This window comes from Pituophis catenifer, unplaced genomic scaffold (assembly GCF_029215685.1).
Source record: "Pituophis catenifer annectens isolate HBS135680 unplaced genomic scaffold, rPitCat1.0.hap2 SCAF_13, whole genome shotgun sequence".
Lineage (NCBI taxonomy): Eukaryota > Metazoa > Chordata > Lepidosauria > Squamata > Colubridae > Pituophis > Pituophis catenifer.
The window spans coordinates 4,265,161-4,367,806 of NW_027256893.1; the positions used below are offsets into that span (position 1 = coordinate 4,265,161).

A 102,646-nucleotide genomic window follows, 5' to 3' on the forward strand; every position below is an offset into this window, starting at 1 on the left:
CTTTTTTTATACAAAGTCAACTTATTGCCCCCACAATCCGGATCCTCATTTTACCTACCTCGGAAGGATGGAAGGCTGACTCAACCTTGAGCCTGGTGAGATTTGAACTTGCTGTAATTGCAGGCAGCTGGTGTTACTTAACAGTGCTTTAGTCTGCTGCGCTACCAAGGCTCTGTTGCTTAACTTCCTTGACTAAAACCCAGTTATTCTTTGCTCGACAAGATTCTCACTGAGTTTTCTTTAGTGAGTTTTCATCAAATCATAGAGTTGGAAGGGACCTGGGAGATCTTCTAGTCCAATCCGCAGCTCAAGGCAGGTGTCCTTCTACCATCCTGGACAAATGGTTGTCCAATCTTTTCTTGAAAACCTCCAGAGATGGAGCATTCACAACTGTGGAGGCAAACTGTTCCAGTGGTGGAACTTAAATTTTTTTACTACTGGTTCTGTGGGTGTGGCTTGGTGGGTGTGGCTTGGTGGGCATGGCAGGAGAAGGATACTGCAAAATCCCCATTCCCTCTCCACTCATGGGGGAAGGATATTGCAAAATCTCCATTCCCACCCTACTCTGGAACCAGCCAGAGGTGGTATTTGCTGGTTCTCCAAACTACTCAAAATTTCCGTATACCGATTCTCCAGAACTAGTCAGAACCTTCTGAATAGCACCTCTGAGCTGTTCCATTGACTAATAGTTCTCACTGTCAGGAAATTCCTCCTTATTTCCAGGTTGGCTCTCTCTCTGATGAGCTTCCACATATTGCTTCTTATCCTGCCATCAGTTGCTTTGGAGAATAAGTCAACCCCCTGTTCCCTGGGACAGTCCTTCAAATTTTGGAAGATGGCTCTCATGTCACCCCTGAGCCTTCTTTTCATTAGGTGAAACATACTGAGTTCCCGTAGCCATCATTTCTACAATTTAGCCTCCAGGCCCTTAATCATCTTTGTTGCTCTTCTCCACATTCTTTCTAGGGCCTCAGCATCTTTGAGAGATGTTGAGATTGACAGATTAATGGAGTTGGAAGAGATTTTATAGGTCATCTAGTCCAACATTTCTGACAGAGGGCAGTCCAGTCTCTTCTTGAAAGCCTCCAGTGATGAAGCTCCCACAACTTCCGAAGGCAACTTCTGTTCCATGGGTTGATTGCTCTCACTGTCAGAAAGTTCCTCCTTATTTCCAGGTTGAATCTCCCCTTGATGAGTTTCAATCCATTATTCCTTGTCTGGCCTTCGGGTGCTTTGGAAAATAGCTCGACCCCTTCCTCTCTATGGCATGAGATGAGAAGAATAGAGTTCCAAGAAATTCAGCAACTGACCTACTTCCCATTTAAAACCAATATATTTCATGAAAATTGTAAGTTTCTGATTTTTTTTCTAGCGGCCTCCCTAGGATCCAGGAAGTGGGTCTTTTTACTGATAACCTAAAATACGCAGCTGGTTGTTCAGATAACAAATCAAGCACATTTTTGCACCTGTTCAGCGTTCCTGGCTGAAGAATAGAAGAACCTGCTGAGTCTGTCCAACAGAGCCCCTTACCTGAGGCTGCTCACCTGTGAAGTCCACAGCCCTCTCACCATATTTACTTCGTATGAAAGGCTAGCATTTATTTTTATTTACAAGTCAGTAAAGAGACTAAGTGGTTTGGAAGTAGCCAAGGTTGTAAACTATCCGTAAGTACCTGCAATGCCACAGGAATTTTCTCCATTGGCTTGTAAACTAGAGCTTCACGAAGAGTAAGTAGAAGGTTGACCAACTGTGGAATCTTCCACAAATCACGAATTGATCAGCTATAACAGCGCAAGGTGCCATTTCAGCCTCTTAACCTTGAGAGAATGTTTACCTTTTCTTTTTATGGCTAAGTACTGCTTTTCATTGAAGTTGCCTCCATTTTCCAACTGTTGCCTCACCTCTTCTGGCCTACTTAAAGCGTGCCTCTAAGGAGGACTTCATCTGGGACTCTAAGCCTTCGTGAAGACTTTGCTCTTTATCTCCCATGTTTTTTTTCCCACTGAACCAATTATTTTATCAAAGAAGGGGAAGCTAAACTGGCCTAACATAATTAGTTTCTAATAAAAGCATGCTGGCAGCCTGTAATCACCTAATTTCCCTCTGGGCGCTCGACAATTAATTGTTTTCTTATTGTATCTTCGTAGATTCCGAAGTCAGGCTAACATGCCGGGACTGTTCTCGCTTTATCTTCTTCCCTTTTATGAAAAGAGATTGCTCGGGTAGATTTCTGTCTCCCCCCTGCCCTGCAGTTTCTAGGAATCAGACTGGTTATCAACACATCTGTACGATGGTTTTTGAGGGTCACTGATAAAGCTTAACATCTCCCGGGAATGTCCTGATCAATTGAAGCTTCCCTTGAGTAGAGGGAATTGAAGCTTCCCTTGAGTAGAGGGAACAACATGCGGGACTAAGATAAAAATGTGCCTTTTAATAACAGTAACAAAGTTGGAAGGGACCTTGCAGGTCATCTAGTCCAACCCCCTGCTCATGCAGGAGACCTATACTAGGGATTCGAACCGCCAAACTGCTGATCTTTCTGATCGACAAGCTCAGCGTCTTTGCCACTGAGCAGATCGTAGCAAGAAAGCAGATCTTTCTTGAATCCTACGAATGACTTCCTCACAGTGAGAGCAATCCAAGGGTGAACGAAATGTATTCAAGGGAAGGGTTAGGTGGCCACCTGTCAGAGATGCTTTCCTGATCCTAGCTCAGTGGTGAAATGTAAAATTTGTTACTACCGGTTCTGTGGACGTGGCTTGGTGGTGGTGGGTTAATGTGCCTGGGTGGGCGTGGCCAACATTTTTTTTTAACTTTTAAAAGCATTTTTTCTACAACCTTAAGAGGTTGCAGAAAAAAATGCTCTTAAAAGCCTCTGACGATCAGGCAGCTCAGCTGGGATTATCAGAGGCTTTTAAAGGCATTTTTTTTCCTACCTCTTTGGCCAAGAGGTTGCAGAAAAAAATGCTATGAAAAGCCTCTGACAATCCCAGCTGAGCTGCGCGATCATCAGCTTTTTTTTTTTTTTACTTTTAAAAGCATTTTTTCGGCCGAAGAGGTTGTAGAAAAAATGCTTTTAAAAGTAAAAAAAAAAGCCTCTGATGATCGTGCTGCTCAGTTGGGCATGGTGGGGGGAGGGAGGGCGCAGGGATTTTTGCTACCGGTTCTCCGAACCACCCGCCGCCATCGCTACCGGATCGGGTGATCCGGTCCGAACTTGGAGCATTTCATCCCTGTTCTAGCTCCAGGCAAAGGTTGGACTCCACATCTCGTTCTAGGAATCTCTGATTCTAGGAAAACTCAATTTAATGCCTATTTAAAACTAATATTAGAACAGAACAGAATAATAGAGTTGGAATGAACTTTCGAGGTCATCTAATCCAGGTTCCTTCTCTCCTTGATTAGTTTCCATCCTTTGCTTCCTGTCTTGCCTTCTGGTGTTTTGAAGAATAGGTTGTCCCTCTCTTCTTTGTGGCCGCCCCTCAAATATTGGAAGACTGCTATGTCATCCCAGTCCTTCTTTTCAGTAGATAGTCACACCCATTCTTGCAGTCATTCCTGCAACCATTCTTCATGTTTTAGTCTCCAGGCCCTTAATCATCTTTGTTGCTTCTTTATATTCTTTCTCTACATCTTTTTATAATGTGGTGACCAAAACTGGATGCAGTATTCCAGGTGTTGTTGTGGCCCGTCAGCGGCCTGTGCAGATTGTAGCTGATTCCGACAACGAGGAGGCTGGTGTGGTGCTGCGCCAGCAGCCTGTGCAGCTGGCACTCGAGTTGGACAATGAGGAGGCTGGAGAAGATGTGGTGCCAGAGGCAGGGATTCAGCCAGGGCCTTCAGAACCTCCAGAAGCTCCCATAAGTGAAGAGGAAGAAGAGGAGGAGCCTGTTCTCGATGCACGAGCGCGCAGACCTTTTAAAAGACAGGAGTGGCTCCTCAGGAGGAGGTCTCCTCGAGAATAAGGCTTGGGGCTAATTGGCCACTCCCTTAGCCTATTTAAGGAGGAACACCAACTGAAGCAATTTGTAGGGAACAACTTTAGTTCACTCTACTTCGCGTCTTGATTCCAGAAATGTTTGATTCGGCTCTTGTTTCTCTCGTCAGTTTTTCTGCAAATTGCTTCTGGGCATTCTGCCAACCACAGTAAGATTACGGTTATCTGAAATACTGTGCCTCAGAATTGAGTTATTATTCTTTGGATTCTTGTCGGCTGTTAATGAAGTTAAATTAACAGCCCTTATTCAGAAAAAAATGATTTAAACTGTACTTGTGTTCAAACAACTACTAAGCTCATTAGTAGTCCTTAATTAGTAAACTAAGGTTTGTACAGGCTTTGTGTGTGCTGCGTTCTTTGGGGTCCGTAGTTGGGGCAGAACAGGTGTGGTCTTACTAAAGTTTTATAAAGCGGTACTAATAGTTCATGTGATCTTGATTCTATCCCACTGTTTGTTCAAATATTAATGTCGTATCGTATGATATTTCATTTTTTCTTGGTTGTATGAAATATTGCTATTTGGGAGCCATTTGGAAGCCATCAGAAGATCACCAGAGGTGGCTTCCAAAGACAGACTAGATTGTTTATTATGTCCAAGACACTGAATTTGTTTCGAAGAAGTCTTCAGAAACACAATCTCCCCCTTCTTCAGGGAAAAGTCATGGTTTATGGACTAAAGCAGTGATGGCTAACCTTTTTGCTGCCGCGTGCCAAAAACGGGGGGAGTGCAGGGGAGAGAGCGCGCGTGTGCCCAAACCCATAATTCAATGCGCCCCGTGCATGCACCTGTGACCCCCCGCTTTTGGCATGCGATGGCATGGTGGGCCCGGTAGGCCCGTTTTTCAACCACTTTCTTGGAGCCTGGGGAGGGCGAAAACAGCCTTCCCCACCCCTCAGGAGGCTGGAAACGGCCCATTTGCTGACTTCTGGTGGGCCCGGAAAGCCAGAAAATCAGCTGGCCGACGTGTACATGCGCATCGGAGCTCAGCTAGGGCAATGCTCACATGCCCACCGATATGGCTCCAGGTGCCACCTGTGGCACGCGTGCCATAGGTTTGCCATCACGGGACTAAAGCCATGTCTCATTCTTTTCCATCCTGGTTCACATATTGGCATGTTGATGATGCAATCACGTTTGTGAGAGAGTGGCTTTTGGTATGACTCACCCACGGTTAACTGAACCATGGATGACTCAAGCATTTGAGCACATTTTCTGAGCTTCTACTCCACACTGAGCCGCAACCTAATCACATTGGTTATGTTTTCATAACATGCAAGAATTAAAGAATTGCAAGAATTGGGACCCATCAATACATGACATTGGCTTCCACTTTTGAAGGCAGTGCAAAATCCCACATGCCCCCTTGCACACATCCTAGGCTGGATGGGAGAACGCTAAACATCTCTGTCACAATTTCCTCCAATAGTTTCCCGCAGACTCAGGAAGCAAGCGTAGAAATCATAAAAACGTTGGACGTTGAGCAAGGGTAGCCAGTCGAACGAACAGGCTGAAAAATAGCTTCTATCCATGTGCTGTCAGACTTCTGAATGCAACACACCATAACAACTTAGTATGATAGACTTGCAACATGTCTACACTGGTGTAATATAATGTAATGTTATGCACATATATGTATAAAAAGGATTGTGTGTCTGTTAGTATGATCTATTGCAGGGGGCCCCAACCTTGGCAACTTTAAGACTTGTGTCCACAAGTCTTAAAGTTGCCAAGGTTGGAGGCCCCTGATCTAGTGTTTTTTTAATCTTTCTTCTTCTTTCACTTATGAGTCATTGAGATGTATTTTGTGTTTGGGGGGGGGGCTGCACTAAAGTGTTGTGGCCTGTCAGTGGCCTGTGCAGCTAGTAGCTGATTCAGACAGCGAGGAGGCTGGTGTGGTGCTGCGCCAGCAACCTGTGCAGCTGGCACTCGAGTCGGACAATGAGGAGGCTGGAGAAGTTGTGGTGCCAGAGGTGGGGATTCAGCCAGGGCCTTCAGAACCTCCAGAAGCTCCTTTAAGTGAAGAGGACGAAGAAGAGGAGTCTCTTCTCAATGCACGGGCGCGCAGAGCTACCAAAAGGCAGGAGTAGCTCCTCAGGAGGAGGTCTCCTCGAGAGTAAGGCTTGGGGCTAATTGGCCACTCCCTTAGCCTATTTAAGGAGGAAGCAATTTGTAGGGAACAACTTTAGTTCACTCTACTTCGCGTCTGGATTCTCTGCAAATTGCTTCTCGGCTTTCTGCCAACCTTAGTAAGATTGTGATTACTTTATCTTTGGTTTCTTGTAGGCTGTTAAAAAAGTTTATTAACAGCCTTTGTTTTGATAAAGACTGAGTTATTTTAGTAAATTAAGTTTTGTACAGACTTTGTGTGTGCTGTGTTCTTTGGGGTCCGTAGCTGGGGCAGAACAGATCAGCTGTCTGCAAGGAGTATCAATCCTTCCATTCCCCACCATCCAATCAGAGCTGAAGAAGCTTCTTGGAAGAGAAGCAAAATGTCTTCAAAGAAAAAACAAGGAAGTCCAGTTGCCTCCTGAAAAAGCACCTTTGGGACAGTGGAACCCAAAATGTCTGTTGCCGAGTGAGGCATTTGCTAAGTGAGTTTTGTCCCATTGGATGACTTTTCTTGCCACGGTTGTTAAGTGAATCACTGCGATTATGAAGTGTGTAAAATGGTTGTTAAGTGAATCTGGCTTCCCTCATGGACTTGGCTTGTTGCAAGGTCGCAAAAGGGGATCGCGTGACCCCGGGACACTGCGATCGTCATAAATGTGAGTCCGTTGCCAAGTGCCCGAATTTTGATCACGTGACCCTGGGGATGCTGCAATGGTTGTAGGTGTGAAAAACAGCCATAAGTCACTTTTTCCAGTGCCGTTGTAACTGTGGTGATTCGCTTAACGACTATGGCAAGAAAAGTTATACCATGGGGCAAAACTCTCTTAACAAATGTTTCACTTAGCAACAGAAATTTTGGGCTCAATTGTGGTCGTAAATTGAGGACTACCTGTGTTAAGGCAAGCCGTCCTTTCATATCCTATAGCAAAATCACATTAAGAAACCAGAAAGGAATCCTGCCCAAACCACCTTAAATTCTCCGCTCTTCCAAGGCCATAAAATATGAAATGCATTATTTCCAAAGTGCCCCTTTTTCCTCAGTGTTTTCTATTACTTCATATTAATTGGCTGCTGTCATGGGATTGACACTCCTAAAGCTGGATTGCATGACTAAAACTAGGGGAATCACTAGAGATCCTTTTATCAGGTCACGGATGATTTAAATCAGTGGGGACCTGAAAGTAAACATTTCAAGAGGCCTGCGTGCCCAAGGACATCCCGAGACTAAAAAAATAAAGCATAAAAATTATAGTAGTCGATGAACTCTTTTCTTCCTAAAGGGAACTGCCACAGAGCTGGGAAAATAGGGCAAGCCTTTTCATTTTTCCTAGACAGAAATGTGAATAAATGTTGACTTCATTTACACTTGCAAAGAAATGCATCCTCCTGTTGTGGCTTGTCGGTCACTGGCCTCTCCGACAGCCGAATCAGAGGAGGAGGAGGAGGAGATGTGGGAGTCGGGGTCAGCATCAAGGCAACCTGAGAGCTCCGAGGGGGAAGAGGGAATGGAGCTGTCAGAGAGAGGGACAGAGGCGGAGCCTGGGCCGTCCGTCAGCCCTCAGATGGACAGTCAACAGCCCCCAGGTCTGGTGAGGAAGAGGAGGAACAGCTAGGCCCAGTGCCTGACACGTGCAGTGGTGGGTTCCTCCCGGCTCGGTCCGGTTCGGCCGAGCCGGTAGCGGTGATGATATTACGTCACCGAACCGGTTCTCCCCCCCACCCCTCCACGTTATTCTTACCTTTTATTTGGTCCCACCCCCAATCTATTGCTGCCTCCTGAGTCCCAGCTGATGACTAGAGGGAAAAAAACTGTTTAAACTCTTGCCGCGGGGCTTCAAAGGGCCGTCCTACAGCTGATCAGTGTTAAAAGCAAACAAATGAGTCGGGTCGTAAGTGCGAGGACTGGTCGTAAGTGTGAGGACGTTCCAGAAATGACTCTGACCAGCTAGCCATGCCCACCTAGTCACACGACCTCCAAGCCACACCCACAAAATAAGCCACGCCCACAGAACCGGTAGTAAAAAAATTTAGAACCCATTCCTGGACACGTGGATGCGCAGAAGGCAGAGGAGAGGAGAGCAGTGGAAATCTATGGGCTGGTCCTTGGGACGGAAGAGCCACCCGCTGCTAGCGAAGCGGTTTTAAAAATGTTAAATGTTTACTGAAGTCACTTATTTTATTAAAAGGTGTACAGTGGTTTTTTCCCCCCTCTTTTAAACTGATACGAGAAGATCTCCCGCCACCAACAGCCCTGGCCAGGGATTCTCTTCTTGATCCTGCCTGCTGCACAGACGTTCGATTACTCGATGGACAGGATCAAGATTGAGGCTGCGATTAGACAGGTTAGGATACAGTACAACAGGACAATTGGGGGACAAACATGATAAGATAAATTAGATACTAAAAACACACAGCCAGGTTTCCAGTAACATGTTTAAGAGAATTTCCTCAGAGCATTAAGTGAAGAAAAAAACTCTGTTCAAACTCTTTAGGGCAATGTTTCTCAACCTTGGAAGCTTGAAGATGGGTGGACTTCAACTCCCAGAATCCCCCAGCCAACGCCGGCGGGACTAAATTACTGTCTTTCCTAGAAACAGATCTCTCTGGATCCAATGCTAGTAATTTGACCTTATATTGTTTAGGGGAAAAACTCCTCACACATTACTTTTCAGGTTTCTAAATTTTTTTTTAAGAGCTGTAACTATTAGAGGAGAACGCTGTAATTCCTCTCAGCCAAGGCTTCTGATAGTCAACTGTTTATGATGTTACTTTCCCCACGTTCTTTTGCAATTATATTTGTATTTTGGTCTGTGACCGCAAGTAAAAGTTATTATATAAGGGCGTAAAAATGGGGCGCAGCTCGCCTAACAGCTGTCTTGCTTAGCCCTGGAAATTTGGGGCTCCTGCACAGTCATAAATCGAGGACTACCTTGCAGCAGCTTTCGACACTGTCCGTCCTAGAAACGTGAGATCGGGATGGGGAGAATGAGCTTTTGCAAAGCGCCTTTTGGGGAGGGAAACGGGAGTCCTCTCGGGTCCCGGAAGGCTGCCTGGCCTCCTTGGCCAAGAGGGGAAGAAAGACAGAACAGCCAGAACGGATTTAACACTTTATTCAAGGGAAGAAAGGAGATGGCTGGCATTCCTCCCTCCCTCCCAGGCAGGCTGCTGCTCTTAGGGAGATTTCTGAGCACTCAGAGGGGCTGCTTTAAAAAAACAAGAACACCTGGGAAAAAAAGGAATTAGGAAAAGAAAAAAAACCGAGAAGGAAACTTAAGGATTCCTGAATGGGAAAGTCTTTTAGGAAAGCAGGCTGGGGGGGTGGGGGTGGGGTACTTTACTCCCCAGAACCCGAGACTGGTCCAATGCAAGATTGCGGTGTGTGTGTGTGTGTTGTGTGGGGATCTTTTCAGTGGCACAAGGAGGCCGCTGGTGCCAGCAACGTGGAGGATCCCAGGGCCAGTGTCATGCAGAACCAGCGCCCGGGCGACGGGCACAAGCAGGAGGGGATGGCAGCGACTCCACAATCTGAGTCTGCTGTGTTCTTCCAAACTACCAAAAAACGTGGACAAGCCGGGAATCTCGGCCCTTTTCCCCGGCCCGAGAAAACGGGCAACAGGACTTGCCCAGTTAAAACTATCTGCTGCCCGGAGCTGCCCCTTGCCTGGCAAAGTCCTCTGTTCACCTATTGACCTATTGCGGTGGGAGAGAAGACCCGGAGAGGCCATGCTGGGGATGGCTGGATTCGGAGAGTCGGACTCGGCCCGCGGTTCAGGGTTTCATGTTGCTCAGGCGGATATCTCGCTCGTGCTCGAACTGACGGTAATCCACTCTTTCCAGGAAGGCTCGTCTCTCCAGGTACCTGCGGGGAGGAAGCACGGAGTCAGCTCCCCACAGAGAAGAGGGCAGATGTCAGATGGGCTGGGAGGCAAAAGAGACGGAAGCCTCCTGGTTTATTTCCCTTCCTTTTTTTTTTTTTTTAAAAAAAAATTAGATTTATATGCCGCCCTTCTCCGGAGACTCAGGGCGGCTTACAAGGCGTTAAGCAATAGCCTTCATACTTTTTTGTATATTTATACAAAGTCAGCTTATTGACCCCACAAACTGGGTCCTCATTTCACCTACCTTAGAAAGGATGGAAGGCTGAGTCAACCTTGAGCCTTGGAGAGATTCGAACCAGCAGAAATTGCAGGCAGCTGGTCTTAATAACAGGCTTTTAGTCTGTTGAGCTATCCAGGCTCCTTCCTTCCTCCTGGCTTCCCTTGCACCAGGAATTCCTTGCCACATCTCCGAATTAAGCTTGTCAACTACATCTTTCACCATTTCAGTTGCCCATGACCAGAACAACCTCACCTACCCCAAGGGAGCACGTGATGGCAATACCAGCTGTTCTGACCTAGGCTTCCCCAGCAGCAGGAAGCCGAGTCCTCGTTCCGATAAACCCCTTTTTATTTAATTTACAGTGAATTCCTCTCCAGCAAAGTCTTTCCTCTCCCACAGTCTTGCAAGATAGTTCACAATTACCGACCTTTATCAGGCTTGGAGAGTGGCCAGGCCGATATCTTTCAGACGCCGCAATACTTGGCAAGAATGCAGGAATGAACTAATTGTCTCCTGCAAACTCCACTCCCCTTTCACTCCTCTTTTATTCCCTCTGGGAAGGGCCATTCATCGTTCACTTGTGGGCTTACTCCCGAGTTGACCCTTGTTCTTTAGCTGTTCCCTTCATCTGGCAACTCTGCGCATGCTGAGAACAGGCTCCAGCTGTCTGTCTGCCTCACTGATGTCCGACTCCGAAGGCAGCTGACAACTGTCAGATGGCTCTGGCCCCGTCTCTGCCTCTGATGCAGAGTCCTCGTCAGAGCCTTCCCCAGACTCAAGGACTGGCCCATGTTCCTCCCCAACCTCCTCACTGTCCGAATCTGTTGCCAGAGCTGCTGGCGGGCCACAACCACCACAGGCATCTTTATATATGGCTAGAAAAGACTGAGGATGCTTCTGGAAAGCTTCTACTTTCCAGAATATAACCTGGGTTGCCCAGGTGGTTATCAGATACAAATCACTTTTTCTACAATGGCGGTGAGGGCAAATGCCATGGAAGTCAATGCAGGCACAGAGCTGTGGTGGCGCAGTGCTTGGAATGCAGTATTGCGGGCAAACTCTGCCCACCGCCAGGAGTTCGAATCTGACCAAAGGTTCATAGTTGACTCAGTCTTCCATCCTCCTTGTCAGGTTTCGTGGCCGTCTCGAATAAAATGCATTTCAAACAAAATCTTTGAAGAAAAAACTCCTATTTATTGAGCACAACATCCTAACATGACTCCAAACTAAGCCAACACTGACTTCCTGACCCCAAACCTTCCCTTTCCGTTCCCCAATTCTCAGCGTCCCATTGGCCCTCTTCCAAATCACTCTCCCCATATCTAGTACTTCAGCTCCCAGGAATGTCCGCCCTCCCATCTCATCTCCTACGGGACATTATCTTCAGGGAAAATAAGTAGGTGAGAAGTCAAGCGTCCTCTTGCCAGCTGCCCCCTCTTCTCCTTCTTATGTCAGCACTAGAGTAAATGCAGGTTGAAGTGCTGACACTCCTGTGGTCGGTAAAATAAGGAGCCAGATTGTTGGGGATAATATACTGACGTTGTAAACCACCCAGAGAGTGCTGTAAAACATTATGGAGCGGTATATAAATCTAAGCGGTGTTGTTTTATGGTCTTGGGGGAAGAGCTTTGTAAGGCTCCCTGCACCCCGAAACTGAAGGCGTTCCAGAGATTTGTCCCTTATTAGGCTAGAAGCGTAAGAGATGACCAGGCTGGGCCCGAGGGAGGGATCAAGCATGTGATCAGTCTGCAGTCCCTTCAGGCCCACAAAAGATCTAAGCCCAGCTTACCTTGAATTCTGTTGATTCTTATCTACCACCAATTTGTTCTGACCGTTAGTAGTTCAGATCCTTGTAGAGAGCTGGCATGGAATAAACTTGTACTCATTTGAACAACCCTGGTTCCTAATTTATTGCACCTGACAAGAACATTACTGTACATGCCACCACGATAAGGCCTGGGATTCATATTCCTCTTTTGCCATTCTGGAACATCAAAATCAGGCCACAGAAAGGCCATTTTACCCAAAACAGCCAAACTATTGTTTGCGCACGGTCACTCATGCCCTGGTCACCTCCCGGCTGGACTAATGTAATGCTCTCTACATGGGGCTCCCCTTGAAGAGCACTTGGAGGCTCCAACTGGTCCAGAATGCAGCCGCGTGGGTGGTTATGGGCGCGACTCATTGTGCCCACGTGACACCTCTCCTGCGCGAGCTGCACTGGCTCCCAGTGGTCTTCTGGGTGCAATTCAAGGTGTTGGTCACCACCTTTAAAGCGCTCCATGGCTTTGGACCTAGTTATCTTCGAGACCGACTTCTGCCACCAATAGCCTCCGGCCAGTTCGCTCCCACAGAGAGGGGCTCCTCAGGGTGCCATCGGCCAAGGCATGTAGGCTGGCGACACCCAGGGGGGGGGCCCTTCTCTGTGGGAGCCCCAGCCCTGTGCAATGAACTGCCCCCAGAATTGCGCAAGATCTCCGACCTCCATGTATTTCGCTGTGCCCTCAAGACTCTGCTGTTCCGCCAGGCCGGGCTATCAAAGTAAATGATTTTAAATTGGGTGTTTTAAATTTTTGGGTTTTAATTCAGGCTGAAATTATTTAATAATTTTAATTATTTTTAATTGATATCCATATATTTTTGTGTTTTAATAGGTTGTACACCACCCTGAGTCCTTCGGGAGAAGGGTGGTATAGAAATAAAATAATAACAATAACAATAACAATATTATTATTATTATTATTATTATTATTATTATTATTATTATTATTATTATTATTATTATTATTATTATTATTCAACTCTGACGCTGGCCTGGAGGCTTCAGTGTTGCCACAATGGTGCTGAGGGATGGGGGGGGGGGGTGAAGCAGGGGTGAAATGCTCCCGGATCAGACCGGATTGCCCGATCCGGTAGCGATTTTTCCCTGTGGTTTGGCGATCCGGTAGCGATCGCCACCTGGGTGTCATTACTTCCTGGTTTTAACCAGGAAGTAATGTTTTTTTACCTTCTGTGCATGCGCAGAACATTTTGCGCATGCACAGGTCTGCGCGCACATGTGATGCGCATGCATGAGCAAAGTGAGAGTGCGCACGCAGAGCATGTGTTTCCAAACCAGTAAGGAAGGTAAGTACATTTCACCCCTGGAATAGAGATAGTTGGGGTTTTGTAGCCAAAACAAAATAGCTTCCCCTGAGAACCAAGGACATTCCCACAAGTGGCTGGAGGGAGGAGGAGGAGGAGGAGGAGTGATGTTACCAAGCAACCAGACAGCACTTTGATTGGACCGTGGGACTGATTGTTTGGGAAAGGGGGAAAACTTTTACTTTTAATTAGGTGAAAACCGCGGGAACCTTTAGAGTCGGTTTTCACCAGTCTGTGCCAATATGATACATTCAATAAACATGTTCTGTGAGGAACCTAATTGCCTCGGAGTTCTGTTTGCTATGGGTGTATTACTTGGAACCCTGACATTAAACCGACTCCAAGGAAAGTAGGTTCCTCATATACAGGTTGCGTCAGCCCAAGCAAAGGGTTAAACAAAGCCATGATTTGTTCCAAATTCTACTTCTGCTTGCTAAAGCCAAACCCAAGTGGAATGCCTGCATCTTGGTCCCAGGAACCTGAGGAACTGGTGGGAACAGTGAGTGGAGCATCAAGATTCATGAGATTTTTTTAATCTCACGGACATTAAAAAAAAAAGGGGGAAAAAATAATGCTGCTTCTGGGAGCATGAGCAGCAAGTGTCACTCATCAAGCAGTTGCCAAGGGAACAGAACATTTTTCTTACCCTTCTTTCCCTCTGTTGTGGATGGCCAGCTCGTCACCAATGCCTTCTTCTTCTTTGAAGTGCTCCCAGTCCAGCTTGGACTTCTCCAGCGTGCTCATTTTCTGCTTTTTAGAGCCGATCTTCCCCAGAAGGCTGTTAATACTGCTAGGCCGCTTCACTCTGCCAAGGTAAAGGAGAAGATAAAGACAACTTTGAGGTGTCTCCAACTGTTGGACAAGATGCCGCCCTGGCACTTCCGCAGAATGTCATCCCAGTTAGTTCATCACAACCCCCGTTTCCAGAGAGGAGGTTGGGAATTCCTAGTCTAGTGAAGAGAAGGAACAGGGGAGACATGAAAGCAGTCTTCCAATATTTGAGGGGTTGCCACAGCGAGGACGGGTCAAGTTATTCTCTGTGAATCTGTTAAATTAAGGGGTCTGGAGGGGAAAAAATTTATTTATTTATTTATTTATTTATTAATTAATTAATTAATTAATTAATTAATTAATTAATTATATTTCTACACCGCCTTTCTCCCGTAGTACTCAAGGCGGTGTACAGTCAAGAAAAATATAGATACACAAAACATCATAAAATTGCTAATTAAAATTATTATAACATAGTTAGGCCCAATTAAATAGAACCTAAAATTAGATAACATTTTAAAAACATTCACATGTTCGTATGTTTAGCCCCGCCTGTTGGAACATCAGGGTCTTGAGGGCACGGCGGAAAGCACGGAGATCAGGGATATTCCGTATCTCTGGGGGCAGTTCATTCCAAAGGGTTGGAGCCCCCACAGAGAAGGCCCTCCCCCTGGGAGTCGCCAGTCGACATAATTTGACTGACGGTACCCTGAGTAGTCCCTCCCTGTGAGAACGAACTGGTTGGTGGGAGGCTATTGGTGGCAAAAGACCGTCTCGTAGGTACCCAGGTCCTAAGCCATGGAGCGCTTTAATGGTAACTAGCACTAAGATAACTAACACCTTGAATTGCACCCGGAAGACCACCGGGAGCCAGTGCAGCTCGTGTAGGAGAGGTGTTACATGGGCGCAACGAGATGCGCCCATAATCACCCACGCGGCTACATTCTGGACCAGTTGGAACCTCCGGGTGCTTTTCAAAAAAAAAAAAAAAAAAAAAGATGAACGGTTGAGAGAACTAAGTACGTCTAGCCTATTAAAGAGAAGGACCAGGGGAGACAGGATAGCAGTCTTCCAGTATTTAAGGGGCTGCCACAGAGAGGAGGAAGGGGGTCAACCTGTTTTCCAAAGCACCCGAAGGCCAGACAAGGAATAATGGAAGGAAACTGAACAAGGAGAAATTCAACCTGGAAATAAGGAGAAATTTCCTGACAGTGAGAACCATCAACCAGTGGAACAGAAGTTGCCTTCGGAAGTTGTGGGAGCTTCATCACTGGAGGCTTTCAAGAGATTGGACTGCCATCTGTCAGAAATGGTGTAGGGTCTCCTGAATGGACTGGGGGTTGGACTAGATGACTTACAAGCTCCTTTCCAACTTTGTTAATCTGAATCGATCTAAGATAATCACAGGACTGGAGACTAAAACATGAAGAACAGTTGCAGGAACTGGGCCTGGCTAGTCTAGTGAAGAGAAGGACCAGGGGAGACAGGATAGCAGTCTTCCAATATTGGAGGGGCTGCCGCGAGAGGAGGGGGACAACCTGTTTTCCAAAGCACTTGAAGGCCAGACAAGGAATAATGGATGGAAACTGAACAAGGAGAGATTCAACCTGGAAAGAAGGAGAAATTTTCTGACAGTGAGAACCATCAACCGATGGAACAGAACTTGCCTTCAGAAGTTGTGGGAGCTTCATCACTGGAGGCTTTCAAGAAGAGACTGAACTGCCATCTGTCAGAAATGGTGTAGGGTCTCCTGCTTGGGTGGGGGTTGGACTAGATGACCTACAAGGTCCCTTCCAACTCTGTTAATCTGTATCTGTAAGACGTCTTTTAAGAGCCAATGCTGCATTGCGGCTCTAATTAGCTCAGCTCTACAACTGACAAGTGATTCTGCTTGAGCTGAAAATGCCGAGAGCATCCTGTGTCAGAGGCGAGCCAGACGCAACCTCTGCGTGGTTTTTAAACCACGTTTATCCACATCTCTGGATGATTAACCAAGACAGAGATGAGATCCAGTTCCTGAACGATTCTAAAGTGTGAACTGTGGTTCACATCATCAATTTTATGGCTACTGTATATAGAGAGAATACTCTAAATTTTATTTCATAATTCTCACTGCAAAGCAGAGGGTTACCGCAAGAAATTGGATTGTTCTAAATCAGAGGTCTTCAAACTTGGCAGCTTGAAGACTTGCGGACTTCAACTCCCAGAATTCTCCAGCCAGCATAGCTGGCTGGAGAATTCTGGGAGTTGAAGTCCGCAAGTCTTCAAGCTGCCAAGTTTGAAGACCTCTGTTCTAAATGTTATCTAATTGTTAATTCCCACAGTCACATGGTCAAAATTCGGGTGCTTGCCAATTGTCTCACATTGATGACAACTTCCCAGTCTCCTGGGTCATGTGGTCGCCATTTGTAATCTTCCCAGCTGGCTTCTGACAGGCAAAATCAATGGGGGAAGCTGGATTCGCTTTAACGACTGCAGCGATTCGCTTAATGGTGGTGAAAAAGGTCATAAAATGGGGTACGGCTCACTTAACAACTGCCTTGCTTAGCAATGGAAATTCTGGACTCAGTTGTGGTCATACATCAAGGACACCAAAGCACCTGAGGGCAGGGACAAGAAGCAACGGATGGAACCTAATCAAGGAGGGAAGCAACCTAGAACGGAGGAGAAATTTCCTGACAGTTGAGAACAATTAACCAGTGGAACAACTTGCCACCAGAAGTTGTGGGTGCTTCATCAGTGGAGGTTTTTAAGAAGAGATTGGATAGCCATTTGTCTGGAATGGTAGAGGGTTTCCTGTTTGAGCAGAGGGTTGGACTAGAAGACCTCAAAGGTCCCTTCCAATTTATTTATTTATTTATTTATTTATTGCTTCGATTTATATGCCGCCCTTCTCCGGAGACTCAGGGCGGCTTACAATGCATTAAGCAATAGCCTTCATATTATTGTATATACCTGCTTAGTAGGGCTTTCGGTCCCCCCTAAGCGGCGTTCTATTTTATACAAAGTCAGCTTATTGCCCCCACAATCCGGGTCCTCATTTTATCTACCTCGGAAGGATGGAAGGCTGAGTCAACCTTGAGCCTCGTGAGAATTGAACTTGCAGTAATTGCAGGCAGCTGGTGTTAACAGTGCTTTAGTCTGCTGCGCCACCAAGGCAATTCTGTCATTCTGTTATTTTAACTTTCTATACTTAACTCTTCAATGTCAAAAGTCTACCTGCCCATCCACAGTATCCTCTGTGAAACAGCAGCAAGATTTTAAGCGACCCAAATTGCAGTATCCAATGGCATCCAACAAGTGGATTCCTTAATATAAAAAGACTTAATATAAAAAGCGAAGCACTTGAAATGCAGGACAAACAAACCTGAAATAGCATTTCTGTGGGCCCCTGCACTAAAACTGGCTCCCCCCTGCTTGCCAAATGCCACCGTCGCCAATTCTTCAGCGCAACTGGCGCAAGGAAAGGTAACCACGAAGGAGCTTGGCTCTTCCCTAGTGAGAAACCCCCATCCTCTAAGTGACAACGGTGTAGCCCTGAGGGCAGACAGAAAGCACCGCACAATCGTACAGGGCCCACAGCGGATCAATCACAAAATCCGTGAAGCGCAAAGTCGTGTCGTCTATTAGCAGAGGCTTTACATCTGTACAGTAGGTTTTGTTTTGCATTCCTGGGAGAACTTCCTTTCTATCGACCTAAGGCCATTCTGAAAATCTGGAAAGGAAATGACTGGCATTCTTAAGCAGATGAAATAAGACGGGAAGCCACGACAAGCACATGCATCCCCAAAGTTCAAGATATTTTAATGAACCACTCAAGGGGGAAAAAAAAAAAAAAAACAGACTTTTCCAAGCCTAGTTTTTTCAGTTTTCAGTTTTCAGAACCAGAGGCAAAGTTTAAAGGAATGAGCTCTGTGTTCAGATGAGAAGACTGGCTAAATGTTGATAAAAAAACATTTATTTCCTCGTTTCCTTCAAGTGCCTTTTTGCCTTTCCCTAAAAACTAGCAATAGCAATAGCACTTAAACTTATATACCGCTTTACAGTGCTTTACAGCCCTCTAAGCGATTTACAATATCAGCCTATTGCCCCCAACAATCTGGGTCCTCATTTAGCCGACCTTGAAAGGATGGAAGGCTGAGCCAATAGCAATAGCAATAACACTTAGACTTATATATATATATTCACAGTGCTTTATAGTCCTAAGCGGTTTACAGAGTCAGCCTTTACCCACCTCAGAAGGATGGAAGGCTGAGTCAGCCTTCAGCTAGTCAAGAATCAAACTCCTGGCTGTGGGCAGAGTTTGCCTACAATGCTGCATTCTAACCACTGTGCAGTTAAGGGAGGGCAATAGCAATCACACTTAGACTTATATACCGCTTCACAGTGCTTTGCAGTCCTCTCTAAGCGGTTTACAGAGTCAGCATTTCCCCCCAACAATCTGGGTCCTCATTTTACCCACCTCGGAAGGATGGAAGGCTGAGTCAACCTTGAGTCTGGTGAGAATTGAACCTCTGGCAGCAGGCAGAGTCAGCCTGCAATACTGCATTCTAACCACTGCAAACAATGGATGGATGGAAGGAAGGAAGGAAGGAAAGGCAACAGCAATAGCACTTAGATTTATATATCGCTTCACAGTGTTTTATAGCCCTCTCTAAGTGGTTTACAGAATCAGCCTCTTGTCCCCAACAATCTGGATCTTCATTTTACCCCCCTCAGAAGGTCGGTAAATATAACACTTTTCCACTCCAAAATACAGGGAGGCCTTGATGGACAACCTTAATGGAGCCTGCCCATTACAGTTGCATCATAACAGTTGTAAAACATGTCGATCACACGACCAACTTGTTTATGGAAGTCTATAGTGAACCCATGGTTTCCTATGAGTGCAGCTTTCCTGAAAACCGCAAATGCTGGTTTGGGGCAAAACGTTGTAAAATGTGATCGTGGGACAACTGCAAACAGCTGTAAATTCAGCCTGTTGCCAAATTCGGTCACGTGACTGCAGAGGGGGGGTGTGTGTTTGATTGTCAGAACTTCAAATCTGGGCCTGAAGTCCTCCCTTTCAGGGCAGTCGTAACTTCAAACGGTCTCTAAGTGACCAGTCGTAAATCGAGAACTTGTCATTATTATTATTTTTTGCCTAAAAAACCAGCTTCCTCCAACCTGTTGGACCATTGGGCTTTACACCTCATGATGATGTGGTTTTATTGTCTTTGCCTTTGGAGGACGCAGGCCAAGGAAGGCTGACCTCATCTGGAAAGGAGGCGGATCAGATGCATCACACGGGATTCCCAAGAGATTCTTCTTGTCAGCCTTTCACTTGCCAGCCCTCCATCTCCACCCCCAGGATTTCTACTGCCTTCCCCCTTCCCCCTCTGCCTCTGACGGAGAGATGCGTGTTTATTCTGAACTCACCAGGTGGAGTTCAGCGGGGGCCTTCCTAGGGGGGAAATGCCCCCGGTTCAGACCGGATCGCCCGATCTGGTAGCGATGGCGGCGGGTGGTTCAGAGAACTAGTAGCATAAATCCCTGTGCCCCCCCCCCCCACTCCATGCCCAGCTGAGCCGCACAATCATCAGAGGCTTTTTTTTTTTTTAGTTTTAAAAGCATTTTTTCTACAACCTCTTCCGACGAAAAAATGCTTTTAAAAGTAAAAAAAAAAAAAAGCCTCTGATGTTCGCGCAGCTCAGCTGGGATCGTCAGAGGCTTTTCAAAGCATTTTTTTCTGCAACCTCTTGGCCAAAGATGTGGTAAAAAAAATGCTTTGAAAAGTCTCTGACGATCCCAGCTGAGTTGCCTGATCGGCAGAGGCTTTTCAAAGCATTAGAAAAAATGCTTTGAAAAGTTATATAAAAAAAAGAAAAGTTGGCCACGCCCACCCAGTCACATTATCCCTCCCCACCAAGCCACACCCACAGAACCGGTAGTAACAAATTTTACATTTCACCTCTGGGCCCTTCCCAAAAACTCTGCTTACGACCACAGCCCTAAATTGCAGTTAAGTGGCTCAGGTAGTCGTTAAGCGAAATTGGCTTCTAAATGTAGGACGGTCTGTATTGCTTCTGCCAGCGCATTGCTGAACCGAGGGCCGGGCCTACCTTTCAGAGCTGCTCCAAGTCAGGGTTGCCCAAACCAGCTGTAGGATTCCTGCTTTGGAGCTGCCCCTTGGAGTCTAGCGTTGTGTCTTTGAGGAAAATGCCTGTAAGTACGGAAGCTGGATTTGGTTCCCAGGCGCATTTCCCGGAGCGGGTTCAAGCTCCCCTTTTGGCTGGTGCTTTGCAGCTGGTTCCCAGTTTCCACAAAGTGCCGAGCAGTTTAATGAAGGACAGATGCTCGACGCAGTTCCCCTCTTCCTCCTCCGTGGCTGCTGCTGCTTGAATGAGTCAGCTACTCCTTGTCCAGGTTGGAAAGGCGTCAAGGAGTTGCAGGGCCAAGCCGAACCCACTAAATCAGGGGTGTCAAAATTAATTTCATTGAGGGCCACATCAGGGCTGTGGTTGACCTTGGGGGGGCTGGGCGGGCGTGGCCGACTGGGTGAGCGTGGCCAGCTTGACGCCACTTCCCAAACTGCTGGCAGGTTTCCTCTTCACATTAGGTAAACCGGGCCGAAGCTGCGTGGGCCAGCCCCTTACATGCCCTCGTCACATCCCGTCTGGACTACTGTAACACTCTCTACATGGGGCTCCCCTTGAAGAGCGCTCGGAGGCTCCAACTGGTCCAGAATGCAGCCGCGCGGGTGGTTATGGGCGCGACTCATTGTGCCCACGTGACACCTCTCCTGCGCGAGCTGCACTGGCTCCCAGTGGTCTTCCAGGTGCGATTCAAGGTGTTGGTCACCACCTTTAAAGCGCTCCATGGCTTAGGACCGGGGTACCTTCGAGACCACCTTCTGCCAACGACAGCCTCCCACCGGCCAATATGCTCCCAGAGAGGGGCTCCTCAGGGTGCCATTGGCCAAACAATGTCGACTGGCGATGCCCAGGGGGAGAGCCTTCTCTGTGGGGGCACCAGCCCTCTGGAACGAGCTGCCCCTAGATGTGCGTATGATCCCTGACCTGCGCACCTTTTGCCGCGCCCTGAAGACCCTCTTGTTTCAACAAGCAGGGCTGGCCTAATATGAATATGAATTTTAATGGGTGTATGTTAGTTTTAATTTGTGGGCCAAATTTTTGTATATTTGATTTTAATGGTTTTTAAATTTTGTAAATTTTATGTGTTTTAATATGGCTGTACACCACCCTGAGTCCTTCGGGAGAAGGGCGGTATAGAAGTCTAATTAAAGTAAAGTAAAGTAAAGTAAAGTAAAGTAAAGTAAAGTAAAGTAAAGTAAAGTAAAGTAAAAAACTAAAGTAAAGTAAAGTAAAGTCAAAGTCAAAGTCAAAGTCAAAGTCAAAGTCAAAGTCAAAGTCAAAGTCAAGTCAAGTCAATTTTCTAGGACAGCCCCATGGGCCAGATCCAACCACATTGCGGGCCGGATCTGGCCCACAGGTCTTGTGTTTGACACCCCCGCACTGAATCAAGGATGTCCAAGATTTGGGGATTAAGATTTGTGAGCTTCAACTCCCAGAATTCCTTCTGGGAGTTGAAGTCCACAAGACTTAAAGCCGCCAAGGTTGGATACCCCTTCTGCTTTAAATCAGTGGTGGGTTTCAAACATTTTTACTACCGGTTCTGTGGGTGTGGCTTGGTGGGCGTGGCTTGGTGGGCGTGCAGGGATACTGTAAAATCTCCATTCCCTCCCCAATCCAGGGGAAATTTACTGCAAAATCCCCATTTCCTCCCGATCAGCTGGGACTTGGGAGGCAGAGAATAAATTGGGGGCGGGGCCAGCCAGAAGTTTTACTACTGGTTCTCTGAACTACTCAAAATTTCCGCTACTGGTTCTCCAGAACTGGTCAGAACCTGCTGAATACCACCTCTGCTTTAAATCCATGAAAGGCCAGGTGGACAGGATTAACTTGCCTCCAGAAATCGTGGGCCCTCTATCACTGGAGGTTTTTAAGACGAGACTGGACAGTCCACCTGTCTGAGATGGTCTAGGTTCTCCTGTTTGAGCAGGGGGCTAGACTAGAAGACCTCCAAGGTCCCTTCCAGCTCTAATCTATTCTAAATTCTAAACCCGAATCCAGCAAAAACAGCGAGTGAACCCAAAGCAGTGCACAGAAGGAGCTATGGTTTGCTAAACCCACAGGAAATGAATTCCACAGATGGACACCAGCTGGGACTGCCAAAAAAAAAAAAAAAAAATCAGCTCCAAAATAGATTCCTCAAAAATGAAGCGAGCTCAGAACGAAGCAGCGAGACTGTCTCAGAAATCCTGCAGCTGGACTCTGGGTTTAGATTTCAAGGCTCTTCCCTGGGGTCTTTCCTTAGCAAAGGGACCCTCTCACGAGCCGAGACTAACAAGGCGTTGCATCTCTCATCTAGAGCAGTGGTCCCCAACCTTTTTATCGCCGCGGACCAATCAGCCTTTGATAATTTTACCGTGGCCCGCTGAGCGCGCGCAGGGGTGGGGGCTTTGGGCCACACGTGCGTACCTGCGCGGGGCTCTCTTCCCTGGAGCCTTTGCGCACGGCCCAGGAGCTTTTGCGCACGGCCCAGGAGCCTTTGCGCTGCAGCGTTCATGTCCCCCGGCCGCTGCGCGGCCCGGTGCCAGGTACTCCACGGCCCGGCACCGGTCCGCGGACCGGGGGTTGGGGACCACTGATCTAGAGCAACCTATTCATTTCATCGATTTCGTTCCTTTGCAGAACGGGCCCGATCGTGCAGCTGATAAGACGCAGAGGTCCACTCTAGCTTGACAAAAGAGACTTCCAATGGTGATTAAATCTGGACGGCTTGTGAGTTGTGACATCACCGGGACAATAGCTGCCTTAAAGGCTCAGAAGACCAGGCCAGGTCTTGCGCCCCCTGGTGGCTGGCGCTTCTTCTGCCATATCCGTCATTGGATGTTGGCCGTCCTATTTTTATCAACAGCCACACGAAAAAGTGCTGTTGAGTTTTGTCCAAACCGGTCCCTTAGATTTTGAAGCCACTATGTTCTTCTTCTGCTTGGACCTCCTTTGCCTTCAATCTTTCCCTGGAGAGGATTAAGTGAAGGATGCCGTATTTTTCCGGGTGTCGTATCCCATGTCCGAAATATTCTAACTTTCGCTTTTTTAATGGTTTTGATGATTTCCCTTGGCCTTCCCAGTCGTCTTATCACTTCCTCATTTCTGATTTTGTCAACCCAGCTTATATGTAACAGCCACCTGTAAATCCACATTTCAAATGCTTCCAGTCTCTTTGAGTGGCTTTCTGTCCAGAGACCAACTCTCTTGGTCTCTCTTGGTTCCGCAACCCAACAAGACAGACATAGACTTAAGAGGATAATTAGAACTGCAGGAAAAGCAATGGCTACCAACCTGCCTTCCCTTGAGGACCTGTATACTGCACAAGTCAAAAAGAGGGCTGGGAAAATATCTACAGACCCTTTGCATCCTGGACATAAACTGTTTCAACTCCTACCCTCAAAACGATGCTATAGAGCACTGCACACCAGAACAACTAGACCCAAGGACAGTTTTTTCCCGAACGCCATCACTCTGCTAAACAAATAATTCCCTCAACACTGTCAAACTATTTACTAAGTCTGCACTACTATTAATCTTCTCATCATTCCCATCACCCATCTCCTCCCACTTACGACTGCATGACTGTAACCTTGTTGCTGGTATCCTTACGATTTATATTGATATTGTTTCCTGATTGCTTATTTGTAACCTATGACTATCATTAAGTATTGTACCTTATGACGAATGTATCTTGTCTTTTTATGTACACTGAGAGCAGATGCACCAAGACAAATTCCTTGTGTGTCCAATCACACTTGGCCAATCAAGAATTCTATTCTATTCTATTCTATTCTATTCTATTCTATTCTATTCTATTCTATTCTATTCTATTCTATTCTACTCTACTCTACTCTACTCTACTCTACTCTACTCTACTCTACTCTACTCTACTCTACTCTGTAGGACAGGAATTTATTCATTATGCAGACCCCACGCTCCATATGCTGTGAGGATTTCCACAAACACCTGGGCTGGGTTCATTTAGTGACTGTTCATTTAGTGACTGTTCAAAGTTACACTGAAAAAAAGGGACTCATGACCACATTTCACACTTATGACAATTGCAGCATCCCCATGGTCACGTGATGAAATTTGAATGCTTGGCAACCGGTTCCTATTTATGACCGCTGCAGTGTCCTGGGGCCATGTGATTCCCTTTTGTGACCTTCTCACAAGCAGAGCGAATGGGGAAACCAGATTGGGTCTTGTCTTGCTGCATTTATTTCTTGTCAGCTCCTGAACTATTGCCAAGAGAAGCCTTTGGCAGTTTGCCTAATTATACCAAGGTTGGTGATTAGACTGAAGAATTTGTTTTGAATTAGTTTGGACTACGCTGAGAATGAGTTAATTCTCAGCTGTCCTAATAAAGTCTGTTTGTTTCGAACTGATTGTGTCTGATAATACCTACTTGGGCCTAGGTCACAACAGAAGCCTCTGTCCTGCCTCTGAAACTTTAATGATTAGGGGACTGGAAGTTAAAACATTAGGCATGTCTAGTTTGATGAAAAGAAGGAGTAGGAGTGACAGGATAGCAGCATTCCAATATTTGAGGGGTTGCCACAAAGATACTCCAAAGCACCAAAGGCAGGACAAGAAGCAATGGTTGGAGACTAATCAAGGAGAGAAGCAACCTGGAATGAAGGAAGAATTTCCTGACAGTGGAAGGGAAGAAGGTGGGGAGAAGGAAAGAGTTAACCAGATGCTTTCAGTGCGAAAAACCTGATCTGGCTTTGCTTCTTCATTTGGCTTTAGTAGTAAAGTGTACTTTCACTACTGATGGAGTCAAGAGTCTTTCTTGTCTAACTAAGTTGGGATGGTTGACAATAGCAGTGTGAATCTTCCGTCCCCTGCCAAATAAAACTCAGGGGACTGCTCCACTGCATCCATCCATTTCCTTTCTAGGTTAGGTGAGGAAGAAGGAATCTCCCTGATAGTGACATCCAGGAGGCTCTTAAATGAGTCAGCCGATTCCCGCTGGTTTTAAAGATGCCATCGCAATTCCCTCAATCCCCGCGTTTGTGCGACCTGCACTGGATGAACAGAGTTTCTCAGGATCTTACCCCGAAACAGTTGGATGAGATGTCTGGGTTGCCACATTCGGCTCCAGCTGTTTCCGAAAGAGCTGGGCTTCCTTTGAAGCAATGTCGACTTCCTTGGTGACCCTGCCAGAGGGATGAAAGACAGAAAAGGAAACAGGATATTAAAGCAGAAGCCATTCCTTCCAATTCGGTCCCCACTTTGAATTCTGACTGCAGGATCTCTGGAAGTGTGGGTCTGGGCTTGTCTGCACAATTGCATGCACAATTCCAAAAAAGCTTCAGCTAAGAAGATGCGGAATCAGAGGTGGGTTGCTCCCGGTTCGCACTGGTTCGCAAGAACCAGTAGTAAAAATTTGTAGTAGTTCGGAGAACTGGTAATAACATTTGCTGGCCATGCCCCCGAACCAGTCCCCAGCCCGGTTGCCGCTCACTTACCCCGCCCACCTCATCAGAGGCTTTTTTTTTTTTTTTTTACTTTTAAAAGCATTTTTTCTACAACCTCTTCGGCCAAAAACATGCTTTTAAAAGTAAAAAAAAAAAAAAAAAAAAAAAAAAAAAAAAAGCCGCTGATGATCGTGCGGCTCAGCTGGGATTGTCAGAGGCTTCTAAAAGCATTTTTTCTACAACCTCTTCAGCCGAAGAGGTTGTAGAAAAAAAATGCCTTTAAAAGCCTCTGGCGATCCCAGTTGAGTTGCCTGATTGTCAGAGGCTTCTAAAAGCATTTTTTTTCTGCAAACTCTTAAGGTTGCAGAAAAAATGCTTTTAAAAATAAAAAAAAAGAAAAAGTTGGCCACGCCCACCGAGTCACATTACCCCTCACCAAGCCACGCCCACAAAATAAGCCACGCCCACAGAACCGGTAGTAAAAAAATTTAGAACCCACCCCTGTGTGGAGAATGTTTCCCACCCTCCTTCAACCAGCCAAGGAAGGCAGCAAGTGGGGAAACCTATTCAATCAACTCTTGAAAGGCATATCAAGATATACTGCAGATGTTACTTAATTTGGGTCATGAAGTGTCTGCAAGAAAACAACCGAGCCAGAGGTGGTTTAGCATATTTTTACTACTGGTTTGTCCTGCGCGCGCACCCTCACTTCAGGGTTGCCATTACCGGTTTGAACTGGCTGAATATCACCTCTGAACCAAGCTCAGAGAGCATCAAGGATCCCACAGAACTTCTCCTCTTCCTCCTCCACTCTTCCACACCCTCCTCCCTTCTAGCACTGACGATGTTACCTAGCTGGGTAATAAAACATTTGCAAGAAAAGGATACCTTGGTTCAACCCCAAATATTCTCCTTTATTTTGCATACACAATCATCGCGTACATACTTCTGAATTTCATGAATTCAAATCCCAAATGCTTATAGAGAGAAGCGTGTTGGGAAAGTTGTAGTATCTAGTGCTAAAATTTTCCCTAACTCTGCATTTCGCTAGTGTAACGGGTTTCTCAGTCCATCAGTCTGAAATTCATAAATTCCACGCAGCAGAATTCTCGTATTTCTACAATCCTCATATTGAGAAACAATACCTTCCCTAAATGTAGGTAATACGTTTATTTGTAGTGATTTGGACTTTTCACTCGGCTAATTCCATATTACGAGACAGTTTGGCTTAGCGGTTAAAGCATCAGGCTAGATAGAAACGGGAGGTTGTGAGTTCAAGTTCTAGCTTAGGCACAAAGCCAGCTGGGTGACCTTGGGCCAGTCACTCTCTCTCAACCCTGGGAAGAAGGCAATGGCAAACCATTTCCAAAATCTTGCCAAGAAAACTGCAGGGACTTGTCCAGGCAGTTGCCAGGAGTCAATAATGACTCAAAAGTGAAAAAAAGAATAAGAAAAAAAAAAAAAAGAAAAAGCTCATCCACACTGCCTACTTTTAACTTCAAACTGTTTTCCAATCCCAGCTTAATGTTTGACATCCTCTGAAAATATTGCATTCACTGAGTTGAAAATTCTCTTCAAGAAGAAAAGAGGCTACTTTGGGATAAACAGACAAACACACGCTACCAATGAAAAGAATGTAGACATAGAAAATCAGACAGAATCTTTCCCAGGAAAGTCGAAAGCATTTGAACTTCAGGTACTTTAAAAGTAACAGAGACATGATTCAGATGTATTTTATATGGCACTGTGCAGGGAATACCTAATCTCTCTGTTTTCCACGTCTAGAGAACCCAAGGACACCCAGTTAAACTGGACGATGGGAAATTCTGAAGATTCATAAAAAGGAAAATCACCTAGGACAGTGAGGGCACACTTTTTCTCTTCGTGTGCCAAAAGCGCGTGCGTGCCAGCACCCATAATGCAATGTGCACCCCTCCGTGCATGCCCACGTGACACCCCACGCTCCCCCACCCCCCAAGAGTCCAGGCGAGGCGAAAACAGCCTCCCCTGGGCTCTGGAGGCCCTCCGGAGGCTGGAAACAGGCCTGTTTCTGGACTTCCAGAACTTCCGGCAGGCCTGTTTTCGCCCTCCCCAGGCTCCGTAGGCTTCTCTCAAGCCTCCGGGAGGGCGAAAATGGCTTCCCGCAGGCTCTGGAGGGCCTCCAGAGGCCGGAAATGGGCCCGTTTCCAGACTTCTGGAAGACCTGTTTTTCGCCCTCCCCAGGCTCTGTGTGGGCCCTGCACTTACCTGGCATCCAAAACGGGCCGTGTGGAGACTCCTGGGAGCCTCCTGGGCCCAAGAAAGGGCCGGAGGGAGTGGGGGAGGCCGCATCCCCTGCCTTCCCCCTGCCCATGTGCGTGTGACCCCCGCCCCCACGCATGTGATCCCCCGTGCATGCGCGCACATCTCCCACATGCGCCCTGCCACCCGCGCATCCTGAAAATCAACTGGCCGGCGGGAGGCACAAGCGCGCATGTACAGTAGAGCTGAGCTGGGCGATGGCTCGCGTGCCCACAGAGAAGGCTCTGTGTGCCAGCTGTGGCATGCGTGCCATAGGTCACAGACCTTGGACATATGTGCACTCTGGAATTTGCTATTCAGAAAACAGAACAGCTGCCAACTGGGATAACTCAGAAGTGGTATCTCTCTCTCCCTCTCCGTATGTGTGTGTGTGTGTGTGTGTGTGTGTGTGTGTGTGTGTGTGTGTGTGTGTGTGTCTAGGAAATAAACCAGGAGTGAAATATAAAATTTGTTACTACTGGTTCTGTGGGTGTAGCTTGGTGGTGGTGGGGGTAATGTGACTGAGTGGGCGTGGCCAACTTTTTTGAAAAAAATGCTTTTAAAAGCCTCTGACGATCAGGCAACTTAGCTGGAATCATCAGAGGCTTTTAAAGGCGTTTTTTTTTCCCTACAACCTCTTCGGCGGAAGAGGTTGTAGAAAAAATGCTTTTAACAGTAAAAAAAAAAAAAAAAGCCTCTGATGGGTTTGGGGGGGGCGCAGGGATTTTTGCCACCGGTTCTCTGAACCACCCGCCGCCATTGCTACTGGATCAGGCGATCCGGTCCAAACCGGGAGTATTTCACCCCTGAAATAAACCGAATGCCTAGCTATGAATGCCTGCTAAGGTCACCTTTAGAGCAGAAACAGCCTGTCTCTGAATCCAGACTCTGGAGAACACAGTTGGGAAAGTTTTCCGAAGGACACACCCTAATTATTGGTGAGTTTCCAGATGGCTGCGGGGAAACAGAACATATAAAAGAGCCTTGGTGGCGCAGCAGACTAAAGTGCTGTTAAGTAACACCTGCTGCCTGCAATTACTGCAAGTTCGAATCTCACCAGGCTCAAGGTTGAGTCAGCCTTCCATCCCTCCGAGGTAGGTAAAATGAGGACCCGGATTGTTGGGGGGGCAATAGGCTGACTCTAAAAATCGCTTAGAGCCTTGGTGGCACAGCGGACTAAAGTACTGTTAAGTAGCACTTAGCTGCCAGCTGCCTGCAATTACTGCAAGTTCGAATCTCACCAGGCTCAAGGTTGAGTCAGCCTTCCATCCCTCCGAGGTAGGTAAAATGAGGACCCGGATTGTGGGGGCAATAAGCTGACTTTGTATAAAATAGAACACCACTTGTGGGGGGGGGAACTGAAAGCCCTACTAAGCAGGTATATACAAAAGTATGAAGGCTATTGCTTAATGCATTGTAAGCCGCCCTGAGTCTCCGGAGAAGGGCAGCATATAAATCGAACCAATAAATAAATAAATAAATAAATAAATAAATAAATAAATAAATAAATAAATAAATAAATAAATAAATAAATATTTGTTTGATCCAACGTGCTCCCTATGCTATGCAGCCAAAATACGATGGGACTTGTTTTCTTTTAATCTGCCCGAGAGCACATGCTCTCTGAGCAGATTAAAATGCGCGACAACCACCGACAATTATCACCCCCTCCACCCCTACCCCCCCAAAAAATTACAAAGCTGTTCTAGGCACTGAAGTTTTTTCCCAATTTATAGAATGAGGAACAGCTGCCAAAAGTGGCAGGCAGAAAGTTTTGACTGAACAAATCTGTACCCCTGGCTTGAATTCCAAAGAAGGCAGAGAATGGATATATTTTTTCTCCAGGAAACTAAAAAGCAGCCGCAACCTTTGGGGCTTATCAAACGGTTGTGCTTGAAGAAGCAAATTAGCATTTCCACTCTGCGAAGGAATGGATAACCGCCAAGGAACAGATTTGCAGACACACCGAGCACACGGTAAAAAGGTCAAGTCGGGGAAAAACAAACAAACAATGGTTAATCTCAAAAACATAATCTTTTTCCAATTACAAGCCAGATACTGGCTTCTGAATGCTGGAATTCTACCTCGCACTATCACGGGGAACTTGTTTGAAAAGTAATTCCTTGAGTTAAATAATCACGTTTTGAGATAAAGACTAAATAAACCACCTACGTAAATTGATTTTTCTCATGTTGTTTTGATCCCGTCTGTTTTTTCCTTTCTGCATGACCTTGTAAGGTATTTGCCTCACCCCTCCGTTTTCAACATCCTTGACAGATTCCTGCTTTCATTTTTCCCTAATGTATGCCTATTAGTATACATTCAAAGTGACAATAAAGTTATTCCATTCCTTTCCTTCCATTCCTTTCCTTCCTTCCCCCTTCTCCTTTCCCTCTCTCTGTTAATTCTTTCCTTACTTTTACTCCCTCCCTCCTTCTCTCCATTTCTCCCTCCCCTTCCTTCCTTTTCTTTCCTTTCCTTCCTTCCAGCCTCCCTTCCCTCCTTCCTTCCACCTTCTCCTTTCCCTCTCTCTGTTCATTCTTTCCTTTCTTTTTACTCCTTTCCTCCTTCTCTTCATATTTCTCCCTCCCCTTCCTTTCTTCCTTCCTTCTTCCTTTCCTCCTTTCCTTTCCTTTCCTTTCCTTTCCTTTCCTTTCCTTTCCTTTCCTTTCCTTTCCTTTCCTTTCCTTTCCTTTCCGATCCTATTCCATTCTATTCCTAATTTCATTCCATTTCAATATTCTGTTCTATCCTACCCTATCCTATCTGTCAAGGGAGGAACCATAGCATCCTTTTAGGACAGAGGTGGCCAAGAATGGCCCCTTTATGATTTGTGGACTGCAACTCCCAGAATTCCTGAGCCAACCATGGTTCCCCACCCCTGCTCTAGGAAGATGACTTTATACCAGTCTGAATCTTTTATTTAGGGAACTCTGCTTAATGCAAAACTCAGTTCCACCTTCTTGTTATGCAAAGCCTTCACTTCCCAATGCAACTGGCCCAGTTTCCTTCCCAAATCTCTAAGGAAGAGCAACAAGCTACCCTCTCTTCAGTCCCAGATCTTCAAGCTTCTCCATGTGCCTCACCGAGGTTGCTCTGAATATTTCTCAGAGCTTTGGGCAATTTTCTGGACTTTCAGCTTCCCAAACTGAGTGCAGCCATTTCTTTCCCAGGCTTTGGAACTAAAAACCGTGGACATTTATTTATTTATTTATTGGTTCGATTTATATGCCGCCCTTCTCCGGAGACTCAGGGTGGCTTACAATGCGTTAAGCAATAGCCTTCATACTTTTTTGTATATACCTGCTTAGTAGGGCTTTTGCCCCCCCCCCAGCGGTGTTCTTTTTTTATACAAAGTCAGCTTATTGCCCCCCCAATCGGGGTCCTCATTTTACCTACCTTGGAAGGATGGAAGGCTGAGTCAACCTTGAGCCTGGTGAGATTTGAACTCGCAGTAATTGCAGGCAGCTGGCAGCTAAGTGCTAATTAACAGCGCTTTAGTCCGCTGCATCACCAAGGTTCAGGGCAAGGACAATGCAGCCCTTGCCCTGAACACCAGCCCGTCAGATTCTGAATTACTTTTCAGAATTTCTGAAGGACTACTGGGGTTGCCCCCCAATTTCTCACTGGGGTTTCGAAGAGCTTCTTGGCGAGTCTTGAAACAGCAGCCCAAAACGGGCTCACCTACCAGCTTTGAGTATCTATGGCAGAGGTCTTCAAACTTGGCAGCTTTAAGTCTTGTGGACTTCAACTCCCAGTATAGCATAGCATAGCTGGCTGGAGAATTCTGGGAGTTGAAGTCCATAAGTCTTAAAGCTGCCAAGTTTGAAGACCTCTGATTTATGGAGATCCTCAGTCATCCAGGTCATTGTTGTCCCAAAGGTGCTTTTTCCAAAGGCAACTGGACTTAGTTTTTCCTTGAAGACATTTCCCTTCTCATCCAAGCAACTCTACAATGTTTCCAAAGAAAATGCTGAGAAAGTCCAGTTGCCTTTTGCAAAGAAGCACTTTTGGGACTTAAAGCAGAATTTAAGGTGATCTGTTCAATCAAAAGGTTTCCAGCTTTGAGGAAACCCAAATAGGCACTTATCTGCCTATTGTATCATCTTCTTTTCACGATCCCATAATCCCTTGCAGGGTGGAGTCTGAATGGATCTAACAGAGTGTTTAATGGCCAGATGCTCTTCCTGTCGCCAATGCGGAGTTTTGTTCAGCAGATATATTCTCAGTGTGCCCAGAGAGAGAAATACCTGCCTCTACCTAGGATCAAACTCACAGCTCGCTGATTGTGAGGCGAGAGCTTCGCCTGTAGGCCACCGCACCACTCCTATTTGCCTATTGTATGTGTACCTTAATACAACTCTGCCATTTTAGAATCCTGTGCAATGTTTTAAGGTTTTGTGGCAAAAAGCAATTTATAACATGGCCCTTGTCCCCTGCTGTTTGAGTGGAGCAGTTGAACGCAAAGGAAACAGGCGGAACTCACCTCACCTCTTCGCCAGCAAAGTCAAACACTTTAGTGACAGTGATTTTGTTGCTCTCGGTTTCCTTTGGTTCCCCTTGAGACTTGCACACATTCTTCTCATCGGCTGACTAACCAAAACAGGAAATAAAAAAATAATAATAAAAAAGACACATTTGGAGGTACCGCAGGCGCTTTCAATGCATGCAACATATTAAACGGTTTATACCAGTGGTGGCGAACCTTTTACTTACCGAGTGCCGAACAGGAACGTGCTTCGCGCACTGGGCGCGCTCGTGTGTGCCATCCGTGCTAACGCGCAGCTCCTTCCCATGTGCTGTGCGCGCAACCGCACCATCTGCACATGCACACACAGCTTTTGTGCATGTGCCCCGTGCGCAATCTCACCTTCTGCACATGCGTGTGGTTTTTGCCCATCCACGAACACTCTGCGCAGGCGCATGCTGCACACCAGTCATCGCACCCACAAACGCACGCATGTGCAGGACCAGCTGGGTCCCCTGAATTGCACGCATGCGCACCAGAGGCCCGAAGGGGCGCGTGCGTGCATGCACAGCTTCAGGTGAGTTTGGCGACGGCTCACGTGCCTGGAAAAATGGCTCTGCGTGCCACTTCCGCCACGCGTGCCACAGGTTCGCCATCACAGGTTTATACCTTCCACTCATCTATAATGTGGTTTGCTTAGGTTTTGTCTTATCTGGGCTTTGTGATCCGTTGTCGGTTTAGCACAATACAGGTAGTCCTTGACTTACAGCCATTCGTTTTAGTGATCGTTTGAAGTTACAGCAGCACTGAAAAAAGTGACCTGTGACCGTTTTTCACACTTACAACCGTTGCAACATCCCCGGGGTCATGTGATGAAAATTCGGCAACTGGCATAGATTTATGACAACTGTAATGCCTTGGGGTCATGTGACCATCTTTTGCAACTTTCTGACGAGCAAAGTCCACGGGGAAGCCAGATTCACTTAACAACTGTGTGACTAACTTAACAACCGCAGTGATTCACTTAACAACTGTGGCAAGAAAGGTCGCAAAACGGGGCAAAACTCACTTAACAACCGTCTTGCTTAGCAACGGAAGTGTTGGGCTCAATTGTGGTCGAGAACCACCTGTAGGTAAATCCATTTTGGATTATCAAAAGAAAACAGAAGTTTAGTGGGGTGCAGGAATGTCATTCTCTTGTCCGTAGTTGCAATGGGCTGTGCGAATAACCTTGGGGGACAGGAAAAGGAGGGCTGAGATGGAGAAAGGATTTCTGAAAGGGACCTTTCCTAGTTCTCTGGAAAGTAAAGGCAAGGGGACGTGGGTGGGAATGTGCTTTCAGATTCTGTTACGGATTCCAGATTCTGGAGATTTATAACAAAAATTGGTACCGTGTTTTCCCGAAAATAAGACCCTGTCTTATATTTTCTTTGAACCCCGAAATAAGTGCTTGGCCTTATTTTTGGGGAGGTCTTATTATTTTGGGGCGCGTGGAGCAAGACGGGGCTCCTCTTGCTATCTTAACCTGATTTCCAGCTCTGTGTTTAAATATTTTTGGGGAGGGCTTATTTTCAGGGGGAGGCTTATTTTAGCGCATGCGCTCAAAAGCCCAATTGGGCTTATTGTCAGGGGAGGTCTTATTTTCGGGGAAACAGGGTAATTAATGTGCATAGTCTGGGCTTCCTGTCTGGGTTACCTCAAAGGGCTGACAATATGGGGCCCTCATTTAATGACGACTGGTTCAGCGACCGTTCGAACTTACAACAGTGCTGAATGAGAGGCAGTGATGAGCAGTGTCCTGGGGCCACGCGATAACCATTTGCAATCTTCTTCGACAACTTCCTACAAGCAGTCAATGGAGAAGCCAGCAGGAAGTCAGAAATGGCTGCCACACGATTGCCTCTGCTTAACAACTGGTGGTGATCTGCTTAATGAGGGCAACTGGGAGTGCCACAAGGTCTGTCACTAAGTCAGGTGCTTTACAACTGTGTCCCTTAATGATGGAAACTCCGCTCCCCATTGCCACAATTAACCGAATATTGCCTGAAGTCCTCTTTCTTGTAAATTCAACTCAGCTTTTCAATCACGTTTCATTTTATGAAATCCAGCAAATCTCATTCCTAGTTTTTAGAGTTTCGGGTCCTTCCTGCCCAGGTACAGAAGCACAGAGAAAAATTTATTTTCAGAGAAAACGTGACTGCATCGAATTACTAGGGTTTTGTAAAGCGGCACTAATACTCCACGTGATCTTGATTCTGTGCCTCTAAATGAGGGTTGGAAATTCTCCTTGCAGCTTCCAAGATTCCAGAATACCTTCTGGATTCTCTTTCATACTAGTTTCATTGATCTTGCCCAGCTCTGTGGGGTTTAATAGTTTCTTTAAGGCCATACGGGAAGCCGTTAATCCGAATTCTAACCAAACGTTATCATAGATTAGAGCCAGGGGTGGGCTGCTGGAGGTTCGCAGGGGTTTGGGAGAACCTCTAGCTAAGATTCCATGCAGTTCGGAGAACCCCCAAATCCCACTCCTGGCTGGCCCCGCCCCGCCCACCCCGCCCCACCTCTCCCAGGAGTCCCCATGCGGCCCGTTTTGGATGCAGGTAAGTGTAGGGCAGGCACGGAGGCTCAGGGAGGGTGAAAAACGGGCCTACCGGGAGTTCGGGAAGGCTGGAAATGGACCCATTTCCTGCCTCCAGAGGGCCTCTGGAGCCTGGGGAGGCTGTTTTCACCCTCCAAGAGGCTCGAGGAACACCTCCGGAGCCTGGGGAGGGCTAAAATACCTCCCCCCCCCACCATGGTGCACGAGGCCAACTAGGCCATGCCCACCATGGCCATGCCCACCCATGCCCACTTAGCAAGAGAACCTCTTGCTAAAAGTTTTGAAGTCCACCCGATTAGAGTAAAAGGCTAGCGTGGCTATGAAACCAAGGAGAGATTTAGCTGTCTCCCCTTCTTCTGCATCCACAATAGATGTGATCCTGATGGAAGCCACAATAGGCAGGGTGGATAAAAATCAATGATTTTTTTTAAAAAATCAAAAAAATCAGATTTTTTTTATTTAAATCGGATTTTTTTGATTTAAATTGGATATTTTTGATTTTTATCGAATTTATTTTAATAAAAAACTTTTGGGGTAAAAATCTATCGTAAGGTAGTTTTCTATTTAAGATACATAAATAATTTAGTTTATTCAGCATGAAATGGAGCTTGGTTATGTAGCGTGAGGCTGTATATTCTGCAACACTGGGACTATTGGTGAGTCAACAGTGGGTCAAAGGAGTAGCAGAGATGACAGTTGCTCTTTAAAAATTATGATTTAAATCGAGTTGATTTAAATCAAATCCACCCTGACGATAGGATTTTTTTAAGAAAACCATCAATTCAAATAAAGTGAATAAAGCAAGTTTTGTAAGGCATCCACTACTAAGGCCATGTACTCAGCAATCCAGAATTCACCTCAAAGTGCTGAATCAATTGACTAAACAAGTCATGGTTAATACCAAATTTAGCATGTTGTGAGAACACACAAGTGCGGATCTTTTTAAGCCCATTAACCTAATTAGGATAATACTCTCAATGCGGTAGTGCTTAAAATATCATTCAGGAGTGGACTAATGGCTTGTCAGAACTCTAGTTCTCATATTTATTCCTGTAATCTTTCTAGGGGAAATTAACTACATTATATCTTCATTCACAAATCAAATTGCATCTCTTTATTACGGTCTTTAATCAGCCTTTTATTATTAAAAAAAAGAGAACGATTTAATACAACAATTAATATTTTTCGTATTAAAGAGCCACTGTGGTGCAGTGGTTAGAATGCAGTACTGCAGGCTACTTCTGCTGACTGCCGGTTGACTGCAATTTGGCAGTTTGAGTCTTACCAACTCAAGATTGACTCAGCCTTCCATCCTTCCGAGGTAGGTAAAATGAGGACCCAGATTGTTGGGGGCAAGAGGCTGACTCTGTACACCGCTTAGAAAGTGCTGCAAAGCACTGTGAAGCGGTATATAAGAGTAAGTGTGATTGCTATTGCCCTCCCTTACTGCAAGGTGGTTAGAATGCAGCATTGCAGGCAAACTCTGCCCACAGCCAGGAGTTTGATTCTTGACTAGCTGAAGGCTGACTCAGCCTTCCATCCTTCTGAGGTGGGTAAAGGCTGACTCTGTAAACCGCTTAGGACTATAAAGCACTGTGAATATATATATATAAGTCTAAGTGTTATTGCTATTGCTATTGGCTCAGCCTTCCATCCTTTCAAGGTCGGCTAAATGAGGACCCAGATTGTTGGGGGCAATAGGCTGATATTGTAAATCGCTTAGAGGGCTGTAAAGCACTGTAAAGTGGTATATAAGTTTAAGTGCTATTGCTATTGCTAGTTTTTAGGGAAAGGCAAAAAAAAATATGAGACAATAAAACAGCATGTTAAAAAGTTTGTGCAATTGTGTGACTTGGTAAAAAAAATGGCCACCTGATGTGTAAGTGTAGGCTTAGTGTTCCTTAAAAATAATAAAACACGAAATTTATCTGCATGGCCATCGTATTTGGAAATGACTGGTGCAATCAAAATCCAATCCAAGCCAAGCCTAATTGGGATAATACAGGTAAGTCCTCAAGTTATGACCACAAGATCTATGTTGCTAAATGAAACATCTGTTACATGTGTTTTGCCCCATTTTAAAAAGCTTTCTTGCCGGAGTTGTTAAGCGAATTACTTCATTTGTTAAGTTAGTAACTTAACGGTTGTTAGGTGAATCTGGATTCCCCCTTGACTTTGCTTGCCAGAAGTTTGCAAAACCTGTGATCCCAGGACACTTCGACCGTTATAAGTATGAATCAGCTGCCAACAATCTCAATTTTGATCATGTGACCATAGGGGTGCTTGCAACGGTCTTAAGTGTGAAAAACTGTCATAAGACATTTTTTTCAGTGCCTTTGAACGGTCACTAAATGAACTGTTGTAAATCGAGGACTACCTGTACTGTCCATGTAGAGATGGTTAAAATATCATTCAGGAGTTGACTTAATGACTTGCCAGAATCCTAGCAAGAATCTTTCCATGAGAGATGGAAAGATACCATTTCAGCTGAATCACATTATTTTCATTCATATAATTTCATACGGCCTTAAATCCTTTTATTGTTAACCCTTTTATCATCCACAAAGGTCTCTATTTTGGGTTAACATCCTTTTAAACAAAACTAACCTTCTGGTTGTGATGGTGAAGAGGTAACATCAACATACATGGACAGAAATACAGCTTATTGTAGTTCGGCTGATTTCGGAGACCTTAGATTAGAGATTTATTGAAATCCAGTCATATTGTTTGGAGAAAGGCGATACATACCATATTTTTCGGAGTATAAGACGCACCTACCTTTTCTGGTGAGGAAAAGAAGAAAAAGAAATCTGTCTCTGCCTCTGAGCAATTTTGCCTCTTGCAGCAAACAGCCTGCTTTACTTTCATTTTCGTTTTCAGCATAGCTTGATTAGCACAAGGGGAAAAAAAAAATCTGCTCCAGCAATTTACCTCTTTGCAGCAAGCAGCAGAGCCCTGCACAAAACAGTTGAGTGCAAAACAGCTGAGAGTCAGGAGGCTGATCCAATCAACTTGTGCTAATTAGGCTTTGCTGAAGCTGAAAGGAGCTGTTTTTTCTTGCTTGCAAGGAGGTAAATTGCTGGGAGGCAGAGGCCAAAGGGTGGGGGCCAGTGTGTGGGCGGGGCTACATTTGGTGTATAAGACGCACCTAAATTTTCACCCCCTTTTAAGGGGGAAAAAGGTGCGCCTTATACTCCGAAAAATACGGTAATTGAACAAACTTTAATGGAAATTTCCCTTTTTTGTTTCAAGCAGCGGTGTCTGAACGGCAATTTTCTCCTTACCGTGTGTTTCTGGTTGCAGGGAGCTTGTTCTGCGGAAACCACTTTGGGTTTCTGGCCAACATCACTGAGAAAGCTGGCCCACAACGCCTCCTCCTTTTTCCTTTCCTCGTTTTCGTTTATATGCGTGTTGTGACTTTCTCCCGGTTCACCGTCCTCCTCATCGCTTTTATTGTCTTTTGAAGATTCTCCTTCAGCCACGTCTAAGAAAAGCCTGTGCTGTTTCTTTCTTTTCCTAGGGAAAAAGTCTCTTGTTATCGGCAAATGAATTACCATTCAAGAACCTAAAATGGCGGCAAAGATTATTTGGGAGTGACTGCAGGGTTTGGCTAAAAAAAGTGAAGATGGCTGCCAGAACAGCGCGACTGAGGTGCCACCCCTTGTGGTTGCCATGTTGATTTTTTTTTTTAAAACCACATCCTGCGGACACACCTGAGCAATCTTGTGTTAAGTAGAAAGGGCAACAGGTAAGGCACTGTTGGCATTTTATACAGGCAAGAAAAGGAAACAAATTTTGAAATATGGGCTAAGGCCAAGGGTGGGATTCTACCGGTTTGCACCAGTTCACTAGAACCGGTTGTTAAATAGTTAAGCAGTTCGGAGAACTGGTTGTTAGAAGAAATCTTCTGTTTTTTTTCCACTTTACAGGGTTAATCCTGTAAGGAATTACAACATTCAGGTTGTTAAGAATGCTGCAACAGGTATAAATATGAGGACGGTCGTTAAGTGCGAGGATTGGTCAGAAACCACTTTTTCCAGCCCTCTGAGTAGTCCCTATGCGCGTAGCCACACCCACCCAGTCACATGACCAGCTAGCCATGCCCACCCGGTCACATGACAGCCAAGCCACACCCCCAAATAAGCCACGCCCACAGAACTGGTTGTTAAAAAAATTGATTCCCACCACTGGCTAAGGCACTTAGTTTATACCTGGGTTTCTATAGGCAGACCTCGACTTATGACCCCAATTGAGCCCAAAATTTGGGTTACTAAGCGAGACATTTGTTAAGTGAATCTTGCTTTAATTTACAACCTTTCCTGCCACAGTTGTTAAGTGAATCACTGCAGTTGTCAAGTTGATAACCCAGTTGTTAAGTGAATCTGGCTTCCCCAATGACTTTGCTTGTCAGGATCTCAAAAGGGGATCACATGATCCCAGGACACCACAACTGTCATAAATATGAGACGGTTTTGCCAAGCATCTGAATTTTGTTCACATACCTTATGGGGACGCTGGTATGGTTGTAAGTGTGAGAAACAGTCATAAGCCACTTCTTTCAGTGCCACTGTAATCTTGAATGGTTACTAAGCGAAGTGTTGTAAGTCGAGGACTACCTGTACATTGGCAACTTTAAAATATGCATGTGGACTTCGACTCCCAGAATTCCTCAGCCAGCCATGCTGAATATGGTACTATTCATGCTGGCTGGGGAATTCTGGGAGTTGAAATCTGCATGCCTTAAAAGTAGCCAAGATTAGGAAACCCTGGTTTATACTAATCCCTAATACCAGGCCTATCTCAAAGCTAATCTCAAGCTTGACTAGAATCCATGTGGGAGTTTCGCGAGTCTTCACAAAGCTCTTCACCTCTTTCGATTAAACTGCTCTCCTTATTCATCACTTTCTACAAATAAAACACCTCACTGAAAAAAATGCACTTTTAGACATACCATATTTTTTGGCGTATAAGACGCACCTTTTCCCCCCCTAAAAGGGGGTGAAAATTTAGGTGCGTCTTATATACTGAATGCAGCTCCGCCCACCCACTGGCCCCCACCCTTTGGCCTCTGCCTCCCAGCAATTTACTTCCTTGCAAGCAAACAGCAAGAAAAAAACAGCTCCTTTCAGCTTCAACACAGCCTAATTAGCACAAGTTGATTGGATCGGCCTCCCAACTCTCAGCTGATTTGCTCTCAGCTGTTTTACACAGGGCTCTGCTGCTTGCTGCAAAGAGGTAAATTGCTGGAGCAGATTTTTTTTTCCCTTGAGCTAATCAAGCTATGCTGAAAACGAAACTGAAAGTAAAGCAGGCTGTTTGCTGCAAGGAGGCAAAATTGCTCAGGGACAGAAGCAGCGGGAGATTTCTTTTTCTTCTTTTCCTCACCAAAAAAAGGTAGGTGCTTCTTATACTCTGGTGCGTCTTATACTCTGAAAAATATGGTAATCTCGAAAAGGGCAGCAAAACCACAGATTTGTCTTTTCTTTCTTTTCCTCTTATGCAAATTCCCTCTTATGCTTACCGAGGTGCGATTCCTTTAGCGTCCTTTTTGCATTTCTTCCAGTCTGGCTGCTGCAGCTTCTGCTCTTCCTCGTCGTCTTCTTTTATCAGCTCGCTGACATCGTCTTCACTGTATTCTTCCCCTGTATCAATGCAACCCAAAGGGTACAGGTTGTCACTAGGATCCGGTGGGGGGGTGGGGGAACGATGGACTAGTCCAGTGTTTCTCAACCTTGATCACCTGAAGATGCGTGGACAGCTGGCTGGGGGATTCTGGGAGTTGAAGTCCATGCATCTTCAGGTGGCCAAGGTTGAGAAACACTGGACTAGACTGTATGTTACCCAAGCAGCCAGGCTTGAGCAAAAAGGGAGCATTGCCATCGGAGGGAAACGTGAAAAAGAATCCACCGAGGAAAGTTTTATCCTTCATCTATCTTTGGGCAGACCGGAGATACGCGGGGGGCAGCTGGGGTGCTGCAAAATTTGGAAAAAAAAAACCTGTTTCTTGGTTTCTTTCTCCATTTTGGTGATTTAAAAATATGAAAACAGCACCACTAAGAAGGTATGTCGCCAGCCTGGCTCTTGAGAAGTAGCTGCTTGGGACTCCATGCCACTCTCAAAAGAACCATGGCTCTCATTGGCCTAGTGGGGTGCCTAGAAACCAGGGGATGGTGAGTTCTAGTTGCACTTAGGCATGAGAGCTGCCTGGGTGACTTTGGGCCAATCACCAGGAGACGGTGAGTTGTAGTCCCGCCTTAGCATGAAAGCCGGCTGGGTGACTTTGGGCCAATCACCAGGAGACGGTGAGTTGTAGTCCCGCCTTAGCATGAAAGCCAGTCCAACCCATTTCACAAGGTTGTTGTTGGGGGGGGAAATAAGTGGAGCAAGGAATATTAGGTATACTTGCTGCCTTCTATTATTTATAAAAAAGAATATAGGATAAAAATAAAAAAAGTTCTTTCAAATAGAACAGCTCCTTCCATTGTTCTAATTACAAAACAGTGTTTCTTAAAACCTTGGGTGCTTGAAGATGTGTGGACTTGAAATCCCAGAATTCAAGTCAGCATGAAAAACACCGTGCTAGACAGATGGCACCAAAAAAATAAAAAATAAATCCCCATCGGACTCAGTTTAAGATAGCAGAAACCTTAATTCTTCAATTGCCCAAGAAATGCAACAAACCTCCTAAAATTACAATTCAGGATAAGCGTGAAATGGGAGACCTGTACGAACACCAGAGAACTACAAATGAAATAAGTGAAACGATTGAATGGAGAGACTTTCTATTCAGGAGTCCCAATTCACGACAGCACTAATCAAAGGCTGCCAAAGGAAATTCCAATGGAGGTTCCGTCTCCTGCTTTAGGGTTCACATTGGGAGCAAAGCTAGGCTTGATCCTGTGAAAGTAGTCTGTTTATCTTGGATGGGAGACCACCAGGAAATTCAAATTCAGACCTTTATTGTCAGTGCACAACCTACATACAATGAGATTGGTTGGGCTCCCTCAGTGCACCCCTACCCAACAAAATACAACTCACAGTAAAGACAGAAAATTCCCTAACCCAATAAATCGTATTAACAAAACAGCCAGTCCTATTGCACCAGTGTGAACATGTTAACACGTTGCACCGGCCCTGCATGTCCATCGTACTACGTAGTTATGATGTTATTTCTCATTCAGGAGTCTGACAGCCCACGATTTATAAAAACTGTCCTTCAGCCTGTTTGTGCGGCTGGCTATGCTTCTATATCTCCTTCCTGATGATAGGAGGGTAAAGAAGTGGTGACCAGGAAAACTCCCAATGAAAAGATCTGGAGTCAGAAGGAAGGACTGGGAAATCTCCAGGGGTCAAATCCAGCAGGTTCTGGAGAACTGGTAGCAGAAATTTTGAGCAGTTCGGAGGACCGGCAAATGCCACTATCCTTCCCCTGGAGTGGGTTGGGAATGGGGATTTTGCAGTATCCTTCCCCCAGGAGTGGGGAGGGAATGGGGACTTTGCAGTATCCTTCCTCCTGGCGTGGGGAGGGAATGGGGATTTTGCAGTATCCTTCCTCCAGGAGTGGGGTGGGAATGGGTATTTTGCAGTATCCTATCTCTGGAGTGGGGAGGGAATGGGTATTTTGCAGTATCCTTCCCCTGGAATGGGGTGGGAATGGGGATTTTGCAGCATCCTTCCCCTGGAATGGGGTGGGAATGGGGATTTTGCAGTATCCTTCCCCTGCTACGCCCACCAAGCCTCACCCCGCCCAAGCCACACCCACAGAACTGGTAATAAATTTTTTTTACTCCATCCATCCCAAAGCAAGTCTGGCTGCAGGGAACTTTTACCTTTCCAGGGCACTCAGAAGGGAAGGGAGCCCGCAGTTCCTTGCAAAGACTACAACCAGGCGTTCTCAATCTTGGCCGGGGGGGGGGGACTTCAATTCCCAGAATTCCCTGCCCAGCAAAGCTCGCACTTTATATACTTCGCTGCGCAGGGAATTCTGGGAGTCGAAGTCCCCCCGGCCTTAAAAGTTTCCGAGAAACGCGGGTCTATTATTCCATGCAGCCGATGAAAAGCGGCGCCAGCCTGCAGGCAGTCGGGCGAGCAACCAATCGTCTGCAGCCCAACGCCTTCCCTTTTCAGGGTGCCGCAACCCAGCGCCATCTCGTCCTTCTCCTCCCTCCCCCCCCCTCCAGCAACCCGCGTTGGACTCGCCCATCCAAAGCGGTGCCGGGCCGATGTCACGTGACGCTCTCAGCGCGTAGCCCGGATGTTGGGAGTCGCCGGACAGGCCTTGACCCGGAGGCCTCGCCGTCCTGCCTCGCGTGCCCAAACCGCCCGCCCGCGGGTAGCGACGCGCGCTCTCTCCGAGGCCTCGGGGTCCCCCACCTGAGGGCAGGTAATCCTCGTCCTCCTCCGACGAAAAATCCTCCGAATCCGACATGGCTCTTCCGGCGCGACTCCAACCTTATGGATCACACGCCCCGAGGCGACAACCCGGAAGTACACGCCCCCACCACCAGATTCTTTCTTCCCCCGGAAGTAATTCCCGGCGCTACAGCAGCAAGCCCGTGGAAGACTGTCCTGCGTCCTGTGGTGATGATTTGAACGTTATTTTTTTTAATATTGGACCGATCCAGGCGTTAAACATTCGACGATATTTCCTCCTGGACTCGCAAGAAAGGTCGGTCAAGAAAAAAACGCTGACTTGAGGTCCAGGAAGCCTGGGAAGACTCGGATGGCAAAGGCTACGAAGACCTTAACGAACGTATTGACCTTCCAGCCGCCGGTGAATGAACAGCGCCTTCTCCAACAGGAAGAATGGGATTCTGGGAAGTGTAATTTTCCAAGGGAGGAGGTGGGAGGGGAAAAAAAGGAAGAGCTACTTTTTTTAAAAAAAATCATAGAGTGCCGTGATCCTAGAGCGGCCGCGGCGGGCGGAAAGCGGCCCTTACCGGAAGTGCGCCTGGCGCCGCTCTGGGCGCGCTCCTCTCTGGCTTCGGCAACGGGATGCCGCGGCTGAGGCGGCGGGATGGCGGAAGGCGGCGGGGCGTCTCCGCCCGACTCCGGCGGCCTCTTGCAGCAGATCCTGAGCCTCCGCTTGATCCCGCGGGTGGGCAACGCCACCAGCCCCGCCTGCGCCGCCGCCCTCTGCCACTTCACAGGTAGGGCTGGGGCTACTACGCCGCCCATCATCCCCTCCCGGAGGGGCTCAGGGTTGCCCGGAGCCTCTGGAGACACACCTGGGAGGGGGGCGGGGTGTCTTTCCTGGCGGAGGGTGGGAGGGAACTGACCATCCCCGTCCGCGGGGAATTATGGGTGTTGGAGTCTGGAGGGCCCCAGAGCAAGGCTCTCCAACCTTAGCCACTTTAAGCCGGAGGACTTCAACTCCCAGAATTCCCCCGTCTGCTTTGCTTTCTGGGAGTTAGAAGTCCCCCTTGCCTTAAGGTTGCCGGCTTTGCTGGGCAGGGAATTCTGGGTATTGTATTCCCCCTGCCTTAAAGTTGGCAGCTGGGCAGGGAGTTCTGGGAGTTGAAGTCCTCCGGGCTTAAAGTGTCAACGGTTGGGAGACCCCTGCCCCAGAGGACCCATCAGGGAAACCTTAACATCAAACCTTATCTGGGGTTTTTGGTGTTTGGGTGGGTGGGGCAATTTTCAGAAACAGCCTTTACAACTGCTTCCATTTCTCCTTCCTCCCCATTTCTGCCCTTTTGGCCACCCTGCACTGCCCCTCCCCCCCAGCTGGCCTTTGCCCTCCTCTTGGGCTCACCTGGAGGCAGCTGCTGCCACCTGCCCAACCTTCCTGGAGCCCTGCCAAGCCTTTTGTGGAAACAAGGACTTAAGCATTTCTGATAGCCCGACCTTAGGTGCCATGAGCATACTTCAGGTTTTCAGTTCAAATTCAAACCTTTGTTGTCAGAGTGCAACATGTGTACTATGAGATTGGCTGAGCCTCCCTTTGTGCACACCCACACACCCACCCAACACAATACAACTCACAGTGAAAGACAGAAAATCCCTATCCCAGTGAATCCTGCTAACAAACACCCAATCCTATTGCACCTTGTGAATTTACTGCACGTCGAGCCTGCCCCGCAAGTCAACCATACTATGTTGTTATAGTTATTTTTCATTCAGGAGTCTGACAGCCCCCGGATAAAAACTGTCCTTCAGCCTGTTTGTGCAGCTGCCTATGCTTCTATATCTCCTTCCCGATGGTAGGAGAATAAAGAAGGGCTGACCAGGGTGTGAGTTGCTCCTGAGGATTTTCTTCACTCTTCTAAGGCAGTGAGCCCTAGCAATCTTATCTAGTGGTATCAGCGGGCAGCCCACAAGGTTTTGTGCTGTGCTCACAAATACTCATACACTACACAAATACTCATCATACTTCAGGTTTTCCTATCTCAGATACTATTGCTTGGCTCCTACTTGGAAGGAAGAGTTATATATAATATCACGTCATTCATCAAACATCTGTGGGAAATGTAGATCATAGTCTGACCTGAGCACTGCTAGCGACTCTCCCTAGCAAAATTACAGCTGTAGCTACAGTTAGTTAAGCTTCCTTTGAGTTGGACAAAAGAGCAGACATGCCTGATAGTGGACGAAGAGGACTGAGAAAGTAGCTGCAATATATTAGTATATTGCAGCCCTCTTGCCCATCGCCCCAACTCTGTCAGTTAGAAAAGAAAGATTGTACCCATGGTTAGCCAAAGGTACATTTTACTATTTACAAGAAGTATTTCTAGCAAGACTGCCAGATTCTGGAACAGCCATCCGTCTGGTAAACTCGCAAGATTCGTTTTTCTCGCCATGTACATGTATACATCCGAATTAGACTGTGTCATACAATGTATGAAACCATACATTTAAGCATCTTTCTCATATCGAGATTGAATCTGCATTTGTGGCCCCCATGCAGTGTCCATCCCTTGACTACTAAATTCCTGCTTGGGTTTTAATCCCCCTTTTTCATTCAAAATATCTTTATATCTTACAATTTTTTTCATATTAATAACGTTAGGATGTGTCAATGCTTCCATTGTGGAAAGCCAGACTGGTATTTTCAAGTCGTGTTGTTCTTTAATTTTAAACCATTCTGATAACAGTGCATTTCTAACATAATGTCTTTGAAAGTAACTTTTGTATCTTATTCTTCCCATACCATAAAAAGGCATGCCAATCTACTTGAAGGTCGTGTCCTTCTAAAGTTAATAGTCTTTTATGCCTCAAATTGATCCATTCTTTCGTCCATGTGAGTACCGAGGCCTGGTAGTACAATTCCCAGTCTGACAGCCCAAAGCCCCCTCTTTTTTTGGAGTCTTGAACATTTTCAAACCTGTTAATTGTATTCCTAGGTACTTCACTTTTTTAACTATCTGTATATCAATTCTTTCCATCAACACTCTTTTTTGTGTATCTCTGAGATTTTTAACTAAAATCTTTGTCTTGTCTTTATTTTCAGTCCTGCAACTTCCCCATATTCTTCTATCTTTCTGATTAACTTTGGTCCAGTTTCTAATGGGTCTTCTAATATAAAGACCAAGTCATCTGCAAACGCCTGTAGCTTATATTTCTCTTTTTTTATTTCCATTCCTTTTATTTCTTCATCCTGTCGAATATTTCTGGTTAACACTTCCAGAGCCAGTATAAATAACAGAGGGGACAGTGGACATTCCTGTCTGGTGCCTTTTTTTAATATCCAAGTTCTCTGTCATGTCCCCATTTACCATCACCTTCGAAATTTCATTTTTAATGTATTCTTTTATATATATATATAAAGTTTATTGTCATTGTACGTACAACAAAACAAAACATTGTACAACAAAATTCACATAACACCCAGAGACCAAGCCCAACACATGCTGATTAGTGTACATTCAAAATGACAATAAAGTTATTTTAAGTCTACTAAAGCCAAGTGGTTACAGAAGAAGCAAAATTGGATCTGGAGTTTTCACACCCAAAGAATATGGTTAACTTTTCTCTTGTTCCCATCCAACATCCCCCCCCCCTCGTGTCCAATTAGGTGGTAACAAATTGGGTAACAGACCCTGTCTTCACAGGCTGGATGGTTCTGCATTCCTTCGTGTGACATTGGAAGGGTCAGTGATCCACAAGGCGTGATGCATAGTTTTGTTTCCTCATGCTAACCCTCCCCTTATCCCACCCCACCAATCTCCTATCCCCCCACCCCTCCATGGCAGGCTGACAGCAAGCAATGCATAACGTAGTTGAATGACAGTCCTGACACCCTCCTACTCCTTAACCCCAGCGGCCTTCAGGATGGGCTGTAGCAGCCTCTGACCTGTTTGCAGAGGACTGCTGCTTCCTGCCAGCTTCCCCATTGACCGTGTGGAAAGCCGGCAGGAAGTCAGCTACTTCCTCACTCCACAAGTTTTGCTTAATGATGGTCCCCGGGCCTGCCAGGTTTGCCATCGCTAAGCGGAACTGTCATGAGATGTTAAACTTTACAAACCACGTTACTTAGTGATGGAAATTTCAGTCCCAATGACCATCGTTAAACTGAGGAATACCTGTACACCAAAGTGGCTCACTAAAAGTGAGGTACCAGGAAAGATGTACAGGTAGTTCTCAGCATATGATCTTAATGGAGCCTGCCCGTTAAATCTTGACGGTTATAAAATAAACCTGTTACTGACCCAATTTAAGCCAATGCAACAATGGTTCAGCAAGCCCATTGCTTCTGCTTTTGTCAAAATGCATAAAATGCAATAACGTGACCTGCAGGATGTTGCAAAGGGCTGTCGGTGCTGGTTGGGGAATTCTGGGAGTTGAAGTTGGAACACATCTTGAAAGTTGCCAAGGTTGAGACACCGGTCTAACCTGACTGGAATGTGGAATCCCTTCCAGAGCGAATCTCCTCCGCCTGGAAGCTCCACCTTCTGGAATTCCAGGTTCTTCTGGAAGCTGTCCGTTTGAAACCGTTTGGAGGGCCCACCTAAGAAAAAGCTAATTATGTTGCCCTTTTGGAGAAATGGCTTGATCTTTGCTATGGGGAGAGCAACTACTGGAGCAGGGGGTCTCCAACCGTGGCAACTTTAAGACTTGCGGACTTCAACTCCCAGAGTTCCTCAGCCAGCTTTGCTGGAAGTTGAAGTCTTAAAGTTGCCACAGTTGGAGACCCCTGCACTGGAAGGTTATTGGTGGGAGCCATTCCAAGGTTGTCCTTCTCAGCTCTTCTTCCCTCCTCTCCCAACTGCAGAGATGTGGTATGGAGTCTTCCTGTGGGCACTGGTATCGTCTCTCTTCTTCCACATTCCTGCAGGACTGCTGGCTCTTTTCACTCTCCGGAGGCACCGATATGGCAGGTTCATGCCAGTGAGCATCTTCCTGATGAGCCTCATTGGGCCGTTAGCTGCCGGGACCTTAACAAGTAGGTTGATTCTGGCAGGATTTGTTGGGGTAGAGGTATGGATCCTAGCAGGGGAAAAGTCTGGTGTACACGTCACCCATTATGATCCTACGTCGAGAACTACCTGTATTTGGGGAGAAATCCCACCCCCCAAAGGTATGCGGCAGCCCAGTGAAGATGTTTTCTCCCCCCCCTTTTTTTTTCCCCCTGTACAGGTGCTGCAATTGCCGGCGTCTACCGAGCTGCTGGGAAGAAGATGATCCCCTTTGAGGCTCTGACTTGGGGAGTGGGACAGACCTTCTGCGTGGTGATGATTTCCTTCTTACGGATTTTGGCTACCCTTTAGCCCCCTTCCCCCCTTGGGTCCCAGAAGACCACCGGAGGAGTGTCGCTTGGGAATCAAGGAACAGGAGCTTCAAAAGAGTGAGAAATCGCCACAAAACCGTTTTGCGCAATACCTCTTTGAAAGAAAGAGAGCTTTGCAACAGCTTCGCTTAACTTGAGGTTGACTTGTTGAGAAGAAGAAACCTTGCCCTGGATTTGAGGCAAGGGGTCTCCCTGAAAGACCTCCCTCATCTAAGGTCAGACAGCCAAAGTCAAGAGAGTGGTGTGTCCTTCTACACATCATCCTCATCATCACCACTGACTTGGCTGCTTTCAATGTCCGCACTGTGATACTGCCGGAGGGATTGTCCTTGGGCTAAGAATAAGAAGAATTACCCACAAGGAAATGTGGAAATATTCTCACTCACCGCTGTTGGTGAATGAGCCTTCAGGCGCTGGGTCTCGAACGAAAAACCGATTCTGTGTTTATAAGTTGTGACATTTTTGTAACCTGAAGTGCCAACCTGAGCGTTTCTGGGTTTTTTTTTTTGTTTTTTTTTAAAGTATGGTTATCTGGTTTAGGTTGTGGGAGTGAGGCCGATTTGACTCCAGAGAGCAAAAAATAATGGGGTGACTGTTCTGTGTTACCTGAATAGGGTAACTCAGGTAACCATGCTGAGGGGGGTTTCTGCTGGGAGGGGGGGAGCGGAATGCTTCACCCTGATGGTTTGAAGCCTTTCCTAGGGAAAAATGGGAAGGGGAGGCAGCCCAAGCAGCCGCATCAACCTGCCCCTCTCCGACGGGAAGTGTTCGACCTCCCTGTTAGTGCTGAGTCCAAGAAGGAAAATTCTTTACTGCTACCTCAAGAGCACAGGACATATTTAAAATGTAATTTTGCTGGCAGGTGGTTTTATTGCAGGGGACAGAGGAGTGAAGGCAAGGACCGGAAATGCATGTCGAAACCTGGGAGGCTCCCTTTTAATTCGCTTCTGGTGGACTCCCAGAGAAACCGTGGGAAACGTACAAGAGCCTCACCCTTTATTGCTGGGTGGGTTCAAAGGAAGGAAGGAAGAAGTGGCTGAACTTTTGGATATGCTTGTCAGGAATCCTCCATTCCCCGCAGGCAAGAGGCTCGGATTGCTTTGGGGACCTCACAAGTGCCTGGGCGCAATGTTGCCCTCCCTCCTGGGATCCCATCAGTGCCCTTTCTCAGTGGCAGCCACCCACTGCTGCCCAGGAGCTCACCAGTCTGCCTCACGGAGACAGATCCCAGTGTATTTACCCCAAGGGCATGAGAGGATTCATTTGCTGGGAGTGAGGAAGGGAGGACATGTCCTTTAGACTTCCTCATTTATCAGGAATTTGACACCATCCCTCTCTCTCTCTCTCCCCAAAAGGTCCTGTCTCTGCACCCCACTCCTCCCCACACCTCAATGCTTGTGAAGCCTCCTGGATGATTATCGGGGTGTCTTCTGAAACCCATTTTCCTCTGAGCTCAGTTAATCCTTTTTTTAAAAAAAGAAGTGCTGTGGGTCACAGGCAGGCCACCTGCAAGCATCCCCCCCCCCAATTTTTATCACTGTGAAGGATTCCCTCAATCGACCTAGTCAGAAATGAGTTGTGTGCGAGCTTTTCCGCTCCACTTTACGGAAAGACACATGCCAAAAATGTGGTTTGTATCTTGACATAGGAGGCTTAACACAGGCCAGGGAAGTTTGCCTCAGCTCACAGGTGATCGGGCTCGGCCTGCTTTGCCATATTCCCACTCACTGTGCCCCCTCCCCTAATTTAAGTGCATCTTACGGCTCTCGACAGCTGGCCCATCAATACGTTTTAAACGGTAAAGGTTTAAAATGTGATTGTTCTCATTTTTAATGTATGGATCGTGATGAAGTGGCCAGAATGTCAGAAAAACGTTGTGATAGTTCCAACGCCTGTCGCTTTCGATGCGTTCCGGAGCTGGTTGAATGTGATCACCCCAGCTGGATGATCTTCCTTCCACTGGCAAATTGGTCTCTCAGCTCTCTTGTTTTATACTTTCCCTTTAGTTTTGCCAAGCCTTTCTAACTTCCTTCATGAGCCAGATGCTTGAGGAGGTTAAAAAACTCTTTTTTTTGTCCCCTCAGCCTCCTGAATTCACTTGATGGTTTGCACTCGGTGGGTTGGAATCCTAGCTTTAGTGAGCACGAAAGACGGAAGGATGAACCAAGTCAGGAAGAATTGAATTTGCAGTCTCATTATTACCCAGCAGCAGGGAGCTTGGTGAAACTTGAAAAAAAATAAAGAGTGAAAACCCGCTCTTACTCATCCAAATGTAAGAACAGGACTAGCTGTTCCATTCACTGCCTTTACCAAATATCTACATTTGCAAACACGTTGACTTGCAATGGGAGGAGGAGGAGAGTCTCTCTCTCTCACACACACACACACATATACACACTCTTCGTGCAATGGTGGAGAGGTTTGTTAGGAGCCTCCCACAAACTAGGTTTAAAGGCAGGGCTGATGGGACTCCTTCCTTGCGGCAAATGTTTCCTTTGCAAACCTGCCAGAGTTGCACCTGTCCTCTTGCCGGCAAATGCCCACGGCATTTGCATGCCACTGACCCCTGCAGCAAGTGCAAAACCAATCTTTGTACAGAGGGAAGAATAAATCTCCCAATACCGATTTTTATTTTTCTATTGACGTTTCTGATTCTAGCATTGGTATTTTAGCTAATAAAATCCCAGCTAAGTCTTATGAACAAAGAGTGCTTTGTGTCTCATGATTTGAGGCTGGGGGATTTGGGGCCGGGATTGATTTTAGAAGAAGGTTTGTTTCCTGCTGGCTGGGGATTTCTGGGAGTTGAAATCTACAAGTCTTAAAATTGCCCAAAATTGGACACCTCTGATTGACATTGTTGGCCAACACTTGTACCATCTCAAACACAATTTATTTCAAAAAGGGGGAGTTACAAAAGGATTAGAAGATTAAAAAGATAAACGTACCACGAGTATCTAATAAATGCTTGGGGGGAAAAAATAAGTATGTTTTTAAAACCAAGCTCACCTCGGATAACTCCAGTTTCCTTGGCAATATTTCCAAAATTGTCTGCTACCTTTGGGTTTTTGTTTTTGTTTTAAAGTTAACTTGGGATCAGATGAGAGTTGCCAATGGTTTGGTTAAAGTTCAGGATTTCCCCCATACTCCATGGGCAACTCTTCACTTCACGGCACTTGCCAGCTTATCCAAGGTGACAATGATTGGCACTTTGGCGGTTGGGAAGGAATTTTCTCCAAGAATAGATGGAATTTTTTTGTCCTGGCAAGGGTTACTTGCTCTGTGCTGGCCAATACAGCAATGGTAATATGAAAGAAGAAAAAAGAATTAATTTTAAATAATTACTGTAGTGCCTGCTTTTTTCTTTCTCGGGTTAATATATGCTTGGGGCTATTTATATTGTAAATATAGAATAGAATAGAATTCTTTATTGACCAAGTGTGATTGGACACACAAGGAATTTGTCTTGGTGCATACGCTCTCGGTGTACATAAAAGAAAAGATACATTCGTCAAGAATCATAAGGTACAACACTTAATGATAGTCATAGGGAAACAGTCAATATAAATCTTGATACCAGCAACAATATAAAGCAGATAACAGGTAGTCCTTGATTTACGACCACAATTGAGCCCAACATTTGTTATTAAGTGTGACATTTGTTAAGTGGCTTTTGCCCCCATTTTATGACATTTCTTGCCAGAGTTGTTAAGTGAATCACTGCAGGTGTTAAATTAGTAACACCGTTAAGTGAATCTGGCTTCCCCATTGACTTTGCTTATCAGGTCGCAAAAGGTGATCACATGACCCCTGACACAGCAACGGTCATAAATATGAACCAGTTGCCAAGCACCTGAATTTTGGTCATGTGACCATGGGGGTGCTGAAATGGTTGTGTCATAAATTGAAAACTGGTCATAAGTCATAAGTCACTTTTTTCAGGGCTGTTGTGACTTCAAACGATTACTAAATGAACTGCTGTTAGTCGACTGAACCACTAACTAGGATTCTAAGACAAGCTGAATGACTAGGGATCCAAATTATGATCCTACTTTTGTAACATCAGTAGACATAGAATAACTGAGTTGGAAGGGACCTTGAAGGTCATCTAGTGGTCCAATCCCCTGCTCGAGCGGGAGAGTCTACACCATTTTAGACAAATGGCTGTCCAGTCTCTTCTTAAAAGCCTCCAGTGATGGAGCACCCACAATGTTGTGGCCTGCCAGCGGCCTGTGCGGATCGTGGCTGATCCTGACGAGGCTGGTGTGGGGTCATGCCAGCAGCCTGCGCAGCCGGTGCTCGTGTCAGACAGCGAGGAGGCTGAAGAGGATGTGGTGCCAGAGGCAGAGACTCAGCCAGGGCCTTCAGAATCTCCAGAGGCTCCTTCAAGTGGAGAGAGCGAAGTGGAGGAGCCTCTCTTCAATGCTCGAGCATGCAGGGCTGCCAGAAGGCAGGAGTGGCTACTCAGGAGGAGGAGGTCTCCTCGAGAGTAAGGTTTGAAGATAATTGGCCACTCCCTTAACCTATTTAAGTCGCACGCAGTTAGTAATTTCTTGCTGGAAACAACGTGTAATTATTACAGAGCATTTTGGAGAGTGAGTGTCTTATTGTATCTTGTTTTCTGGGCTGGTTGCCAACCTTTGCTGGACTTTGTTTATTCTTGGTACGTTATAACTTTGATAAGGACCCTTGGTGTGTGTCACAATCCTTGGGAATCCGGAGCTGGGGCAGAACACATACCTTCTGAAGGCAACTTGTGTTCCACTGGTTGATTGTTCTCACTGTTAGGAATTTTCTCCTTAATTCCAGGTTGCTTCTCTCCTTGATGAGTTTCCATCCATTGCTCCTCGCCTGGCCTTCTGATGCTTGGAAGAATAAGTTGACCCCCTCCCCTTTGTGGTAGCCCCTCAAACACTGGAAAATTACATCAGTAAAATATGCCTGTATGGCATTATTTCCTTTCCTGGCATATGAACCCCTATAGTTTTTTAAATTGCAACAATGATCACAGAATATAATCTGGAATATTAGGTGGGCTATTTGGGGATGGGATTTGCCCTTCATTCTCCTGAACCGCTTCTCTATTCTGTTGCTATTTTGTTATTTCCAACGGTTTTTTAAACTTACGCTGCTTCAGCCTGGGTTGTTTCTAGAGAATCTCCATCTTGGTGTTGCATGTCTTCCAGAACGTAAGAAGAAAAAGAATTGCACTATGCCTTGAAGATAAACATCGTACTCTGCTGTTGATTATTATTAGAGAAACATTTTCTAAATTGAGACTAATATTTTTGTATTTGGTTCTTATTTATAAATTCTAAAACTCAGGGGTCATGAAACAATATAGGTGAAATGCTGAGTGAATTCCAAAAGGGAAGCATAAAAAGAGCCCCCCAAAACAGGAGCTGTGATTTATTTATTTATTTACTATATCCTGCATACAGTACCAAATACACTCTCCATGATTTCTATCTCTTTTCCCTAAATTATAAAGTACAAAATGATGACAAACATCCGGAAAGTTCTGATCTGTTATATGTATAGTTATGAAATCAATATGATGCAGTTTTCTTTTATCTATGTATATAAAAGCCAAATACCACTCACTCATCACGAAATCTCCAGAACGATAAAGCCTACAAACTTGAAATTTGGCACGTACCTTCCTCTTGGCTTGTAGGTACTTGCTAAGAAAGGATTTGTCAAAATCACCATCAGATCATTAGTATTTCATATACAGTATTAACACACTCTGATGCTAAGGAGCTAGATATTCTACACCCCCTCCCCATCTGAAAAGAACTCTGTTCCAACTGCCAGTTGCCATATATTAACACGCTCTGATGCTACCCCTTCACTAAACCAGGCGTGGGCGTGGCCAGCGTGTGACTCATCCAGCCTGAGGGCTGGGACATTCTATTCCCCCTCGGTTCCAACTGCCAGTTGCCTTATATTAACACGCTCTGATGCTACAGAGTTACACATTCTACATTAAGTTTCAGTCTTTAAGTGTCAAGTTATCACGCCTGATCACATAGTTTCATAGCGAAGCACGGGCGTCCAGCTACTGTAGTTTTCTTACAGGCTGCCTATAAAATTAGGTAGACTTTGATTTCCTATTGATGCACCCACCACCAATTGTAATGCTTTAATTGTTTTTGTTTTTAATGTGTTTTTGTTTAGAATTCTGCTCAGGGACCATAATAATTCTATTCCAATAGAAAAAAAATAACCAATCATACGGACAATATAAACTGGTGCCATGTTAGGTATACAAATAGTCCTCTGTGAAGGCAGGGAAGAGTAAGCTACCTACAAAGTGGTCAAACTGTCAGGTTTCGAGGTCGTCTCAAATAAATTGCATTTCAAACCAAGTCTTTGAGGAAAAACTTCCATTTATTAAGCACGACATTCTAATTCCGACTCCATCGCAGCCAACACTGACTTCCAGACCCAAAACCCTCCCTTTCTGTTCCCCATTCCTCTGCACTCATTGGCCATCTTCCAAGTCACTCTACCCCTAATCTACTGCTCCAGCTCAAAGGAATTTCCCCCCTCCCATCCCATCTCCTAGGGGATATTATCTCCAGGGAAAATAAGTAGGTGAAAAGTCAAACGTCCCTTTGCAGACACCTCCGCTTCTCCTTCTTATGTCAGCACTAGAGTAAATGCAGCTTGAAGTGCTGACACAAATGTGATGCAGATATTCCAGCCCTGGTGTCTTTTTTCCATGCTGTTCCTAGGAAGCTTAAAGCCCTGATTTTTTAAAGCCCTAACCTTTTGGCATTTGAAATACCTACTAACCGCTTTATCGAAGTAACTAGGATCATCAGAATCTGTGACAGATTCTGTCACTTTGCCAAGAAAAATATTTAAAAGTTTATAGGAGATCCATTAGCATATTTATTGGGAAATGTGAACTTTTTGGATCTTGATTCCAAAGGAAAGTGGAAATGTTGCATCTCTCTGCTACTCTGAAAAAATCTAATCTTTTCCCAGTCAGGCATAGAAAGGAAAGGAAAGGAGAGGAAAGGAAAGAATTCCAACACTTTGATTTTTCTTATACACTGTTAACCATGTTGCAATTAAGGCTAAATTAAAAATTTAACTTCAGAGATACTTAGAAGTATTAGAAACAAAAATATTTAAAGAAAACGAGGAAAAAAGCGACAAGTCAATAATTCATGTTTAAAGACTGGCGTCTGCATTATTTAACTTGCTAATTGGTTGCTGTTTAGATCTGCTCTTTGTAACTATGTGTTAACATGGTGCTTATTAATAATGCATTTTATGCAGCTGGTAGAGTTATGATATATCAACACACAAAGGGAGCTTTTCAAAGGACTAGCAGCATTAAACAGTCATTTCAAGAGATCAATTTGCACTGCAATGTGAACAGTTTTTTTAAAAAAGAAGCAGCAACAAAGATCAGGTTTCTCTTGAAGGTCTATCATTGTGTGGAAATCTCTTCACTCTTAATTAATCTGGTGGCCAGTGTAAAACGAACAACAAAACTTAAAGGTTGCTACTTGTTGGAATAAAATAAAAAGGGCCGCTGAAACAGTAAACAAAATTCCAAAGTGGCAGTCCTCGATTTATGACTAAGTGAGTCTACACTTTTGGTGGCAAGTTGTGACGGTCATAAAGGGGGTCAACCACAATACTGCACCCAATTTTATGACCTTTTCTGTGATCAAAAAGAGGGGTATGGGATAGATTTTTTCTGGAAAACAGATGTAAATGCTGGCTTCCAGCAAACACGATAAAATACAGTCACATTGGATGCTGCAAATGGCCAAAATGCAGTTACAGGGGAGTGCCATCGGCAGACACTGAAACTTCAAATCTGAGTTATAAACAGTGGTGGCTTGCCTCCAGTTTGGACCGGTTCACAAGAACCGGTAGTAAAACCGGTGGGAGGCCCCGCCCACTGCCCTGGATGTCGTCATCAGTGATCTGTGCATGTGCAGAAGCTTCGCGGGATTGCATACTGTTGCAAACCGGTGGTAAAGGTAAGTAGAACCTACCCCTGGTTATAAGCCCCTTTTTTGGGATCCACCATAACTAAGCAACTGGTTATAAGTTAAGGACTACGTACACCTAGAGTCACAGCACTAGCTTCAAAACTTGTAGCCCATTTTTTGGTGTTCATCCTCATCATTTATTAGAGGGTTCAAATTATTGCAGAATGCCCTTCATTTCCATTGCTAGCAAATGATACTTATACTAGAGCAAGGGTGTCAAATGCAAGGCCTGTGGGCTGGATCCGGCCCGTGGGGCCAGCCTGGAAATATCAAAGGACCGGCCCGGGGTGCCCCCGACGGCCAAAAATGGGCCGCACGGAGGCCTCGACTGTTTTGGCCGGTAAAGTGTTGCAGGAGGCCATTCAGACTGAAAACGGGGCAGAGAGGGTAGTGCCCCCCTACCCCATTTTGGTCGGGAGGGTGCTGCAGGAGGCATCTGTGCCGTCTCCCCTCCTCTTGCCGGCCTGTGGAGAATTACAATGCTGATCTGGCCTGTGAAGAAATCCAGTTTGACATCCCTGGATTAGAGTCTCACATGGGCAGATATTCAAGTTGGCTTTAGAAAAGGTCAGGAAACACAAAAAAATTTCTGATGCACACTGAATAATTCTTAGTGTCTTAAGGACCCTAAGCAAGATAGACAAGGAACTGATTGACTCAGTAAAGTTCTCTTAACTTGTCTTCACCTTGGAAGATCAGCGTATGGACCTGTGATGACTGATGTTGCCATTGAGCAATAGCCTTGCCTCCCTCTTTGGAAGCCTTGTTCATCATCATCTTCCATCTGGAATGTGACCCATATATGGGCTTCACGCAAGGACAACAACATGTTGTGGGATTCTCATTTTCTTAAGGATCTTCCCCTTGGTAGTACAGTGGTTTAATGCACCCTGTAATTAACACAGCTGCCTGCAATTTCTGCAGGTTCGAATCTTACCAGGCTCAAGGTTGACTCAGCCTTCCATCCTTTCTAAGGTAGGTGAAATGAGGACCCAGTTTGTGGGGGCAATAAGCTGACTTTGTATAAATATACAAAAGTATGAAGGCTATTGCTTAACGCATTGTAAGCCGCCCTGAGTCTCCGGAGAAGGGCGGCATATAAATCAAATAAAAATAAATAAAATAAAATAAATAAATATAGTCAATGAAAGATTTTTATTTTTGTTTGTATTTGTTGGCTTTTTCAATCATTCAGTGCACATCAGAAATAATGTTTTTGTGTTTCCTGGCCTTTTCTAAAGCCAACTTGAATATCTGCCCCCCACCCCTCCTCCCATTTGGGGCTCTAAGCTAAGCTAAGCATTATTTTGCTAGCAATGGAAATGAAGGACATTCTGCAATAATTTGAACCCTCTAATAAATTAATCTCCTTTGGTATGTAGACTGATCCCTTACAATCTGCCATAATTAATCAACCAGCCAGCCAGCCAGCCAACCAACTTGCTGCTCTAATGCTCCATAATCCCCAGTCAATAGACGTCAAGCTCCAGATTGTACAAGCCTTTTCTATAGATGAGCCATTAAACAGTTTCGGATCAAACTTTTTATTACACTCACTTCTGAAACAGGATTTCCAGCAATCTGGATTCTCAAACTTTCTTAAAAAAACAATAATGATGACCTGGAATAGCGACATCTGATAAAACTCCTCAGGAAAATGATGGTCAAGAACTTTGTGCGCCAAAGTAAAACAAAAGTAAGGTCAGAGTTTCACAAGTATAATTTGGAATCCTCCCGTTGGCACAAAACTGGGAATGAAGGCATACGATGCACTTTTGAGTACAAGCCAATGCCACCTGCCCCAACTTTGGAGTTTGGCAGAGCCACATTCTGCAGTCAAAGTAAATGGAAAGGTTTCTCACATGTTGGCTCAGTAAGACAAGGTTGCCCTTTCAAATTCTGGGCAGCTCCAGGGCTGATGCCGATTACTAGCAAGATCTTTTTATCTGCAGGGTGCGTGATAACAGCCAAAATCTAGATGCAAACCTTTCCAAAAGAATGTCAATCAAGGAGTCTTGAAAGCGATACCAACTGAGAAGGGAGTCTGGAACACAACCCACGTTGGTCCACCTATTTGTCAGCTGACACCCCCCCCCCAAGTCCAGATTTCCTCCCTCTTTACTAGAGAAACTGCCAGTTGTGTCCAAACCATGACGCACCAAGCAAGGAAGCTGTGAGTTGCTGCTACTCTTTCAGGAGTCCTGAAGGTTGTTTTCGTTCAGGAGGATTTTCTCGCCAGGCTTAAAGGCTGGCATGCCACGGTAAGGGCAGCTGGCGCAGCGGAAGGCGTCCCCCAGGTAGCACTAGAGAGAAACAAAAGTGGCATCTGAAGAAGGAGAATCCATCAGACAAAGAGCAGCCAGCCTTCAGGGTGACTGGTGCCCTTAATTGTAGGAGACAACCAGACTGAGCCCGAGGGTGGGGTCAAACACATCATCAGTCTGGAGTCTCTAGGCCCTGTAAGAGACCTAAATCCAGCCACCCTTGAAGTCCGCTGACTCTTATCTGGTGCCAATTCACCCGGACCTTCAGAAGTTCAGATTCTGGTGTATAGGTTGCATGGAATACACATGTAGGACTTTTGAATCCTATCCTGCCTCCTGATTTTTTTGCACCTGGCATTAATGACAGGACAGAGAAATAAAACGGGCCAGATGCAGACTGTTCTTATTCCCTCCAAGGAACAGAGTCCTGAGTTTATGCCACCCAGTCACCTTGCAGGGGAGGTGGGCTGCATAAAAATTAATAAACAAATCCATAAATGAAGCAGCATCCCATTACAGTTGGGCAGAGTGGGTGGGCTCCAGGGCCCCTTCTATTAAAATGCTGTCTTCTTCTGGGAGTGAGGAAGGGGGTCTTCTCTGTCACAGTCCCCAACCTATGGAATTGCCTCTCCTCAGAGATATGGCCAGCGCCCACTCTACTGACATTCTGGAAAGCCCTTAAGACTGGCTCTGGTTGCAGGCCAGGGATTAACAATGGGGAGAGGAAGGACTGTCAGGCTTGTTTTGATTACTGTTTTTAGTCCTGGCTGTTTTATATCATTCTGTTTACATTTTTAATTGTTTTTAATTTAGTACTGGGACTCCTTGATTTACGACCACAATTGAGACAAGATTTATAGTCACCAGTTGTGTCTGTTCTTAAGAGGGTCACCACGCAACCATGTCTGATTTTACAACTTTCGTGGTGGTGGTGAAGCAAACACTGCAGTCAATAAGCAAACAGAGCAGGTCTTGAGTGAATGCAACTGGTAAACTGGTTTCTGGCAAAAAAAATGTAAATTTCAATCATGTGTCCACAGGATGCTGCAATGGCCCTAAGTGTAGGCCAGTTTCTAAGCACCCAAATTGTGATCACGTGATGGGGGAGGGGTTGTTGGAACTTTGAAACTAAGTTGTAAGTAGCCCTGGAGAGGTCTGTTGTAACCGCTAAGTCGAAAACTACCTGTATTATACTGTGTAAGCCACCCAGAGCCCACTGGGGTAGGCACCTCTATTAAATTTGATAAATTTAATTTAGCCTGGATAGCTCTGCAGACAAGGCACTGTAATTTAACACCAGCTGTCTGCAATTATTGCATGTTCAAATCTCACCAGGCTCAAGGTTGACTCAGCCTTCCATCCTTTCTAAGGTAGGTAAATTGAGGACCCAGTTTGTGGGGGCAATAAGCTGACTTTGTATAAAATATACAAAAGTATGAAGGCTATTGCTTAACGCACTGTAAGCCGCCCTGAGTCTCCGGAGAAGGGCAGCATATAAATCAAATTAAAAAAAAAAATGACTAATCCAGATAGATAAGGAATGGGAGGAATACTGTCGCACAGCTGCTACCTCAATGCCTCCCAAGAGAGAAGGGTGTCATCCAAATCCTGTTCTCCTGGATCTATATTGTGTTATGGCATCAAGATCCAAAATCCACCATGCTCCAAAATGCATGTCACATATGCAGATGATGAATATGGATGTTGGCTGCCGATTCCTCATATCAAAAGAATGATCCCTTTTAAAAAACCTAGTTAATTGCTTGAAATGCCATCAATCAAACTCGTGCATGAATCAAACCCAGCATCTCTGTTAAAAATTAAAATTAAACTAGAAGCATTCTAACAGGAAAGGCATTTCCTCCTGTGAGACAATAAATAGCATCCTCTAAAATAGCATTTCCTCCATATCTCTTACTTACTAAAAATATATTAAAGTGACAACTAAAATTAGCAATGGCCTATTTGTTCATTAATAAAAATCCTTATTCTATAAATTATCATTGTAGGACACATAGCTGGCATATTCTAATTGCTGTTAGACAAAACAATGTTTGGATGGAGAGTGGGAAAAAAATAATTACGTTGCCACACGCAGATTTTGGCTGTGCGCCTTTCTTCTCCTGCTCTAGTTCTTCAGCAAGGCCGCAGGTGCTGCGGAGGAAAGAGATGCGGTAAGTTTAATAGGCATAAAGAGACCCTGTCCTTGCAAATCCTCTCTGACGGATGAAACATCTATGCATGTCTGTCTGTCCTTCCTTCTTTTTTGCTTATTTGTTCTCAAAAGGGGAAAACTCCAAGAATTGTCAATTGTCAATGTACCCGTGTTTCCTCGAAAACAAGACCCTATCTTATATATTTTTTGCCACCAAAAAAAGCACCAGGTCTTATTTTCAGGGGATGTCATCCACTGACTTGTGCATGTTGCCCCAGGCCTCCTTTTCGCTTTCAGAGGCCTTCAGGAGTTTCTTCTGTGGCCGGCAAGGCCTTCCTGAAGGCCTCTGCAGCCGTTAACAGAGCTCCGGATCGATCCTTTTGATCAGGAAAGCCTTGCTGACTGCAGAAGAAATGGGCCAGCAAGGCAGGTGTCGAGGTGTGTGAGGGCTGGCTGCAACTGTCCAAAGGTAAGTAGTAGGGCAGCTCCCCTCCCCCCCATCCCCACTCTAGTTTAATTTTTACCCTGCATCCTGGAGTGGGCGAGGTCTTAATTAGGGCTTATTTGGGTTTAGGGTTTATATTGGGTGCACTTGTAAAAATCAAGCTAGGACTTATTTTTGGAGTAGGCTGTATTTTTCAGGGAAACACAGTATGTACTATTAAATCTCTCCTGTCTCTTTGTAACCTTCAATTGTGTGAAACGGAGCATTGTAGGGCAACCATTTTTGAACCAAGGTAGCTTAAATGGGCTAATTTAAAGCATGCATCCGAAATCAAAGATTTGTTACTCCCGTGGGATTGAAGTTTCCAGATCTTCAGACCAGTTGTACAGGTAACCCTCGATGTACTACCACAATTGAGGCCAAAAATATATGTTGCTAAGTGAGACATGTGTTAAGTTAGCTTTGCCCCATTTTATGACCTTGCCACAATTGTTAAGTGAATCACTGCAGTTGTTAGTAACACGGTTGTTAAATAAATCTGGCTTCCCCGTTCACTTTGTTTGTCTGATGGTCGCAAAAGGGGATGGTCACATGACCCCGGGACACTGCAACGGTCATAAATATGAGTCAATTGCCAAGTGGCTGAATTTTGATCAGCTGAGCATGGAGATGTTGCAATGGTCATAAATGTGAAAAACAGCCATGTCACTTTTTTTCAGTGCTGGTGTAACTTTGAACAGTCACTAAATGAACTGTTGTAAGTCGAGCACTGTAGTGTCAAAATTGTGGCTGTTGCATGTGATTTCTGACATTCCAGCAAGATTCCCACATGCAAAGCTGATGGGAAAACTCATACGAAGTCAGAACTCATTCCCACTGCTTTGTTCGCCTGTAGTCATTCTGTTACCGCTTTAAGTAAGCATCTTGGAAAGGATAATCCAATGGATTATGGGTCAACTAGAATTTAAATAACTCCAACTCCTCATTTAACCCCAAAGAAATGCATTCACCCCATCGTAAGAATAATAATTTTAAATCAGATTTTCTGAAACTTGGCAAGTGGGCTTTGACTCCAATTTCTACCTGAGAAATTCTGGAACTTGAAGTCCACATATCTTAAAATTGACAATTTGAGAAAACTGATTTAGAAGGTTTCGACAGGATTGCAAACTAGTCTCTATTTTCTAGAGTTATTTTCTCTGCAGCATTTTTGTTATTGTGCTTCAGGGGTGTATGTACAGTTAAGTCCTTGACATATTTTAACACTCACCAATTTTTACAGGCTTTCCTCTTTCCAGATTCCTTACAAGAAGGTGCTCTGAGAGATGCTGGATCTGGCTTTTTCAAATCCTCAGGATCCAGAAGCTCATCTGAATCCAGGAGATCCTGAAGACAATAAGGACCCAGGGAAAACAAATAGCAAACAATTCTTGATCCATAGGAAGCAAAGATCCCTGTAGTTACATTTGGGGAAGAGTTGCTGGACAGCTTTGAAGACTTTTTAAAGAAAAGCAACAATAATAAAACAGAGTGCTGTTACTATCAAAATAGGGAAACTATAAAATCCAGATTTTGGGGGAGAAAATACCGACATATAAAATAGTTTTAAAATTCCTCTTGAGTGGAGCTGCCCAACCTTACTTTGCCTCTTTTTCCTGGCTTAGGAGATGGCTCAGGAAAAATTTGAAATACAGAAAACATAACATTACGTATCACTTTTGGTGAGGTTGTTTGGCCCTTCTGCACCTACCACGTCCTCATCATCCATGTCGTTGGCCGAAAGAGTCCAGAGTTTTGCAGCCGTGGGATCCACCCGTGGTTTTTCTGAAACAACCAATTGACCACAGAGAACACAATTGTAAAGATGATGCAATAAACCTCAAAACCTCTTCTTGGTCCTATGATACAAAACAATCCCAGGGACTTTTGATACCTCTGAGCTAAGTGTATTCTTTAATAATCCATTTAAACAAAAAAATTATAATCATGGAAAAATCTGATCAGTATTATTCTTTTCCCCTGAAAAGGCTCAAATGAAGTCTATAACTGAGACAGGACCTGTTAATCAGCTAGGCTTTTCAGAACTAGTTTGGTGTGGAGGCGAAGGTGCTGGACTGGGAGACTGGGAGTTGTAGTCTTCCCTTAGGCATTAAACTAGCTGGGTGACTTTGGGCTAGTCCTTTCTCTTAACCCAACCCGCCTCACAAGGTGGTTGTTGGGAAAACAGGAGGTGGGAAGATTATAATCACTGCTTTGAACTGGACAAAATAATGGTGGGGTATACATTAAACTGTAATTTACCCATACTTAGGATGGTTTCTACCAATGTGCATAAGTGAACCAAGGGGCAAGATCTGAGAAGATAAAAGCATCTGTCTATGACTTTCTCACCAGTTGTTGGTTTCTTGACAGTAGAAAGCTTGAGCTGACTTGAAGATCCAATCTCAAAATTGGGCTTTTTGCCTTCTAACTGAACTGTGAGAATTTCATTGCACTGCAGATCCAGATGCTTCTGGACAGCCTGAATTTGTTCTGAGGTTAAAGCGTCCTTCTGCAGCTGGAAAGCAAGGGGGAAAAAACCCAGTTACTTTACCAGTTAATCCATTCAGGCAAGAAAGACCGGAACAAAGTGCTTATTATTAGGCAAGAAAGACCGGAACAAAGTGCTTATTATTACCAATGATGGCTAATTACAAACAAAATAACATTTTCCCCTATTAAAGGAAGATTTTTCCAGAGGCATTTTTGCTTATTCACTATGTAAATCCAATCTTTTGCTTCTCAAATGTATTTTGTATTTCCTTTGAAGTATGCACTGAGATTATAAGGTTGCTGTATTGCTTATTTTATATATACTTCTAGCAACCAGCTTTACAAGAGCCTTGGTGGCAGCAGCAGACTAAAGCACTGTTAAGTAACACCAGCACTGTTAAGTAACACCAGCTGTCTGCAATTACTGCAAGTTCAAATCTCACCAGGCTCAAGGTTGCCTCAGCCTTCCATCCTTCCGAGGTAGGTAAAATGAGGACCCGGACTGTGGGGGCAATAAACTGACTTTGTATAAAAAAGAACACCGCTTGGGGGGGGCCAAAAAGCCCTACTAAGCAGGTATATACAAAAGTATGAAGGCTATTGCTTAACGCATTGTAAGCCGCCCTGAGTCTCCGGAAAAGGGCGGCATATAAATCGAACCAATAAATAAATAAATAAATAAATAAAGCTGTAATTTCGAACAAAAGGCCTTTTCAAAGCAGTTTTCTAAAATGATCTCTTGAAAACATCAAAATGCTTACCTCTTTTACCTCAACCAAACCAGAGAGTGTTGCAATTGTTTGTAGTTTGCTTACTGTCTTGAGTTTGTCATCATTACCTGAGAAATACAATAGATATCCATAAATAAAATTTATGAGACAAAAAAAAAAAAAAAATCTGAGAATTTTCCAAACCACTCCAGATAAAATACGATTGATTTAATAAAGGAATGCAATAGGATCAAGGCTTCTCTTATGTACTTTCACAATTTTCAGAGAGCTACCAAAGGTCCTATAGTTCACGTTCGTGTCAAAAACACCAAGGTGCTTTCAGGGTGATAGGATCAGCCATTGCTATCACCTTACCTAGTTGGAAGCTCCTTCCATGTCCCCATTAATGTGTCCACCAAAGTGGTACCTATCTATCTACTTGCACAATTGCATGCTTTCAAATTGCAGGAACTAGAATGAATGACGGGAGCTTATCCTGCCATGCAGCAGCACTCCGGTCTCAAATGCGGGCTTGCTGATTGTCAACTCAACATCCTAACCATGTAAGACATGTTGCTCCTGTTGTTATCTTGATCTATAATTCTTACAGGCAAACTGATTTATTCAGCTAGCCATGATATAGCAATAGCACTTAGACTTATATACCGCTTCACAATGCTTTACAGCCCTTTCTGAGCAGTTTACAGAGTCAGCCCTTTGCCCCCAACAATCTGGGTCCTCATTTTACCAACTTCGGAAGGATGGAAGACCAAGTCAACCTTGAACCATTGAGAATCAAATTGCTGGCAGTCAGCAGAGTCAGCCTGCAATACTGCATTTTAACAGGAAGGAAGGAAGGAAGGAAGGAAGGAAGGAAGGAAGGAAGGAAGGAAGGGAGGAAGGGAGGAGGGAAGGAAGGACTTAGACTTATAGACTGCTTCACAGTGCTTTACAGCCCTAAGCTGTTTACAGAGTCAGCATGTTGCCCCCAACAATCTGGGTCCTCATATATGGCTTTAATTAATTGTATTTTATTTCCTTTACCATGTTTCATTGGAAAAAGACTTACAGTTGTGTCAGGAAATTAGAGGGAACATGAAGGAGCTTCAAGGATTCTTCCCAGCCCTCACAAATCTCACATCAACTGCATTACATTACTTTCTTGTCTAAATTGAACGTTCAGGTTTTAATATTAAAGTGCTGAATAGCTTGAAGTGAGTTCACCTCTAGTCCCCTCTCAGCTTCTCGAGTCAAATTGCCATTTGTTTGTTATTTATCCCTACCTCACGTGCAATTTTCTGGTAGAGACAAAAGAGAAAACACTTTCAATTGTAACACCAGCACTATGGAGCCCACATAGACCCACTTTCAGATGTGGGTTAATATGCTGCTATAATATATTGTATCTTAATCTGCTGTCTTTCTCTTTTCACTGTTTAAATGAAACTGCTTTGCTTTGTATTGAATCTGAATCCAAATGTTCAGGAACCACTTCTTAAAATATAAAAAAGGAATAAAAAATAGCCACAGTACTGCAGTCCCAATATGGGAATCAGGAGATGAAACTTAGGAGAGGTGAAATCAGTAAGGGTGCAGCTTTGGAGCCAGGTGAGAATGTGAAGGATGGGATTGTTGGGGGCAAGAGGCTGACTCTGTAAACCGCTTAGAGAGGGCTGTAAAGCACTGTGAAGCAGTATATAAGTCTAAATGCTATTGCTATTATGATGGGCCATGGCTGGCTGATGTCCTATTTTAAAAGCTGTTTCTCCCTGTCCAGAACGGGGAGTTGAGACTGGATAAAATTAAACACTGTCCCTCTTCAAACAGATGCAAACTGGGCTACACATGGTCTCAGCCAGTGACAGCATCAGATTAATTCTGTCTGGCCCAGAAACTAAACAGAGTCACACCAGGCTGTTCCTTGGAAGGGGAGGTTTTTCAGTAAATCTCAAGGTTACTGAGGCTGAACTGGAAAGCCAAAAACACCTCTTGGAAGAGACAGTTGCAGCCCATTTGTAGGCTATTTGTTAAGAAAACTCCATGGATGTACAGTATTTATGTAACTATCAAAAGTTAGGCCAAACTCAAAAAGAAATGACATTTTGGAGTACATATATCTTCCCTCCCAAAGGATTTCCCAATACAATGTTTTAAACTTACGATCACAATACAGCCCTGAATTTTTGTTGCTGAGTGTGACATTTGTTAAGTGGAATTTGCTCCATTTTACGACTGTTCCAGCCACAACTGTTAAGTGAATCTCTGCAGTTGTTAAATTAGTGACACAGTTGTTAAATTGTAAACTGGCTTCCTCACTGACTTTAGTAATCGTATATACTGCTTCATGGTGCTTTCCAGCCCTCTCTAAGCGGTTTAGAGTTGGCCTCTTGCCCCCAACAATCCGGGTCCTTATTTTACCCACCTCAGAAGGATGGAAGGCTGAGTCAACCTGGAGCTGTTCAGAACTGAACAGTCAGCAGAAGTAGCCTGCACTACTGCATTCTAACCACTGAGCCACCGCTTTGCTTGTCAGAAGACCACAAAAAGTGATCCTTCTAAATATGAGACAGTTGCCAAGTGTCTGAATTTTGATCAATGACTCTGGAGATGCTGCAATGGTTGTAAGTGTGAAAAACGGTCATAAGTCCCTTTTTTCGGTGCTGTTGTAACTTTGAACGGTCACTAAATGAATTGTGGTAAGTCGAAGACTATCGTACAAGCGTGTTTAAATCAATCAACTCTGTACTGGCCTTTTATTCTCCACAAGTGGAAAAGTGAGGGTGGCTTAGGTGATAGAGCTCCAATTAATGGCCAGAGGTTAGCGAAGGATTAAAGACTTACTTGCTTCGGGGGTCACCGCTTCTTTCAAAAGGACACGACCTCCAGGTTTGACAATCCGAGCTATTTCAGCAAGAAGCTCTGCGCTGTGCTGCGTTAGGCTGCCAGGAACCAGCCCCGAAAGAACCACATCAAAGCTGGACTCTTTGTGGGACGCTGAGAAAATAAAATGGGAAGCATATACATGTACCAATGATGCTTAGCTGTTTAAGTATATGCGCATACCCAACATGTTAGCTATGGAATTCTGGGAGTTGACGATTGCACAGCTTAAGATCCAAAAACACTGCTTTAGTCAGTGATGACTTCCATGCAATGAATAACCGTTTGTGGAGTTAGAATGACTGCTTGCAAGTGACCATGCTGGAAAACTCTTGTGGAGATTGATCTCCAGCTTGTACAAACTGAGGAAATATCCAGATTCCCTTTGTGTACTTTCCCAATCAAGGACCCTGAGTTCCACAAAGAAAGTTGCCTTATTCTGTGCCAAATATTGCTGTGGAAGTTGTGAGTTATGTTCTGCTTTCTGAGAATGTGTTTTGCGTGCCTTGATTCTGGGCTTTCTGGATGAGACAACTGAGCCTCCGTCTTCAGGTTAACTTTTTACCCATCAGTTGGATGCAGCTTAGAGTTTGATTCCTTTACTAGGCCTCTTATTTTACGTTATTATAGACCACATTCAGTTCCTTGACCCCCATGTAAAATTATGTTTCTCATAAAATTTATGAGAAACAACATAAAATAAGAGATTTCTCTGGTAGATCTTTGATGTAAAGTTCTGCAAGAGTTTTGTGCCCTCCTATCCAGAGCACATCCTCAACTCCAATATATGCCACTGCCTTTCCTCCTCCACTCCACAGTTTAGGCTTCTAGTTTTATAGAGGTGTTATCACAATGAGCTTTAACCTACATTTTATTAGGTTCTTTTTTCAGTTCATGTTATTTCTTTGGTAACTTTCAGTATCTATCCGCATTTATACATTTCCTTTTCCCTTCTGTTGTGTGGATAGCTATCTAAAACTTCTTTGGATCTATCTGTTCAGATGGAAAAAGGAATTTATTTTTCACTATTTGGAAAGTTAATTATCATCAATAACTTTGACTTGATTGTGAATATTGCCATGTGGTAAGATGCAGCAGAAAGAGATGAACTGGAGTATCTCTTTCTCTTATCAGTAAACTTATTTTGGCCACACGCTGTTAGGAGGATGTATTTTGGATAGACTATTTTAATTATTGTTGAATAAAAAAAGCACCCCTCCGATACTCATTTAGGGTTTCTCTCTGCTGTCCCAGACTAAAGGAGTAATCTCAACACATAGTGTCTGAGCAGTTTTTACCTGTAACTACAGGTAGTCCACACTTAATAATCACTAACTCTGTTGCTAAGCAACATGGTCGTAAATAAAACACCATGTGACTATACCAACTTACACCATTTTTGTTAACCAAGTCGCCCACAGTTATTAAGTGGGACATCATGTGACTGCAACTTGCAGTTTGACTGTTGGCTTCTCTAGACTTTGCTTGTTGGAAGCCGGCTGTGAAGTGCAAAAAATGTCAATCACATGATCACAAGATGCAGTAACAGTCATAAATGTGCATTGGTTGCCAAGTGCTCAAATCTCAATCGCGTGACAGCAGGGATACTTTGACAGTCACAAGTTCAAAGACCTGCTGTAAGTCTCCTCATTAGGGACCAATCATAATTTCGAATGCTCATTAAACAGGGCAGTCGTTAACCAAGGACCATTCTGCACAGAGCATAACACTTAGCATTAGTTTTCTAACGTATTAACAATAATGAAGAATTCTCCTTTATAAATGGCACGTGTTATCTTTAATTCAAATATATTTACTATGATAATGAGTACTTCTGAACACTCACAGTAAAGCAGCTGATTGACGTTTTCTACAGAAACCTGATTTTCAGCTCCAATAACTGCTTGAACATCCTGGACAAATTTCTGAAGTGCCTTGGGAGGGGCGTAACTATCGCAAACCACAGCCACTTGTTCACCGAGAGAGATCCCATACTCTGCCATGCTGAAATTAATTCAAGATCTGAAAGAAAGCAGACATTGTTCCCTAAAATAAAAGACACAAAATGTAGCACATATAGGTTCCAATTAACACAATATATTTGAGGTACTCTGTGAGTTGCATCCAGAAAAAGCTTACATTTAGAAGGCATCATGTTGAAGAATTGCATATTTTCCAATTATAGAGAGAACTGGAAAACACTGGGTGAAATATTTTACAAGTAGTCCTCGTTTAACAATCGGTTAAATGGTTGAAGTTACAAATGGACTTCTGCAGAGCTGCTGACGACCTCATCTGATTTCCAAGTTCCAAAAGCCACACCCCCCCTAGTCACGTGATCCCATTTTGGGAGCTTGGCATCCGGCTCACATCTACAATTCTGTGCAGTGTCCTGCAGTCACATGATCACAATTTTTAGTGGCTTTTGCAAGTTTCTCACCTTTATTCCCGGCAAAAAGAAAAAAAAAAGCCCATGGAATGGGAAGATGGAAATGAGAAAATCCAAGGGAGAAGGGCAATTAAGAAATATGAAATATAAATAAATAAAATGGGTTTGCAAGATCCAATCCAGGTCGCTCCCCAGGATCAGAGGTTTACTGTTTATAGGAAGAGTAAACCTTTGGTCCCAGTGACCAATCCAGATTGGTTTTGCAACATTGTCGTGGGACAAGTACATTTCCTTTCATTCATAAAATGTTTGCCTAATGACCACAGCATTTGTTTAACAACTTCCCAAAAAAAGGTCATACAATTGGGCCCAGTCAAATGGTGACCCACTTAATGCTCATCACTGCTCACTACTATAAATCCAGGCTCAATTACAGTTTGAGGATTACCTGTATTTTGCTTGAGTACTCATATTGAAAAATGTATATCTGAAGGAGTCTTTTCTTAAAGGGTAGATAAGAAATTTTTAATGCCTTAAAGCAAGGCATGAGAAATATGCTTTTGAATAGCCAATAAAAAAATGAGTAATAGGAAATCTACTATTCTTGGTTCACATCAGCTGATAGGAGGAAAGGATCTTCCATTCTCAACAGTTATTTTGTTAAAGGCAAGATATGATAATTCAGACATAAATTTTCATTTCCTCCTCTTTTAAACTAAAATCTATTCCAAAATCTTTTCTTCCTTTTCTGCCTCCAGTTACTGTCAGCTACAATAAGTATCCTTAAATATTCCTTTAAAGCTGTGCTGTTTAACACAGAGAGCCTGTTTTATATGCAAACTGAGGTTTAAGGGGGTAGAGCTATTACCCGTGTTAACAGTAATTGCAAGAAGATGAGAACAAGGATATATGCTCGATTCTTTTTCAGTGCCCCCAAAATGGCATTTTTGCCATTATGAGCAGTTATAAGTACCAGTGTAAAATAGTTTTAGCTGCATTTCCTTTTCTGTCCTGTCTTTACTTATTATTTCTTGTGCATTCCATAACATGGGGGTGGCGTGGTAAGTATGTTTGTTTATTCAATGTACAATTATAGCCCAAATATTACAACAGTAAAAAGGAAGATAAAGCCTTACAGAGCACAGCACAAAAGCCAGATAGAAAGAAGACTCTGCAAGAATAAAGTATTTATGTCGCTGGGTCAACTTGACCCCTGACCTTGAGAGCAGAATTTGATCACTGCCAAGGATGCAGAATCATAGTGACCAGTCAACACCAGTTTAATATAAAAACAATATCTGCATTCTGGGAAGTCAGCTAACAGCAATGCAATGCATGTTTTATTATAGATATTAACAGAGGCACTATAATAAAACATGACTTAAGGATTCTATTACATTTGACCTGCAATGGGATAATAAGCCATTATTTTGAATTTTCCTTCTGGACAGCAGTAGGCAAGGTGTCAGTTAATGTATGATACCTATGGGCACCAACTAAGGGGTGGGGGCTGCCTTATACAAAAGCAACAGAGAAACAGGACACTAAACCCTCCCCAAAACTCCTTGTCCCCTCCTGTTCCTTCAGCCAAGCCTAGTTCCAGGAACATGTATAAAATGTAGGAAAATAAGAAGGGAAACAGCCAGTTTGGTCTGGTGCAGAGGTCTCCAAACTTGGTGATTTTTAAGGCTTGTGGACTTCAACTCCCAGAATCCCACAGATGGATCTGCAGACCAACTCTCAGAATCCCCCAGGTGGACCTGCGGTCTTCAACTCCCAGAATCCCCCAGGCGGACTTCAACCCCCAGAATCCCCCAGGTGGACCTGCGGACTTCAACCCCCAGAATCCCCCAGGCGGACTTCAACCCCCAGAATCCCCCAGGTGGACCTGCGGTCTTCAACTCCCAGAATCCCCCAGGCGGACTTCAACTCCCAGAATCCCCCAGGTAGACCTGTGGACTTCAACCCCCAGAATCCCCCAGGCGGACTTCAACCCCCAGAATCCCCCAGGTGGACCTGAGGACTTCAACTCCCAGAATCCCCCAGGTGAATCTGCGGACTTCTACTCCCAGAATCCCCCCAGGCGGACCTGCAGACTTTAACTCCCAGAATTCTCAAGGAATTGAGGTACACGTGTTTTGGCTGGGGAATTATGGGAGTTGAAGTCCACAAATCTAAAAGCCAAGATTGGAAGCCACTGGTCTACTGATTAAGGCAGTATTTCTCAACCTTGGTAGCTTGAAGATGGGTGGACTTCAACTCCCAGAATCCTCCAGCCAGTAGCTGGCTGGGGGATTCTGCAAGATCCAGTGAGAAACACTGGATTAAGGCACCAGGCTAGAAAGCGGGAGACCCCGTGAGTTCAAATCCCACCTTAACCATCTTCCCAGGGGTCTGTGCAGTCAAAATTATTTACCAAATATTGAATATTTTCCCCCCTAAAATTTAAAACAAGGTCACTCTTCTCATCAGATAAGGGGCTTTTCCACTTTTTTGGATCTTAATGTTTGTAAAGATCAAAATTGAGGCTTTCGTCGTGAGATTCAAGGCCCCCGTAGACAGACCTCATCCCTCCCCTCCAGCCCAGGGAGCAATTGTTAAGAACAGGTTGGAAACCCTGAGGAAAAAAAAGGCCAATCGGGGGATTGAGAAGGCCGGCGCGGTCGTCGTAACCTTCGCTGAGGGCGAGCGTAGCCTGGCCCACCTCTCAGGGTTGTTGTGCGGGGGTCTCGGACAGTCCCTGGAGCTCCCACGGAACAGGCGAGAAGGAAAAGGCCTCCACGGCGCAACACCCCCGGCTAGGAAAGCCTCCCCGCTCCTCCCTCGCTACCTACCGGGTCGACCCTCGTGCTTCTCAGCCCGGCTGCCGTCCTGTTTTTCTCCTCAGCTGCGCCTGCCCTTTTCAAAGATGGCGGCGGCGCTCCGCCTGTGGGGAAAAGCTCCTCCCGCCCTTCCCCCCCCGACCCGCTTCAAAGATGGCGCTTACTGCACCGGTGGGCCTTAGAGTTCAAAAAAGAGTTGAGCGGATCCTCTGATTGGGTGGAGGCCGCGCGCGGGGGAAGCCGGGAGGCCTTCAACATCAGTGGCGCCTCGCTCCCTCCTGCCTCCCCTGCGCGAGGCGGCCACGCCCCGCTCCATAGATGGCGCCCGCGGCGGTTCGCCCCGCCCCCTTGCCACCCCCCCCCTCGTCGCCCGACTCAAAGATGGCGGCGGCCGCGGCGGGGCTGAGGCGATCGGCCCGGGGGCTGCTGCGCTGCCCGGCGGGTGAGGTGCTCGGGGGGGAGAGCGGGGCTCGGGCCGACGGGGTGGCGGCGGTGGGGAAAGGATGTCCTCGGCTTCCCCCTCTCCGGGATAAGGCGGGACCGGGCTCCCCGCCATTCAAGGGAAGGTGAAGTGAAGGGCGAGGGAGGCCCTTCAGCCCGGCTTATTTGCATACATCAACCTAGGATGCCCTCTTGAAGGAGTCCGGGGGCGGGGCGAAGTGGGACTACACCCCCTATCATCCACGGCCGAGGCGACTGCAGGGCCCATCATCCACATAGTTTTCCCCCCCTCCCCGGGGTGCACCCCCTCTACTGCGCCTGCGCGGTAGGTTGGACTGAGTTCCCCCATTGCAACTGGGGGGGGTGGAACCAAATCCTGCTCCTCTTTGACAGCCTGGACTGCAATACCCATAAGTCCCAGCCAGCAACCTGTTAGAGGGATTCTGGGTTTGGGAGTCGAGTTGTGATTTGTTTCGAGATCTTTTGTCCAATCTTGGTGTTTGCAGGGAATCCAAGGAAGGAGCTTCTGGGGCTGGAGCAAAAAGTCTGGGCCTTGGATGATCTGATTTTCTTGCATTTTTTTTTTCTTCACTGCTGAATTTGGAAGCCCTGAGATTGCAAAATGGCATCCTGTGCCCAATGCTTTCTTATTCCATCCATTCATTCATCCATTCATTCATTGATCCTATTAGGCTTCGGTCGCCTCGTCTCTTTAAGAAGCTTACATAAATTTTCAGAATGGCAACGAGGTTAAAGCTAATGAGTATAAATAACCGTTCAATAAAGCAACATGGTCATATATAAACATCACAGACTCAAAAACGAAACAAACACCCGCCCCTGAAGACAATCCTCATTATCCCCTTAGCTTCAAAAGATTAGTGATCTCTCTCTCTCTCTCTCTCTGTCTCTTTTGCTTCCAAGTTCATATTTGACTCCTGGCCACTGCCTGGCCAAATGCCTGCAGTTTTGTTGGCAAGGTTTTCAGAAGTGGCTTGCCATTGTCTCCTTCCCAGAGCTGAGAGAGAGTGACTGGTCAAAGCCCCCCCACCCCAGCTGGCTTTGTGCCTAAGGCAAGACTAGAACTCAGAGACTCCCAATTTCTGGCCAACTGCTTCTGAAATCTTGCCAAGAAACCTGCAGGGACTTGTTTAGGCAGTCTTCAAGAACCAGATATGATTGAATGGAAGTGGGGGAAAAAACAGCATTTGGTAGAGCAGCTGAGAATGTCTTGGAAAAGATATTCAGGTGCCAGGATGCTTGAGAGCCGAAGTTGTGTGCCTGGTGACACTATAAAGTAAATTGGACTTAGAAGAAGTAGGAGGGGAAGAGTATTGGCGTCTTTGAAATTTGATGTTGGAGAAAACAGAGAACTCCATGAGCAGTCAAGAAAGCAAACAAATGGATAATTAAACAAGTGTTGATCCAGAATGCTCCCTTGAGGCACACATGACCAGGCTCATTTTTTTCAGACACATTATACAAAGATCCACCTCCTTGAAAAAGTATATATAACGTGAAAGATGGGGTGATGGACAAGGGAGAGGAGAAACAACAAGGTAGATGGACTCAATTACAGTAACAGTATGTGCACTGCGGAAGGATCAGGTTGGAGATCAATCCTCTTGGAGATTGCTAGGAGGAGGTGATGCTGACTTGATGGATGGCACATAATCAACAGTCAAGAATATTTTAATGGGACTAGGGCTTTTTAGATAATGCCAGCCTCATTTGTAAATCATTGCTGGAAGTAGCCTTTATTAGATAACTTTCTTTGGCATGTTATGAAAGAAGACCTGGATTTTTAGACAATACTTGTCTGGTATACCAGTGTCATACCGTATTTTTCGGAGTATAAGACACACCGGACTTTTTGGTGAGGAAAACAAGAAAAAGAAATCTGCCTCTGCCTCCCAGCAATTTTGCCTCGTTGCAACAAACAGTAAATAGCCTGCTTTACTTTCGTTTTCAGCATAGCTTGATTAGCACAAGGAAAAAAAAATCTGCTCCCAGCAATTTACCTCCTTGCAGCAAGCAGCAGAGGCCCGCACAGCAATAGGCCATGGCAATCCCTGCAGCCGAAACAGCTGAGAGTTGGGAGGCCAATCCAAGAGAAAATCAACTTGTGCTAATTAGGATGTGCTGAAGCTGAAATGGGCTGTTTCTGCTTGCTGCAAGGAGGTAAATTGCTGGGAGGCAGAGGCCAAAGGGTGGAGGCCAGTGGGTGGGCAGGGCTACATTTGGTGTATAAGACGCACCTAAATTTTCACCCCCTTTTAGGGGGGAAAAAGGTGCGTCTTATACTCCAAAAAATACAGTATTTTGTAAAGGGTATACACATGTCTTACTCTTAGGCAGCGTGATTTTGTGCATAGGTCTGTTGTAGGCTTCAGCTTCGAATCCTGAAATGTATAAGGGGGCCTTCACAGCATACAAGATGATTCGGTAGGTTTGTGTGTTACTCAACTAATTTCTGTTTTCAGTCTTCCGAAGCCAGCTGTATCAATCTCAGCGGGCCTTCCATCCTGCAGTGGCACTGCAAAGAGTTTCAGAAGAACAGAAACAGCCCCCCTTCCCACCTCCCAGTCAGCAATATTCAGCATCTTCCCCCCTGGATGAAAAGCATCCAGGTTCACACCACAGGTAATTTGCATAATTTCTGTCCCAAATGACTGTGAGCTCTCTTCTTTCCCCAAAGTAGCAATTATTCGCTTTGGGAAAGTATAATGAACACATTTTAGTGAGTAATTCAGCAGCTGGCATGCTTCCATCTTACTCCGAGGATGTTGCAAAGCAGTGTTCAGATTGACAGCTGAGCAATTTTGTGAACCAGGCATCTCTAGAATGATTGGGTGTGGTGTTCATGCGCTTGTCAACATTGATAGATAAATGCTGGCTAGATTTATAGAAATCTATGAGCCTTGCTGGCGCAGCAGACTAAAGCACTGTTAAGTAACACCAGCTGCCTGCAATTACTGCAAGTTCAAATCTCACCAGGCTCAAGGTTGACTCAGCCTTCCATCCTTTCGAGGTAGGTAAAATGAGGACCCGGATTGTGGGGGCCATAAGCTGACTTTGTATAAAAAAGAACATCACTTGGGGGGAGGGGGGCGAAAGCCCTACTAAGCAGGTATATAGAAAAGTATGAAGGCTATTGCTTAACAAATTGTAAGCCTCCCTGAGTCTCCGGAAAAGGGCGGCATATAAATCGAACGAATAAATAAATAAATAAATAAATAAATAAATAAATAAATAAATGCTAAGTCATAATGTAGTTTATTTGATGTATGTCTATCTTATCAAAGCTGCCTATAATGTTGTAACCCAAAATATTTTGTCTAAACAAACTATGTTAATCAACCATTTATCAAACAGGTATTGCCCTGTTTCATGATGGTATCAGTTGTAATTAGGAGAAATAATAAAACCTTTGGACTTTCCGTGTTTAAAAGTGCTTGTAAGACATGCCTTCCTATGTTTTTACCCCCAGTTACACAGATCAAGGGGGTGAAGAATCAGAGGGCTACGAGAGTGAGGAGCAGCTACAAAATAGAATCCTGTCAGCAGCTCTGAAATTTGTGCCCACTCATGGCTGGACAATGGATGCAATTGCAGAAGGAGCTAAGGTATGTATCAAGAGAAGACCCAGAGGGTCTTAACTTTAGCTTAACTGAGTTCCAAATTCACATTATTACTGTCGCTGTTCTTTGAGAATTTTTTTGGTATAGAACTTTGAATTCTATTCAGAATCAACATTTTTAACTCCTTGTCAATAGGATTGATGTGTGAAATTTCTCAGTATCCCCCATTTTAGGACATTTTGCTTGCTGTTTTTTTGCAAAATAGGTTCTACAAGTAGTCCTCGACTTACGGCCACAATTGAGGCCAAAATGTATGTTGCTAAGTGAGACAGTTAAGTGAGTTTTGCCCCATTTTTCATCCTTTCAAGCCACAGTTGTTAAGTGAATCACTGAAGTTGATAAGGTAGCAACCCGGTTGTTAGGTGAATCTGGCTTCCCCATCGACCTTGCTTGTCAGAAGGTTGCAGAAGGGGCTCACACAACCTTGGGATCAGTGGTGAAATGTACAATTTGTTACTACTGGTTCTGTGGGCGTGGCTTGGTGTGGGGGTAATGTGACGGTGGGCGTGGCTAACTTTTTTTTTTAAAGCATTTTTTCTACAACCTTAAGAGGTTGCAGAAAAAAATGCTTTTAAAAGCCTCTGTCAATCCCAGCTGAGCAGCGCGATCATCAGAGGCTTTTTTTTTTACTTTTAAAAGCGTTTTTTCTACAACCTTAAGAGGTTGCAGAAAAAAATGTTTTGAAAAGCCTCTGACGATCCCAGCTGAGCTGCACGATCATCAGAGGCTTTTTTTTTTTTTTTACTTTTAAAAGTATTTTTTCGTCCAAAGAGGTTGCAAGAAAAAATGCTTTTAAAAGTAAAAAAAACCCAGCTTCTGATGATTGCGCGGCTCAGCTGGCATGGTGGTGGTGGTGGTGGGAGGCGCAGAGATTTTTGCTACCGGTTCTCCGAACCACCCGCCGCCATCGCTACCGGATCGGGTGATCCGGTCCGAACCGGGAGCATTTCACCCCTGCAACCGTTATAAGTATGAACCCGTTGCCAAGCGTCTGAATTTTAATCTTAAAATCATGGGGATGGTGCAAAGGTCGAAACTCTGAAAAACGGTCTTAAGTCACATTTTTCAGTGCCGTTGTAACTTTGGACAGTCACTAAATGGACTGTTGTACGTCAACTATTTCCTAGTAGATTTACAATACAAGACAGAATTTCCTATTTTTATGACATGAAAATTACCGAGGACCTGGGTTAAAATTGCTTGGTGGGTCAAGAGAGACACTAATGCAGCTGAAAAGGGGGGGGGGGAAATGACGGCTTCGCATACATTATCTTGATTCTTCTGAGAGAACCCTGGCAACTTGATCATTACAAGTACAGATAGTCCTTGACTTACAACAGTTTGTTTAGTGACCGTCAAAGATACACCGGCCCTCAAAAATGTGACTTAGGATCAGTTTTTACAGTTACAATCTTTGCAGCATCCCCATGGTCATGTGGTCAAAATTCAGATGCTGGCAATGGGTTCATACTTATGACCGTCGCAGTGTCCCAGGGTCACGTGATCCCCTTTTGCGACTTTCTGACAAGCGAAGTCAACGGGGAAGCCAGATTCACCTAACAACCATGTGACTAATTTACCAACTGCAGTGATTCACTTAGCAAATGTAGCAAGAAAAATCGTAAAACGGGGCAAAACTCAATATTAATCCCTCAGCACCATTAATTCTGGGCTCAGTTCTGGTTGTAAATTGAGGGTTACCTGTTACCAGTATACCACCTCAGCCATGGACAGTCCTGAATAGGATTTGCACCTCACACGGTGCTCACCGGGACTTTCTGGTGTATAAATGGGGCACAGTATTCTCCCCTCAGCGTGACTGCGGGGTCTCACACCAAACTGTAAATCACATTGTGACCGGCTGTAAGCTGAGGGCATTTACTGGTCCAGTATCTGATTTTTAAAAAAATGTAAGCGATGCTGCACATCAATGATTAGATGGCCTAGAGTCCTAGACGTTGATATTTAAACATAGATCTTTTTAACATTGGTTTTATTGGGTTCTACTAATCCAGGGGTCAGCAACCTGCGGCTCTGGAGCCGCATGTGGCTCTTTCACCCCTCTGCTGCGGCTCCCTGTCACTCAAAATATGCATCACAACCGCCAATGTGCGACACCCGCCGGCACGCGATTTATGGAGCTTTTCAAACCCCGGTAGGCCAACGGTGGATAAGTCCAAGAAAAGAAAAGTTTCAGAAGAAAACAGAACATTTAATTCAACTACATATGCTAGCTCAAGAAATAGTCAGGCACGGGAAGGGTTTTGTGGCTCCCGGTGTTTTCTTTTCTGTGGGAAACGGGTCCAAATGGCTCTTTGAGTGTTTAAGGTTGCCGACCCCTGTACTAATCTAAAAGTAATGACAGTATATATTTCTAGTCTGTTTATGAAATGGCATATGCTAAAATAAATAAGCTTCCCAAAGAGAAGTTAGGCCAAATTAGTGTTGCTTCGTTTGTGATCCCTGCCTGTTTAAAGTTGCAGAAATTTATTCCTGGGTGGGAATTGTTCAACTCGACTTTTCTCCTCCCTTCCAGTCCGTAGGTCTCTCTGTTGCTGCAGCAGGGCTGTTTCACAATGACGGCAGCGAACTGATTCTCCACTTTGTGTCCCAGAGCAACTCCAAACTCACTGAACTTCTTGAGGAACAGCACAAGCTGGTACAACTGGGCCAACTGGAGTGAGTCCCAGGCAGAGCATGGGAAGGGGCGGGGCTGCGTTAACCTTCCAAACAGCAGTGCGGGGGATGGTAGCTGCACTGAGCACAAGGAAGGTTGCTCCAGAATGGTGCTTTGGCAGGTAACCTGCCTTTGGCATCCTGAGTAGAGGCCTTGAGCGAGCACGAGAGGCAGGCAAGAGCGAATTGCACTAAATAATTCTTCTCTTTTGAAAGGAAGAAGACGACAGACCAGTTTATAAAGGATGCTTTAGAAGCGAGGCTGAGAATGCTCATTCCATATATTGAAAAATGGCCTCAGGTATAAAACTAAACTGCTTTCCTTGGTGTTTCTTGCAATGTTCCTAGATTGTCTCAGTGTGTTTAGAAAAGAGCATGTTGATGGCTGAATGCTTCTCCGTTTAGCGATCTACTTGGGAGACGCAGCAGAGAGAAATTACTTCTTTTTTCTCCCCTCTTGTGCGAATGAACTTCCAACCCCAAGTCCAAACTGATCTTCTTCTCTTGCTTGGATGGAACCCCAAAGTGCTGTTTTTGTCTGGAGAGCGAAGGCAGACAGCAGTGCCCCAGTTTTGATCCTTGTTGGCTCTTTTTTTGTCTTTGTGGCTTTCTGAAACAAATTTTAAAAGAATTTTGGGCCCCAAGGAATGCAGTGACATTCATCAAGTTAAAAAAAAGATTGTGTTTATGTGTTAATACATGCCATATGCATATGGCTTGTGTGTGTAGATGGCTGGATAGAGACTGATAAGATGTAAATGATAGATGACAGACAGACAGACATCAGAATCGGAATAAAGCTGGAAGGAACCTTGGAGGTCTTCTACTCCAGCCCCCCTGCTAAAGCAGGAGACCCTACACCATTTCAGACAAGTGACTGTCCAGTCTTTTCTTAAAAGCCTCCAGTGATGCAGCACCCACAACTTCTGAAGGCAAAGCTGTTCCACTGGTTAATTGCTCTCACCATTAGGAAATTTCTCCTTAGTTCTAGGTTGCTTCTCACTTTGGTTAATTTCCATCCATTGTTTCTTGTCTTTCCTTCTGGTGCTTTGGAGAATAAATTGACCCCCTCCTCTTTGTAGTAGCCTCTCAAATACTGGAATCCTGCTATCATGTTCCCTCAGTCCTTTCTTTAGACTAGCCAAACCCAAATACTGCAACCGTTTTTCATATGTTTTAGTCTCCAGGCCCTTAATCATGTCTGCATTTTTTCCAAGTCAACAGTTTTCTTTAAAATCAAGCTTTAAAGAAACCTGGTCTTAATTCTGTGGTGCCTCAGGAATCTGGGTGACTTGTAAAATAAAACTCCCTCCCAATCGGTAGGAAATTGCTGATAGGGTCCCTGCTTTTACTTCCTTTACTTATTAAATTTATATGCTGCCCAATGTCCATCTCAGCTGTTGAGTGACTCTGGGTAGCTGACATCATGATAAAACAATAACAAAAAAGAATTTACATGTTAAAAGAGTAAAAACAAGAAGTGTTAAACGCTTTAGCCATCCTCTCCCTTCTGCTTCAATGAATGTAGCTTGTAGCCTCTCTCCCAAAGAGTTTCTGTTGCACTTGAACGAAATTCTAATCATCCTAGTTGCTCTTCTCTGCACTTTTTCCAATGTCTCAACATCTTTTTTGTAATGTAGTGACCAAAACTGGATGCAGTATCCCAGATGTGGCCTTACTAAGGCTTTATAAAGCGGGTACTAATAATTCATGTGATTTTGATTCTATGCCTCTGATTATACAACCAAGGATTTATTTATTGGTTTGATTTATATGCCGCCCTTTTCCGGAGACTCAGGGAGGCTTACAATGCGTTAAGCAATAGCCTTCATCCTTTTGTATATACCTGCTTATTAGGGCTTTTGGCCCCACCTAAGCGGTGTTCTTTTTTATACGAAGTCAGCTTATTGCCCCCACAATCCGGGTCCTCATTTTACCTACCTCGAAAGGATGGAAGGCTGAGTCAACCTTGAGCCTGGTGAGATTTGAACTCGCAGTAATTGCAGGCAGCTGGTGCTAATTAGCAGCACTTTAATCTGCTGCGCCACCAAGATAGACAGACAGACAGACAGACAGGTAGGCAAAGTTTTGTAATGGCAAAGTTGCTAAAACAGGAAACTCAAATCAAATCTACCGTGAACCATAGGAGTTCTCTGGGAGGAGTTTGGTCCTCTCCCTCTTCTCAGAGCCAACAGAATATGGTGGCAACAGTGCTGGACTAGGAGTAGAAAAATCCAAATTCTAGTCCCCCCTCAACCCCAGAAGCTCCCTGAAGACTCTGGGCAAGTCCTTCCCTCTCAATGCCAGAACCAGGGTGGGGTAGCAGTGAAGGGACTGCCCTGGGAAGAGGGAGGCCCTGGTTTCAGTCCCCCTTGAGATCAAGAAGCCTTGGGGGACTTTAAGCCAATCATTCTCAGCCCAGCCCTGCTTTACGCACTTTCCGCCTGCCCTCAAGACCTTTTTATTCCAACAGACTGGGCTGGCCTAACTCCTTTTAATTGTTTAATTTTAATTTGTTTTTAAAAATAGGGATGTTTTAATCAGTATAGGCCAAATTTATTTAATGTGTTTTAAATTGTTTTTTTTTAATTTTATACTATATGTGTTTCATTTTTGGCTGTTCACCGCCCTGAGTCCTTTGAGAATAGGGCAATATATAAATCCAAAATAAACTAAACTAAAACTAAAGCCAGCTGGGCTGGCTTGATCCCATCCTCTCAGTTTTTTTAATCGAATTTTGGTTTTAATTGGGTTGTTTTAAATTCGGGCCAAAATTATCTAATTGTTTTTTAAAATGTTTTTAAATTTTATATGCTATGTTTTATCCTGGCTGTACACCGCCCTGAGTCCCGCAGGAGAAGGGCAGTATAGAAAAATAAATATGATTTGTTAGACATCCGAAATGGACTTAATTGTATAGAAATGTATAGAATTGTATAGAATTGTATATCGTATAGTTATGGATGGAATTCACCCAATGTTTGATTCATGAAATGTGTAAACACTGCACCTCGGATCAAGATTGTGATTGTACATTGTCTTTTTAAAATTGGAAAATTTAATAAAGTATTTAAAAAAAAAAGAAAAAGAAAAAAAGAAAAATAAATAAATAAATAAATAAATAAATAAATAAATAAATAAATAAATAAATACTTTGCAGAGAGAGGCTAATCTGAGAGGCTCCAGCTAGAGGTCTTTGGAGTTGGGTGGTTTATAAATTCAAGTAAACAAATAAACGTTTACGAATTAATTTTTCACATTCCAGAACCGCCCATCTCCTCAAGGAGGGACTCTTTGTTGTAGTGAAGGACAGGAAAATGGAGAACCATATCTGATACCTTACGTTTCTGTACCCGGGGCTAGAATCTCATTCATGAATAACAAACAAGCATTCACTTGCCATCAGAACAAATTTGTCAGCCATCTAACTCCGATTAAATGGTCCCAGGAATCAGAATAACAGAAACACACAGTTGGAAGGGATCTTGGAGGTCTTCTAGTCCCAACACCCTGCTCTAGCAGGAAACCCTATCCACACAAATGCCTGTCCAATCTCTTCTTTAAAATCTCCAGCGATGGAGCACCCGTAGCTTCTGAAGGCAAGCCATTCCACTGGTTATTTTTTCTCATTGGCAGGAAATTTGCCTTCTGGTGCTTTGGAAAATACGTTGACCCCCTCCTCTCTGTGGCAGCCCCTCAGATATTGGAAGATTGCTATCATTTCATTCCTAGTCCTCCTTTTCACTAGATTAGACATACCCAATTCGGGCCTAGGAAAAAAGAAAGGCAAAAAGCCCACTGTGACTCTTTCTGCTTAAGCTCGTTGGGCTGAGAGTAAGAGACCCTCTGAGCAGCATTCAAGCTCTAGGAACAGGAATCTCCAAACTTGGCAACTTTAAGACTTGTGGACTTCAACTCCCAGAATGCTGGCTGGGGAATTCTGGGAATTGGAGTCCACGAAGCTTAAAATTGCCAAGTTTGGAGACCCCTGCTGTAAAATAAAGGAGGAACTTCCATCTCCCTGGCCTAATTTATCTTATTTGGCTATCCGTTTGGTATCTTGGTTCATTTCTCCCCCTTCCTTTCCCTTTTCCCCAAAGTCTCACGTAATACGTAGAAGATTAAAACAGCTGGAGCATCGGAGGTTAAGAACGGTCCTCTTTGCTTAACCCGTTTCTCTGGTTTTCCTCAGGCTATGAGTGTGTTGCTGATGCCACACAATATTCCAGCCAGCTTCAACCTGCTTACCACCATGGTGGATGACATCTGGCACTATGCGGGAGATCAGTCCACCGATGTAAGTCTGAGGAGGGGGTTGGCATTTGGGATTTAGAAAGGCCATGGGGAGGTTTGAAATATGCTGCTTTGCAGGGCAAATATATTTGGGGCTATCTTTGGGGGAAAAATGTGAAATGTAACGTTCACATGTTGGGCTAGACCCCCTTGGCTTTGGCTTAATATATCGTGACTTGTAAACCATGGCTTAAGGCAGGGGTCTCCAAACTTGGCAACTTTAAGACTTGTGGACTTCCTTCCAGAATTCCCCAGCCAGGCTGGCTGGCTGAGGAATTCTGGGTGTTGGAAGTCCACTGGTCATAAAGTCACTTTTCTCAACCTTTGCAACTTTAAGATCTGTAGACTTCTGGGGATTCTGGAAGTTGAAGTCTACAAATCTTGAAGTTGTTAAGTTTTGAGAAACACTGGCTGAAATAAGACATACCTATCCACCTGTTGCAGTTGCTTAGTTCCTGTGGCGCACAACACCTTAAAATTATGCCCAGCAGAAATGGGAGGTTAGCGGGATTGGTGTGACTTCACTCAGGGCTGCAGAAAAGTTTTCTCTCCCATCTTCTGGGTTCAAGCTGCTGTGGACTACAGGGGAAGAAATGCTCAGGCTTCCTGTGGTTCAGAGTAGTCAGTGTTTCTACTCGCCCTGGCAAATCTGTTCTCCAAGAAACGCATAATTAAGTGAGATATTGTACGCAACACTCAAGCTTCATTTCTAAAGAGAAACGGGTTAGGTTCATGAGCAAAAGATGAGAGCAAAGGTGTTAATCCATAGGAGTGGCTTGGAGATCATCAGTACAGATAATCCTTGATTTACGACGGTTCATTTAGTGACCGTTCAAAGTTACAAGGGGACTGAAAAAAGTGACATGACTGTTTTTCAAACTTAAGACAGTTGCTGGTCCCTTCTGACCAGCAAAATCAATTGGAAGCCAGATTCACTTAACAATCTGTTACTAACTTAACAACTGCAGTGATTTACTTAACAACTGTGGCAAGAAAGGTCATGAAATGGGGCAAAACTCACTTAACTGTCTTGCTTAAGAACATAAATTTTGGGCTCAATTGTGGTTGTAAGTCGAGGACTACCTGTATCAAGGCTGCCCTGGTTCTAGATTAGAAAAGATGCATTTTGTTTTATAAATTAAAACCAGCAGTTTCTATTTGTACTATAGAACAGGCAGTACTGAAGTGATATACCAGATATGGCTACGTTTCTATTTTTTGCCTGTCTTTCTAATATTTATGAATCACCATTTCTTTCTTGAAGACCTCTATAAAGTGTTATGTAACGCAACCTTATAAAATCCATGAACGCTGCCAAACTGTAAATCATCAGATCGAAACAGATAACACTTTTACAATTGGTTTAATTCTGCCAATGAATAAAATCCATGCTGCATTCAAATGTTCCTCTTGGAACTGGTCTCTTTTGGTAGAAGACAGCAAATAAGGGGTGGGGCGGGGTCTTTATCTTAGGGGTACCCAGAGTGGAATCGGGCATTTGCCCAGTTGAAACCTACCAGTAGTTCTGCTCTTCGGGTTCCCTCCATCCAGGATGGAAGAAAAGGAAAGATTCTGCTTGGAAACTTTTTAAAGCAGTTACCTAAAATACTCCGTTCTTAATGATGAGAGCCATTGGATTTTTTGGGGGCTGGAAATAAAAACAAAGTAAATTACTTCTTAATTAAAGCAATTAATGAACTACTTGACCTGTTATAAAGAGAAGAAAGAGATAAGAAGAGCTTAGCAGGTCCTTTTAATAAATGGTTTTAATAAACCCGTGCAAGAATAAAACAGCAGCTACTGCAGTAACAAATAAATGGCACACGGACAAATTAAAGGAATAAACCAGAAAGCCAAATAAAAGACAGAAATCACACCAGGAAGCTAAAGTTTTTTTTCTGAAGAGTATGCAAATTGTAGTGGAGCTTTTAAGAAATTCAGCTTCCACAAGAGAGTCTGGTTTACTTTTTTCTCCTTCTGCTGTCTTGGAAATTAGGGGTGGCAACTGGTTTTTTTTTTTTTTTTTCTGTTTCTAATTTATCAGTGCAGCACTTTGAGGCAGCACAAGATGCAACATTTATAGAACTGAAAATGAATGCCTTTTCCCACACCGGATAGCTTGGAATGGAAAGTGAAAGTCTGCTTGGAAACTGTAGACTCGCTTCCAAGTTACCTGTCTCTGTCAATTCAATTCGGAATAGAGCTGGAAGGGACCTTGGAGGTCTTCTAGTCCAACCCCCTGCTCAAGCAGGAGACCCTATACCACGAGTAGGTTCTAAAATTTTTTACTACCGGTTCTGTGGGCGTGGCTTGATGGTCATGTGACAAACAATTCTTTAGGATTTAGCAGAGATACTGGTCTACCAGACTTTTAACTGCTTGCAGTGCTGTACCGGTCTACCCATTTGTTTTTGGAGCGCACTGGTCTACCACCATACTGCCTTTTACCGCTGATCAACTGTAGGGCAGCCCTTTGAAGCACCGCGGCAAGAGTTTAAACAGTTTTTTGCCGCTCTGCCTCCACCGAGAGCACCGGAAACCGCTTTCAGGCAGCTTGGCCTCAGTTGCCAATCTACCACCACCGAGCGGTTTACAAGGAGCGGATCGGTTCTAGCCGATCAGTTGGGAGACTTCTTGGCTTCTCAATTTAAAGTGACGGTGTCTTGTTTTTTCTCTCTCTCTTCTTTGTCAAGTGAGCCTTGATTTTTTTCCTTCTAGCCGATCAGCTGGGACTTGGGAGGCAGCGAATAGATTGGGGGTGGGGCCAGGCAGAGGTGGTATTTATCGGTTCTCCGAACTACTCAAAATTTCCACTACCGGTTCGCAAGAACCGGGGAGAACTGGTAGCAACCCACCACTCCCCTATACCATTTCAGACAAGTGATAGTTCCAGTCTCTTCTTAAATGTGAATGATTTTTTAAATGTTATCTAATTCTGGGTTTTATTTAATTGACCAAACTATAATAATTTTAATTAGCAATTTTATGATGTTTGTGTGTCTATATTTTTCTTGACTGTACACCACCTTGAGTCCTACGGGAGAAAGGCGATATAGAAATATAATAAATAAATAAATAAATAAATAAATAAATAAATAAATAAATAAATAAATAAATAAATGCCTCCAGTGATGAAGCACCCACGGTTTCTGAAGGCAACTTCTGTTCCACTGGTTAATCGTCCTCACTGTAAGGAAGTTTCTCCTTAATTCTAGGTTGCTTCTCTCCTTGATTACTTTCCATCCCTTGTTTCTTCTCTTACCTTCTGGTGTTTTGGTAAATAAGTTGACCCTCTCCTCTTTGTGGCAGCCCCTCAAATATTGGTACACTGGAACTATCATGTTCCCCTCCAATCCTTCTTTCCTTTAAACTAACCCTGCAACCGTTTTTCTTATGTTTTAGTCTCCAGGCCCTTAATCATCTTAGTTGCTCTTCTCTGCACTTTTCCCAAGTCAAAAGTCAATAGTTTTCTTTAAAATCAAGCTTTAAAGAAAGCTGTTTTTAATTCTGTGGTGCCTCAGGAATCTCAGTGACTTGTAAAATAACACTCCCTCCCAATCAGTAGGAAATTGCGATAGGGTGCCTGCTTTTATTTCCCTTTATTTATTAAATTTATATGCTGCCCAATGCCCATCTCAGCTGTTGAGCAACTCTGGGTAGCTGACATCATGATAAAACAATAACATAAAAAAAAAATGTTAAAACAGTAAAAACAAGAAGCTTTAAAAGCTTTAGCCATCCTCTCCCTTCTGCTTCAATGAATGTAGCTTGTAGCCTCTCTCCCAAAGAGGCGATTCAAAGTCTCCAGGGTAGAGAATCTACAGTGATAGCATGAATATAATACCATTAGATCTCTGCTTTGAAGTAATGCAACCACAACTTGCATAGCCACGGCCAAAAATGCTTCTAGCATCACCGAAGCTAGTGCAAAGCAGCCTATTCCTTATTGTGAGTCTTTATATATGTAGATTTTTCATAGTTATAGTTAAGTTTCTCTTGCACTTGAAGGAAATTCTGGATATGGCTCATTATGTCTATTCACCACAGATAACTTTGCAGTAGCTTTTCTGGCAAAGCTTCTATTCCTCTTCAGCTAACACTTTTATGTTCAGTGTTATAGTGCAGTGCACTAGTGCGGTTGTAACTAGCGCTGTGACAAGCATAGAGTGGAGTGGAGAACAGAACAGAACAGAACCTTGGAGGTCTTCTAGTCCAGCCCCCTTCTCAAGCAGAAGAACCTATACAATTTCAGATAAGTGACTGTCCAGTCTCTTCTTAAAAACCTCCAGTGATGAAGCACCTACAACTTCCAAAGGCCAACTGTTCCACTGGTTAATTGTCCTCACTGTTAGGAAGTTTCTCCTCAATTCCAGGTTGCTTCTCTCCTTGATTAGTTTCCATCCGTTATTTGTATTGTGTGGGGGGATTGGGTTAATTGTGTTGCATTTCATGTATAAGTGATTATAGAGTTATGCCTCTTAACAGCAAAATCTTGCCTCCTGTGCATTCCTTCAGGCTTGTATTTTTCCATAAGGTTTTCTAGAGTGTGTTTATTAAGTGACCAGAAATAAAATGATCTGACCAGACCTTGCAGTGTGATGTGTTAATTGCCAGATACAAAGATTAGGGCCAGCTTGTTTTTCAGCTCAAGTGAAAACCACCACCGGCTGGTCTTTTCTCCAGACCAATCAAAATCATCTGGGACACATCCAGGAACTAGGTGGCTTTTATTTGGAAAGTCAGCAAGCCCCATTTCAGGATAATATTTCAATGCTTTTGTAGACGTGTTTCTCTCAACGACTTAATAGGAGCAACATTACACCATGCAACATAAAAATAACATTTCCATATTAATTGATGTTTAAAATTATTTTTCAGGTTTGTAGAACTCACTTTTCATGATACGTTCAACCAGAAATCTAAATGCATGTGTGTCTGTGTTTGTTTTTTATGGAATAGACAAATGACCCTCCAATTGTGATTAAAAACATGGGTAGGAGTTTCATACCAACGCAGTTTGCAAAGACCTTCATTTGCTATTGGAACTCGCATCTTCTGAGTCTCTTAATTCCCGGTCTTGCAGATAAATTGGTACACTCGCCGAGTAATACTGGCCGGAATTTATAACACCACAGAACTGGTGATGATTCAGGATTCCTCCCCGGATTTTGAGGATACTTGGTCCTTCCTATACAACAGAGTGGCTGACGCAATGAACGTGGGCCACACAGCTAAGCAGGTGAGTTGTAATTGTGAATTTATGACCAGCTGACCCTGGTGCCATGCAGGTTTTCCAAGGAGACAACCAAGCTCTCTTCCCTCCCCTCCACCCTCCAAACTCACAAAAGTAACCTAATGTCATTTTGTTTTCCGCCTTGATGTCCTCCAAAGGCTGGCTGGAAATTTTGGGAGCTGAAATTCCAGCCTATTTGGAGGGAAAAGCCGCAATAAACCAGGTAATTTTTGATCAAGCACATAGTTTATTTTTAGTATTACTTTTACCCAAATGTTTCTGGCACATGGTGTCCCAAGCACTTTAAAAAAAATATCACATTCCTCTTATGACTGCACATCTTTCAAGCAGTTTTCTTTAAGTTTCCATTTTCTGGTGCCTAAAGTATTAATGAGCTCATTTTCTTCTGGTTTGGAGCTCTTATATGAAAATCCATGTATATTCTGAAGAAGTCTTCCTGCTCGCAGGATGGGGGTGAGGAGAGGTTGAACCTTGTACTCCTTGGGATCATTATGAGTTTAACACATGGCTTGGGGGCAGGATCCCATAAGAGAGCAGGAGTTATGCAAAGGCATACAGTAATTGTGTAGCATCTGCTATCTAGAGCTACCATTTCTCTCCCTCTGTCCAGTATATATTGCGATAGACATGCTGAAATCAGAAAATGGAGCGCTGTGCGGTTCAAACCTCCCCTCCCACATTTCCCCTGGGACTTTGCACCCTGTCCCCACCTCCTGCTCCGAGTTAGCAGCTTGCTGGGGATCTATGACAACTTGCCGCGGGGCAACTTCTGCAGGACAAGAGTTACACTAATATTGAAGAAATAGTGGAATAGAATCATTAAGATGAGAGTTGTGGTGGCACAGTGCTTAGAATGCAGTACTGCAGGCTACATCTGCTGACTGCCGGCTGCCAGAAGTTCGGCAGTTCGAATCTCACCAGGTTCAAGGTTGACTCAGCCTTCCGTCCTTCCGAGGTGGGTAAAATGAGGACCCAGATTGTTCGGGGCAAGAGGCTGAGTCTGTAAACTGCTTAGAAAGGGCTGTTAAAGCACTATGAAGCAGTATATAAGTCTAAGCGCTATTGCTATTGCTATTAAAGAAAGGATGCCAAAGGAAGGGCAAAATGAAATGTGAGTGACAAAAATTAAAAAATATTTTTTAAATTATTTGAAATAATTAAATTGAATTGTTGAATTGTCCTGCAGCGAGTTGTCCCAAGGTGAATTGGCTGCAGTTAGTTGTCCCATTCCGGCTTGCTGGTTCCTGCTGCTTTCCACCTGTCTTCCCAGGAACCTCCCCAAACCTCAGTGGGTATAAAGGATTACGGAGATGGCCTTCATGAAAAGATGCAGCAGCCATTAGGAAATCATGGACCTAGCTCAGGAAAACAGGAAAGGGAGAGAAGGAAAATCAAGATTGCCTCACCTTCTATTTATTCTCTGTTAAAAGAGAGTAGGAAAGAGAAATACTTGTCAGACTCTCAAGATTCTGTTGCTGTAGTCCATGAAGGTTCCAGCTTTAATAGTTCTTGCGCCTGTTTCCTGATCTGTTCTACCTCAAAGGGCTGACAAGGCTTTCTTGGGCTGCCTTTCTGGAGATGACAAGGTCAAAAAATCAAACACTGAAGTAATTACAATAATGTTGCTTCTTAGCTATGTTACTAGAAGTTTCAGACTTTCCTTCCTTCTTTGAGGGATAGACTAATCTCATCAGAGATAAATAAAAGGAAACTTCCTTTTTTAAAAAAAGACATAAAATATTTTCCCCCCACAACTTTTCAATTTTAAAGTTAACATGGATATTTGCGGTGCTATAGGCAAAGACTTGTACAGTTGTTTTGATCAGGATTAACTACCCTGTTTTCCCCAAAATAAGACATCCCCTGATAATAATCCCAATCAAGCTTTTGAGCACATGGCAATAAGGCCATGCGCTTATTTCAGAGCTCAAAAAAAATATAAGACAGGGTCTTATTTTCGGGGAAATACGGTACTAAACAGAAAATCCAAAAGAAGTTGGAAAATAAATTATCCAGGTTGACTACTGTGTAGGATACTGCTGGTTTGCTAGAAATGAACATTTTCTTCCTTCGAGGGGATGATGTAATTTAACATCCTCCTAGAAGTTTGTAGATAAAATTAATTTTTTTTTCTTGCCCAGGCTGAAGAATGGAATAGCTGTTGGGCATTGGGCTTCACTTAATAGCACACAGAAAAAGAATCTAAAGTAAATTTAAGCTAAGACATACATCTCCTTCTACAGAAGTAGCACACTGTCTTGAACTGTGCTATTTCCTTTTACCTGCACACATTTTTCAACCTTAGTCCGCAGTTTCTCTTTGGTCCCATCCTCCAGTTCTGCCATTGTCTTTTTAAAAGATTGAAATTTTCAATCCCCCAAATAAAGGACGTTGCCATGTCTGTGCGACAGAAAAGCAAGTCATTTATGAAAATGTGGATTGACCCTCTGGCATTTACAGCCCATTCAAAAAGATGGCACATGGTCAGTCTTGCCTGAAAGCTGCCCCATGACATGGTGAGACTGCCCATGCTTGTATGGCTCATCACAAGGTGTTGCGAGCGCTCCCATAATTTGGCAGTACATGCTTTTGTGTGTATTGTGTGGAGGAGTTTTGTCTGTCTATCATCTATCTATCTATCTATATCTATCTATCTATCTATCTATCTATCTATCTATCTATCTATCTATCTATCTATCATCTATCTATCTATCTATCTCTGTCTATTTATCTGTCTGTCTATATCATCCAGAGATACGGAGGATTCCGGATCTGCGTGCTTTCCGCCGTGCCCTCAAAACATTCCTATTCCAGCAGGCTGGCCTGGCCTAACCTCTCTTTTAAATTGCTTTTTTAAATTTTAAATTTGTCTTATAAATTGGGGTATTTTAAATTTGTTTTCTGGGCCAAAGGATTTAATGTATTTTAAATGGTTTTTAACGTTTGTATTATATGTATTTTATTTTCTGGCTGTTCACCGCCCTGAGTCCTTCGTGAGTAGGGCAGTATATAAATTTAATAAATAAATAAATAAATAAATAAATAAATAAATCTATCATCTCTATCTATCATCTATCTATCTATATATCTATCTATCTCTGTCTATCTATCATCTATATCTATCTATATCTATCTCTGTCTATCATCTATATCTATATCTATATCTATCTATCTCTGTCTATCATCTATCTATATATCTGTCTGTCTGTCTGTCTGTCTATCATCTATCTATCTCTGTCTGTCTATCATCCATCCGTCTGTCTGTCTGTCTGTCTATCTATCACATTTGTTGACTCCCATCTTACCGCAGGGTAACTGTGGGCACCTTATAATATTAAAAAGATAAAACTATATAAATAAAATAATAATACACAATTCAATACCCGGTCATAGCTAAATGATGGGGAGGGAGGGAGGAGGATGAGCAGGGGGAGGAGGTGATATTAATCTGTCAGCCACCTCCAATGTGAAGCTCCTCCTTCAGAGCCTCAGCCAACTAGCAGAGCCAGGTCTTTAGGTTCCTGCAGACGGTCAGGAGGGTTGGAGAGGACCTCAGTCCAGGGGGAAAGATGTTCCAGAGGGCAGGTGCGACAGCAGAGGAGGCCCTTCGGCACCCCACCAGCTGGAATTCCCTGGCCAATGGGGCTCTCAACATGCTTCCTCTGCCGGCACGGGGGGGGGGGGGGACCAATCCCAATGGGATGAGACAATCCCTTAGGTGGACCCATGCCATGGAGGGCTTTTCAGGTGATTACCAACACCTTGAGTGGCAAGATATGTGTGTCTTACTTGATTTTAAAAAGGGGGGAGGGGCACTATTCATAATGCTTTATTGAGCTTCCGCATTAAATCAAGCTAATTTGCTTGGCAATCTTCCTCTGTTGGTTTCTGGCAAGTCCTCTTTTAAGTCACAGCAGTAGCCCCAGAATTAATCTATTTTATTTCACCTCCACTTGTGTCTGTAGGTTTATGTATATTTTTTTGGATCCTGCTAAGACCCTGAGCTTGAAACTTCTCAAAATACCTCCAACCAGATGAGGTGCTTGGTTGCTGCTCTGGAGCAGCAGCATCCTGCCCACATCCCACCGTGCCTCTAAGAGAGATTGCGTACAGGTAGTCCTCAATTTACAACCAATTGCTTAGTGACTGTTTGAAGTTACAGTGGACCCAAAAGTTATTTACGACTTGGTTCTGAAGTTCTGATGGCCACAGGGTCTCCCTCTGATCCCATTACCACTTTTTTAAAAATTTTTTGATATATATGCCGCCCTTCTCCAGAGACTCAGGGCGGCTTACAATGCATTAAGCAATAGCCTTCATACTTTTGTATATTTATACAAAGTCAATTTATTGCCCCCATAATCTGGGTCCTCATTTTACCTACCTTAGAAAGGATGGAAGGCTGAGTCAACCTTGAGCCTGGTGAGATTTGAACTTGCAGTAATTGCAGGCAGCAGATGTAAGTGGATGTTAATAACAGTGCTTTAGTCTGCTGAGCCACCAGACTCAGAGCTCAGAGCCACCATTTTGGGCTCTCCGCAACTGGCCTGCATTTATGGGAACTCAACCAATCTCATTGTACATACGTTGTGCACTGACAATAAAGTATAATAATAATAATGTAGTTTGCGGTGCCTCGTGGTTATGTGACTGCATTGTAAGCCGCCCTGAGTCTCCGGAAAAGGGCGGCATATAAATCGAACCAATAAATAAATAAATAAATAAAGTGTCTGCTTTTGGTTTTCGGCAAACATAGCAAACAATGCGTTTGCTTAATGACCATGGTGTTTGCTTTACAACGACTGCATTCGCTTAAACATCTTTTAATGACCCCATAATCCCTTTGCGGGGTAGAGTCTGGGCAACTGAATGGAGCTGAGTGTTTACTGGCCGGATGCCCTTCCTGTCACCAATGCGGAGTTTTTTTTTCAACAGATATATTCTCATTGTGCCCAGAGAGAGAAATATCTGCCTCTACCTAGGATCGAACTCACAGCCTCCTGATTGTGAGGTGAGAGTTCCCACCTCTAAGCCACCGCACCACTCACTGCATTCACTTAATGACTGAGGCCAATAAAGGCCCTACCATTGGGTCACGTGATGGCCTGCTTTATGACCGGGCAGGCGTATTAGGATCCACTACAGTCGTAAATCAAGGACTACCTGTATGCTAAGGCCATGTTGGTGGGAAATACTGAGACTTCAGCACAGCAGGAGAGCACCATTGGGGCTGCTTCCTGATTGCTTTTCCTCCCCGAAATGTAAAAGCCGGCTTGTAGTTGAAGTTTTCCGTCTCTGTGGTTTTATTCTTCTAGGTTAAGGCAACCGGAGAGGCCCTTCTTCAGGGACTTATGGGCGCTGCTGTTACTGTGAGTAATTCCAGACACAGGATTTTCCACAGCTTTTGCTCGGAAACAATCTTTCCCTGGAGAATGTTTCTGCTGTTACAGAATGGAAAAACGCAGCAAAGTGTCATGGTTTCTTTAAAAGGGGTTGGGTGGGATATGGGAGCTGCCCTAAATAATGAATTTTCCTGAAATACATAATTCCTAGGGATGACTAGTTTTAGCAGAATGCTTTTCATCTCAGAATAATCTTTGCAGAAACAGGTAACAAATAACCTGCAGCAAGCCCCTTTGTCTCAATTAATTTCCCAGTTAATTTAAAGGAAGAAGCCTTCACTTCTTTTAATGGGATTAGGTTACTTAATAGCAGAATGCAGGAAAGGTGCTTTAATTCCAGCCTAACGTTTTGTTAAATTCCTTAGCCAGTTCGCTCAAGAAGTCCAGGAGTTTGCTATTGGGAGTTTATTCTTGGTATGGCATTTTGATTTAGTGGTTAAGGCATCAGGCTGGAAACCAGTAGACTGAGTTCTAGTCCTGTCTTAGGCATGAAAGCTGGTTGGGTGACTTAGGGCTAATCATCAGGAGACGGTGAATTCTAGTCTAGTCTTAGGCATGAAAGCTGGTTGGGTGACTTAGGACTAATCACCAGGAGATGGAGATAGTCCTGCCTTAGGCATGAAAGCTGGCTGGGTGATTTAGGGCTAATCACCAGGAGATGGTGAGCTCTAGTTGTCAGCACTTCAAGCTGCATTTACTCTAGTGCTGACATAAGAAGGAGAAGCGGAGGCGTCTGGAAAGGGACGTTTGACTTTTCACCTACTTATTTTCCCTGAAGATAATATCCCCTAGGAGATGGGATGGGAGGGGGGAAATTCCTTTGACCTGGAGTGGTCAAATTAGGGGTAGAATGACTTAGAAGATGGCCAATGAGTGCAGGGGAGTGGGGAACGGAAAGGGAGGGTTTTGGGGCTGGAAGTCAGTGTTGGCTTCGATGGAGTTGGGTTTAGAATGTCGTGCTTAATAAATAGGAGTTTTTCTTCAAAGACTTTGTTTGAAATGCAATTTATTTGAGACGACCTCGAAACTTGACACTAGTGTTGTCTTAGGCATGAAAGCCAGTTGGGTGATTTAGGGCTAATCACCGAGAGATGGTGAGTTCTAGTCCCGTCACATATTTGACATCAGATATTGTATTCCTGTTTCCCAAAGCTACCATCAGGTGTTTGGGGGATCCCTTCACATCTCCTATGAACTGGAATGCCAGAACTAGTTTTGACAAATCGGTGGTTTTTAAGCAATATTGCTTGGATCAACATTCAAGCAGCCCTGCTTAAAAATCATTGCTTGGAAGGATCACTGTCGTGAAATGACTAACACGGGTGGGCAACTGTGGCCCTTTTACAACCTGTGGACTTCAACTCCCAGAATTCCTGAGACAGCCAAGCTGCTCAGGAATTCTGGGAGTTGAAGTCCACAGGTCATAAAGGGGCCATATTTGCCCACCCCTGGACTAACAGTATTATCCCATTTTGCATGCTTGCAGCTTCTAAGTTTCTTATGGTCTCCCTCACTTTTTTTTTAATGTTTTATTATTTTTGTATCTGACAGTTCAAGAATCTCAGCGGCCTCAACCAGCGTCGATGAAGCAATTAGCTGTTAGTTAGGAGCATTTGAGCATCTCTTCTGAGACTAGCAAAGAAACGGTGTCCTGTAAATCTCGTCACAAGAACGTGAAACTGTCTCTTATTCTGTACCACCGTTAAAACGAACGCACCATTTCATCCGTCTGATGTGAAAACCTCGGATTTTGGGGGAGCATGTGGAATCGCTGGCCCCCCTGACGATCAATTGGTCCAACGGCAACCTAAAAAAATTAAATTCTGTTTTTAACCAAAAATGGGTTCGGTTTGAAAAAAATGATAAGAAGGGTGATAGAAGTATTTGGGGTTCGAAATTCTTTTAGAGCACCCTTCTTTTCATTTTCTCCACCTGGACATCTTAGTGTGTCTTAGCCACAAACAGACTTAGGTTGTATTGGTGGAACTGGCTAAATTATCTCCCAGCTGCAGTGGGATTCTGCTCTGCTATTTGTTGACAGTGTATTTATGGCACTCTTGTGAATATATTTTCCTGTACGTTTGGACACGTTTGTATGTTCATTAAAAATAGTGAGCATTTTTCAGTGTTACTGTTTACCATTCTTGTAGAACAACGTCACAAGAGAGATGCAGGAATGTATAGGTCCGTGATGGTGAACCTATGGCATGCGTGCCACAGGTGGCAAGTGGAGCCATATTAGAGGGCACGCCAGCTCAGCTCTGGGGCACATGTGCGCGCCGGCCAGCTGATTTTTGGGCCTTCTGGGCCCACCAGAAGTAGGGAAACAGGCTGTTTCCTGCCTCTGGAGGGCCGGGGGGGGGGGGGGGGAAGGCCCGTTTTTCTTTCTTACCTGGCTCCAGATCCTCTCTGTGTATCTGGGAACGGCGAAAACAGCCTTTCCCACTCCCTTGGAGGCCCTACGGAGGCTGAAAGGGCCCATTTCCCCACTCCCGGTGGGACAGGAAGTAACGTTTTTTCCTGTCCCCAGCCTCCAGAGACTCCTAGAGAGGCTCCTAGAGAGGCTCCTAGAGACTCCTAGAGAGGTTCTGGAGGCTGGGGACAGCAAAAAACATCACTTCCTGTCCCACCGGGAGTTGGGAAATGGGCCCTTTCAGCCTCCGTAGGGCCTCCAAGGGAGTGGGAAAGGCTGTTTTCGCCATTCCCAGATACACAGAGAGGATCTGGAACTAGGTAAGAAAGAAAAACGGGCCTACCAGGCCATCCTGTGCCAGGAGCGGGGGGGGGAGGGGGGAGAGGGTTGTGCACACATGCGCGTGGGCACGTGCGTGCGCAACCCTCCCCCGCCCCCCCCCCCTCTCCTGGCACGCGATGGCAAAAAGGTTAGCCATCACTGGTATAGGTCCTTGCAGAGAAGCAGTCCTCCACTTACAACAGTTCATTTAGTGACCACTCAAACTTACAATGGCACGGAAAAAAGTGACTTATGATCATTTTTCACACTTACGACCATTCCAGCATCCCCATGGTCAGATGATCAAAATTCAGATGCTTGGCAGCTGGTTCATATTTGTGACCGTTGCAATGTCTTGGGGTCACGTGATCAGCTTTTGCGACCCTCTGATAAGCAAAGTCAGTGGGGGAATCCAGATTCACTTAACAACAGTGTTACTAACTTAACAACTGCAGTGATTTGCTTAACAACTGTGGCCAGAAAGGTCGTAAAATGGGGCAAAACTTACTTAACAGCTTTTTCACTTAGCAACATAAATTTTGGGCTCAGTTGTGGTGGTAACTCAAGGACTACCTGTAATTCTTGAAATACAACCATTTCCACCAGCGGCCATTTCAGATAAGGTTGGTTCACATATTGTTAATTAAATGGCTTTCTGGAAAAATGAATGGATCCCCTTCAGTTCTGTTTAGTGAAGGTACCTGTCTATGAGAGATTCTCAGTCATCCAAGGCATGATTGTCCCAAAGGTGCTTTTTCAAAAGGCCACTGGACTTCCTTGGTATCTTTTTTTTTTTTTTTAAAACACATTGTGGAGCTTCTTGGATGAGAAACAAAACTTTTTCAAGAAAATACCAAGAAATTCCAGTTGCCTTTTGGAAAATGCACCTTTGAGACAACCATGACCGATTGAGACTCTCCACAGACATTTAGAGAAGGTAGTTTACACAGAATTGGCTAATCAGAGTAATTTCCTGAATTCTGTTCCAATATCAGCCCAAATGTACCTAGATCGCTTTTTAATTGAATTTCCATGTTTCTTGAATGTTAGATCTCAGCTTGCAACAGAACAGAACCTTTCATTACAATTATTACAGTTCAGACCAAGTCTTTAAATATTGGGAGAGGTTTTTATGGGACACAAGCTGAAAATGTTAAATAATTTTCCTGAAGATGGAAGAATCTTCCATGGGAATTGGAATGTGGGAAGGTTGATAAATCTTTGACCCGGCATGTCTAGAAAATCCTTACAATTATTCCTGGGCTTCTGTTTGTAAGATTTGGAACATAATTAAGCTTACTCCAGAATAAATCAGATCGCTAGGATTTCTCAAAACGTACTCCATAAAATCCAGCTCTTTGCATTTCTGCTCTTTTTACTGAATGGATTTGATCCAGGATAAAAGAGTCCCAATATTGTTTAAAAATTGCCAAGCATTTTTGGTTCTGGTCTCTAATTCAAATAAGTTTCAGTTTACTTACATGGTGAAGAATTTTAGAACAAATGAAAAATGTCTCTGTCCATAATTATTCAAAAGGTTGTTTGGGCCTTAAGGTTGTGGGGTTTTTTACCTTTTTTATATGAAGAATTCAAGCCTACAATATTAAATGGATAAAGGTAAATATGCTAGAGTTTTTAACAGGATGATTTATGGCTCATTTTACTTTGGGGAATATTTTGAATGTTTGGCGCGTTGCTGTATTGGCAACGTTATTAGCTAACTTCAAAAATGGATTTTCCAAAATTCTCTTCCTTCACCTGTATCATAAATTGAGGGGCATTTTGTGAGTTTTTGTTTTGACTGGTTGGGTTTTCACAGTCAGTACAGAAGACAATAACGGAGTTCGAAGGGACCTAGGAAGTCTTCTAATCCATCCCTTGGCTCAGGCAGAAAATATACCATTTCAGTCCAGTCTTTTCTTAGAAATCTCCAGTGATTGGGCATCCACAATTTCTGAAGGCAAGCTGTTCCACTGGTTAATTGTCCTCACTGTCAGGAAATTTCTCCTTTGTTCTAGGTTGCTTCTCTCCTTGATTAGTTTCCACCCATTGCTTCTTGTCCAGCCCTCAGGTGCTTTGGAGAATAGCTTGACTCCCTCTTCTTTGGGGCAGCCCCTGAGATATTGGAAGACTGCTATCATGTCTCCCCTAGTCCTTTTCACTAGACAACCCCAATTCCTGAAACCTCTCTTCATACGTTTTAGCTTCCAGCCCCCTAATCTCTTCTCTGCACTCTTTCCAGAGTCTCAGCAGCTTACTATTTGGGTCAAGAAATGGTCAGATGGGAACAGCCATAACAATAGCACTTAAGACTTATATACCACTTCACAGTGCTTTCCAACCCTCTCTAAATGGTTTACAGAATCAGCCTCTTGCCCCCAATAATCTGGGCCCTCATTTTACTGACACTTGGAAGGATGGAAGGCTGAATTCACCTTGAGCTGGTAGAGATCGAACCCTTGGCAGTTGGCAGAATTACCGGTAATCTGCAATGCATTCTAACCACTGCCACCATAGCTCATAATGACTGTTTTATTGATTGAGCAGTTCCACTAAAAAAAAAACCAACAACCCGCCAAAAGCAACCAAAACATCGTTTTGGCAAAATCCACCTGTGCCCCAAACAACCCTAGCTCAACTTTGTCTACCTCCGTTTTTCTCTAAGCATCTACCTGTTTCACCCTTTATGCCACGATGCTGTTAATTGCACACTTAGCCTTACCTGGCTGTGGAAATGACTCAATACTAACAAATTGCTAATCTGGAATAGGTGGCTTGCCCTACTCGCTGGCAGGGTGTAAAATAGGTGCTGGAGGGTGATGCTTCCCAACATCAGAGGTTCTCTCTGCTGGAAATAGGTCTGTGGCTACCCCTCTTCAATGGAGGAAAGCCAAGAGACAAGAGAATCCATAGCCTTGATGGAATGGACAGTGGAGCACTGTGGTGGAATGTAGTCTGGATTCCCAGGAGGGAGAGGCCACTTTTTAGAGGGCAACAAGGCAGTGAAAGTTAAGACAGTTTGCTTAGGAGGAAGAGGGTAAAAATAGCTCCTCCCTAGCTTTTCCTAGAGTAGATCTGTAGTTCTGCAACTAGTTGCTGTACTCTGGCAAGATTCTGTCTATAGGTGAGGACAGTGGTGAAATCCAAATTATTTTACTACCGGTTCTGTCGGCATGACTTGGTGGGCATGGTGTGTGTGGCTTGGTGGGCGTGGCAGGAGAAGGATACTGCAAAATCTCCATTCCCACCCCATTCCAGGGGAAGGACACTGCAAAAACTCAATTCCCACCCCACTCCAGGGGAAAGGATACTGCAAAATCTCCAGAACCTGTCAGAACCTGCTGGATTTCACCCCTGGGTGAGGAACAATAAACAACGATACTTTTAAGTAATTCCATGTGTCGTTCTTGAGATCTGACAGGAGGGATGCTGTGATGTGTACCTTGACAACATCTGGATGGCCATTTGTTCCCCACCCCCCACCCCCTTCCTAGTCCAGTATGGCATTTCTCAAATAGCAGCTTTCAGATGTGTAGATTCAAAATCTGGTCAAACCCATGCTGGCTGGGGAATTCTGGGAGTTGGAAGTCCGCACCCCTTAAAATTTGACTTAGGTTGAGAAACGGTTTCAGCCTTATCCATTTTCACAGTCAGAGCAGAAAGCATTTGAAACCAGAAGCATTGCAAAGAACAATCCCTGCCCAAATTTGGATGCCCCAAATTTGCACCCACAATTCTGCTGCGTTTTGAGATCTCCCCCACCCTCCCCGCTTCACAAAAGAAATTGTAAGAGGCAACTCTGAAGCAGTGGTGAGGCTGTGGCTAATTTAATCTCAGGCTCAGAATTGTGTGTTTGTTTTTGCAGATGGCCTTGGGAAGAAGAGCAAAGGAATTCTGGGGGGAAAAAAATCATCAGTTACAAAACATTTGGGTGCTTTCGCTGCAGCTCTTGAATCCCGCAGTCCGTGGTCTCTTTTCCCTCCCTTCCCCATCCCATACATTGGCGTTAAAATAGACTTCAACTGGACTTAGGAGCTGAGCTTAGAACTTCGGCTGGTCCCCTCCATTCATTTCCACTGTTTTCTCTCTCCTGGCTTGGAAACGTCTCCTTCCTCTCACTTACACACAGGATCCAAAACATGGTTATTTACACATACAGAGCACAAGAGAGGGCAAATATCTCCAGCATTATTGAGAGAGAAAAAAAGAAAGGAACAAAGTAAAAGAACACACACACACAAAAAAAAAAACACTACCAATTGTACGACTATAAAAAGATAGCCCTTCTAAAAGTTATTCAATAAATAGTAAAACTAGAAAACCAATTGCTTCTGTTTAAAAAAATGTTCAGCATAGGAAATCCAGGTGCTCCGTGGAAGCATTTCACCAAGATGGCCCTTCCCAAGCTGGTGGCTTCCAAATTTACCGGGGCGTCCGATCACATTATCCCCCTTGGCAGTACGGGCTAACGATTATGGGATTTGGAGTGGTCCATCCGGAGGGCACCAGCTTGGAGAAGACGGCCTTGACTGACTGTACCGGGAAAGGAGGGAAGGGATGGGATGGGATGTGGGGAGAAGGTGGAGCTGTGTTCTCAGGAGAGCCTTTTCAAGGAGGAGAGTCGAGAGCTTCCTTCAACAGAGTCCTTCAAAGCACTCGAAACTTGATACTTCCTCCATTGTGCTTCTACCTGAAGGCCAAGCCATGGTCAAGGGGCCAGGCTAAAAGTGGACAACCTTTTTGACTGTCCAAGAAGAGATGAAGAAGAAGCCGGGAATTGGAGTTAGGGGGGCCTTCTGGAAACAAGCAATGGATTGTCTCCTGCCAATCAAAAGAAGGTTGGGATTGACCGGTGGGGCCCACAGCTTGCCCTTGAGGACAGAGAAAGGCAGGCGTGGCCAAAGCTTCCAGGCCTTGGGGGTGGTTTGTTGGGGGGTGGGGAGTAGAGGTAGGAGATAGACTTGAGAGGCAAAACTTTCTGACTGGAATGTAATAAATCTTCCAACAACCCCCTGCCTCAAGGAGGCCACCCCAAGCTGCTTCCCCTTTTGCCATCACCGGCTTCTACGTTGTGCTGAGGCAATGGTTGGCATGAACCACAGTTGGTTGAGTAAGCCACATGGGACTGAGTGTACCTGCTAAGCTGTAAACCCTGCTCGGCAAACAAACCACGGTGGCTGGGTTCACACCACACGCTAAGCTCAAATCTAAGGAGGCTTGCGGCGAAACCCAATCGATATCTCCTCCCTTCGGGAACA

At 44.6% G+C, this 102,646-nt stretch overlaps 4 protein-coding genes across 7 annotated transcripts; 2 read left to right on the forward strand and 2 right to left on the reverse strand.

Moving 5' to 3' along the window:
- Positions 1 to 9,202: 9,202 nt before the first annotated feature.
- Positions 9,203 to 43,476, reverse strand: CFDP1 (craniofacial development protein 1). Its single transcript, XM_070953045.1, has 7 exons — positions 43,380 to 43,476; positions 40,528 to 40,648; positions 38,291 to 38,522; positions 32,426 to 32,532; positions 25,297 to 25,398; positions 13,996 to 14,154; positions 9,203 to 9,966 (listed from the first exon to the last, which is right to left on the reverse strand). The coding sequence occupies exons 1-7, from the start codon at positions 43,432 to 43,434 to the stop codon at positions 9,876 to 9,878; spliced, it is 867 nt and encodes a 288-aa protein (XP_070809146.1). The 5' UTR covers positions 43,435 to 43,476; the 3' UTR covers positions 9,203 to 9,875.
- Positions 43,477 to 43,933: 457 nt separating this feature from the next.
- Positions 43,934 to 51,410, forward strand: TMEM170A (transmembrane protein 170A). Of its 3 annotated transcripts, none has more exons than XM_070952747.1 (3): positions 43,934 to 44,155; positions 48,217 to 48,387; positions 48,582 to 51,410. In XM_070952747.1, the coding sequence occupies exons 1-3, from the start codon at positions 44,023 to 44,025 to the stop codon at positions 48,710 to 48,712; spliced, it is 435 nt and encodes a 144-aa protein (XP_070808848.1). In that variant the 5' UTR covers positions 43,934 to 44,022; the 3' UTR covers positions 48,713 to 51,410. The 3 variants fall into 3 exon arrangements, with proteins under 3 accessions (XP_070808848.1, XP_070808849.1, XP_070808850.1); XM_070952748.1 differs by having other exon boundaries at positions 48,280 to 48,387; XM_070952749.1 differs by having other exon boundaries at positions 44,112 to 44,155; positions 48,189 to 48,387.
- Positions 51,411 to 58,278: 6,868 nt separating this feature from the next.
- Positions 58,279 to 73,044, reverse strand: CIAPIN1 (cytokine induced apoptosis inhibitor 1). Its single transcript, XM_070952705.1, has 9 exons — positions 72,960 to 73,044; positions 69,583 to 69,758; positions 67,698 to 67,850; positions 64,908 to 64,984; positions 64,006 to 64,171; positions 63,365 to 63,438; positions 62,885 to 63,000; positions 61,099 to 61,168; positions 58,279 to 59,053 (listed from the first exon to the last, which is right to left on the reverse strand). Exons 2-9 carry the CDS (start codon positions 69,737 to 69,739, stop codon positions 58,943 to 58,945), a joined length of 924 nt encoding a protein of 307 aa, XP_070808806.1. The 5' UTR covers positions 69,740 to 69,758; positions 72,960 to 73,044; the 3' UTR covers positions 58,279 to 58,942.
- Positions 73,045 to 73,265: 221 nt separating this feature from the next.
- Positions 73,266 to 96,775, forward strand: COQ9 (coenzyme Q9). 2 transcript variants are annotated; one of them, XM_070952731.1, is made up of 9 exons: positions 73,266 to 73,389; positions 75,872 to 76,031; positions 76,879 to 77,014; positions 79,566 to 79,708; positions 79,922 to 80,006; positions 83,898 to 84,002; positions 89,082 to 89,237; positions 94,568 to 94,621; positions 96,206 to 96,775. In XM_070952731.1, exons 1-9 carry the CDS (start codon positions 73,266 to 73,268, stop codon positions 96,239 to 96,241), a joined length of 999 nt encoding a protein of 332 aa, XP_070808832.1. In that variant the 3' UTR covers positions 96,242 to 96,775. The 2 variants fall into 2 exon arrangements, with proteins under 2 accessions (XP_070808832.1, XP_070808833.1); XM_070952732.1 differs by lacking the exon at positions 96,206 to 96,775 and adding an exon at positions 89,390 to 89,454 and having other exon boundaries at positions 73,315 to 73,389.
- Positions 96,776 to 102,646: the final 5,871 nt, after the last annotated feature.

Excerpts from the sequence above, each read along its gene's own strand:
- CFDP1 (XM_070953045.1), bottom strand. The coding sequence starts at position 43,434 with ATGTCGGATTCGGAGGATTTTTCGTCGGAGGAGGACGAGGATTACCTG. Across the intron at positions 25,399-32,425 it reads TTTGCTGGCGAAGAGGTGAG|GGTCACCAAGGAAGTCGACA; the intron begins GTGAGTTCCGCC and ends TCCCTCTGGCAG. Across the intron at positions 14,155-25,296 it reads TCTCATCCAACTGTTTCGGG|AGTGAAGCGGCCTAGCAGTA; the intron begins GTAAGATCCTGA and ends TTACCTTGGCAG.
- TMEM170A (XM_070952747.1), top strand. The coding sequence starts at position 44,023 with ATGGCGGAAGGCGGCGGGGCGTCTCCGCCCGACTCCGGCGGCCTCTTG. Across the intron at positions 44,156-48,216 it reads CGCCCTCTGCCACTTCACAG|AGATGTGGTATGGAGTCTTC; the intron begins GTAGGGCTGGGG and ends TCCCAACTGCAG. Across the intron at positions 48,388-48,581 it reads AGCTGCCGGGACCTTAACAA|GTGCTGCAATTGCCGGCGTC; the intron begins GTAGGTTGATTC and ends CCCCCTGTACAG.
- CIAPIN1 (XM_070952705.1), bottom strand. The coding sequence starts at position 69,739 with ATGGCAGAGTATGGGATCTCTCTCGGTGAACAAGTGGCTGTGGTTTGC. Across the intron at positions 64,985-67,697 it reads AGCGGTGACCCCCGAAGCAA|GTAATGATGACAAACTCAAG; the intron begins GTAAGTCTTTAA and ends TGTATTTCTCAG. Across the intron at positions 63,439-64,005 it reads TGTCAAGAAACCAACAACTG|AAAAACCACGGGTGGATCCC; the intron begins GTGAGAAAGTCA and ends TGGTTGTTTCAG.
- COQ9 (XM_070952731.1), top strand. The coding sequence starts at position 73,266 with ATGGCGCCCGCGGCGGTTCGCCCCGCCCCCTTGCCACCCCCCCCCTCG. Across the intron at positions 77,015-79,565 it reads CAATTGCAGAAGGAGCTAAG|TCCGTAGGTCTCTCTGTTGC; the intron begins GTATGTATCAAG and ends CCTCCCTTCCAG. Across the intron at positions 80,007-83,897 it reads ATATTGAAAAATGGCCTCAG|GCTATGAGTGTGTTGCTGAT; the intron begins GTATAAAACTAA and ends GGTTTTCCTCAG.